The 144179-nt window shown below is 49.9% G+C and overlaps 2 protein-coding genes and 2 pseudogenes across 2 annotated transcripts; 2 read left to right on the plus strand and 2 right to left on the minus strand.

Moving 5' to 3' along the window:
* The first annotated feature begins 18545 nt into the window (after window positions 1-18545).
* On the plus strand, window positions 18546-59493 carry LOC147081505 (antiviral innate immune response effector IFIT1 pseudogene; annotated as a pseudogene).
* Window positions 58586-60566, plus strand: LOC147081506 (interferon-induced protein with tetratricopeptide repeats 5 pseudogene; annotated as a pseudogene).
* Window positions 60567-77482: 16916 nt separating this feature from the next.
* LOC147081507 (interferon-induced protein with tetratricopeptide repeats 5-like) lies at window positions 77483-95497 on the minus strand. The gene is made up of 2 exons (XM_085980791.1): window positions 95359-95497; window positions 77483-84930 (listed from the first exon to the last, which is right to left on the minus strand). The coding sequence occupies exons 1-2, from the start codon at window positions 95361-95363 to the stop codon at window positions 83481-83483; spliced, it is 1455 nt and encodes a 484-aa protein (XP_085836917.1). The 5' UTR covers window positions 95364-95497; the 3' UTR covers window positions 77483-83480.
* Window positions 95498-127724: 32227 nt separating this feature from the next.
* LOC147081508 (interferon-induced protein with tetratricopeptide repeats 5-like) lies at window positions 127725-133213 on the minus strand. The gene is made up of 2 exons (XM_085980789.1): window positions 133104-133213; window positions 127725-130676 (listed from the first exon to the last, which is right to left on the minus strand). The coding sequence occupies exons 1-2, from the start codon at window positions 133106-133108 to the stop codon at window positions 129224-129226; spliced, it is 1458 nt and encodes a 485-aa protein (XP_085836915.1). The 5' UTR covers window positions 133109-133213; the 3' UTR covers window positions 127725-129223.
* Between the last annotated feature and the right edge of the window lie 10966 nt (window positions 133214-144179).

Genomic DNA, 144179 nt, shown 5'->3' on the forward strand with positions numbered 1-144179 from the left:
GAGAACTTGAACACCTTTCTCTGCCTTACCATTCGACTGAGCATACAGAGGACTGGATGTGATGTGTTGAAAGTCATAATGTGCTGCAAACTGTTGCCACTCCTTACAGTTGAAGCACGGACCATTGTCGCTAACGGCAATCCTGGGAATTCCATATCTGGCGAAGATGGATTTCACATGCATTATGACACTGCTTGCTGTGGTGCTTGAGAGCAGCGCCATCTCAGGATAGTTAGAATAGTAGTCAATCACTAATAGATATTCTTTACCATTTAAATGAAAAAGGTCCATACCAACCTTTTGCCATGGTGCTGTTGGTAAGTCAGCTACTATCATTGGTTCCTTTGCTTGTTTGTTTTGGTGTTCCTGACATGTCTCACATTCGCCTATCATGTTCTCAATGTCCTTATTTATGCCAGGCCAATAAACAGTGTCTCTTGCTCACCTTTTGCATTTTTCAATTCCGAGGTGTCCCTCATGAATCCTTTTGAGCATGTCTTGACGTAGAGCCTGTGGAATGACTATTCTGTTCTGTTTTAGTAATAGTCCACTTGCGACACTCAACTCTGACCTGATGTGATCGTACTTTGGACAGGAACCTTTTGGCCAACCATTGTGAATGTTCTCTATTACTGTTTGTAACACTGTGGCCTAGAAATTCAGTTGGGCGCGCCAGCCGTTAGCGCCTTAGGAGGAGTAGATCTCGAGCGCTAGGCGCTTAGCGCCCGGGTGCAGCGCGATCTGCGCCTCGCTCCAACTTCAGTAGACATTTAGCGCCGACGCAAAGTCTTAGCGCGCGCCCTGCTGCGCGCGCAGATCATGACGTCATTTTGTTGTGCAACGCCCTTTGTGCGCCCGGAACCGGAGCGTCACTCGCGCCGCCCCATTGTGCGCCGGGCGGCCCTAACGACTGTGAAGTGGAACGGTACACAGCCGAGGCGCGCCGCGGGGAGCGCAAATTAAAGGGCACTTACCCTGCACTATAAAGGCCAGCCATTTTGCAGCATTCACTCTTGTGCAACGGTTTTTTGGAGAGAGACCAAGGAGGAGAGCTTACTGCTTTGGCCCAACACTAGGACAGGTATTTTTGGCTCAGGCCAGAGCTTAGCAATTATCTTTGCCTTCATTGAGATCTCAGTGTTTGCCAGCATATAATGGGGGCTGCATTGGGTGCCAACGCTGAGTTTCAGCCTTATGCCGGAAGGGCTTACAGACGCTGTGAGAGAGTGGCAGCCCTGGCTAGGCGCAGAGGGGGCAACAGGCGTCGCCAAGTGAGGCCTTACCCACCCAGGGTATACCGCCAGCAGTCCTCCTATCTGACCATGTCTGCCGCGCAGTGTGTTAGGAGGCTGCGATTCAGAAGGGAGGTGGTTGCAGACATCTGCCAGCTGCTGCACAGAGATCTGCGTCCACAGCTGATGCGCAGGATGTCTCTGTCGGTGGCAGTGAAGGTGACGGTGGCTGTCAACTTCTATGCCACCGGCTCCTTCCAATCCGCTGCTGGGGACATCGCTAACATCTCCCAGTTCGCCGTGCATTGCTGCATCCGCCAGGTGACCAACGCCATTTTCAGAAGGAGACGTCAATTCATCTCCTTCCCCATGACCCTGGACAAGCAGCAGCAGCGTGCAGTGGGATTTGCAAGAATAGCGGGCTTCCCCATGGTGCAGGGCGCCATTGACTGCACGCATGTGGCTTTGCGGGCACCTCTGGAGCATGCCGAGGATTACCGCAACCGGAAGGGCTACCATTCCCTCAACGTACAGCTGGTGTGTGACCACAGGCAGCGCATCCTAGCTGTCAATGCCCGCTTTCCAGGCAGCAGCCACGATGCCTTTATCCTGCGACAGACAACTGTGGCTGACATGTTCCAGGCACAGCCTCACCCAAGAGGATGGCTTATCGGGGACAAAGGCTATCCTTTGTGTACCTGGCTCATGACCCCGCTCCGCGCGCCCACGACCCCTGCTGAAGAGGCATACAACGAGAGCCATCAAGCGACTAGGAACATCATAGAACAAACAATCGGCGTCCTCAAGCAACGGTTCCGCTGTCTGGATCGCTCCGGGGGAGCCCTCCAGTATTCGCAGGAGCGAGTCTCCCAATTCGTCGTCGTTTGCTGCATGCTGCACAACCTGGCTATCCGCAGGACTCAGGCACTGCCACCTCACATTGGACCACCACCTCAGGAGGAGGAGCAGGAGGAGGACGAGGAGTACCAGCCCAGGAGGGAGGCAGAAGGTCCAAGGGCCGCCCGTCGGCGGCTTATTAACCGTCACTTCTAGGCCCCCTGTCAGGGAATGGCTTGTGCCAATGAAAGAACATGATTGCAGCCGCTCCGCAAGCCGTCAGCCGGTTAAGGCAACAAACACTTCAAAGATCAAACATGGACAATGTGAATAAATAAAATGGTTTATTGTACAAACTCAGGGCCCTTCCCACATGAAAACCAAAAACAGACGAAACCCCCAAAAAACACTCACACACATGACTCACTCCCACAACCTGGGGAGCATTAACAAAAGATGTAAACAAAAATGGCCTTCATCCTCGGCCTTCACAAAACACACATTCCAGAAAACACAACATTTGGACACACCCTCTATTTAGTGGCCCGCGAGGGCGATGCCTTCTGCAAACTTTGGCGGCCCCTGCACGCCCTGCTGCTCCTCAAAGTGAGGCCATTGGCTGCTGCAAGGCTGGGGGCAGGCTCCTGAGGGGCACATGTCGTGACGGCAGATGCCCTTGGGGGTCGGCCTAGACGAGGTCTGGCCGTCGAGGGGCCGGCTGGTGAATGCTGCAGCTGTGGCTGGCCAGCATCAGTCGCTGCAGCAGCTCCTGGCAGCTCCACTGGGGGAGTGGCAGTGGCGGCTGGAGGAATGGGGGCAAGCTGGTGGATGGCAGGCGCTCGCTGGTCGCCTGAGACACTGGCACTCGGCCGGGCCAGCACTGCAGCATGCGCACCAATCTGCCGAGGGACAGACCTCTGTGCTGCTGCAGCACGCCGGGTGCCCTGGCGATGCCTGGCTGACACAGCGAGTGTGGCAGCAGTGAATGCCCGTGTTGACCTGTTCAGTGACCGCATCAGAGCACCCAGTGACTGCACGGCACCACTGATCACCTGGCCACTCGCTGCCTGAGCTGCCCCGAATTCCGCCCGACTGGTGGCCTGTGAGGCCCCGAACTCGGTCACAATCCGAGACAGGGACTCGATGGCCTCAGGCAACCGTGCCACTACCCCCATGAGCTCCGTGTGCCGGCGCTCCGAGTCCGCGGACAAGTCCTCGAGGCGGCGCATCTCCTCGGCGTTGGCCGTCTCCGGACTGGAGGCCGGACTCTCCCTCTGGGGAGAAGGCCGCCGAGCTGGCCGACCCTTCCTGCGTTGCTAGACGCCGCTGGGCCCAGCAATTGGACTCCCCTCCGACCCTTCCCCCCCTCTGGGGAGAAGGCCGCTGAGCTTCCACCCCCCTCCCGCGTTTCTGCAGGCCGCTGGTCCCAGGAGCTACCCTCCCCTCCGACACTTCCCCCACGCTCCCCTCCAGGGAAGACGTGTCCCCTACATTGGCATGGGTTGCCGCGGCTGAGGGTTCCCCTGATGGGCCGCCTTCCTCTTGCTCCTCCTCCTCCTCCTCTTCTGAGGGGCTGTCACTGGCAACTTCAGGGACCTCCTCCTCACCATCTGAAAGCAGGAAGGCACAAGAGTAGCTTTAGAGTGAGGAGAGGGCATCAGCGAGGGATGCATGAGTGGTGGCATTCAGCGCATTGGTCAGACAGTGGCAAAGGATGTAGATCTGATGCGCAAGTGGGACGAGAGAGGTCCAAAAGGTGATGTCCTTACCATTGGTGCCCAGAACAGGGTCGGCATCTCCAGATGCAACGGGGCCAATCACCCGGGCACCCATGATGCGCTCCACGCGATGTTGCAGCTCGGTGAGCGGCTGGATCTGGGGTCCGCCTCCCCCGGTCGCAGTCCGGCTCCTCTTATTATTGGCCAGCTTGGCCTGCAAGAGAAAGGACGGCCTCTAAGTACAGTGTGTAGCCCTGATCTTGTGTGCACTGCCTCCCATGGTCGAATAGCCTGGCCAGTGTGTAGCCCTGATCTTGTGTGCACTGCCTCCCATGGTCGAATAGCCTGGCCAGTGTGTAGCCCTGATCTTGTGTGCACTGCCTCCCATGGTCGAATAGCCTGGCCAGTGTGTAGCCCTGATCTTGTGTGCACTGCCTCCCATGGTCGAATAGCCTGGCCAGTTTGTTAAGTGCACAATGTGCAATTGATGTTCATGAGTGTCCCATAGCTGCTGCATGAGGGCTGGCCATTAGGTCTTTCAGGTCCCTTTGCCCATAATGTGAGGTGCACATGCAAGGATGAGGAGGACACTGGAAAGGGTACTCACCCTGACAATCCTGGCGAGGTCATTTAGCTTTTTGCGGCATTGGACACCGCTCCTGGGGACCTCGCTGTTGGATGACACCTTGGTGGCGACATGCCTCCAGGCTCTCCGGTAGACGCGGGCCGGCGGCTTCCTGCCATTGTCCGGAAACAAAATATGGCATCTCTTCTCCACAGCACCAACTAGCACCCTCAGATCAAGCTCTGAGAAGCGCTGCGCTTGTTCACGAGCCTTCTCCATGGTTTCAGGCGCTATTTGGGTCCAGCAGCAGTGTTCAGGCCTAGCTGCAGGGCTCCACTATCCAGGGCGTGGCAGCAGACCAAGTCGACCCTTCCCCCTTAAGAGCTGGCCGGCGCCAGGGTATCTGCTGTCAATCAAGAAATGGCCGCACCTGCGCTGCGCCCTGCCTCGGCGCTCTCGCTCAGCACCTCCGGCTTAGCGCCTAAAGAGATTCGTGCATCGCCAGTTTTAGCGCTCGAGCAAACTCTTAGGGCGAAGCTAATGAATATCGGAGAAGTGGCCTCGAATTTGCGTCGGGCGCAAACTTTAGCGGCCGCCCGACTTTACCGCCCCAAAAGTGGCTATAATGAATTTCTAGGCCTGTATCTTTTACTGTTTCTTCTGCTATTTGCTTTGATTTTGTGTCTGACACGGGCAGCGCAGCAGTGACCATACTCACATGAACATCCACGTCTTCCTCAGTAGAGCTCACATGACTCATTGTGGGTGCTCGGGATAGTGCATCTGCTAACACTATGTATTTGCCTGGTGTGTAGATCAGTTCAAAGTCATATCTTTGCAGCTTCATCATGAGTCGTTGAATCCTTGGAGACATCTCATTCAGGTTCTTTTTTATGATGGCAACCAGTGGGCTGTGGTCTGTCTCAACTGTGAAGGTGGGAAGTCCATATATGTAGCCATGGAACTTTTCTAGTCCAACTACCAAGCCTAGACATTCCTTTTCAATCTGGGCGTATCGACACTCAGAATCAGTCATAGACCTGGAGGCATAGGCAACAGGCTTCCAATCTTCACCCTCTGCTTGTAGCAAGACCGCACCTAGGCCATCTTTTGATGCATCCATTGACACTTTGATTCTCTTTGTTGGGTCAAAGAAGGTGAGTACAGGTGTGGTTGTCAGCACTGTTTTGAGTTTCATCCACTCTTGTTCATGTCTTTCTGTCCATGCAAACTCATTTGTTTTATGTAGCAGGTCTCGCAGACAGGCTGTCTTGGCTGACAAGTTAGGAATGTAAGAAGTCACACAACACCAGGTTATAGTCCAACAGTTTTATTTGAAATCACAAGCTTTCGGAGCGCTGCTCCTTCGTCAGGTGAAGTGGAGAGATGCATAAAGACACAACTTATATAGTCAGAGAATAATGCCAGATGATTACAGGTAATCTTTCTAACTGTCATTTATCGCACCTCGGCAGAGAGATAATCACAGCGATCAAAGGCGTGAATTGTGTCCAAACAGGTTAGTCAGGAAAACATTACATTAAAGAACAATGAGGTGGGGTCACAAGAGGTCAAACGTTGCAGATGCTGGGGTCTGTATGAAAAACAAAAAACAGACAAAAAAACATTAAAATTTTTTTTTTTTTGCTGGAAATCACAGCAGGTCCGGCCGCATCTGTGTAGGGAGAACAAGCCAATGACGACTCGAGTCTGGGTGACCCTACATCAGGTGGAGTTACATGTAGCGTGACATGAACCCAAGATCGCGGTTGAGGCCGTCCTCATGAGTGCGGAACTTGGCTATCAGTTTCTGCTCGACGATTTTGCGTTGTGTGTCTCGAAGGCCGCCTTGGAGAATGCTTACCCGAAGATCGGAGGCTGAATGTCCTTGACTGCTGAAGTGTTCCCCGACTGGGAGGGAACACTCCTGCCTGGCGATTGTTGCGCGGTGTCCGTTCATCCGTTGTCGCAGTGTCTGCATGGTCTCGCCGATGTACCATGCTCCGGGGCATCCTTTCCTGCAATGTATGAGGTAGACAACGTTGGCCGAGTCACATGAGTATGTACCATGTACCTGGTGGGTGGTGTCCTCACGTGTGATGATGGTATCTGTGTTGATGATCTGGCATGTCTTGCAGAGGTTGCCGTGGCAGGGTTGTGTGGTGTCGTGGTCGCTGTTCTCCTGAAAGCTGGGTAATTTGTTGCGAACAATGGTCTGTTTGAGGTTAGGCGGCTGTTTGAAGGTGAGTCGTGGAGGTGTGGGGATGGCCTTTGTGAGGTGTTCGTTGTCATCGATGACATGTTGAAGGCTGCGAAGAACATGACATAGTTTCTCCGCTCCGGGGAAGTATTGGACGATGAAGGGTACTCTGTTGGTTTTTTGTCTTTTTTGTTTTTCATACAGACCCCAGCATCTACAACATTTGACCTCTTGTGACCCCACCTCATTGTTCTTTGATGTAATGTTTTCCTGACTAACCTGTTTGGACACAATTCATACCTTTGATCGCTGTGATTATCTCTCTGCCGAGGTGCGATAAATGGCAGTTAGAAAGATTACCTGTAATCATCTGGCATTATTCTCTGACTATATAAGCTGTGTCTTTATGCATCTCTCCACTTCACCTGATGAAGGAGCAGCGCTCCGAAAGCTTGTGATTTCAAATAAAACTGTTGGACTATAACCTGGTGTTGTGTGACTTCTTACATTTGTCCACCCCAGTCCAACTCCGGCATCTCCACACCAAAGTTAGGAATGAACTTTCCAATGAAGTTTATCATCCCCATGATGTGTAGCACTCCTTTTTTGTCAGTGGGTCGGGGCATGTTGAGTATGGCGTTTACTTTTTCCATATCTGGCTCTATTCCTTTACCAGATAGATTATCTCCTAGGAAAGTGACTTCCTGGACGCCAAACTGACACTTGGCTTTGTTGAGCTTCAGTCCATTCCGGCGTATGCTCTGCAGCACTTTAGTCATTCTCTCATTGTGTTCTTTCAGTGTGGAGTCCCAGATGATGATGTCATCAACATAGACCCGAACTCCTTCCAGACCTTCAATTATGTGTTCCATCGCTCTATGAAAGATTTCAGATGCAGATATTATCCCGAAAGGCATTCTGAGGAAACAATGGTGTGTTGAAGGTACAGTATTTGGTGCTCTCTTCATCCAGTTTTAGTTGCCAAAATCCTTGTGAGGCATCGAGCTTTGTGAAGTATCTGGCACCTGACATTTCACTGGTGATTTCTTCTCACTTGGGAATCTGGTAGTGTTCACATTTTATGTTTACATTTAAGTCCTTTGGATCCATGCATATTCTTAGATCATTGTTCTTTTTCTTTACACATTACATGGAGTTAACCCAGCCTGTTGGCTCTTCGACTTTCCTGATGACTCCTAGTGTGGTCATTCTGTCCAGTTCTTTCTTGAGCCGGTCACGCAGGGGTGCTGGAACTCTCCATGGAGCATGTACCACTAGCTGAGCATCCTCCTTTAGCTGGATCTTGTATGTGAATGGTAGAACTCCAAATCCTTTGAACACATCCTGGAAATTACTCACTACAGAATCCATCGAGTCATCTGGTCTGCTTATGGCTCAGTTTATATGGTAGACTCTCTTGACCAGTTCTAAGTCCTCACAAGCTTTGTCACCCAGTAGTGAATCATGTCCTTCAGCCACAACAGGAAACATGAGATGATGCACTTTGTCTTTGACTGTCACTTTAAGTCTGCATACACCTAAGCTATCTAATTTCTGTCCATTATAGTTCTTCAGTAGTACTGACTTTTTCTGTATTTTGGGCTTTTCTTTCATATTTTTAATATCAGTCATACTGATTAAGTTTGCTTTTGCCCCAGTGTCTAGTTTCAATGTAACTAATGCTCCATTTACCTGCAGTGACATTATCCATTTGTCCTCTTTTACTGTATTAACTTTATGTTCAGCATTGTCCATTCCTGAGGGCTGCACATTTTCTGTATCCTTTTTGATATTGTCACATGACACCATTCCTACAAAAAATGTCTCACTTAAATCAGTGTCCTCAGTCACATTGACTTGGACTTGTTGCCCTTTCTTTGTTTTTACTTTTGAAAAGCATTGTTTGGCAAAGTGATTCTTTCCATGACATTTTGTGCACATTTTTCCAAATGCTGGGCATTGTCGTGACTGGTGTTTGTAACCACAGCGTTTACAATTAAAAATTCCTTCCTCTGATTGCTTTTCATTTCTGTTCTGCCCATGTTTCTTCCCCTTGTAGGATACAGCACCGAAAGCAGCACAGTCACTCATTACAGTCGCATCATTATTAATTTCACTGAAAGTCTTTGCGTGCTTCTGAGCTAGCTCACTGGCATGGCATATTTTCACAGCATTCTCCAATGTTAGTTTGGTTTCTCTCAACAAATGTTCCCTGACCTTTTTATCATGAATACCAAACACAATCTGGTCACGAATCATGGATGATTTCAGCTCAGAGAAATTACATGTCTGTGCTTTCAGTTTTAGAACGGTCACAAAGCTATCAAAAGTCTCATTTTGCTGCTGTGTCTGTGAACAGAACACGTACCTCTCATAGGTCTCATTCTTTTTGGGAGAACAATGTGTATCAAATTTCTTTAGCACATCGTCCAATTTTTCTCTGTTCTCCTCTTGATCAAATACAAATGTATTAAATAACTCTATCGCCTGCGGGCCTGCAACCGTGAACAGCAATGCTATTTTCCTTGAGTCTGGCTTCGTACCGAATCCGATGGCAGCAATATAGAGTTCGAATTGTTGTTTGAAAGTCCGCCAATTGCAGTCGACATTCCCCGTGAGTTTCAAACCCTCCGGTGGCTTCAAATTCTCCATGTCACGTTTCACAATATTCAGCAGATTTTTACCAATCCTGGTACCATGTTATGTTCATTAATAACTAGATGTTTTCATTATGAACAGCTAGCTTGGAGCTAGTCATTTATTCAGCCATGTGGACTAGTGTGCAGGCCTCCATCTTGACTACTGCCTTGTGGGTAGCCTGGTGCATCGTGGGTAGCCCACACTTATATACATACAGCTCCACCTAGTGTACCATTCTAGAATGACAGGTTACTGATCATTACACCCCCTTTCCCAGCCTCTACGCTTGCTTGAAAATCTGTTCCATTTCCTGCTTTTTTCCAGTTCTGACGAAAGGTCATCGACCTGAAATGTTAACTCTGTTTCTCTCTTCACAGATGCTGCCTGACCTGTTTAGTTTCTCCAGCATTTCCTGTTTTTATTTCAGATTTCCAGCATCTGCAGTATTTTCTGTTTGTTGAAGTAGACATTAGGAAAGGTGACCAAAAGCTTGTTCAAAGAGGTAGGTTTTAAGGAGCATCTTAAAGGAGGAGAGAGTGGTAGAGAAGCGGAGATGTTTAGGAAGAGAATTCCAGAGCTTGGAGCCTAGGCATGGAGGGTTGTAGGGCTGGAGGAGGTTACAGAGATCGGGAGGGGTGAGACCATGGAGCAGGAAGGTGCAGGAACAGGAACAGGCCATTGCTGACTCGTGCTCAGATTGAACACATCAGCCATGGGCCTAATGGTCTCCTCCTGTGCCAGAAACACACAGGAAAGAGGCTGTTTACCACGTCTTATCTTACAGGTTGGAACTTTCAGGTGACGTCATCAGGAATGTGGGTGTCCTTCATTCGGTCTTATCTTACAGATTGCAGCTTTCCTGGTCGCTGCTGTCCCTCTGCGCCTTGCCTGCTGTCTCTCACCATTCTTCAATATTTTTCCTGGGGTATTTTGAATGCTGCGCTTCATCCCGCTGTACCAGTACTCTTGTGACAATGGATTCCGTTTCCTAATAGTCGGTTATGCGCATGTCTGTCTTCAGTATCTTCAAAAATCATGGGACGCATTCGCAGCTTGGAAGACACTCAAGAGGCTGAAGATCCCAGTTTTGACACTGACCATTGTAATCTGCACATAAGTCTACTGGAGATGGAAAATATTGGGCTGGATTTTCTGAATGGGAAGCTTTTGGAGGCGGGACTGCTGTTTGCGGGGTTTCAGTCCCGCCTCTGTCAACTTGTGGCCAACCAGCGGGAATTTCCCCTGATTGACCTTGTTAAGCCCACCCGGCAGGCTCAGCAGGCCAATTAGGGGGAAGTCAGTGACAGAGCATGTCAACGTATGACGTGTCATCTGTCAAGAACTTCTGAAAGAAGAAATGTTCTCATTTGACAGCTCTGCGAAGCTGTCAAACACTGACATTCTGTGTAGTTGGATGAGCCCTTGTGTTCCGGACTCATCAATCCTTTCTACTTTGCAGAAATCAGCTGGCTGTTGGATCGGAGGATGCAACAGCCAGTCTGTGGTCTCTGCAATGGAGATGTCGGGGACTCCGCCTCCACAGCAGCTGAAGGCTGCAGGTAGAAACAAAGGTAAGTTAACATTTTCGAACACTTTACACTCACCTCACACACTTACCACTCCACACTTGCACCCATCACTCACCTCTACATCACACTTTCAGACCCCCTCCGACCCCGCAGACCTCCTATTTGCCTCCTACACCCCGGCGGGTTTTCCCCAGGTCAGGAAGCCCGCACTTCAGGACAAAAAATCTTATTTTTTGCCTGTTAAATACCTGCTAACAGGCAGTTAATAGGCTTTAATCCCTTCCCGCCTCCAAGGAGACGGGACCTGGAGCAGGACGGCTTCCCGCCTCCTGGCAAGAGGCCACGGAGGCGGGTTGGGGCGGGTTTGCCACCTGCCCCCAAATTCTGCAACTTTCCCAGCAGTCCCGCCTACAGCCCTATGTCTCAGACATAAAAACAAATTATTAATTTTAAGCAAGGAAATTTAGTGAGCAAGCAGTTTTCATCTAAGCCATAAAAGGCATTAAAATATCAGGACAGATGTCCAGAAGCTTCACCAAAGAGGTTGGTTTTATGGAGCATCTTAAAAGAGGAGAGAGAGGTAGTGAGGCAGAGAGAATAGGGAGGGAATTCTAGAGCTTAGGGCCCAGGCAGCTGAAGGCACAGCTGTCAATGGTGGAGAGATTAAAATCGGGGACACGCAAGAGGCCGAAATTGGAAGAGCGCAGAGATGTCGAAGGCTTGTGCAGTTGGAGGAGGCTACAGAGGGGGTGGGGGGGGGTGGTGTGGGGCTGGCGGGGGGTGGGGGGGGTGGGGGGTTGGCCACGGAGCGATTTGAAAACAAGAATGAGAATCTTTAAATTAAGGTGTTGTCGAATGGGTGCCAGTGAAGGTCAGCAAGCACACACACACACCCTGAATCATCCCCATACACACACAGGCTGGAATTTTACCAGCGCTCAGAGTGTGGGTTAGGAGGCGGGTCTGCTGTCACAATCACAAAGATTGATAGCGGGCCGCAATTCCACTGTAAAACCACCTCCTTGCCAGTTTCCCAAGTGTCGGGTCTGTCATCCCTGAACAGACCCGACACCAAGCAGTGGGTCAGCCAATTTAGATGGTTAAAAGCTTATTAAAAGGTAGTTAAGAACCATTTTCCCATGTACTTACCATTTTACCAGGTTTTCACTGAGGTTCCCAAAGAGCGGCCATCACGTCTGGTAAGTCTGTCGGGTTCTCAATTACTCTCCATTGCTGTGAATAGGTGACAGCTGCACACGTGGTATAAAACCTTCCATTTTTTAGCTGTTCACTTCCCAATCTTAGAAGCTGGAGCCTTCATGATTTGGAACCCACTTTTGAGTTTTATGCAGTGGAAGTGTTTGGAGTAAATTCTCTATCCAATGCCACTCCTTGGAGTCAACTCTCTCACCATTGACAGATCGCTTCTGTCATCTCAACTTCAGCTGCCATCTATTCCAGCAGCACCGGTGCCCTTGAAAAAATCTCACCTTGGTCCTTAGAATTCTACCACGATCAGCCCTGTTGTGGCGTATTTTAAACCAACGCTCGACACAAGGTTTTCAGATCGATGGTCAAGTTGTCATTATTACGCTGGTGCGGAGACAAGTCTGCTCTGTCTTTAACCAGACTTCTCCAAATTGTTACAGCATTCACTACATTTTTATACATTAAAATACGCATGCCCAGCTCATGCACAATTCATTCCTGCCACCTGATTGGATCTTGACCCACATGCATCTTCACGGATTGGTTACAAATCTTAATGTAAACATGTATAAGCTGCTTCCTCAATCAATACAATTCTGTCAAAGAAAGCAAAGTTTTAAAAATAAAGATTTCAATGTTTGACAGCACATTACCAGAAACTTCACATGAACATTGGCTAAACGGCCCAAGTGCCTACCCTTGTGTGTTCTCAGTTAGTATGCTTGTAATAGGATGAGGGTAAGTGTGAGGGGTGGCTAGTGAGATGGGGAAGTGATAATATAGATAGAGAGGGATGGGTTGAGGTGCAAGGTAAGTTGGTGTGAGTAAAGATGTGCAGGAGTAGGGTAGGGAAGGCAGAGTGATGGGGATGAGGTTGAGTGTGGCTTGGCATTAACATTTTGTGATCTACTGAGATCATTGAAAGGTTTGCATCACTGCAGCCTGGTCCTTCTGATGACATCCCTGCTTGTGCCCCCTGTGCAATGGGCAACCAAGCTGTGTTGGTTTCCTGGGGAGGTCTCTTCCGCCCATTGGAAGGGAAGAGAACCTCCCTGCATGCTGTGACTCCCTCCCTAAGAATATGGAGGGAGTCAAAGGAGAGCCTGGATGCAGCTGTGCACCTCTGTGCAGTGCTTGTCAGTGTTTGCAGCACCTCAATGCTGTAGAACACAGACAGCACAACCGTGAAAATGAATGTAAACATGGCCCTGTTGAGATACCGCGGCAAACGTGGGAGTCGAGACAGAGCTATTGAAAACACAACTGCTTTATTCTGACCACATGGCAAACAGGAACTAGAAAAGCCCGCACATCCACTTAAATACTTCCCAGACAGGAAGTGCTCCCGGCAGCCTGTCCCTGCGGGAAACAAGTTGCTGGAGGAAAGGGCCCCCGGCTGGGGGCTTCTGCTTAGACTGTCTGTGCCGCCGTGAGCGGATTATGTCCAGTGGTGGCGTGTCGCCACAGAGCTCCCCCCAGAATCCGCTTAGGAGGAGTGGACGAGTCGTGACGGTGGTCTAATGGTTCTGCCGCAGCGGCTCTGAGTGGTCGCCGGTCTGGTTGGTTGGGTCGGGCGGTTCGCCGCCGGCTGTGCTGGCTTGCCGGGGGGACGGCCTCTGGCTGGAGGCTGGGCCACGGGGACCTGTTCCCCTGGTTCTGTGTGTGCTGGTTTGAGCCGGTCGATGGAGACTGTCTCGACCCTGTCGCCGAGTCGCAGCTTGAATACCTTGTCCCCGGTTTGTAGTACCTCGTACGGACCATCGTACGGGGGTCGCAGGGGCCCGCGGTGCGCGTCGTGTCACACGAAGACGAAGCGCGCCTGCTGTAAATTTGGCGGGACGTGAGGTGCGAGTTCGCCGTGTCGGTTGACCGGAAGTGGGGCGAACTGCTGAGCGGAAGAGAAAGAGTCGAGCCGCTGCTGTTCGGCCAACCAAGACTTGGTAGGCTCCGGAAGGAATTCGCCTGGGACGCGCAGCGGTTGTCCGTAGACTAACTCCGCTGCCGAGGACTGGAGGTCTTCCTTGACCGCGGTGCGTAGGCCGAGTAGCACCCACGGTAGGCGGTCAGTCCAGGTACTGTCCTGCAGGCCAGCGCGGAGTGAGGCCTTGAGTGACCTGTGGAAGCGTTCACAAAGTCTGTTGGCCTGCGGGTGGTACGCCGTGGTGCGGTGGAGCATCACCCCGAGGTTGCGTGCTGTGGCCATCCAGAGTTCGGAGGTGAACTGGGCGCCTCTGTTGGAGGATATGTCGGCCGGTACGCCGAACCTCGCAACCCAGGTGTTAATGAACGCCCTGGCGATGTCGGCTGTGGTGGTGGAGGTCAGCGGCACTGCCTCAGGCCAGCGTGTGTAGCGGTCGACCATCGTGAGGAGTAAGTTTGGCCTTGCGATGGCGGCAGGGGTCTGACGATGTCGACGTGTACGTGGTCGAAGCGGCGGCTGGGTACCTCGAAGTCTCCCAGGGGTGCTTTGGTGTGCAGCTGTACCTTAGCCCGTTGGCAGGCGAGGCAGGAGGTGGCCCAATTCCGAACATCTCTGCTAAGGCCGCGCCAGACGAAGCGCTTGGAGAGGAGTTTGACGGATGCGCGGGAACCCGGGTGAGAGAGCCCGTGGAGCGCGTCGAAGACGCGGCGGCGCCAGGTCTCAGGGACGACCAGCCTGGGTTGGCCGAGTGAGACGTCGCACGTGACTGCGGTGGCTTCGGGCCCGTGCGCGACCTTGGCTAGGCATAGCCCTGGCAGGCTGGTAGCCGCCGAGAGGAGGTCTGGGTCCGTGAGCTGGGCCGCTGCTAGTTGTGCGTAGTCGACCGTGAGGTGATTCGCACAGACGGCGGGACGGGAAAGGCAGTCGGCGACCACGTTGTCTCTACCGGAGACGTGCTGAATGTCCGTAGTAAACTCGGAGACGGCCGCGAGCTGGCGTTGCTGCCTAGCGGACCAGGGTTCGGTGTGCTTGGCCATCGCGTATGTGAGTGGCTTGTGGTCCACATACGCAGTGAAGGGGCGGCCTTCCAGGAGGAACCTGAAATGGCGGACCGACAGGTGGAGTGCGAGAAGCTCGCGGTCGAAAGTGGAGTATTTGACCTCCGGGGGGCGCAGTTGGCGGCTGTAGAACGCAAGTGGCTGCCACGCGCCATTGACCCACTGCTCGAACACGGCCCCGACCGCGTGGTCGGAGGCGTCGGTGGTGAGCGCGACCCGGGCATCGGCCCTCGGGTGCGCGAGCAGAGTGGCGTCGGCGAGCGCGTTTTTGGTGGCGTCGAAGGCGGCTGCCGTGTCAGTGGTCCAGGCTACGTCCATCTTGCCGGATTTTCCTCGGAGGGAGTCGTATAGGGGCTTCATAAGGGCTGCGGCTCTGGGGATGAACCTGTTGTAGAAGTTCACCATCCCGAGGAACTCCTGGAGGCCCTTGATGGTTGTGGGGCGGGGGAATTGCTGGACGGCCTGCACCTTGTTGGGCAGGGGGACGGCCCCAGCAGGGGTGATGTGGTGACCGAGAAAATCGATCTCGGTTAGGCCGAATTGGCACTTCGCCGGCTGAGGATGAGCCCGTGTTGGGCTAGGCGCCCGAACAGGATGCGAAGGTATTCGAGGTGTTCCTGTTTGGAGGAGCTGGCCACGAGAATGTCGTCTAGATAGACGAATAGGAAGTTCAGGTCCCGGAGGACTGAGTCCATAAGGCGCTGGAAAGCCTGTGCTGCATTCTTGAGGCCGAAGGGCATCCTCAGGAACTTGAACAGGCCGAATGGGGTGATGACGGCCGTTTTGGGGATGTCCGCGGGGTGTACGGGGACTTGGTGGTAACCGCGCACCAGGTCGACTTTGGAAAAGATGGTTCGTCCGGCCAGCCGGGCCGAGAAGTCCTGGATGTGTGGCACCGGGTACCGATCGGGGTGGTGGCGTCGTTGAGGCGGCGGTAGTCCCCGCAAGGGCGCCAGCCTCCGCCGGGCTTGTGGGCGATGTGGAGGGGCGAGGCCCAAGGGCTGCTGGAGCGGCGGATGATGCCGAGTTGTTCCATGTTGGTAAACTCGGCCCGCGCGATTTCCAGCTTGGCCGGGTTGAGTCTGCGGGCGTGGGCAGAAACTGGGGGGCCGGTGGTGGGGATATAGTGTTCCACACCGTGCTTGGCGGCTTTGGCCGAAAAGGTCGGGTTAGTGAGGGCGGGAAACTCAGCTAGGAGTGCCGAGTAGTCGTCCGTGGCTCTGGCGAGGCAGTAGGTCGTCGGGCCGGCCGAATGGGCTGGGGTAAAGGCGTTGGGGATGGGGGCCATAGTGTTGATGTCGACGAGGCGGTGCCTCGGAATGTCGACAAGGAGGCCGTGGGAGCGTAGGAAGTCGGCGCCAATGAGTGGGCAGAGGACCTTGGCTGTCAGGAACTCCCAGCGGTAGCGGCGGCCCGCGAGGTCGAGCGTGACCATGCGGGTGCCATATGTGCGGATTTCAGAGCCGTTGGCTGCAGCCAGTGTGATACCCCGTGTGCCGCGTTGGATCTCGAGGGCGGAGGCGGGGGTGATGCTGTGCTGGGCCCCTGTGTCGCACAGAAATCGGCGGTTGGTTCTGTCGTCAGTGACGTACAGTAGGGGCTCCTTCTGCCCCACGGCCATCGCGGGGGCCGGTGCGGGGGGGGGGGGTTTGAAGGAACACGGTGGCATGCAGCGTTGAGCCCTAGTGCCAAAACGGGTGTGGTAGTAGCAGTGACCCGGAGTGGTAGGGCGGTCGGGCCTAGCGGCCTGGGAAGACCGCGTGGTCGTTGCCGTGAGGTCGGGCGCGACGTCGCGAGCGGCCTGTGCAGAGAGCAGCTGGTCGGCCTTTTCGGCTATCTCATTCAGGTCCGTGGAGTCAGACTCCACAAGGAGCGGGCGGATGCTGGCGGGGAGCTGCCGAATGAAAAGCGTGCGAAAAAGGGCGCCGGGATTTTTGTCGTCGGAGAGGGACAGCATGTGGGAAAGCAGGTCTGATGGTGAAGCGTCACCAAGGCCGGGGAGGTCCAGGAGTTGGCAGTGGCGCTGGTAAGAGGACGTTTGAAATTTTTTAAGTAGCGCAGCCTTCAGATGCTCGTACTTGCCCTCCGTTGGTGGATTCTGCAGCGCTGCCCAAACCTTGGGGACTGTAGCGTAGGTGAGCGAGGCGACGAGGTAGTCGTACTTCGTGGCGTCGACTGTAATGCCTTTCAGCCGGAATCTGGACTCAGCTTGAACGAACCAGGCTTCGGCGAGGTTCTCCCAAAAGTCAGGTAATTTAACCGTGACTACGTTTGTATCCGCCATGCTAGCTTAGGATTCGTCCTGAGCGTCGGGGTCACCAGTGTTGAGATACCGCGGCAAACGTGGGAGCCGAGACAGAGCTATTGAAAACACAACTGCTTTGTTCTGACCACATGGCAAACAGGAACTAGAAAAGCCCGCACATCCACTTAAATACTTCCCAGACAGGAAGTGCTCCCGGCAGCCTGTCCCTGCGGGAAACAAGTTGCTGGAGGAAAGGGCCCCCGGCTGGGGGCTTCTGCTTAGACTGTCTGTGCCGCCGTGAGCGGATTATGTCCAGTGGTGGCGTGTCGCCACAGCCCCTTTAAGAAAACCGGCTGATGACGCATCATGAAATTATTTCATCAGACTCACTTCCTTTTAATTGGCTGGGAATCTTGCAGGGCGGGCTTAACAAGCCCAATCAATGGAGAATTCTTCTCACATAGCGGGATGGAGCCGTGAGTGGGGTCGTTTCCTGTCACCTACCTCAGCCGCTCTGAGCCTACCTCAGTAGGTGAAATCGCGGCCACCCACCCTGAATCATCCCCCCATGCACACACACACCCTGAATCAAAAGAAAGTAAGAAAGACTTCCATGACCAGAGGACATCACAAAGCACTTTACAGCCATTGAAGTACTTTTTGAAGTGTAGTCACTGTTGCACTGTAGGTAACGTGGCACCCAATTTGCGCACAAGAAGCTCCCACAAACAACAATATGATAATTACAGAAAATCTGTTTTAGTGATATTTGTTGAGGGATAAATATTGGCCAGGACACCGGGGAAAACTCCCCTACTCTTCTTCGAAATAGTGCCGTGGGATCTTTTACGTCCACCTGAGAGAGCAGACGTGGCCTCGGTTTAACGTCTCATCTGAAAGACGGCACCTCCAACAGTGCAGCACTCCCTCAGTACTGCACTGGAGTGTCAGCCTAGATTTTGTGCTCCCGTCTCTGGAGTGGGATTTGAACCCACAAGAGGCGAGGGTGCTACCCACTGAACCACAGCTGACACCAATACCAGGCTCCGGGAGGGGTGGAACAGGACACACAGCGACCCACCCTCCGGATTCTCCCGGGTGTCCCCGCACAGACATCCGCCCCCTGTCACCAGAGAGCACCCTCTCCACACAGAGCCCCTCAGCTTATCCTCCCCACACCCACACCCATACCGAGCTGTCAGCCGGCCATGCAGCAGCACATCCTCGCGTCTCACTGACTGATTCTGGATGTGCTGGGGGTGGAGTGAATCGGAGGCCTCGCTGTCACGTCACTCACAGGTCGGGCTCAATCTGCTTTTCACCGTTACTCTTTCCCGAACAACCACACAGTCGCCATCTTTACGCTGCTTATGTTTTTTTAAACTTTGAAAATGACAGGATGCCTGCGCGGCTTGGAAGACACTGAATATGCCATCATGGCATTAAACTGGAACTGCACAGGTGCGAGAACTTCATTTCCTGCAGTTTCATTGTCAGGAAACCTGTCCTGAAAATTAAACATCCCAGAGGATCGGCAAACAAAAACAGATTTTGCGTTATTCAGTGGCCCAACTGATTAGCCACCCACACGAAGACTGTTATTATCTGCTGTGACCTCCCGCCTATTATCATTTGGGTCCAATACTCTTTATTTGGGCTCAATGTGAAAGTCAGTCTCCATAGGCAAGCCTGTGCTGCCTAAGAAGTGCCATGAAATTTGCGCCTCTTAAACTTAGTGCCACAACAGCACCCCATCCCCCACACGCTGACCTCAACAATAGCCCCCTCCCTGGTCCGTGACATCTAACCCCTACCTCCCTCGCTCTGTGACCTCTAACCCCCACCTCCCCCACTCTGTGAACTCTAACCCCCACTCAACCCTGCCCCCGCCACTGCTGGTGCCCCACTCAGCAGTAACCTGACCGGCTTGTGGAGGGGAGAGAGATGCATGGGCCTCGCTATTAACCCACCGCCTCCACGAGGGGGCAGGAGAGGGTAGGAGGGACGTTAAAGACTTAAATACGGTGAACGTTGTATGGATAATTACTAGTCCTTGCCCTTTTCGGGCTACCCCAGATCAGGCGTATTCCCCAGATGTTCACCTTCAACTAAAGTTAAAGATAGCTGAATTGTATAAGACGCTTAATTGGGTCTAATGGTTCAGACTATCTCTCCCTAAAGGAAAGGAACATCATGAAGATGTTACCATCCTCCGGATAGCACTTTTAATAAGTTTAACTGGACTGTAACCTTTTGGATATTATGAGGGTTCAGAATACCCCCCAGAATTCTGCAACTCCTTACAAAAGAGTGTACAGAAATTGAGTTTGCGAGATTGATACAGAAATACTACTTGAGACAATTCTAAAAATATATAGATTTATTTAAGAGTTGACATACCGTTAACAGTTGTTGAGTCAGTTGCAACATTAACAGTTCAAAAACAAATAGCTTGCATTTCTTATCCTCAGAGATCCTTATTCTCAAATCTTAACTTCATACATTTTTACATTTCTTATTTTTAATTCTCATCCAGAATATCCACCAAAATCAAATACCTTGATTACCCGAGACTCAGAGTTTTAGGCTTATAGAGTGGTTCTGAAGCCGAGAATTGCTTGCCCCTTCCCAGAAACTTCTGACTTTCCATTTGAAAATCCTATCTTTTATACTCTTTTTTAGTGGTATATTCTTTGAAGTTTTCTGCTGATGTAAGCTAATTATCTCTAAGTCATCCTCTGTTGACTCTTTCTGATCTTATTGTCAATTTAGCCGTTAACTTTTAGAATCCTGTCTCTGTGTTTAGGTGTTTCAAAAACTTATCATAAAAACAATATGACAGTCGTATTTATTTGATGTCATTCTTATCGAAGGTTTTCCATTCAATTCTTAATATTGGCTTAACTGGTTATTAGCAGACGTTGTGTCTCCATGGTGTTCCAAGTTCAATACAAAAAACATGTAATTGCTTGGTGTCATCTATTGAAGCCATATCTTCAAAGTGTTCTGTTGGTATCATATTTACTACATGTAAATTAAAAACACTTCAACCAGGGTACTTGATTGTTTTCCTATTTACTTCAGTTGGTTGTACAACAGACTTTGGGACTCCATATTTCAAGCTTAACATAAAAACTATTTGACCAGCGGGTGTTTCTTTTACTTGATGTCATTTTTTCAAAGGCACATGCCTCTTTTAATGTTTCTGTGTTTCTGTTCAACGTGTTAGTTTTTAACACTTTACTTGGGTCATTCCATTGTGTTTCTCCCAAACTCCAGACCTTCTGGAAGCGCCAAACTGCTATTTCAATAGGGCCATTGTTTTAGTATATTTAACTAATTCCCATTTCAAAGCTTGTATGATGTTTTACAACTTTTGTGTTATCAAACCATCCCATCTCAGAAGTCTGCATTGACACAGCCTGTGTTGCCGAGGCTTTAGATTTTTAAACCCACTATATCATGTATTAATAAAATCAGAAATCTGTTCATATGATGGTGTTTCTCTTGGAATATGGCTTATTCCATCACAACTTGTCCCGAACATGTGGCGTACACACCCTCCATCTTATATATGGTGGCAGATCTCAGGGCGACCGAGTGTCCCGCTGTGGAGAGCCGGGACACTTCATTAACTTATTTAAATTGGGCTCCCACAGTTCAACTGAGAGCCTGATTTAAAATTCACTGCTGGTGAGCGGGTTTCCCAGGGGTCGGGAAACCGGGCAGTGGAAGGAAAGGGGCAGCTGTTGGATCCAAAAGGCAAGTGTCTTTCTCAGTATTCCTTGTGGGCCAGGACATAACAAGGAAGCATTTGGCCTTCAATCTCCCGATAACCGCCCACCCTTCCCATTGTGGCCTCACTCCCTCTCTTCACCTCACAGCATGTCTCCCCCCTCCCCATCACGGCCTCTCTCCCCCCTCCCTGACGCTGCCTCTCTTCCCTCCCCCCTCCCCATTGTAGCCCATCCCTATCACGGCTGCTCTCCCCCCTCCCCATCGCAGCCTCTCTCCCCTTTATTACAAGAGCATTTGAGTATGAGTAAAGACATCTTACTGAAATTATATAGGGCCCTGGGGAGACCACACCTGGAGTATTGTGTAGTTTTGGTCTCCTTACATAAGGAAGGATATCCTTGCCATAGAGGGAGTGTAATGAAGGTTCACCAGACTGTTTCCTGGGATTGGGGGACTGTCCTACGAGGAGAGATTGAGTAGACTAGGCCTATATTCTCTAGATTTCAGAAGAATGAAAGGTGATGTCATTGAAACATATTAAATTCTTACAGGGCTTGACAGGGTAGATGCAGGGAGGATGTTTCCCTGGCCGGGGAGTCTAGAACCAGGGGTCACAGTCTCAGAATAAGGGGTCGGCCATTTAGGACTGAGATGAGGAGAAATTTCTTCACTCAGAGGGTGGTGAATCTTTGGAATTCTCTACCCCAGAGGGCTGTGGAGGCTCAGTCGTTGAGTATATTCAGGACAGAGATTGATAGATTTTTGGATATTAAGGGAAACAAGAGATATGGGGATCGTGCAGGAAAGTGGAGTTGAGGTAGAAGATCAGCCATGATCTTATTGAATGGCGGAGCAGGCTCGAGGGGCCTAAAGGTCTAACCCTGCTACTATTTCTTATGTTCTTATGTAAACTGTCTGCAAGGCAACTGTGAAGAGGCAATTCAAAACTTAAAGGAAGCTGAAAAGATTCTGAGAGAGAATCATGAACAGGAATTTGAAAGAAGAAGCATCATCACCTATGGTAACTATGCCTGGGTATGTTATCACATGGGGCAACTGACAGAGGCCCAGTCCTACCTCGACAAGCTGGAGATGATTTGTAAATGATTTACTGATGGCTCTCGGTATACAACACAGATAACTGAAGTATACGGGGAGAAGGATTGGTTACTGTTGACTTCTGCTGGTTAATACTATGAAGAGGCAAAGGATTGTTTTGAGAAGGCAATGGAGGAAGATCCTGATGACACTGAATGGAATGTTGGCTATGTGACTGCTTTGTTTCATCTGGAATGAGCTTCTTGTACCCCAGAGAGTGGTGAAGTTTCAGTAGAACGATACTGGGGTTAAAAGGGTTAAATTATGAGGACAGGTTGCATAGACTTTTATTCTCTTGAATATAGAAAATGAAAGGGTGAACTAATTGAGTTGTTTAAGATGATTAAAGAATTTTATACACAATAGATAAATTATTTCCTCTGGTGGGAGTGTCCAGAACAAGGGGGCATAACCTGAAAATTAGAGCTAGGCCATTCAGGGTGATGTCAGACAGCACTTCTTCACACAGAGGGTAGTGGAAATCTGGTACTCTCTCCCCAAAAATCTGCTGACACTAGGTCAATTGAAAGGTTCAAAACTGAGATTGAATTTTTTTTTGTGTGACCAGGTTATTAAGCGTTACGGTACCAAGGCGGGTAAATGGAGTTAAGATACAGATTAGCCATGATCTAATTGAATGGCAGAACAGGCTCGAGGGGCTAAATGGCCTACTCCTGTCCAAATGGTCCCTCAGCTCCGGACCCCCCCCAGTGGTCTGTTTCAGTAGTAGCCTCCTAAATGAACGTAGTTCGGGGTCCTATTATGTAGAGTGGACCCCAAAGCCAATTTTTAGTTCATGAGTTTACTGTCTGACTTCCTCTTTGATCATTGGATAGAAAGGGTTAATCCATTCACTCAGTAGCTCATGTGGATCCTATTTGGAGGTTAGTAGTGTAAATGCTAATACACTCTGAGCTGGCTGATGTTAGGTAGTTTGGTGAGTTAAATTCTGGCATCATTAACTCCTCGACATAGACTGAGTAGTAAACGGCAGGAGTTAAGGTGGAGAGTCAAGGATTTGTCTGGTGCCCTTGATTCAAATTCTTGTCAGGGTACATATCCCAATGTCCTTACAAGTCCCAGTCTTACTTCTTCCATTTCTCACACCAACATCCTATAAGTGAGCGGTGAGCGGAGGTTCAGTAAGTATTTAAACTCACTTTCGCGGGCTCTTTGTCACAGGCCAGTTTCAGGAGCAGTGAGAGTGAAGGTTCCGTGCGCATTTAAACTCACTTTCGTGGGCTTTTTTACAGAGGCCATTGTCGGGTGCGGTGAGAGCGGAGGGTCAGTGAGTATTTAACCTCACTTTCGCGGGCTTTTTTTCACAGGCTTACCAATCTCGCAGACCAGCGGCGGTGTTCCAGAGCCAATTCACGATTCAAAACGTGACGCGGGCAGGAGGAAGCAGCTGATTGGTTGAGTACTTATACTACTCTATAGTATGGCAGTTAAGGTTCATAGTTTATAAAGTTTAGAAGGTCTTAATTTTGTGGTTATAGTTTCTAAGGTCTCTGTTGTGTAGCGGGGAGTGCTAGGAAGGAAGGGCCCTTGAGTATATCATTTAATTGTAGTATAATTGGTGGTATTGATTTAACTTAAATTAATTATAGGGTAAGTCATGGCAGCAAAGCTCAGCCCCGTGGCATCTCCTCCTGTACCATGTGGGAAATGAGGGACACTTCCTCTGCCCCTGACGACCATGTGTGCGGGAAGTGTATCGAGCTGCAGCTACTGGCAGACGTCATTGGGGTGCTGGAGCTGCAAATGGATACATACTGGAGCATTTGCGATGCTGAGGACATTGTGGATATCACGTTTAATCATTTGGTCACACCGCAGGTAAAGGCTGCACAGGCAGGAAGGGAATGGGTGACCGCCAGGCAGAGTAGTATGCACAGGCAGGTAGTGCAGGGGTCCCCTGTGGCCATCCCCCTCTCAAACAGATATACCGCTTTGGATATTGTTGGGGAGGATGGCTTATCAGGGGAAGGCAGCAGCAACCAACTTCCTGGCACCATGGTGCTTCTGCTGCACGGGACGGGAGGAAAAGGAGCGGGAGAGCTATAGTGATAGGGGATTCTATTGTAAGGGAAATAGATAGGCGTTTCTGCGGCCACAAATGAGACTCCAGGATGGTATGTTGCCTCCCTGGTGCAAGAGTCAAGGACGTCTTGGAGTGGCTGCAGGGCATTCTGGAGGGGGAGGGTGAACAGCCAGTTGTCGTGGTGCATATAGTTACCAACGATATAGGTAAAAAAAGGGATGAGGTCCTAAAAGCTGAATATCGGGAGTTAGGAGGTAAATTAAAAAATAGGACCTCAAAGGTAGTAATCTCAGGATTGTTACCAGTGCCACATGCTAGTCAGAGTAGAAATAGAAGGATATTTCAGATGAATACATGGCTAGAAGAATGGTGCAAGGGGGAGGGATTCAAATTCCTGGGACATTGGAACCGGTTCGGGGGGAGGTGGGATCAGTACAAACTGGATGGTTTGCACCTGGGCAGGACCGGGACCAATGTCCTAGGGGGAGTGTTTGCTAGTGCTGTTGGGGAGGGTTTAAACTAAAATGGCAGGGGGTTGGGAACCTGTGCAGGGAGACAGAGGAAAGGGAAGCAAGGATAGAAGCAAAAGACAGGAAGGAGAAAAGCAAAAGTGGAAGTCAGAGAAATCAAGGGTGTAAATCAAACATGGCCACAGTAAACAAAAATTCTAAAAGGTCTAAGAGTGTTAAAATAACAAGCCTGAAGGCTTTGTGTCTTAATGTGAGGAGCATTCATATTAAGGTGGATGAATTAGCTGCGCAAATAGATGTAAATGGATATGATATAATTGGGATTACGGAGACTTGGCTGCCGGGTGACCAAGGCTGGGAATTCAATATCCAAGAGTATTCAATATTCAGGAAGGACAGGCAAAAAGGAAAAGGTGGTGGGGTAGCATTGCTGGTTAAAGAGGAGATTAACACAATAGTAAGGAAGGATATTAGCTCTGATGATTTGGAATCTGTATGGGTAGAGCTGAGAAATACCAAGGGCCAGAAAACGTTAGTGGGATTTGTATACAGACCCACAAATAGTAATGCTGAGGTTGGGGATAGCATTAAATGGGAAATTAGAGATTCATGTATTAAGGGCACAGCAGTTATCATGGGTGACTTTAATCTACATATAGATTGGTCTAACCAAATTGGTAACAATACTGTGGAAGAGGAATTCCTAGAGTGTATACGGGATGGTTTCCTGGACCAATATGTCGAGGAACCAACTAGAGATCAAGCCATCTTAGACTGGGTATTATGTAATGAGAAAGGATTAATTAGCAATCTTGTTGTGCGAGGCCCCTTGGGGAGGAGCGATCATAATATGATGGAATTCTTCATTAAGACGGAGAGTGAAGTAGTTGATTCAGTGACTTGGGTACTGAATTTAATTAAAGGAAACTATGATGGTATGAGGCGTGAGTTGGCTAGGATGGATTGGGGAATGTTACTTAAAGGGTTGATGGTGAATAGGCAATGGCAAACATTCAAAGATCGCATGGATGAACTACAGAATTTGTTCATCCCTGTTTGGCATAAAAATAAAACAAAAAAGGTGACTCAACATTGGCTAATGAGGGAAATTAGGGATAGCATAAGATCCAAGGAGAGGACATATAAATTGGCCAGAAAAAGCAGCAAACCTGAGGATTGGGAGAAGTTTAGGATTCAGCAAAGGAGGACAAAGGGATTAATTAAGAGGGTGAAAATAGAGTATGAGAGTAAGCTTTCAGGTAACATAAAAACTGACTGTAAAAGCTTCTATAGATATGTGAAGAGAAAAAGATTGGTAAAGTCAAGCGTAGGTCCCTTGCAGTCAGAATCAGGGAAATTTATAATGGGGAACAAAGACATGGCAGACCAATTAAATACATACTTTGGTTCTGTCTTCACAAAGGAGGACACAAATAAACTCCCAGAGATGTCGGGGAACATAGGGTCTAATGAACGGGAGGAAGTGAATGAAATCAATATTTGTAGGGAAATGGTGTTAGGGAAATTGATGGGATTGAAGGCTGATAAATCCCCAGGGCCTGATAATCTACACCCTAGGGTACTTAAGGAAGTGGCCCTAGAAATAGTAGATGCATTGCTGGTCATCTTCCAAAATTCTATAGACTCTAGAACAGTTCCCAAGGATTGGAGGGTAGCTAATGTAACCCCACTATTTAAAAAAGGTGGTAGAGAAAAAATGAGGAATTATAGACCGGTAAGCCTGATATCAGTAGTGGGGAAAATGCTAGATTCCATTATAAAAGATGTAATAGCAGAGCGCTTGCAAAACAGTGACAGGATCGGACAAAGTCAACATGGATTTACAAAAGGTAAATCATGTTCAACTAATCTACTGGAATCTTTTGAGGATGTAACTGATAGACTAAATAAGGGAGAACCAGTGGATGTGGTGTATTTGGACTTTCAGAAGGCTTTCGATAAGGTCCCGCATAAGAGACTAGCATGCAAAGTTAAAGCACATGGGATTGGGGGTAAGGTACTGACTTGGATTGAAAACTGGTTGGTGTTAAGTCTGTGTGTTATAGTGATAATTACTACACAGGCTACAAGAGTAAATTCAACAGGTCTTTACTGGTTGGAGGTAGGGACTATACTAAATACAATATTACTACACAGTGCTTATATACCGGTGTGGTCACCACCGGTATTACGTATACAGCAGCCAGAGAAAGTAGTACATCTCTTAAGGTGGAACAGGCTTAAGTTCTCTTAAGGTGGAACAGGTTACATACACCACAATCCTCCCTTTTTAGCTTAACAGTCATATCCCCATTTAACATAACATAATAACATATATGCATATATAACTTCAGGTATAACAGTTCAAAGGTTCAGTCTCTCAGGAGGCTTTCTGATGCAGCTTGGATAACGCCTCTCAGTAGTCTCTGATTATTGTTGTTGAGGTGCCTCCTCTATTTGGTTTCCAATGTATTGGGTGTCATCATCATCAAGTACATTCCCTGCCGAGCTAGATGCTTCAGGTTCATTAATGTCTTCCACAGTTGTCTCTGTCACAACCATGGGTTCGACCCTTGCTCTCGACTCTACCAGTTGATCCGCATGACGCCTTATCACATTATGACCAATATCTACTGTGTACATCAGAGGTCCTTGTCTGGCCCGAATTGTTCCGGACTGCCATTTTTCGTTTCCATAGCCCCTTGCCAACACTGGTTGTCCTACGTCGAAAGTTCGAGTGGTCTTGTTGTTAATATGCCGAAACTGTTTGTTTTCCACTTCCCTCCGCACATTTGGTTTTAACAAGTCCAACTTGGACCGCAACCTCCTGTTATAAAACATCATGGCAGGACTTTGGTTGGTCACTGCATGATCGGCGTTTCGATATGACATCAGGAACTTGTCGACCTTGTGTTGCAGCGGAATCTGATCATCGTTCATGGCCTTAATTGCCTTTTTGAATGTCTGGACAAATCTTTCAGCCAACCCGTTTGTCGCCGGATGATATGGGGCAGAGGTATAATGTTTTACTCCATTCTTCTTTAAGAATTGTCGGAATTCTTCCGATACAAACTGTGGTCCATTGTCCGAACAGATCTGTTCTGGCAATCCGTTCCTTGCGAATATTGTTCTTAACACCGCAATTATCTTTTCTGAAGTAGCGGTATTCATCTTGATGACTTCTGGCCATTTGGAATGTGCGTCCACCGCGATTAGGAACATGGAGTCCATGAATGGACCAGCAAAGTCAATGTGTACGCGTTGCCATGGGGCTGAAGGCGATTCCCATGGGTGTAGCGGTGCTATCGGAGGTGCATTTTGCACTTTTTGGCACCCAGCGCAGCTTTTCGTTAACTCCTCAATCTGTTGGTCAATACCCGGCCACCATACATAAGCCCTAGCAAGACTTTTCATTTTAACTCCCCCCAGATGACCTTCATGCAGTTCGTTTAAAACTCTTTCCCTTAACTTGGGAGGAATAATCACTCTTGTCCCGTACATCAAGGTACCATGGCAGACGGACAGCTGGCCTCGCCTTGCCGAAAATGCCGGTAACAGAGGATCACCCCGTGTTGGCCATCCTTTCACTGTCACCTCGTAGACTCTGGACAGTGTCGGGTCATTCCTGGTTTCTCTTTCAATACTTGCATTGGTGACTGGTAAACACTCGATGACGGTCGAATGAAATAACTCAACAGGGTCAACTTTCATCGTGTCTTCTTCTTCAGGTAGTGGCAGGCGCGACAGCCCATCAGCATTGCCATGCTGTTTCGTACCTTTGAATTCTATTTGATATTGATGTGCCCCTAGGAAAAGAGACCATCTCTGGAGACGCTGCGCTGTCATCACCGAAACACCCTTCTTAGGGTTAAAAATTGATACCAACGGTTGATGGTCTGCCAGAAGTGTGAATTTTTGGCCATGCAGGTAATGATTAAACTTCTTCACTCCCCATACAAGGCTAAGAGCCTCCCTATCGATCTGCGCATAGTTGCGCTCAGCGGAGGTCAATGATCTGGATGCAAACGCGACTGGCCTTTCCGTGCCATTTGGCAACTTGTGTGAGAGTACTGCCCCAATTCCATATGGAGAAGCATCACAAGCCAACCGAATAGGCAGTGTCGGGTTGAAGTGAGCCAACACTTCCTCTGAGGTGATCAATTCTTTGCTTTTGCGAAATGCCTTCTTACAGTTTTTGCCCCATTCCCATGGTACCCCTTTCTGTAAAAGAGCGTTTAACGGGTGCAGTACCGTGGATAGATTTGGCAGAAATTTATGGTAATAGTTAATTAATCCTAGAAACGACCTCAACTGAGAGACATTCTCCGGAGCGGGAGCCTTTACAACTGCCTCAATCTTGTCAGGAGACTTATGAAGCCCCTCCCGGTCAATGACATGGCCACAGTACGAGATCCGCTTCTGGAAGAACTCACATTTCTGCCGATTTACTCTAAGTCCATACTCTTTCAGTCTGTTGAGCACCAGTTCCAAGTTTGTGAGATGTTGTTCATCACCATCACCTGTGATCAGAATATCGTCCAGGTAACATTGTGTGCCTGGAATTCCCTGTAATACCTGCTCCATGGCCCTCTGCCAAATTGCTGGAGCCGATGCCACTCCAAAAACCAGCCTATTGCACCGGTACAACCCTCGATGCGTGTTGATCGTGAGGTATTGGCGTGACTCTTCCTCAACCTCCATCTGCAAGTACGCCTGTGCCAGGTCTATCTTGGTGAAGTGTTTCCCGCCAGACAATGAAGCGAAAATATCCTCAATCCGTGGAAGCGGATACTGCACTGTGTGAAGCACCGGATTAACGGTGATTTTGAAATCTCCACAGATGCGAACCTTCCCTGGATCTCCTGGCTTGTTGCTCGCAGGACGTTTCATAACGGGAACAATGGGCGTAGCCCACTCACTCCAATCTACCTTAGACAGTACACCTGAACGTTCTAGTGCTTCCAGTTCCGCTTCAACAGTAGGTCGTATTGCATAGGGTACCGGTCTGGCTTTAAAAAAATTTGGTTGTGCATGTTATCAATCTTGATGTTTGCCGTAATTCCTCTCAGTGTTCCCAGTCCCTGCTGGAACACCTCTTTAGCATCATCCAATATTCTGGACAATCGTTTAGGTTTGACATCTGTTTCCCCGGAATCTACCGTTAGTGCCTTCAAGGAGTGCCAGTCCATATTCATTTTCCTAATCCACTCCCGTCCTAGTAGTGGTGGACCTCCTTCAGGTAGCACATATAAGTCCATTACTTGGCTTTCTTCGCCCTTGTGGACCACTTCTACCTCTATTTTTCCGATGGGGTACACTCTTTGCCCCGTGTATGTTTTCAATATAATCTCCGTATCCTGTAGGGGAATATGTTGGAATAACCTTCTGTAATCTTTCTTATTCATGACCGTCAATGCTGATCCAGTGCCCAATTCCATTTTTACTTGGACTCCTGCTATCTGAAGAGTGACCCAAATTGTCTGGAGATCTGCATCCTTACCAACGTTGTGTACTCTTAAGCTATCCAGTTCATTACTGCTAGCATCTGAATCTGACTTCTGTTCGGTCAAACTGTTCTTTGTCACCTTGTGTACCTTTGCGTATTTTCCTTGCGGTGACTTTTTGTTGCTGGTCTTCTTTCCTGACCGGCATACTTTAGCTATGTGGCCAAGCCTGCCACACGTTCTGCATTCTTGGTTTTTAAACCAACACTGGTTCTGATCGTGCGTTGTCTTTCCACAACGATAACATTTGACAGAACTCAAACCCAATTTGTTTGTACCGAGTTCCGGTGACCGTAGCTGCATTACTGCCGTGCCTCTCGCTGCGGCTTCATGTGCTGCTGCCATAGTGACCGCCTTCTCAAGCGTCAGCTCATTCTCCTCGAGCAGTCGCTTTTGTGTATCCTGTTTAAATAAACCACACACAAATTTATCTCGTAGTGCCTCTGTCAGTCCCGTTCCAAACTGACAATATTTTGCTAGCTTACGTAATTCCATCAAATATTCAGCATTGCTTTCATTCTGCAGCTGCCTTCTGTCGTAAAATTTAAATCGTTCCGCTAGCATCAGCGGCGTGGGGTTTAGATGATTTTTCAGGACAGTAACAATCTCCTTGAACGTCTTATCCGCCGGTTCATCTGGTGATACAAGGTGTTTCAATTGCCCGTATGTCTTCGCACCCATTAAATTTAATAATGTTAGTGCTTTATCTGCATCAGGAATTTTATTTGCCTTACAATAATTTTGTATGCGTTCTACATACATGGCCCAATCTTCGATGTCACTATCAAAGGTATTAATGTTCCCATGTTTAGGCATCGTTGCAATTTATTGTATTTTTATGTTATCCAAGATGGCGGCTTCCCGCTCTTGTCGTCGTCCTCCGCCCACAAAATGCCGGTTTTCCCGCGCTTGGCGGTCTTCAACCGTCCCCCGACGCTGTCTCCACTTCACCGCGGCTCTCGCGCCTTCAGTTTCCCCAGACGCTGCACCTTTTAGCCCGAATGCGGCCCTTATCTCCGGTCGCGATCGATCTCACCGCCCTTATTCCTCCGTCTTCCCAGCCCCGTCTGTACAGCCAACGTGGTTGACTTTCTGTCGCGTCGCTGCCCGGCTTACCCACCACCGAGGTAGAAAGAAGAAGCTGACAGTCGCTGATGGAGGCTTCGAGGTCAGAATGTCTTCTGCACTCCGGTTTCTCGATGCCTGCCGCTCGACGTGTCTTCCAGTAGGGTGATGAGGGTGGAAACCTCTCTTCGACGTCCTGTCTGTGGACGAAGCCGCCGTGGAAATAACTGCCGCAGGGTAAGAATCGGACTCGTCGCCACTGTTAAGTCTGTGTATTATAGTGATAATTACTACACAGACTACAAGAGTAAATTCAACAGGTCTTTACTGGTTGGAGGTAGGGACTATACTGAATACAATATTACTACACAGTGCTTATATACCGGTGTGGTCACCACCGGTATTACGTATACAGCAGCCAGAGAAAGTAGTACATCTCTTAAGGTGGAACAGGCTTAAGTTCTCTTAAGGTGGAACAGGTTACATACATCACAGTTGGCAGACAGGAAGCAAAGATTTGGAATAAACGAGTCTTTTTCCAAGTGGAAGGCAGTGACTAGTGGGGTACCGCAGGGATCGGTGCTAGGACCCCAGTTATTCACAATATATATTAATGATCTAGATAAGGGAACTAGATGTAATATCTCCAAGTTTGCAGACGACACAAAGCTGGCTGGGCGCGTGTGCTGTGAGGAGGATGCAGAGAAACTCCAGTACGATTTGGACAGGTTGGGCGATTGGGCTATGCATGGCAGATGCAGTATAATGTGGATAAATGCGAGGTTATCCACTTCTGTGGCAAAAACAGGAAGGCAGATTATTATCTGAATGGCAATAGAGTGGGAAAAGTGGAAGAGCAACGAGACCTGGGTATGCTTGTGCACCAGTCACTGAAGGTAAGCATGCAGGTGCAGCAGGCAGTTAAGAAGGCAAATGGTATGCTGGCCTTCATAGCGAGAGGATTTGAATACAGGAGCAAGGATGTCTTGCTGCAGTTGTACAGGGCCTTGGTGAGACCACACCTTGAGTATTGTGTGCAGTTTTGGTCACCTTATCTGAGGAAGGATGTTCTTGCCATGGAGGGAGTGCAGCGAAGATTCACCAGACCGATACCTGGGATGGCAGGAATGACGTATGAAGAGAGATTGGGTCGATTAGGCTTATATTCACTAGAGTTTAGAAGAATGAGAGGGGATCTCATTGAAACTTATAAAATTCTGACAGGACTGGACAGACTAGATGCAGGAAGGATGTTCCCGATGGTTGGGGAGTCCAGAACCAGGGGTCACAGTCTAAGGATAAGGGGCAAGCAATTTAGGACTGAGCTGTGGAGGAATTTCTTCAGCCAGAGAGTGGTGAACCTGTGGAATTCTCTACCACAGAAGACAGTTGAGGCCAATTCATTAAATATATTCAAGAAGGAGTTGGATATATTTCTTAAGGCTAAGGGGATCAAGGGATATGGGAAGAAAGCAGGGACAGGGTACTGAATTTGGATGATCAGCCATGATCACATTGAATGGCGGAGCAGGCTCGAGGGGTCGAATAGCCTACTCCTGCTCCTATCTTCTATGTTTCTATGTTAAGTGAGATTGGCAGTAAGTGTTCAATTCGGGATAGTTTTGTGCTGTAGACTCTTCCCTAGTGTCTAATGCACTGTGTCGTCCAGCTCTACAATTTGCATTTATATTGCATTCCTTGAGTGTGGGCAACGTCTCAGAGTCCTTTATAGTAAAGAAGAGAGGGATTTAGATAAGTACATCAGGGAGAATGGAATAGAAGGTTAAGCTGGTAGGGTTTGATAAAGTAGGGTGGGAGGAGGCTCGTGTGGAGCATAAATACCGACATAGACCAGTTGGGTCGAATGGCCTGTTTCTGTGCTGTACATAAATCATGTGACCCATATCCTTATTACTCCTCTAGTGATCTGATTGGTCTGTGGGGACGTGTAACCTGCAGTGGACGACTGGCTGGATCCTTTATCTTCCAGTAGGGAGGCCACTCTTACTCCTGGTCCCACTCCCACCTCAGTGTCACTGGTTTGGGATTGCATGTGTTGCTCCCAGGGATCTCGTGCTGCCCGGACTCATCGGTGTGTGATGTTAGAAGATTATTGTCCCACATTTTTGAACACAGCTGTACTGAGAAAGCCACAAAGGATTGGGAACTCAGGCTTCTTGTGCCCTTTGTTCTGCTGCTTGCTGCCCTGCTGGCACCATGGCAACTCAATCTCCTGTTCAATTGCTTCCTCCCAATTCAGCTGCTTCACCCTGTGACAACCCTTCTGAATCATCAGCTACTTCCTCCCCTGTCAGTGTCTCTGTGGTGGTGCTGGTACAATTAGAATGCCATGACGGAGTTGGTGAGGAAGTGACAGCAGATGAGTCTGTGGTTCGAGTGGCTAATACCCCAGCAGAAGTGCCTGGGTGGTCATCATCATGGCTGGCTTCTAGCCTGAAAACATTCCCTATGATGTGAAACAAAGAAGAGCTTGTTTAACAGCACGCATGGTGACATTCTCTCTTGAAGTAGTAATTGCTGAGTGTAAGGTGATTGCGATGCTTTGAGAAAACACATAAAGCTGAGACTACCTAGGATGAGCATTTCCCAACTTTTTCCAACCTTCTGTTGCTATCGTGCCTCCAATTTCAACCTCTTACACAGGTTCTCCTGTCTCCTTGCCCACGATATAATGCATCTCCTCTTCATGTGTGCTCAGGATCTGCTGCTCCACCCCTCTGTTGTATTTCTTTGGCTCTGGTTGTATTTCCTACAATGTTAAGAGTGTGCGAAAGGCATACAAACTTTCCCCAATATTAATGCATGTTTCCCATGATGCTGAGATGTGAAGGAATTCTACCTTATAACCTTTTCAGAAAAATACACTATATAACCTTTTTAGAAAAATATACTACCTTATGAAAGAATTCTGGCTTTGTTGAGATAAGACAGTGGTTGACCCTGAAAATACCTTATAAAGAATTCTACCTTATAAATTCTTTTAAACATGACAAACTGGATTTGGAAATTTGGATCTCTTAGCTATGAAATAGCTATGAAAGAATTCTGGCTATTGAAATAAGACAGTTGTTGACCCTGAATAAGTAACCTTATTAAACCAGCAGAAAAACACTGGCAGGCAAAGTAAAGGAAAGCCCAAGGTGTTTTATCAGTATATTAAGGGCAAGAGGATAACCAGGGAAAGAGTAGGGCCCATTAGGGACCAAAGTGGCAATCTGTGTCTAGAGCCAGAAGATGTAGGTGAGGTTTTAAATGAATATTTTGCACCTGTGTTCACTATGGAGAAGGACGATGTAGGCATAGAAATCAGGCAGGGGGATTGTGATATACTTAAACAAATTGTTGTTAAGAGGGAGGAGGTGCTCGTGGTTTTAGTGGGCTTAGAAGTGGATAAATCCCCAGGCCCAGACGAGATGTATCCCAGGCTGTTGTGTGAGGCAAGGGAGGAGATTGCAGGGGCTCTGACACAAATTTTCAGAAACTCTCTGGCCACAGTGAAGGTGCCAGAGGACTGGAGAACAGCTAACGTAGTACCATTATTCAAGAAGCGTAGTAGGGATATACCAAGGAATTACAGGCCAGTGAGCCTACCATCAGTGGTAGGGAAATTATTGGAAACAATTCTGAGAGACAGTAAATAGTCTCCACTTGGAGAGGCAAGGATTAATCAAGGATAGTCAGCATGGCTTTGTCAGGGGGAGATCATGTCTAACCAATTTGATTGAATTTTTCGAGGGGGTGACTAGGTGTGTGGATGAGGGTAGTGCAGTTGATGTATTCTACATGGACTTCAGTAAGGCATTTGACAAAGTCCCACATGGGAGACTGGTCAAGAAGGTAAGAGCCCATGGGATCCAGGGCAATTTGGCACATTGGATCCAAAATTGGCTTAGTGGCAGGAGGCAGAGGGTGATGGTCGAAGGCTGTTTTTGTGACTGGAAGCCTGTGTCCAGTGGTGTACCGCAGGGATCGGTGCCGGGTCCTTTGCTGTTTGTAGTGTACATTAATGATTTAGATATGAATGTAGGAGGTATGATCAGTAAGTTTGCAGATGACACGAAAATTGGTGGAGTGGTAAATAGCGAGGAGGGAAGCCTCAGGCTACAGGACGATATAGATGGGTTGGTTAGATGGGCAGAACAGTGGCAAATGGAATTTAACCCAGAAAAGCGTGAGGTGATGCATTTTGGGAGGACTAACAAGGCAAGGGAATACACAATGAATGGTAGGACCCTAGGAAGGACAGATGATCAGAGGGACCTTGGTGTGCATGTACATAGATCCCTGCAGGCAGCAGGACAGGTAGATAAGGTGGTTAAAAAGGCATATGGGATACTTGCCTTCATTAGCCAAGGCATAGAATATAAGAGCAGGGAGGTTATGATGGAGCTGTACAAAATGAGGAGCATAGATAGGGGAGATAGAAAGGAACTTTTCCCCTTAGTAGAGGGGTCAATAACCAGGGGCCATAGTTTCAAGGTAAGGGGCAGGAGGTTTAGAGGGGATTTGAGGAAAAACGTTTTCACCCATGGGATGGTTGGAATGTGGAACTCGCTGCCTGAAAGGGTGGTAGAGGCAGGAACCCTCACAACATTCAAGAAGCATTTAGATGAGCACTTGAAACGCCATAGCTTACAAGGCTACGGACCAAGTGCTGGAAAATGGGATTAGAATGGACAGGGCTTGATGGCCGGCGCAGATATGATGGACCAAAGGGCCTCTTTCAGTGCTGTATAACTCTCCCTTCTTAACTCTATGGGCTCGATTTTTGCAGCCCCGAGGAGGCGGATTTGGAGGCGTGTGAGTTGTTAAAATCGCCAAAACTGGCGGGCGGGCCCATACCCACCTCCATCCCGCCTCCGAGCAATTTTCCCAAGTGCGTGTTTTCTGACCCACTTTCCATCCCGCCTCCAAGAGGCGGGATAGGTCCCTAAGGCCCTTAACAACCACTTAATTGCCTCTATAATCCCATTTTGAGAGGCCTTTCCAATTTTAACACATTTTCCCCATTCTACACACCTCCTCTGGAGCACGCCAGGTAATCCTGGCGGCCTCACTAGTGGATTGTTTACGAACAGCTGCAGCTCCACCATTACAAAGGAGTTTTCACCGATGGTCATTTGCAGGTGGCAGAACTTTGTTGTTTCAGGTCTGGGGGAGCTTGTAGCAGGCATACTCAGTGTTGTGGAAGTTTGGAGCCTGACACTCATCTTCAGTGTGACCTCCTGGGAAACCCCTCTCCTGTAAGATTTTCAAAATTCACAGATCCCCCAAAACTCAGAGAAAAATCCTAAAGAAAAGGACTTTGAACTCTTTTCTAACCAGCCCCTATCAGACAATTTACATTCTAACAATAGGCCCACGGAAAAGCAGTCCCCACCCAAATTACAGGACCCATCCAAAACATGCATAAAACAAATCACCTCGCCCAACTCCATAGAAATCTCAGGCACAGTCAGGAAACTTGAAACCTGAGCACATTGACTACAATCAAGTAAGAGCTCAACAGCTCATGGAACCATCCCAAAACCACTTTACACATTCATAAACAAGTTACTATTAACGAGCCTGCCAAAATCTTACAATAAACCAGGACTGATTTGGCGCGCAGATTAGGAGGCCCCAATTAGTATAATTGAAGGCCTGTTTTCTCAAGAAGACAGTTCAGCAGTTACACAGTTCAGCAGTTACACAGTTACAACAAGTTCTCTACAAGCTCTACAGTTCTCGGCAGTTCTCAGGAGTTCATCGAGTTCAAAGAAGTTCACAGTTCTGGAAGCAGGTCAACACACAAGAAGAAACCAGAGCAACAGTTCCAGTGACCATCAGATACCTCCCGGCATCAAGGGCCTTACGAAACAACCAACCGAATATTACCACCAACCAACCGAGTAATATTGGGCCACCACGACCAAAGAAAACCAACTCGGGAGAAAACCGAAGATTCGCAAGTTTTCCACTCTGCAAACTATTCCTGACTTACCCCGGGTAAGATTTTTACTTAAAAAGACTCTAAACCCTATCTCTAACAGAAGAAAAGTGGGTACTCACCCGATAAATCCAATACGCACCCTACCGCATCAGCGGACTCGCGAAGACTGACCAGACACGCAGTTGATGTCCTCTACCACATCCGGGGTACGGCAGGCACCAACCAACACATCCAGCGAACCCCAAAACCGTGAACCAGCTCAGCTGTCAAGGATTCGTTTGGTGAGCATTGTCCCTGGTCCTCTAGAGCCCAACTTAGCTAGTAAGGTGGGATTGGGAGGGGTGAGGTATTTTTCTACTGTAATTTCCCTCGTGTGTATCAAAGTGTTCCCCATTTTATTAGAGTGATAAGATTGTTGTGTTATATTTTCTCTCTTGAATAAAGAGCAAAGTTTCTTGCACCAAAACCAGTTTTCTGCTGCACTTTTGTCACAACCCCCAATAAGTCCAAGGTCTAGTACCAAGGGAGTGGGAGCGATTCGAACCGCTCATAAGTCAGAGGTGAAGCTGACACACATCACCACCCCTTATACTCCCCACCTTGACTAAGTGCTTCTTCAACGGAGGCATATTCCAGAAGCATGGTGAACATTTAATTCCTTTCCTCCTGGACATCAGAGTCTGATGAAGACCAGTCGCGGCAGCAGCTGAATCATGAGCAACAGCAGCACCAACAGTAGGAGCATCAACAGGAGTGCCAAGCTGCTAGTCACCCACCTGAAGATGCACAGGCCAGAAGGTGCCAGCGCGTGACAACATTGCTGCCCGGGATGCAAGGGACGCACTCATCCTGGCCAGATTTGCTTAGCCTGCACAATCAAACACTTTAGTCGCGCTCCTTCTTACCAGGTCATCGACAATGGAGAAGAACCTACGGAATCCTATCACTCTGACCACACCATTCTGATAATCGCAAGGCACCCTAAGCCCTCAATGTGAAAGTCCCATTTGCAAAATGACACAGGCCACAACTTCAACAGTTTGCCATCAAAACTCTTTATAATACAATCACAATGATGACTGGTCCAAAAACAAAACAACACAGCACCCAAGTGACTACCCTTGTGACTACTTGTGCTTTATCTTCCTCTTATGCGTGCTCCTACGTGGTGCTTCCCCTGTGGCTTCAGCTGATGTGGAGGCCCCTTGCTCGCTCTCTTGCTGCTCCTGTCTTGATGCCTTTGGCGGGCATCCTCTGGGGTGGTGAACCTGTGCGGGCTCGCCAACAGTCTGCTGCTCCTACGGCTGTGCAGGGGCTGAAACGCCCATCTTATTTGGGTGAGGAATCTGGTGGGGCTCTGACCAAGGGTTTTGCTGTGGCATGGTCGTGTGAGCACTTGGAGAGGAGCCCCCACTTCCTTGTTGTCTGCTACCAACATCCCTCTCATGGGTCAGCCCCACTTCAGAGCAAGCAAGTGGCTTGACCACACCTTGCTGCACTGCAGGGGGGCCATGAGGACCCATTTCTGTACTGGAAGTCCTACTCAAGAGGACTTGCAGGAAGGTCTGCTTTGTTTGCTCAATAGCTGACCATTGCTCCTGAAGAGATGTCATTCTATTCTGAACAATGACCATGTTTTCAATACCCTTGCGACTAAGCTCCTCCATGGACCATGGAAGGAGTGAGTGCAGTGAATGCATAGCATAGATGCTCAGAAAGATACAAAGGATCCTCCCTGCGTGTTGTAAGTAGTTGTTGTCATAGCATCACAGTGATAGGAAGTGTGAGGGCTGCATGGTCAAATAGTTTAGTGAATGTGACCATAGAGAGAGAGGGAATGGGTAAGGGTGCAGGGATGCAAGTGTCAAGTGGGATGTGGAGGAAGAGGTTGGCAAAGCAGAGTGCTGGTGAGGAGAGGCGATGGGGATCAGATTGAGGGTGATGGGAAAGTCATACTCACTTTTCCTGTGCGGAGAAGGTCATGAAACCTCTTCCTGCACTGCTGCCAGGTTCTGCGGCTCATTGAAATGGACTTGACAACCTGGGCCACTTGCAGCCACACAGCTTTTGTCTGCTGGGGTGGCTTTTTTCTCCCCGAGGAAAGGAACAGCACTTCCTTATTACAGCTGGCTCCATGCTCCAGAGCTAGGAGGGAGGGCTCATCAAATTGTGGAGCACACTTTTGCTTGATCGTTGACATTTTCCACAATTCAACTCCTTCATATAAATCGCAGAGCCTTTGCAGTCTCCAGAAAAAGCAAGGCTGCTTGCAGGCCTTAAATCCAAAAGCATTGATGACGTCATCGGAGGCGACTTTCTGTATGAAAAGACTAATTGGGCCACTGGTTCCCACGTGCAGGAAATCAATTGGCCAATTAGGAGAAAATCGCACTTTTTCAACACTTCACTTAGGAGTCGGGGTCCTGATACGATTTCCACCTGACACGCCCTAGCCCGCCCTATGACTCTGTGGGCTCAATTTTGCCAGGCCCGAGGAGGCGGGATTGGAGGTGTGTGAGGTGGTAAAATCGCAAAAATGGCAGGCGAGCCCGATCCTGCCTCCATCCCGCCTCCGAGCAATTTTCCCAAAGGCGTGTTTTCTGATCCTATTTCCATCCTGCCTCCAAGAGGCGGGATAGGCCCTTAAAGCCCTTAACAACCAGTTAGTTGCCTCTATAATCCCATTTTGAGAGGCCTTTCTGATTTTCCCACTTTTCCCACTTGCTGTACGTCTCCTCTGGAACACGCTACTGAATCCAGGTGGCCTCACAAGTGGACTGCTTACTAACAGCTGCAGCTCCACCATTAAAAAGGAGTTTTCACCAATCATCATTTGCAGGTGGCAGAACTTTGTTGTCTCAGGTCTGGGGGAACTTCTAGCAGGCCTACTCATTGTTGTGGAAGTTTGGAGCCTGACACCCATCTCCAGTGTGACCTCATGTGAAACCCCTCTCGCCACCTTGACTGAGCACTTCCTCAACTGAGGCATATACCAGAAGCATAGGTGTGGTGTATGTAACCTGTTCCACCTTAAGAGAACTACCTTAAGAGATGTACTACTTTCTCTTGGCTGCTGTATACTGTAATACTGTAATACCGGTGGCGACCACACCGGTATATAAGTGTTGTGCAAGGATTTGCTGGGCAGTTCAGCCCTGACGTTCGAATAGTAAAGACCTGTTAAAAGTTATTCTTGTTGTCTGTGTCCAGTGATTGATCCTAAACCGAACTGGAACATACAGACTCAACAGTGGTGATGAGTCCGATCTTACCCTGCGGCAAAATTACATCCAAGGCAGCTTCGTCCTCAAAACGGGCATCGAGAAGAGGCATCCGCCCTCATCATCCTGCTGAGCACCATCGCACGGGAGGCATCGAGAACCCGGGTTAAAAAAAGAAAAAAAAAAAGAAAAAGAATTCTGACCACGAAGCCCTCCATCAGCGACAGGCAGTGTTCATCCCTTCTACCACGGTGGTGGGTAAGCCGATCAGCGACACGAGCAGAAAGTCGGCCGCGTTGACTGTGGAGTAGGGGAGGGAAAACGGAGGAATAAGGGCGGAGAGCTCGACCACGGCCGGTAGAAAGGGCCGGGCTGCAATCGAGGCCGAGAGGCGCAGTGACTGGGGCAGCTTAAGGCTCGAGAGCCACGGAGAACTCAAACGCAGCCGGTGTACAGGACCGGGCTGCGAGCGGGGCTGCAAGGCAAAACAGCGTCGGGGAGTTGAGAAGCTTAAGGCACGAGAGCCGCGGAGAATTCAAACGCAGCCGGTGTAAAGGACCGGGCTGCAAGCGGGGCTGCAAGGCAAAGCAGCGCCGGGGAGTGAGAACCGCTGGGGAGGCGAGAACGGCAGCAGCAAGGCAATCGCCATTGCAGCCAGCGGGGGAAGAAGGCAAACACGGGAATCCGCCATTGTAGTCGGCGGGGGAAGAAGACGAGCGCGGGAAAGACCACCAAGCGCGGGAAGCCGCCATTTTAGTAGGCGGGGGAAGAAGACAAGCGCGGGAAGCCGCCATAAAAAATAAAAAAAATTTAAAACTTGCAAGGATGCCTAAACATGGGAGCATTAATGCCTTTGATAGTGATGTCGAAGATTGGACCACGTATGTAGAACGCATGGAAGTTTATTGTAAAGCAAATAAGGTACCAGATGATGAGAAAGCATTAACCTTATTAAGCTCAATGGGGGCGAAGACGTACGGGCTATTGAAGCACCTTCTATCACCAATTAAACCGGCGGATCAGACTTTCGCAAATATTGTTACTGTCCTGAAAAATCATTTAAACCCCACGCTGCTGATGATAGCGGAACGATTTAAATTTTACAGAAGAATGCAGTTGAAAGACGAGAGCAATGCTGAATTTTTAATTGAACTACGTAAGCTATTGAAGTACTGTCAGTTTGGGACAGGGCTAGCAGATGCGCTGAGAGATAAATTTGTGTGTGGATTGTTAAAAGAAGGAACACAAAAGCGACTGCTTGAAGAGAATGATCTTACGCTTGATAAAGCTGTCACTATTGCAGCATCGCAAGAAGCCGCAGCAAGAGGCACTGCGGAAATGCAGCTACGGTCACCGGAACTCTGTACCAATCAAATGGTCTTGAGTACAGTAAAATGTTATCGTTGTGGAAAGACAACACACGATCAGAACCAGTGCTGGTTCAAAAATCAGGAATGCAGAAAATGTGGCAGGCTTGGTCACATAGCTAAAGTATGCCGGTCAGGAAAGAAGACCAGCAACAAAAAGTCACCGCAGGAAAAGTACAAAAAGGCACACAAGGTGACAGAGAACAGTTCGAACGAACAGAAGTCAGATTCAGATGCCAGCAGTAATGAACTGGGTAGTCTAAGAGTACACAATGTTGGTAAGGAAGCAGACCTCCAAACAATTTGGGTCACACTTCAGATAGCAGGAGTCCAAGTGAAGATGGAATTGGACACTGGATCGGCATTGACGGTCATGAATAAGAAAGATTACAAAAGGTTATTCCCACATATTCCCCTACGGGATACGGAGATTGTATTGAAAACATACACGGGGCAAAGAGTATACCCCATCGGGAAGATAGAGGTAAAGGTGGTCCACAAGGGCAAAGAAAGCCGAAGAATGGACTTATATGTGCTACCTGAGGGAGGTCCACCACTACTGGGACGGGAGTGGATTAGGAAAATAAATATGGACTGGCATTCCTTAAAAGCACTAACGGTAGATTCCGGTACAAAAGATGTCAAACCTAAACGATTGTCCAGAATATTGGACAATGCTAAAGAGGTGTTCCAACAAGGACTGGGAACACTGAGAGGAATTACGGCAAACATCAAGATTGAAGAACATGCAAACCCGAAATGTTTCAAAGCCAGACCGGTACCTTATGCAATACGACCTGCTGTGGAAGCTGAGCTGGAAGGGCTAGAACGTTCAGGAGTACTGTCTAAGGTAGACTGGAGTGAGTGGGCCACACCCATTGTCCCAGTCATGAAGCGTTCATCGAGCAACAAGCCGGGGGAACCGGGGAAGTTTCGCATCTGTGGTGATTTCAAGATCACTGTTAATCCGGTGCTTCACACGGTGCAGTATCCGCTTCCACGGATTGAAGATATCTTCGCTTCATTGTCTGGCGGGAAACACTTCACCAAGATAGACCTGGCGCAGGCGTATTTACAGATGGAAGTTGAGGAAGAGTCACGCCAGTATCTCACGATCAACACGTATAGAGGCTTGTACCGGTATAATAGACTGGTTTTTGGAGTGGCATCGGCTCCAGCAATTTGGCAGAGGGCCATGGAGCAGGTATTACAGGGAATTCCAGGTACACAATGTTACCTGGATGATATTCTGATTACAGGAGATGATGACGAGGAACACCTTGCAAACTTGGAACTGGTGCTCACCAGATTGAAAGAATATGGTCTTCGAGTTAATCGCCAGAAATGTGAATTCTTTCAGAAGCGGATCTCGTACTGTGGTCATGTCATTGACCAGGAGGGGCTTCATAAGTCTCCTGACAAGATCGAAGCTGTTGTGAAGGCTCCTGCTCCGGATAATGTATCCCAATTGAGGTCGTTTCTAGGGTTGATTAACTATTACCATAAGTTTCTGCCAAATTTATCCACGGTGCTGCACCCGCTGAATGCTCTTTTGCAGAAGGGAGTACCATGGAAGTGGAGCGAGGACTGTAAGAGGGCCTTTCGCGAAAGCAAGGCATTGATCCCCTCAGAGGAAGTGTTGGCTCACTTCAACCCAACGCTGCCTATTCGTTTGGCTTGTGATGCTTCTCCATATGGTATTGGGGCAGTACTCTCACACAAGTTGCCAAATGGCCAGGAGAGGCCAGTTGCGTTCGCATCCAGATCATTGACCTCCGCTGAACGCAACTATGCTCAGATAGATAGGGAGGCTCTCAGCCTTGTGTGGGGAGTAAAGAAGTTTAATCATTACCTGCAGGGCCAAAAGTTTACGCTTCTGACAGACCACCAGCCGTTGGTATCCATTTTTAACCCTAAGAAGGGTGTTTCGGCGATGACAGCACAGAGACTCCAGAGATGGTCCCTTTTCCTAGGGGCACATCAATATCAGATAGAATTCAAAGGTACAAAGCAGCATGGTAATGCTGATGGGCTGTCGCGCCTGCCACTACCTACAGAGGAGGAGGCACCGACGGTTGACCCTGTTGAGTTATTTCACTCGACCATCATCGAATGTTTACCAGTCACCAATGCAAGTATTGAAAGAGAAACCAGGAACGACCCGACACTGTCCAGGGTCTACGAAGTGACAGTGAAGGGATGGCCAGCACATGGTGATCCACTGTTACCGGCATTCTCAGCAAGACGAGAACAGCTGTCCGTCTGTCAAGGAACATTGATGTATGGAACAAGGGTGATTATTCCTCCTAAGTTAAGAGAGAGAGTTCTAAAGGAACTGCATGAAGGTCATCTGGGGGGAGTCAAGATGAAAAGCCTTGCTAGGGCTTATGTGTGGTGGCCGGGTATCGACCAACAGATAGAGGAGCTGACGAAAAGCTGCTCAGGGTGCCAAAAAGTGCAAAATGCACCTCCGATTGCACCGCTGCATCCATGGGAATGGCCTTCAACCCCATGGCAACGTGTACATATTGACTTTGCTGGTCCTTTCATGGACTCCATGTTTTTAATTGCGGTGGACGCACATTCTAAATGGCCAGAAGTGATTAAGATGACTACCACTACCTCGGAAAAGACGATCGCGGTGTTAAGAACGATATTTGCGAGAAATGGATTGCCAGAACAAATATGTTCAGACAACGGACCGCAGTTCGTGTCAGAAGAATTCCAGGGATTCATGAAGAAGAATGGGGTGAAACATTATACCTCTGCCCCATATCATCCGGCTACAAACGGGTTGGCCGAGAGATTTGTACAAACGTTTAAAAAAGCAATAAAGGCCATGAGCAAAGATCAGATTCCACTACAACACAAGGTGGACAAATTCCTACTGGCATATCGAAACGCCACTCATGCAGTGACAAACCAAAGTCCTGCCATGATGTTCTACAACAGGAGGTTGCGGTCCAGGTTGGACTTGTTAAAACCAAATGTGCGGAGGGAAGTTGAAAACAAACAGTTCCAGCATATAAATAACAAGACCACTCGGAGTTTCGAAATAGGACAACCAGTGTTAGCCCGGGACTATAAAAACGAGAAATGGCAATCTGGAACAATTTGGGCCAGACAAGGACCCCTGATGTACACGGTAGATATTGGTGAAAATGTAATACGGCGTCATGCTGACCAACTGGTAGAATCGAGAACAAGGGTCGAACCCATGGTTACGGCAGAGACAACCGTGGAAGAAGTTAGTGAACCTGAAGCATCTACCTCAGAAGTGAATGTACCTGATGATGATGTCCAATCCATAAGAGACCAACTAGATGAGTCACCCCAGCAACGAGAATCAGAGACCCCTGAAAGGCGTTATCCAACTCTAATCAGGAGGCCTCCTCAGAGACTGAATCTTTGAACTGTTTTGCATGAAGTTGTATATATATATGTTATTATGTTATGTTAAATGGGGATATAACTGTTAAGCTAAAAAGGGAGGATTGTGGTGTATGTAACCTGTTCCACCTTAAGAGAACTACCTTAAGAGATGTACTACTTTCTCTTGGCTGCTGTATACTGTAATACTGTAATACCGGTGGTGACCACACCGGTATATAAGTGTTGTGCAAGGATTTGCTGGGCAGTTCAGCCCTGACCTTCGAATAGTAAAGACCTGTTAAAAGTTATTCTTGTTGTCTGTGTCCAGTGATTGATCCTAAACCTAACTGGAACATACAGACTCAACAATAGGAACCATTTATTTCCTTTCCTCCTGGACATCAGATTCGGATGAAGACCAGCCGTGGCAGCAGCAGAACCATGAACAACAGCACCACCAACAGAAGCAGCAACAACTGGAGTGCCAAGCTGCTGCTCACCCACCTGAAGCTGCACAGGCCAGAAGGCTCCAGCACACGACCACATTGCTGCCCGGGATGCAAGGACGCACTCATCTTGGTCAGATTTGCTTAGCCTGCACAATCAAACACTTTGGCCTCGCAAATTCTTATCAGACCATCGACAATGGCCAAGAACCTACGGATTCCTATCACTCTGACCACCATACTGACAATTACAAGTCGCCCTAAGCCCTCAATGTGGAAGTCCCTTTTGCGAAATGACACACGCCACAACTGCAGCAGTTTACCATCAGAATTTTTTATGACAATAAGCAACTGATGGCATTTAAAAAATAAACACATTACACCCAAGTGACTACCCTTGTGACTACTTGTGCATTCTCTTCCTCTTACGCGTGCTCCTACGTGGTACTTCCCCTGTGACTTGGCTGGCTTCCTCTAGGGTTGCGAGCCTGTGAAGGCTCGGCAACAGTCTGCTGCTCCTGCGGCTGTGCAGGGGTTGAGACGCCGATCTCAGTTGGGTGGGGACACTGGTGGGGCTCTGACCGAGGGCTCTGCAGTGGCATGGTTGTGTGAGTGCTTGGAGAGGAGCCCCCACTTCCTTGTTGTATGCCACCAACATCCCTCTCATGGGTCAGCCCCACTTCAGATCTAGCAAGTGGCTGGACAGCACCTTGCTGCACTGCAGGGGGGCCACGAGGACCCGTTTCTGCACTGGAAGTCCTACTCCAGAAGACTTGCATGAAGGTCTGGTTTGTTTGCTCAATAGCTGACCATCGCTCCTCAAGAGATGTCAGTCTATTCTGAACAATTACCATGTTTTCAATACCCTGGTGACTAAGCTCCTCCATGAACGTAGCCATCCTCTCCCCTACCGTAGCCATCCTCTCCTCTACGGTAGCCAGCCTTACCATGGAGGTAGCCATCCTTTTCACAGAGGTTGCCATCCTTTCCATGGTGATGCGTTCATGCGCCAACGCCTCCACAAAGGCTCTGCTCATGTTAGCGATGGACTCCTCCATTCACTCCACACTGGCAGCGATCCTGGAGACAAAACCTGCCAGAGACTCCTGCACCTATTCCTGGAGTTCCAGCATGGCTCTCCTTCTGGATGGACCCGGAGGCACAGGGTCGACATGCAGCGGAGCTGAGCTGGCAGAGTCCAGCACCCTCCGATGAGGACTCTCCACTGCTGTCCCTGTTTCCACCATCTGCTGATGCTCACTTGTGAGCTGTGATACACCAGGTGACAACACTACTCTATGTCCCACGGTCCCACTGAGGTGTGAGTGTCTGCGATGGTGCTGTGTGCGCTTAATTCTGCTGACGCGGCGCCCTCAGATGTTGCAGCTTCCTCTTGAGGTGTCTGGAAGCTCAGGCTCTTCCTTTTGGACAGTGGGGATGGGGGCTGTCGATGGTCCTGTGGGGCAGTAAAGGAAAGAGTTAGAGATGTGAGGTCAAGGTTACATGCACATTGAATAGTGCAGATTATCATAAGTCAATCTCTTAGATCATCAGATTCATTATCAGTGACTCATGCAATGTCAATGGGAGAGATGCCAAACTATTCTGTCACCAGATTGCTGTGATGCGCCTGCCTGTCCGTTCCCCACTTGGGAATCGTCCTCGATCCCGGCAATTTCCAGGGCCGCCTCCTCCGAGGTAGTGAGCTGGGTTACTGAGGGTGGCCCTCCTCCTGTTCTCACTCTTTCCCTCTTATTGTGGGCTCTCTTTTCCTGCAATGAGGGACACAAGTGGAGTTTGGCTGAGAATGAAGGAGTGAGTGCAGAGATTCCATGGCATAGATGCTTAGAAGGAGACAAAAGGCCCGCCCTGTGTGTTGTAAGTTGTTGTCATTGCATCACAGTGATAGAAAGTGTGAGGGATGCATGGTCGAATAGTTAAGTGAATGTGACCATAGAGAGAGAGGGAATGGGTAAGGGTGCAGGGATGTAAGTGTCAAGTGGGATGTGGAGGAAGAGGTTGGTAAAGCAGAGTGCTGGTGAGGAGAGGCGATGGGGATCAGATTGAGGGTGATGGGAAAGTCATACTCACTTTTCCTGTGCGGAGAAGGTCATGAAACCTCTTCCTGCATGGCAGCCAGGTTCTGCGGCAGATGGGGATGGAGTTGACCTCCTGGACCACTTGCAGCCACACAGCTTTAGTCTGCTGGGGTGGCTTTTTTCTCCCTGAGGAAGGGAAGAGCACCTCCTTGTTAGATCTTGCTCCCTGCACCAGAGCTTGGAGGGAGGGCTCATCAAAGCGAGGTGCACACTTTTGCTTGCTGGTGGACATGGTCGGTAAATGAAGTCCTTCATACAATGTCCAAAGCGTTTCCAGTCTCCAGAAGAAGCAAGGCTGCTTCCAGGCCTTAAATCCAGCAGCACTGATGACGTAAACGGAGGCGACTTTCGGGATGGAAAGAGTAATTGGGCCAGAGGTTCCCACACGCTGGAAATCAAGTGCCCAATCAGGGGAAAATCGCACTTTTTCCCCACTTCACATCGGAGTCGGGGTCTTGACACGAAAACCACCTGACACGCCCCAGCCTGACCCCAGTGGCAAAATCCAGCCCTATGACTCTAATGGTTGGCCCCGAATAGGTAACTTTATTAAAACAGGACAATGGTCAACCCTGGATAAATGATCTTGATTAAACCTTTTAAGGATGACACATGAGGTAAAGGACATCTGCCCTTTGAACATAAATGGTAAACTCCCAATAACTATTGCTGATGTGGCAGTAAGAAGTGCAGGGGTCAGCTAAAAGATGATTAGTGATAATTAACTTGGATCAACAAAAACCTTACGAAATACAACTGAAAAAGTGTATCAATATTGAAGTCTCGAATGAAATAGCAGACTCGATTTAATCGGGCAAAGCGATTCTCGACTACAGGGGTGGCTCTGTAGTCTTCCACTCTTTGTACCTCAGGGATCGAAGGTAATTTGATATTTGATGGATGTCCTGTATAAGAAAATTTTAAGAACTGTAATACTGTAGCGAAGTTAAGATTTAAAAGTAAGGTTCTCTGTTCAAAATAAGATCGTATTTTTTCACTTTTTAGAACTGTTAATGTTGCGATTGACTGATTCACCAACTGTAAATTGCATGTCGGTTCTTTTAATAAATCTCTCTTTTTTAAAAAATTGTTTCACATAAGTCTTCTGTATCAATAACTCGCGAACCCAATCTCTGTATACTCTTTGGTGAAGAGGTACATTTCTGAAGGGAGATCTCCGGACCCTCATAATATCTGGGATGTTACAGTCTGGCTAAACTTATTAAAAGTGCTATCTGGAGGATGGTAACATTCTCAGGTTGCTCCTTTCCTTTAGGGAGAGATAGACCAGACCTTTAGACCCAGTTAAGTGTATTTAGGTTCGGCTACCTCAAACTTTAGTTGAAAGTGAACATCTTGAGAAATACGCCTGATCCGGGATAGCCCCAAAGGGGCTAGGACTAGTAAATATCCTTTTAGAGATAAGGAGGTACATTGTTCCTTCAACTGAAATTACCTTGTAGACTAATTGTAGCCCTTGTGGTAGGCAATATGAGTTGGGAGAGTAGATTTGAGGAATTAGATGCTTGAGTGTTTAGAGGTTGCCCTTTTCAGAAGTGAGTTCCTCTGACACCCAGATTCTGAGAAAGAGAATGAGAGGGACAGATGTGAGTGAAGGTTCTATGAGTGATAGATGATGTGTATTGTATGAGTGCCTTGTCTTGCCTTAGCATAGGAGGTAATTGAACCTCTTCCAGCACTGTGTGGAGGTAGCAGTGAGTATCTCTGCCATCTCGCCCTAGACAGCCTACACCACCCTCTGTGGGGCTTCCTGCCCTCAGTGTCCAACAGTCTTGCTCTTCCGGCTCTGACTTCACCAGGGACGCATCTAAGAAACTAGGAGCCATTCCAGGCACTGACGTCCTCAAGGTTGCCTCTGCTTCAGCCATTCATCCAGAAAATTAACTGGATTCAGCCTTCTAAATGTTAAGAGAAATATGGAGCAAGTTATTAGGGAAATGCCATTGAAGCAAATAATATAAGTGGGTTCAGAAGAAAACTGGAGGTGACTGAGAGATATGGTGACCAGGCAGCGCTCAGATCAACCTATCACCTTGGGGCATTTGGGCCAAGTGGTCTTTTACTGCTGTTAAACTGGCCTCTGTTTATAATAGGCTCTGTGGAGTTCTGTGACAGTGCACAATGTTACTGTGCTGGCAGCAATATTTCTGGGACAAACACTTCAAGTCTGCATACACCTAAGCTATCTATTTTCTGTCCATTATAGTCCTTCAGCAGTACTGACTTTTTCTGTATTTTGGGCTTTTCTTTCATATTGTTAATGTCACTCATACTGATTAAGTTTGCTTTTGCCCCGTGTCTAGTTTCAAGGTAACTAATGTTTCATTTACCTGCAGTGGGATCATCCATTTGTCCTCTTTTACTGCATTAACTTTATGTTCAGCATTGTCCATTTCTGAGGGCTGCACATTTTCTGTATCCTTTTTGATATTGTCACATGACACCATTCCTACAAAAAATGTCTCACTTAAATCAGTGTCCTCAATTACATTAACTCGTTGCCCTTTCTTAGTTTTTACTTTTGAATAGCATTGTTTGGCAAAGTGATTCTTTCCATTACACTTTGTGCACATTTTTCCAAACGCTGGGCATTGTCTTAACTGATGTTTGTAACCACAGCATTTACAATTTAAAATTTCATCCTCCGATTGCTTTTCATTTCTGTTCTGCCCATGTTTCTTCCCCTTGTAGGACACAGCACCGACAGCAGCATTATCACTCATTACAATCGCATCATTATTGATTTCACTGAAAGTCTTCGCGTGCTTTCGAGCTAGCCCGCTGGCTTGGCATATTTTCACTGCATTTTCCAAATTTAGTTCGGTTTCTCTCAACAGACATTCCCTGACTTTTTTATCATGAATACCAAACACAATCTGGTCATGAATCATGGATGATTTCAGCTCAGAGAAATTACATGTCTGTGCTTTCAGTTTCAGATCAGTTATAAAGCTATCAAAAGTCTCATTTTGCTGCTGTGTCCGAGAACAGAAGATGTATCTTTCATAGGTCTCATTCTTTTTGGGAGAGCAATGTGCATCAAATTTTTTTAGCACATCTTCTAATTTTTCTCTGTTCTCCTCTGGATTAAATACAAATGTATTAAATACCTCTATCGCCTGTGGGCCTGCAACCGTAAGCAGCAACGCTATTTTTCTTGCGTCTGGCTTCGTACCGAATCCGATGGCTGCAATGTAGAGTTCGAATTGTTGTTTAAAAGTCTGCCAATTGTAGTCGATTTTTCCTGTGAGTTTCAAACGCTCTGGTGGCTTCAAATTCTCCATGTCGCTTTTCACAATTTTTTAGCAGATATTTACAACTCTTGGTATCCTGGTACCATCTTATGTTTATTAATAAATAGACATTCTTATTATGAACAAAGCTAGCTTTTGCTAGACACTTATATTGTGCACATGTGTACTAGGTACAGTATCTGTAGAGGCTTCCATCTTGACTGCTGCCTTGTGGGTAGCCTAGTGCCTCATGGGTAATGTAGTCTTAATATACCTACAGCTGGGTAGTGTAGTCTTATACATACAGCTATATACAGCTCTACACCGCTCTACGGCTCCACCTAGTGTCCACTATAGAATGACATGTTATTGATCATTACAGTAATCAGACAACAATTGACACCAAGACAAAGTAAGAGATACTTAGAGGGGTGACAAAAAGCTTAGTCAAAGAGGTAGGTATTAAGGAGAGTCTTAAAAGAGGAGATTGAGGTGGAGAGTTTTAGCGAGGGAATTCCAGAGTTTCAGGCCTGTCTGGGCTGATGGCACGGCCGCTATTGGTGGATGAGGTGGGAGATGGACAGGAGCCAGAGTTAGAGGAACGCAGAATTCTCAGAGGATCTGTTTTTGGTGGTGTTGCTTGAGGGAAGAATGTTGGAAAGTACAACTCCCTGCTTTTCTTCAAATAGTGCGACAGAATCTTTAACGTCCACCTGAACCACTGGAACAGGCAGATGCTGCCTTGGTTTAACACCTCACCTGGAGGTTGGCACGGTGGAAGGTTTCCAGCAGGGTAAGAGTCGGTTCATGAAACATGGGCCCAGAAATTGGGGTCGGAGGCTTCCCGTGGGTGAAAGCCCCCGACCTGCACTTACCTAGCACGCCTGCCATTGTGTTGTGGGCCCGCATGGGATTCTGATCCTGGGCATCCTCCAGCTGCCGGCACGCAGTGTTTGCATATCCCAGGGGTGCAGTTAGTTTGAAACGTCCCCTGGGATCATGCGGGCCATGGAGAGCCAATCGTAGCAGGGAATCTCCATTCATAAATTTGACAGGAAGACCTGTCAAATCTATGAATAGAGATCAGCCCCAATACCGAACTAAAACTTCAAATACATTTTTAAAAATACATCACATTTTAAAAATAACTATAAATTACATGAAGTAACTATTTTAAACAATAATTTAAATTTTTGAAAAAATTAATTACTGTTTTTAACGGGGCTAAAAATAAACTTACCTTGCTTTAAAGTATTTAAAAATAATAAAACTGTGAAAAAAATGTTTTAATTGTACTTAATTCACCACTTACCTTGTTAAAAGCAGGCCTTGCACTTGCTTTTTAAACGCGCAGCTGCTGGAGACTTACCCTCCCGGAGAAACCTGTAAAAAAAATGGAAGTTCCAGGCATACGCGCTGCCTCTCCGGCGCACGCGTTTGACCTGTGAACCCCTTCCATCAAGGGAACGGAAGTTCCGGTTTCCAGCGCATGCGCAGTGCATGTATGAAACCGGCACTTTCGTTGGCCCTATGCATGAGCACACAGCGCGTACTCACCCATGGGGACCCGAATTTCTGGCCCATGGTCTTTCAGAATGCTGAGAATACCTTTGTGATGGGTCTTCTTTTCTGCTTTAAGGATATGTTTGTAGTGTATATACCTTTAAGAGAGAACTACTTTTAAAGCTCCTGTATACTGTAGTACCGGCAGTGACCACACCTGTATATAAGCTTTGAGCAGGCATCTGTACTGTTAGTTTTTAGACTACCCTCATCCAGTAAACACCTGTTGATTGTTGATCTGCAGTCTCCGTCTATTTATTGAAGAACACCATACCTTAAGATTCACGGATTCAACAGTGGCGACGAGGTCGATTCGAATCTACCTGCAACTCTGCATTTCCTCCCAAGGATTCGCTCCGGGAGGACAGTGGAAGAAAGTCGAGGCCAGAAGCACGGGCGTCGACCATGAGCAACCGCCCAGTCATCCGGCAGAGAGTGAACATCGCAGGGGAGGCTGTTGAGAGCTGGGATTGGTTCTCCAGCCACGACGATCCAGCAACAGACTGGCAACAGGTACAGCGCAGACCCTTCCCGGACAGCGGCGGCTGGAGCCGACCGACGGCACAGAAAAGGCCGAGCAGCGTCGACGGGGTAAGAGAGAGGATAAAGCGCACAGGGCGCAGCCGGGGGTTGAAGACCGAGCGGCGTCGACGGAAAACAAAAAAGAGAGAGAGGGTAAAGCACTGCCGGGGTTTAGGACTGAGCGACGGCAACGAGGAAGGCGCACAGGAGAACGCGCAGAGCGCAGCCAGTGCTCAAGGGCTGAGCAGCGTCCGCGGGGAAAGAAAGGAAGCGCGGGAGACGCCATTGAGCCGCGGAGAAGAAGGGAGAGCACGGGAGACGCCATTTTTGAAGCCGCAGCGGAGAAGAAGGGCGAGCGCAGGAAGAAAGAAAAGCGCGGGAGATGCCATTTTGAGCAAGCGGAGAAGAAGGGAGAGCACGGGAGACGCCATTTTAGCCAGTCTAACCACACCCAGGGACGCCGAAGAGTGGCAGTGTCACAGCGTTCGACAATGAAGTCGAAGATTGGGCGACATATGTGGAACGCATTGAGGTGTACTGCAAGGAGAATGAAGTGCCAGATGCCAGGAAAGCACTGGTTTTGTTGAATTCCATGGGTGCAAAAACATATGGCTTACTGCGAAACCTAATAACCCCAGAGAAGCCAGTGGATAAGGATTTCGAAAGCATAGTGGAAATCCTACAGGACCACTTAAACCCCACACCGCTGCTGATAACAGAAAGATTAAAGTTCCACAAAAGGAACCAGCAGAAAGATGAAAGAAATGCTGAGTATTTAACACAACTGCGCAAGCTATCGAAACACTGCCAGTTTGGAATGGGACTAGCAGATACGTTAAGGGACAAGTTTGTGTGTGGGCTTCAAAGTGAAGGAACCCAGAAACGGCTTCTATCAGAAAAGGATCTTACGCTTATCAAGGCTTTCAGCATGGCAGTATCACACGAAGCAGCCGCATGGGGCACTGCAGAGATACAACGGAGACCGCAAGAATATGGCACCAATGAAATGTCATATGGAGCAGGGAAGTGTTATCGCTGCGGCAGAACAACACACGACCACAAGGATTGTTGGTTCAAGGACCAAGTGTGCAGACAGTGTGGAAAAGCAGGACACATAGCAAGAGTCTGCAGGTCAGGGAAGAAAACCAGCAGCAAGAAATCTCCACAGGAGAAGTACAAAAAGGTACATAAGGTGATGGACAGTAGTTCAGACGAACAGAAAAGTGATACAGACTCCGGAAGCAAGGAGCTGGGTTGTCTGACACTACATAATGCAATCAAAATGGAGGATCACCAGACTATCTGGGTCACGCTCAAGATAGACGGAGTCCAAGTGAAAATGGAATTGGACACAGGATCAGCCCTAACAGTCATTAACCGAAGGGACTACAAGCGGCTATTCTCACATATACCCTTGAAAGCTACAGAGATTGTCTTGAAGACGTACACGGGGCAAAAAGTCTACCCCAAAGGAAAAATAAGGGTGAATGTGATATACAAAGGCCAGGAAATACCAAAAATGGACCTATATGTATTGCCAGATGGAGGACCACCACTACTAGGACGTGAATGGATCCGGAAGATACAATTAGATTAGCATTCCATACAGGCACTGAAGGTTGAGGCCAGAAAGGATGACGACGTCACACCTGGACGACTGTCAAAAATGCTAACTGACACACAAGAGGTGTTCCAGGAGGGACTCGGAACACTAAAAGGCATAACAGCGACGATTAAAATAGAGGAAAATGCAAGCCCTAAGTTTTTTAAGGCCAGACCGGTGCCTTATGCGATCCGACTAGCCGTCGAAGCAGAGCTGGAAGGTTTGGAACGTTCAGGAGTACTGTCCAAAGTGGACTGGAGCGAGTGGGCTACACCCATCATTCCTGTAATGAAGAGGTCGCTGAGTAATACACCTGGGGAACCAAAGAAGGTCCGCATCTGTGGGGATTTTAAGGTGACAGTGAACCCAGTCCTTCACACGGTACAATATCCGCTTCCACGGATTGAAGATATTTTCGCCTCGCTATCTGGAGGAAAACGCTTCACTAAGATTGATCTGCCCAGGCGTACCTGCAAATGGAGGTAGAAGCCTCGAAACAATACCTCACGATCAACACTCATAAAGGTCTCTACCAATACAACCGGCTGGTGTTCGGGGTAGCATCGGCTCCGGCTATTTGGCAAAGGGCAATGGATCAAGTCCTGCAAGGGATTCCAGGGACCCAGTGTTATTTGGACGACATCCTGCTCACGGGCGAAAATGACAGTCATCACCTCGCCAACCTGGAAAAGGTGCTCACTAGACTGAAGGAATATGGGCTACGAGCTAATCACCACAAGTGCGAATTTTTCCAGAAGCAGATATTGTATTGTGGCCACGTTATTGAAGAAGAGGGGTTACATAAGTCCCCTGAAAAGACTGAGGCAGTAGTCAAGGCTCCAGCACTGGAAAATGTGTCACAACTGAGGTCGTTCCTCAGGCTGGTGAACTACTACCATAAGATCTTACCAAATTTGTCTACAGTATTACACCCACTGAACACCCTACTGCAAACGGGGTACCATGGAAGTGGAATGACGAATGTAAACGAGCTTTCCAGAAGTGCAAAGAATTGATCACATCAAAAGAGGTGTGATGCATCGCCCTATGGTATTGGAGCGGTGCTGTCGCACAAATTCCCAGACGGGTTGGAGAGGCCAGTAGCCTTTGCGTCTCGGTCACTAACCTCAGCCGAGCACAACTGCACCCAGGTTGACAGGGAGGCCCTCAGCCTAGTATGGGGAGTAAAAAAATTCAACCACTATCTGCATGGGCAGAAGTTTACCTTGCTGACTGACCACCAACCACTTGTCTCCATCTTTAATCCAAAGAAGGGCGTTCCGGTGATGACTGCACAACGGCCACAAAGATGGTCCCTTTTTCTAGGGGCGCACCAATATGAAATCGAGTATAAGGGCACGAAACAGCATGGAAACCAGCAGTGGACCCTATCCAACTATTTTATTCGTCGATAATTGAACGCTTGCCAGTAACTAACGCGGATATAGAGAAGGAGACCCGAAATGATCCGACACTGTCTCGGGTATATGATTTGACGGTGAAGGGATGGCCAACACATGGCGACTCACTGTTGCCAGCATTCTCATCCAGAAGAGAACAGCTGTCAGTATGCCAGGGGACAGTGATGTGTGGATCCCGAGTGGTAATTCCACTCAAGTTAAGGGAGAGAGTGCTCAATGAGCTTCACGAAGGCCATCTGGGAGGGGTGAAAATGAAAAGCCTTGCTCGGGCTTATGTGTGGTGGCCGGGGATTGATCAACAAATCAAGGACCTAACAAAGAGCTGCTCAGGATGCCAGAAGGTCCAAAATGCCCCACCACATGCCCCCCTACACCCATGGGAGTGTCACTCCTCTCCATGGCAACGGGTGCATATTGATTTTGCTGGTCCATTCATGGACTCAATGTTCTTAATAGCAGTGGATGCGCACTCGAAATGGCCTGAGGTAATCAAAATGTCCTCCACCACTACGGAGAAAACGATTGCAGTCCTACGGACAATATTTGCCAGGAACGGCTTGCGAGAGCAGATTTGCTCTGATAACGGACCACAGTTTGTGTCCGAAGAGTTTCGGAAATTTATGAGAAGGATTGGGGTAAGGCATTACACATCCGCCCCGTATCATCCAGCCACAAATGGATTGGCTGAGAGGTTCGTACAAACCTTTAAAAAGGCAGTAAGGGCCATGTGCGATGATGACATTCCACTACAGCATAAGGTGGACAATTTCCTGTTAGCCTACAGAAATGCGACACATGCAGTTACCAACCAGACCCCGGCCATGATGTTCTTTAACCGAAGGTTGAGATCTCGTCTGGATTTGCTCAGACCAAATGTGCGAAGAAATGTTGAGGATAAGCAATTCCAGCACATCAATGAGAAGCCGACAAGGAGCTTCAATGTAGGACAACCTGTCTTGGCCCGCGACTACCGAACAGAGAAATGGCAACCCGGAACGATATGCACACGGCAGGGGCCACTAATGTACACAGTGGATGTCGGGGAGAACATTGTGAGACGCCATGTCGACCAGATCCTAGCGTCACAGGAACGAGTCAACCCCATGTCTCGCGTACCTGGGGATGAACCCGACATACCGGTAGCATCTATCTCAGAAACAGTAGCAGCGGAAACTGATGAACTAACCAATGACAGGGGGCCAGAATCGCCTCCGCACCAAGAACAAGACACCCAGGAAAGGCGCTATCCAGAAAGGATCAGGAAGCCACCCCAAAGACTGAATCTATAAATGGACAATTTCAGTTAAATGTGCATGTTAAAGTGTTAACTGTTATTTGAATGTTATGGTACTGTTAATCTAAAAGGGGAGGAATTGTAGCGTATGTACCTTTAAGAGAGAACTACTTTTACAGCTCCTGTATACTGTAGTACCGGCAGTGACCACGCCTGTATATAAGCTTTGAGCAGGCATCTGTACTGTTAGTTTTTAGACTACCCTCATCCAGTAAACACCTGTTGATTGTTGATCTGCAGTCTCCGTCTATTTATTGAAGAACACCATACCTTAAGATTCACGGATTCAACAAGGCTCTCCTTCTGCATGTTGGAGTGGGGAATCATCTGGCTCACAGCCAGCAGAATCCCTGTGGAGGACGAGGTTGGCGATCCTGTTTAGTAGATTGTTACTTGGACTGCCAATATGAGAGGGGGAGCATTTTAGAATTAGCACTGACCTTTTTAGTGAGGAGACTCCCATTTTCGAATGGAATACAAGAGTGAGAAGGAGGAGTAATGGGCGAACCAAGAGGCAGACTGTTCATATCATTGGGAGTGCGGGTGGTTGAGGTGTTGCTGTGCATTGGGTGAGAAGACTAAATGGCCAGGAGCTAGTGCATCAGCCAGCATGAAGGAGACGAGTGTAAGCTTAAATTTTGCAGTCATACTCTTTGCTTTTGCAATGGTTTTTGCAGAGGTCACCATTCGAGACTTGTCAGATACTGATGCAGTCCATGTCCATATGCAGCAAGACCTGGACAACATTCAGACTTGGGCTGACAAGTGGCAAGTAACATTCGCACCATACAAGTGCCAGGCAATGACCATCTCCAACAAGCGAGACTCTAACCATCTCCCCTTGACATTCAATGGCATTACCATCGCTGAATCCCCCACTATCAACATCCTGGGGGTTACCATTGATCAGAAACTGAACTGGACCAGCCATATAAATACTGTGGCTGCAAGAGCAGGCCAGAGGCTGGGAATTCTGCGGCGAGTGTCTCACCTCCTGACTCCCCAAAGCCTTTCCAACCTCTACAAGGCACAAGTCAGGAGTATGATGGAATACTCTCCACTTGCCTGGATGAGTGCAGCTCCAACAACACTCAAGAAGCTCGACACCATTCAGGATAAAGCAGCCCGCTTGATTGGCACTCCATCCACTACGTTCAACATTCACTCCCTCCAGCACCGGCGCACTGTGGCTGCAGTGTGTACCATCTACAAGATGCACTGCAGCAACTCGCCAAAGCTCCTTCAACAGCACCTTCCAAACCCGCGACCTCTACCACTTAGAAGGACAAGGGCAGCAGATTCATGGGAACATCACCACCTACAAGTTCCCCTCCAAGCCACACACCATCCTGACTTGGACCTGTATCGCCGTTCCTTCACTGTCGCTGGGCCAAAATCCTGGAACTCCCTTCCTAACAGCATTGTGGGTGTACCTACACCATATGGACTGCAGCGGTTCAAGAAGGTGGCTCACCACCATCTTCTCAAGGGCAATTAGGGATGGGCACTAAATGCAGGCCTAGCCAGCGACACCCACATCCCATCAATGAATTAAAAACAATAAAAAAATTAAAAAATTGTGTGACCAGAGTCTTCATGGCCATAGGGTCCAGGAGTCGGGAGAAAGCCTTAGTTAAAGAAACTGGATGGAGGGGAGGGCGTGACTCAGCTAGTCTCAGATGGATTTTGATGAATTTTGTTTTCTTGCGGCAATGTACAGAAGGATTTGTTGAAAGAGAAGCTCGATCAGCTTCAATGTCACTTCACGTGGGGCCCACAGAAAGAAAACATTGACTTGGACGATATGAAGCAAAGATTGCAAGATTCAATACAGACTGGTGTGAAATATCAGGCCATGCCACACAACCATCTCGCTTTTGTAAACTGTCTGCAAGGCAACTGTGAAGAGGCAATTCAAAACTTAAAGGAAGCTGAAAAGATTCTGAGGGAGAATCATGAACATGAATTTGAAAGAAGAAGCATCATCACCTATGGAAACTATGCCTGGGTATATTATCACATGGGACAACTGACAGAGGGCCAGTCCTACCTCGACAAGCTGGAGATGATCTGTAAACAATTTACTAATGGCTCTCGGTATACAGCACTGATACCTGAAGTATACGGAGAGAAGGGTTGGTCACTGTTGAGTTCTGCTGCTCAATACTATGAAGAGGCAACGGAATGTTTTAAAAAGGCTCTGGAGGAAGATCCTGATAACACTGAATGGAATGTCGGTTATGCGACTGTTCTGTTTCGTCTAAAAGGGTTTTCTGGTACCCCAGAGAGTGGTGAACCCAGTTAATCAATGAAGCAGTTGCGACGTGTGCTGGAGCTTGATCCAGATGACTCTGTAGCCATGGTGCTGTTGGCTCTAAAACTACAGGAGTTCAATCAAAAGGAGGAAGCTCTCAAATTAGTTGAACAAGCATTGCAGAATTCCCCTGATCTTCCATATGTAACTCGTTATGCAGCAAAATTTTTGAGAAGAGGAGATGTGGAAAAAGCTGTGGGGCTGTTGAAGAAAGCATTAGAAATTAGCCCAAACTCTACCTTCTTACACCACCAAATAGGTCTGTGTTACAGAAAAAAACTATTTCAACTGATCAAATATCCAGGCAGCAAAAACCCTTGCAATCCTGCTTTTCAACGGAAAGCTGAGTTGATCAAACTATGTAAGTATCATTTAGAAAAGGCATTTGAGCCCCGCCTAATAACTTTTATTAATGCAAATCTGGATTTTGCAGGAATCTGTTCATTAAATGGAGAATATTTCAAAGCAGAGGAGATCTGCAGCAATCTACTGAAATTAGAGGATATTCATCCTGATAATAAGCAGGCAATATGTTTACAGGCTGGTTTATTTGAACTGCGTAATAAAAGATCTGAATCAAAGGCTATCACCCATTTTCTGGAAGGACTGAAATTTGAACGTGGCACGAGAGATTGGGAATTGTGTCGTGATAACTTGAGAAAGATTGCAACAAAACAATGTGACAGGAATCCCAGAGACAGCAAAGCCTTTAGTGTTCTTGGGTTACTGCACCAGCTGGACGGGGAGAAGTGTGAAGCTATTGAGTGCTTTGAAAAGGCCTTGGAGTTTGATTGTGGCAATGAAGAATATCTAAGTGCTCTTTGTGAATTACGCCTTTCTATCTAGGTCAACGCTGACTTTCCCAGCTGAAACTACACACAGCGGGGTCGAGTTTCTGCTTTGGGCACAAATTGTGCTTGAAATTGCACTGGACAGCTTACAGTTCAGGTTTCTGCTAAAATATGTTTGAATATTCACAAACATAATGGCCCAGAACTTGGTGTCGGGGGCTTGCCGCGCGTGCAAGCCCCCGATCTGCACTCACCCTGCGCGCTGACATCTGAAGCCCGGGCCTGCTTGCATTTCCTGTCACAGGCCCGATTCAGATGTCAGCGCGCAGTGCTTACCTGATCCAGCGGCACAGTTAGTGCGATGTGCCGGCTGGGATCAGGTGAGCACTGTACAACCAATCAGGGGAGGGGAAGGTTCAATCATGAGTTTGAGAGTAAGAACTGTCAAACTCATGAAAACTACGGGGGCCCAAAACACTATTTAAACTTTAAATAAAAATTTAAAAAACATCCCAATCATTAAATTAAGTATAAATAAGTTTTAAAAAATAATTTAAAGAATAATTTTTTTTTTTGAAAAAAATAATTTTTTAATAAAAAGGGTCTAAAACTAAACTTACCTTATTGTAGATTCTTTAAAATAATAAACCTGTGGGAAATTTTTTTCTAAATTACACTAAAACACCACTTACCTGTAAAAATAAATACTTACGTGTGCTTTTTACAAGCGTAAAGACCGGAGGCCTTTAGACATGCGCAAATCCCCCAAAACAGAGGAAATCCAAGACGCACGCGCTGCCCCCTACAGCGCACGCGCTAGCCTCTTCAACTCTTGGGTTAGAGGAGAGGAAATGCCGGTTTTCAGCGCATACGCTGTGCATGCTGAAAACCGGCATTTCCTCCGGCCAGACGCGTGAGTACCCCTTCCGTACTCACGCCTTTGGGGAGGAATTTCTGGCCTAATATCTTCCAAGAACCAGTGCAATCTGTCAGTGTAATAGAATGTAATCAGTTATTTTTTTTTGCATTAAAAAACATTCATTGATGTATTTAAGAGTGGTAACATGATGTTGTTTTATTAATACAGCTGAAAATGAATGTAACACAAAAAATAAGCATTTTTAATAAGTCTTTCAACTGTGATTAACCTGATTAAAAGTGTCTGAAAATGACTTTAAAAACTATACTGAACCATGTATTTGTTTCATTGTTGTACACCCATCAGATTTTTAGTAATTTAAGTATTTTTTAAGATGTAAAAGCTATTAAATCGTGCCCACTGGTGCCTGGGTACCTATGAAAGTGAGCTCAATTTGAAAACCCTCCTCGAACGTCCACAAACGGACTCGCTATCCTCGTTACTTCAATCTTGGGGAGTGGCCATCCTCGATGGGAATGTTTTTTAAATCGTTAAAGATCGTGGAAAGCTCGATTTACGCTTGACGTAACTTATGCTCGAGTTTCCGCGATCTTTTGCGTTGGTTCGGCCACTTTCACCCAGATTGCGCAATTTGCCCGCTATACGCGATGGCCGCTGTAACGCCGGAAGAAAGATTATTTTCTCTCTCTGTAACGAGCCACCCGCAGCTCCCTGATTTCCAGCCTCTTCAATGGAAGCGGTTCAATTCCAGCGGGTGACTCACGACTAAAGGATATAAAAATGGGTTAAAATGGTTAAAAATAATCAAGCTTTATAGTTGCAGATGCAGATTTTCCAATGAGAATGTAAATTTTCTGCAATATTCGAGACGGAGTATTAAAATAACCAATAAAAAGAAACTGTAGCTACGATTTTATTAGTGTCATTGATCTGTGCTAATGCTGACAGTAAGTATCGCTCATAGTCCATATGTTGTGATGGTGAACTGTACCAGCTCTGTAAGGAACATTCAGACCAGCCTTTAACACAGGCAGTAAACCTAACAGCTGATGATTGTGGAGTGATACAATTCTGTTATTTTTCTGCCAATTTCTTTCTTCCATGGTGTCATGTGACCCATATCCTTAATGCTGCTCTAGTGATCTGATTGGTCTGTGGGAACGTGCAACCTGCGGGAGGGGACTGACTGGTTTCTTTTCTTTCAATAATGACAGCCACTCTGATTCCTTGTTTTATCCAGGCCGTGCTCCCGCCTTGACCTCACCAGTCTGGCGCCGGAAGTGTTCCCCTCGGGGGCTTCAGGCTGTCGGTCTCATGTTCTCTGCCCTGCTCACTGTGTGCAGATTATTTTGTATATTTTTAATTTTGGAATACAGCGGCACTGAGCGGGCTGCAAAGGATCAGGAACTCAGCTCTTTGGTCTTAGGGTGGGTGGTGGAGAGAATGTCTTGCAAGTGTCCACCCCCTTTATACTAATGGCCCTGACCCCGGGATTGGGGATGGTGTCAGTTCTAGTGCAGACTGGCTGTCAGGAAGGTCTGCCGCAGCCCAGTTCCAGTGGCTCAATAGCCTGACTAGAATTTCCAGTTCTAGGCATTAGAGACACTGAGATCAATTTACCATGGAGATACTATTGAAGCATGTCATATCAGTGGATTCCAGAGGAGGTGACTGAGGAATATGGTGAGAAGGAAGAGTTGAGATCAACCAAACAGGTTGGGTTTTGTTGGGTCTTTCTTTGATGGTCAACAGGTCTATGTTGGTAATAGGGCCCATGGAGATCTGTGACATCAAACACAGCTCAGGTTCTGGCACCACGTTATCGGCGTGCACCGTGACCGTTTAGTGCCCCGCTGCGACCCCTTACCACCCCATGGCAGAATTTCGGTGGTGCCCCGCGAGGCTGCTGCGGGCAGTGTCAGCGCTAGCCTTGTGGATCAGTAGCCGGGCTGAACTCTGCTCGCGGGGCACTAATTAAAGGGAGGTGTGGCCACAACCGACACCACCCCGACAGGAAGTGGAGCGCCCGAGATAGCGCTCCTCTTCCACACTGGTGTGGTAAGCTGAAGTACCACGCCGGGTGCTAAATCTCCGGCGATAATTCGGTTACCGCCCCCAAATGGGGCCTAACCGAAATTCGCCCCCAAAGTGTGCAGTTGTTCCTGATCCCATGGCCCTAATGGTATACGTCCAAAATTGTTTCAGGATGTTAACAATTACGTAAAAAGAAAGATTTGCATTGATAAAACGCGTTTCATGACTTCAGGACTCCCCAAAGCACTTTACAGCCAATTAGGTACTTTTGAAGTAAAATCACTGTTGTAATGTAGGAAACACGGCAGCCAATTTGCACAGAGCAAGCTCCCACCAACAGCAATGTGATAATGACCAGGTAATGGGCTAAACATTTGTTTGCCCCAAAAACGGGTGCGGGGATCACAATGCGGCATCAACCTGCGCCCATTCAAAGTAATGAAGGCAGCACGCAAACTTCGTGTTGCCTGCTAACTGGAATGATTGTGGTGTGCAGCTCAGCTCTGAATGTGCTGCTGTGTGGCTGTACGCTCAGCAGGGAATCCATATTTGTGCCAGGCTAGCACCAATTAAAGCTAGCCTGCACTTCTTAAAGCCAGTCTGCAAAGGGGAGGTGCTTCTGGCTGCAGGAGGTGATTTAACTGGTTGGGGAACAGAGTGTGAGCAGGAGGAAGTACAATGGCACAACAGGGGATAGAGCGTGACTCAAAATTCTCGGATATAGAACTGGAGGCCTTGGTGCAGGAGATGGACAGGAGGAGAGAGGTCCTGCTTCCACAGGGGGCCAGGGGCCTGTAAGAATTTGCAATAATTTATAGTTCTGAAGATCAATTTTTTTGATTAAAGAATCCCTGGGCGTTGTGCTTTTAAATTTCCAGGGATAAAAATGGCTGTCACCACATGGCTGAAGACAAAGGACAATGCTTTGTTTACAAAGCAATTGAATGCTATTAGCATTTGTTTGTATATCAAGTGGATACATCTAAACTGCAGAAGAGACTTTTGTATCTTGAATGGGATCCGTTTAAGAATTGAATGGTTTTAAATCACCCAGCACTGGACAATAGAGCAATTGTATTTCCCTTTTGTTTCAGCCCAGGGAGCTCCGGAAGGCACATTAACCCAGTCTAACCACTCTGAGTTAGCCAATCACAGCTTTCTCTTGTGTATTGGACCCTTTGGGCGGGGAATTTTGCACACAGCCCTTGCAGGGCAGAACAGCAGGGGGAGGGGGGGCTCACCAGATATATAAGATAGCTGCTGAAAAGCTATCTCTCTCTTTACTTCCTGGGACCATAGGTGAGCCTCTCTCTTGCTCTCTCTCTCTCTCTCACTCTTACTTCGCTGGACCACAGGTGAGCAGGGTGTTCTGACTCCTCAACAAGGCAACTTAGCAGGAGTTAAGGGGTGGTGATTTAAGGGTATTGCTAAGATTGTTTAAATAACTTTGTAGCCATTGTATCCCTCGTTTTCACCGTCTGCAACCCCCTGTTATATAGTTTTACTGTAATTACTGTGTTCGTGTGGTATAGTTTATTCTTTTGATTGTAGTTTATTTAGGTAATAAAACTTGATTTTTCTCTCATCCAAACCACTTGTTCCATTTTAATATCATTAATTATAAGTTCCTCCACTCAGAACTAAAGGAGGGGTAGCGATTTGGAACCGTTGTTTTAAAATTGGTTTTATTGGAATTGGTCTGGTGCAGGCAAAGGCTGCAAGACCAGGAAAATTACTTTAAACCAGTTTAAAGAACCCCCCAACCCTTACAGGCCCTCCAGGCAAACATGGAAAAGGAAGCTAGCCGTCGGGGTCAATGCCAGCAGTGTAGCCCCGAGGACCTGGATGCAATGCTGCAAGAAGTTAAATGACCTCACACGAGTAGTCAAGGTGAGTGAATTCATTTTCAAATGCCATATCCTTACAACTGAACCACTAGTCTCAGACACTGCTCAATTCACCACACCACCTTTACTCACCGAACAACAATCTCTATTAATCACGACTCATACCTAACATTCATGGCTTCACTCACCCTCACACACTTAGCACTGCTGCAAGCCTCACACACACATCTCACAGCTTGTACACACTGCCAGGTATTGAACCTGACAGGCACATCACCCAAACACATTGCACCACATTCAGTGACATACTTCCCTCTCTCTTACAGGACAAGGTGGCTGATAACTGCAGCCAGCCTGGGCTACCTGCAGGGAGACAGGCACGCCGGCAAACCTTACCCTAATGGAGGAGACAGTGCTGGAGATCATTGGAGTGCTTACCACTGAGCCCGTGGTGACAGGTGCGGCCGAAACACTGCAAGATGATGGTATCCTCATTCCTAATCCCCCTTCTCACATCCCACTTCCCCCTCATTCAACAATCTCTTCTGATTTACATGCACCTCTTGCTTTCCCCCCTCCCCTCACCACAACCCTCCCCTTGGGCCTTTCTCCTTTCAGAGAGCCAAGAACTCCAACCTGGCCAGGCAGTGGTGGAGGAGCAGGAACTGGAAGAGGAAGAAGGCAGTGATACTGAAGGCACAGCACCGTCACTCGATTTCACACTCACAGGCAGCAGCTCAGATACTGACACTGCATGAATTTAGAGGGTAGCATAGAGGCGGGATCTGCACATGGTGAGACACAGGCATGAGTGGACTACAGCCAGGGCAGGGGGAAAATGTAGCACAGGTAGCAACTCACCAGAGTGGGAGGTCGCACACGAGTTCTACGGCAGAGGACTCAGATGAGGACTTCAATGGGGCGACCTACAGAAGAATGCTGATGGGTATGCACAACGAAATGCTTGGTGCATTGTCAGGCCTGCCAGAAAGTCTGAGTGCAATATCAAAGAGCAGGGAGCAATCCAGCACTAACCTTGCAAAGGGCTTTATACAGAGCTTGGAGCCCATCGTTTCCAGCATTGAAATGGTGGGTAAATCGATTAACGCACTTGTGGACCCAATCATGATGCAGCATCTGCTGCCCGATGTCTCAGCTTCCATTGCAGCACAAGCAGAAGCCACCCAACGTCTGAGTGCTGCAGTGGAAGCTCTGACAGGTCATGCAAGCTCAGCTTGTTGCTACACAGGCACAGGCTGCTGCCTTCGTGGCTGCGGTTACCAGTGTCGAAAGGAGCTTGCAGGGTGTCACAGCATTCCAGCAATCTGTCCTCCAACAGATTACTAGGATTGCCGAGGCGCCGCCCCAGGGGAGTGGACGTGGCTTCTTGCAGCAAGAACCTGTTGTCCTCTCTCAGGTTGACAGCATTCGTCCTCTGTAAGGGATCATTTTAACGAGCTTGTGGTGTGCGAGATCGGTTTTTGATTTCACACTGCTCGTGAGTGGTTCCGAAGCGCTCCCCCCTCACCAGTTCTAGACACTGGGCTTATTGCCAGACCACCTTGATGTGTTGGCCCAACTTGTGACTCGGAAGACAAATGGATCAGGTGAGACAAGGGAAGTTTTAAATCAAAGGTATCTTTATTTTTAAGGAGAATAAAACATAGAGAATGAAGAAACAATGCAGACAAAAATCATGAACACGCCTCTCAATGGGAACTCAAATTTAACACACAAGAGTTACCTTGACTATCATAATACATCAATTCTAGATCAGCGATATAATAAAACGGGGGTGGAGAAAGCGCACGGCACAATGAAGGATGAATAACACTCCCGAATTACAAAGCCCTTAATATTAAAAACCCTCCCATCTCTAAAATATACTTCAACTAGATCAGCTAGGTGGAGTTGGGCCTCTATGCTCACCAGGGTTTTAAAAAAACTGTCCTTGACCTTGGTGCTCCTGTATCGTCCGGGATCTCCAATCTTCCTTATGGGACCGGCTCCTGAACCTGCTCTCCTGCTCGCACTTGTAGGCCCTCCGTGCTCCTCGAACCATAATTGAACCTCTCCACTCGCTCTGCCTTTTTTCCTCGTGTCTGTGTGAAACTGTGTTTTTGTCTCTTTTCCCCCAACAGTTATACTGTTTTCTTGCCCTTATCTTGGCGCCAAATCAGGGGTTTTCTTTTGTTAAAGTAATGGGCAGGCTGCTTTGACAAAAGCGGGTACTTTATTTTAATGTCTTGTAAATGAAACTAATGGGATCTGTCCTGTGTCCCTCTGAGTTTGGTACAGATAATAGGTTTTGTCTGTGCTCTGTGATTTCAGAGATGGGTTTGCGTTTTGCTAGCAATTAACACACCTTGAGGTGTAAATACTTTTGTTTTGACTTCGTTACTACTGTAACCATTTTACCATATCAATTGCAGTCAGTTCTGGAATCTTCTAATCGGTGGCGACTCAGGTTTCTGTAAGATACTGCAGTGGTATGTCCTTCTGAAATGAGTCATGTGATCTGCCAACTCCATCTTGTGTTCATAAAATGTGGCCATTTCAGGGGTTTTACAATGTAGACTGTATTTTCCTGGATTTTTGCGAATCCTACAGTCCTCCCTGTGATACAATGGACATCTCAAATCGTCTTTTGTATCATGAATGTTTGAGGGTGAGCATAAATCAGTTCCCCCCCCCCCCCACAACTGACCTTCCCCGTAGTTTACCTGACTATGGAGTGTACCTCGCACATGCACTTTCCTCATCCCGAAAACGGAGTTGAGTAGATATCCCCTACCGGATAAACATTTATGCTATGTACAGACTCACCTTAGAGTCATAACCCGATGCAACACAATCTTTGTTATAATACACCAAAAACAGATGGAATAAAAACATTTAGTTACACGGGCGAGTCCCCGTTTATGATGACATAGTGGCCCCGCCAATTCCGCTGACTAGGGAACTCCCTGTCGTGTCCCTTCCTCCTACACTGGACACAGACCAGGTACAGAACGATCCCTACCTGGCACACCACTAAGACGTGGGAAGCCAGTCTGACCCATGATGGGATCTCTATATTATCAAAAAGGTCCCACCATGGTGGAACCACTATGTCTTGGATTTTTGCCCCTATGTCGGTGGTTTTCTGCTCTAAAGTAAAGAAGTGCTTCTGAGAGACAGTAACTGCTTTCAGCAGTTCGGTTAAATGTTCTGGGAGAGGGGGAATTGTGAAACCAAAGTGGGCCACGTACTTCTGGAGATCGATGAAGTTCTCCTTGACAGTGAGGTGAACAGTGGATGGTTCAGGGATCGGCATAATCCGCAGCTGTGCCACTTGAACTACTGCCTCGGGTTTGAAACAGAAGCTGCTTTCACTGACCGCGCACCAGCCGTGCTGTCCGTGCTGGTAGTGAGACGCTGCGGTGGCGACACAATATGTCCCACCACCTATGTATGCCACCTGTGGGGGAACATGGCCCTGTGCCATGGCTTCCATGGTGCAATTGATAGGCTTAGCGTCAGCAGAACTGAACCCGCACTGTGGTGTTGAATAGGCATTCAAGTGCTGGGGACACAGGATTATGTGTGCTCCCCGGCTACGGCACCCCGAGAGGTCAGTCCCCGTCATAGCATGCTCCCACTTAATGACGTAGGGTGGGACCTCTGCGAAACAGACGTGTGCTCCCCCCCGAATGACTCCAATGTTCACCACCCTATACACAGGCGCAGGTCGGGCCGCCCTACTCATTACTGGGATCCGCACGATGACCCCCGTGATGGTGTGGTTGGAGCGACCACAGTCCACTGGGACTGGGTAGGCCTCAGAAGCGAGCCGGAGCTGGCACGGACTCAACGCGTTCTCAAAGGGGTGGAGGGCTGCGAGGTGTTTGTTACTGATCCAGGAGGGGACCAAACCCTGTTTTAAGTCCTCCAAATTGCTGCGGCCCTCGTCCAGCAACCATGCCCCGTACAGTACGCACACCTCATTCTGGGCAGCCTGATCTGAAGCGTTCCTGTCCTCCCTAATGAGAGCGTTGACCGTCCAAGCCTGCTTCTTCAGCTCTGCTATGATTTCTTTTAAATGGAGAGTCATAGCCTGGTCCTCATGGAGCTCCGAACCCACCACCCGATTTTCGTCCATGAGGATCCCCTTCAACTGGGTCTTTAACCTGTTAACCTGCCGTTGCAATTCGATGTCGTCCATACTATTTATGATGGACGACCCAGTGTTAAACCCTGTGAACCAGTCATTCACGGCGCCCCTTCTTTGTCTCCCCAATTGCTCCCATTCCTCGTGGCCCTCGGTATAGAGTTCGGTTCTATTGACCCCCGCGAAGTCAAATTCGAAAAACTTCTGCAGGGTCTCTTTCAGCAGGGCCTGATACAGCCTTGCCATTTCTACGGGGCACCATTCCGGCAGGTGCACCTCGGTCAGGTTGAGGATGACCGAGGCCACCGCGTAATGGACCCCGTGATAGGCCATTTGGTCAGTGGGAACTAATACTAAACCGTTCCCTGGTCCCTTGGTGGTGGTGGGGCATCCCTCTGCTACCGTCCGTGGTGTCGGGGACGTGTCACTAGCTCAGTGGCATTAACCGCGATTGGGGAGTAGGGGACCGCGCAGGCGTCCAAGCGCGATTCCCAGTCCATCCCCCTCCCGTTATCTTGCCACTGGCTGTGGAAAATGATGGAAACACCTGTGGGGCAGACTTTCTCTGAATCCCACACACACACGTAAATCCCCTGATCGGGTTCCCACCATTTATCCCAGCACACTGTCAACCCTCCCTGGGTCCCTGTGATAGTCCGGTGAGTGTCGTTCCCTAACCTTTCCCACTTTACTCTGGGGTTCCCCATGTCCCTGCTCAGTTTCCTGAGCCACCACCACCTATCCAGGGGGATGTTCCCCCTGCAGGTTAGGCAAATACGTTTCCCCACAGTCACACTGATCCGCGTGGCCTGGATCTTGATCCGAGGACACGACAAAGAGACCTCCCCGTATGTGAAGCCAGTTTCGCTTGAATATTTCGTGGCGTTCGAGCCCAGCCATCCGGGCCAGTTGCCCTCGTGGGTGTACCCAGCGACTTCCTCTGCTTCGCGCAGGCCCTGCCCGTCGTGGGCCAGAGGCGCAGTTTCCCCAGAGCAGCCAAAGATACGGTGATCCTCCGTCTCTCCTCTCCAGGCGACGTTGAGGCCCACCAGGACCGCGAGGATGATGCCTCCTACTGGCATCATCTTGTTACTATCTGGCGGAGAGATAAAAAAAGGTTTCGAGCCAGGCTCCCTGGGCTCCTCGGCTTGGGTGCGGGGTGAGTGGGTCCCGCGACCCTAGCTCACCTAAAACTTGCCACATTCTATCGTTCCAAAGTGCTACCATACTTCCAGAAGACCACATTACTTATTTTCTAAAATTACAATAAACTAAACCTTATTACCCAAAACTATATATATATATACATCTGCCGCCCGTCTCCGGACAGCCAGCTTATAATCTGCGGGGACCGTCGCAGGCCTCCCCCTGCTGCGTTCCCACATCGGTCTCAGCTGCTGGTCCCTGGCAGCCCGTGGCTGCTGGCTGTGGACCGTTTAAACTTCTCGCAGCTTTCTTCCGGGGGGTCCCTCTTGTGAAAACCGGTGATCAAACCTTCTTCGGTTGCGGTTTTCTATTTGACCGTCTAAGGGTCACCACATATGAGGCTTCCTCGTAGGTCGGACCCTTGGCTGGAGTTTTGGCCCTGGCTGCAGTCCGTGGCTTCCCCACGACTGCCGGCTGTGGGCTTCCTCCCGCAGGCTCCGCCTCCCTAGGCTCTGGGTCAGCGGCAGGCACCTCTCCGCTACCTGGGACTCCAGGTTGAGAGTCTCCGCCCCCAGACGCCACCTCTCTAATGCTGCACTCATGGGCAAGACCTAAGACCTCCGGCTCCTCCCCTTCACCGCAGTCGGGGGCAGGACCTTCGTCCTCCGACTCGGCTTCCTTGTGACCAGGGACAGGACCTAGGACCTCCGGCTCCTCCCCTTCTGGGTGATCAGGGACAGGACCTAGGACCTCCGGCTCCTCCCCTTCTGGGTCCCAGAACAATGGGGGAGTCTCCTATGTGGACGGGACAACTCCTCCCCTCACGCAGGCTGCTCGTCCAGCCTGTGTGACCTGCGGCTGCAGCTCCCCTGCAGTTTTTAATTCTTTGCTGCCTTTTTCAGCCCCCGCTGCCTGCTTCCCTGCCTCCGGCTTAAACAGCTTACATTGATTGATGTGAAACCATTTTGTGCGCCGGGGCAGTTTCACTGCATACACCATGGGGCTGGCGTGATCTACGATGCTGTAGGGACCCATGTAAAGTGGCTCAAAACTCCCCACACGGGCGAAGTTCCTTACCATCACTAGATCCCCTACCTCCCAGCGATGGGTTTTACTGGGCTCGAGCAGCATCCTATTTCCCTGATGCTGCCTCCCCATGTTACCTGCGGCCCCCTCATAGATCCTTTGGAGGCGTTCAAGGAGCGTGGGGCGAATTTGTCCCGATTCACCTCCCTTAGCTGCCCCTCCGTTAGGACTGGGGCCAGGACATGGGTGGGGGTTCTCATGACCCTCCCGGTCATGAGCTCATGCGGATAGTACCCCGTACTCTTCGACTGGCTGGAGCGGATCCCCATGAGGACAAGAGGCAGGACTTCTGCCCACCTTTGGGGCGAACCCATTATCTCTTTCCTCATTTTTTCTTTTAAGGTGCGGTTCATCCGCTCCACAATCCCCGATGACTGTGGATTGTAGGCTACGTGCCATTTCCCCTGAATGCCCAGCAGCATCAGGGTGTTCTGCATTACTTGGCCGGTAAACTGGCTTCCCTGATCGCATTCCACGAACTGGGGCAGTCCCCATCTCGAGAACACCTCCCGCACCAAGATTCTCGCAGTCCCTAACGCTGTGGCTGTTCGGCAGGGGAAGGCTTCAACCCATTTTGAGAACACGTCCACCAGAACGAGGCAGTACTTATAGCCTCCCTGGGTGGCAGGTAAGGGTCCGATATAGTCAATTTGGATTGACTGCCATGGTCCCTCTACCCTCCTAATGTGTCCCATCAGCACCTTCCTCCTGTGAGGATCGGGGTTATTTGCCGCGCACACAAGACAGTTCGCGCAAAACTCCCGGACATCCTCCCGGAGTCCTGGCCACCATCCTGCTTGTTCCACCCGCTGCCAGGTCACCTCAGGCCCGGGGTGCCCTGTTCCTGGTCCCTCATGGGCCAGTTGAAGGAATTCCCTCCAGTGCTGCTGAGGCACCACCCACTGCTCTTCTTTAAACAGCATCCCCTCTCTTATGGACAGGGATGCTGCACCATACGGGCCTTCCATTTTCTTCCCCTCGTTAACCGCGTTAAATACCCCTCTCAGGGCAGGGTCCTGAGATTGGACTGATTTTAGGTCCGGGGCTAGCGCTACCCCTACACTCTTCTAGATCCCATCCCTGCCTTTTACAGCTGCCACTGGTCCGGACCCGTAGGGGTCCCAGAAAATGCCGGTCTGGGCACCCTCTCTCGCCAGTGCGTCAGCTCGCTAGTTCTCCTGACCGCGAGGTTCTGTGGAGGAGTGAGCCTTCACCTTGTGGATGAAGACCTCACCCTTCTCCCCCACGGCTGCCAGGATCTTCTCCAGCAGGGGCTTTACCACCAAGGGTCTCCCATCCGCGGAAGTGAATCCGCGACGGGACCAGATGGCCAGGTATTCGGTACACGAATTGCATGTAAACATGCTGTCTGAGCAAATCGTGTACGGGGTAGGGAAAACTTCGGGATGGGTAACCACATACGCCACAGCAGACAGTTCTGCCTGCTGGGCGCTCATGGTACTGGGGAGTTTAATCGCCAACGCAATGTCAGCCGTTGGGTCATACACTCCGAACCCCGTGAGCCGCTTTCCAGTGGATACTGTGCTGGAACCATCCACGTAAATCTCACGGCCGGTGGGATGTATCCCAGCCCGGAGACCAACGTCAACCTCCCATACCCCTTCAACGGAACATTGATGGGCTGTCCCAGGGTAAGCCAGGTTGGCGGCTAATCTGGGCTCGCACAGGCCTCGTACCCGCAGATCCATTTGTGAGAGGAGTAGGGTCCAGTGCGCAATGCGGGCACTGCTTACTGTCCCATCCTTAATCCTCCCATCCAAAAGCATCTTGGTGGGCGTGTGGTGTGTGAGGAGGGTGATGGGGGAGGTGCCTGTGAAGATGGCGGATCTTTTCACAGCCCAGTGTGTGGCCAAGAGGTGCCGCTCACAGACCGAGTAGCTCCTCTCCACGTCGGTGAGTACCCTGGAGGAGTAAACCACGGGTCTCAGCTTGCCATGTCGCTCCTGGAGCAACACAGCACTGAGACTGTCCCCGCTGGCCGCCACCTCCAGGAAGAACTCCCTTCCCCCATCTATCGCTCCCAGGGCCGGTGCGGTCTGCAGTTTCCTTCTCGAACGCGGCCTGGCATCCTTTATCCCACGACCACTACACTCCCTTGTGCAGGAGTTGGAGTAGTGGGGCTGCCATGGCCGCATAGTCCTCCATGAAGTCTCGGCAGTACCCGGTTAGCCCTAGAAACGACCTCACACCCTTTATGGTGACGGGGACCGGTAACTCCTGTACCGCCTCCCTCCTAGCCCTATCGATGGCCCTTTTTCCGGCGCGGATGGTCAGCCCCAGGAACTTGACTTCCTTTTGACCGATCTGCGCTTTCTTTGGGTTGACTTTGAACCCCCTTCTGGTCAGTAGTTCCAACAGTTCAGCCAGCAGTGGGCCGTGCTCCCCGACCGTGTCGGTAAACAGGAGCAGGTCGTCCACGTACTGTACTAACTGAAGGGGCTGACTGAACTCCTTCAGGCTGTCCGCCATGCATTGGTGGAAAATGCTGGGACTATTGTGGAAGCCTTGTGGCAAGCAATTCCAGGTATACTGTTGCCCTTTGAAAGTAAAGGCAAATTTATACTGGTCCTCCCTCCGCACAGGGATCGACCAGAACCCATTGGAAATATCCAGCACCGTGAGTGTAGTCGCGGATGCGGGGATACTCCCAATGAGGTCTGCCACTGTGGGGGCACATGCAGGGATGTTGCTGTTCAACACCCGCTAGTCCACCGTGGCTCTCCAGGAATTGTCCGGTTTCTTAACCGGCCAAAGCGGAGAGTTCACATGGGTGGCTATAGGCCTCAGCACCCCCTGCTGTACCAGCGCTGATATGGCCACCTCCATATCAGCCTCTGCTTCCTTTGGGAAGTTGTACTGCCTTTGGGGCCGGGCCATGGGATCCCCATCTACCCTAACCTCAAAGCTAGCAACCCTCCCACAGTCGTGTTTGTGCGTGGCGAACGCACCTAACTGAGCCTGCAGCTCGGCTCTAAATACTTCTGGGATACCCTCCATCATTTCACCGAGGTCGTAACTCCCTTTCGGCTTCATGGTACACAGGGTTCCCTTCCCATCCTTTCCCGGGATTACTACCACTCTACTTTCCTTTCCGGTGTTGGCCCCCCAAAGGCAATGGTTCCTGAGGTCCACGAGGATCCCATGGCCCACAATGAAGTCGGCCCCTAGGATCCCCTTCCCTCCCTCCGCATCCCATCTCGCCAGGGCACATGTCCACTTTGTCTGGAGTGTGCCCAGGCGGATCGAGAGCGGCCTGGAGAATGCACCCGTCTGCTCCGCCCCTGTGAACTCCGATAGGACGTATGGAACCCCGTTAGACAGAGGTGAGGTGGTGGGATTCTCCGTATGGATCATGGTGCATGAAGCTCCCGTATCCAACAGATAAGTCCCCGTTTCCTTCTCTACCTCCATCTGCACGAGCGGTCTCTTCCATCCGTCGTACTGGAGCACACATAGATAGACGGGCTGCGCAGGCTCCAGTCATTGCGGGCCACTTTGGAAAGGGGTTGGGGGAACCGCTGGACTGGTGGTGGCTGCTATCTTTCCCTTAGTGAGGACCAATGACCTCACTGAAGCCAGCAGCACGTCCAGCAGCTCTGGAGGGACAGTTGGCTCCGTCTCTCTCTCTGGGGCAGAGGTCGGGGGCGCGGCTGGGGCTGTGGGGACCTTTTCCCTTGTGTCCTTCCAGGGATTCTTACAGTCCCTGCGCCAATGCCCCTCCTTCCCGCAACCGTAGCACGTTTGGCGGCTTTGGTTGGGACGGCTCCCTTCCTGGCGCCACTCTTTACGGGGCTGGTCACCAGGCCTGACCTCACAAACCTTCCCGTTTTGCTGGGGTGGCTCACTATCCCTCCCGTTTCTAAAGGTGACGGTGAGTTGGCGGATCACCGTCGCCTCCGTGGTCAGAGGGTTTTGGGGGTCGAACCAGGCCATTGCCTGCGTTTGAACGCGGGGCAGGGAGTTATTCACCAGGCACCTGAGCCAGTGGACTAACTGGTCCCCGTCCAGGTTTGCTCGCATCGGCATTCCCGGGCACGCACCCTGGTAGACTGGCCACAGCCTGTCCGCGAACGCCTGCGGGAATTCCCTGGGGAGCTGGACTGTTTTCTCCACCCGGGTGAACGGACTCCCCTCGTTCATCCCCATGGCCTCCAGGATCTCGTCCTTCAGCCTGCCATAATTTTCCTGACCCCTCTTACACCCATCGGGTAGCGTCTGGAGGAGCTCGCTACCCAGGGAGAACAACATCATCTTGGCCTTCTCTGCCTCGTCGCAGTCGTTAACACAGGCCGCCTGCTCTATCTCCCTAAAGTGAAGAGAAGGGTCCCCCTTCATGGTGAGCTTGGGGATGTAGCTCACCATGGAGCGCAATTGTTGCGCACTGTGTGGCACCAGGAATTGGTTCTGGAGGTCCCCAGTTTCCCCGGCGTCACCGGGTGGTCCGTATCTCCATTGTGTCACGGGGTACACTGGTCCCGGTCCCTGATTCTCTCTCGGGCTACCCTGGTCTACCTTGGATTCTTCATCCTCCACCCCCTCCTGATCTCAGACCTCTGGAAAACTAGGGGCTCGGGGTGGTGGCTGTGAAATCTCTGGTTCCCTAACCCGTTTTGTTCTGGGGGCTGCCTGCGGGACTTCCCTGCTTGGGTTACCGTTGAACTCAGCCTGGCCGACCTTGGGGCTAATGAGGCATATCATCCCCTTTGCCCTGGCCAATGCCAGATTCAGGCTTTCTATTTCCTGCCTACAGGGGCCGTGGTCTGCCTCCTCAAACCCTTGAGCGCAGGCCAGCTTATAGGCTGCTTTTACTTCGCCTACCTTTCCCTCCTGTGCCTTCAGTTCCCCTGTAAGGCGGCTAATCTCCGTTTTTAATCTCCTCTCTTTCTCCCTGGATTCTCTTGCCTGATACTCTACGTGTTCTACCCTGAACCTAGCGCTCCCCTCCAGCTCAGCTATCTTGCCCTCCAGCCTTTCTACCTTCCCCCGATGGTCCCGGACCATCGCTGCCCTCTCTTGGCTTATGGCCTCCAGAGCCACTAGCACCTTCCCTTCCGCTGCAACCTTTTCCTGCAGCTCCCGGGACAAATGCTTAATTTTGGTTTCCTTACTGGCCACCGTGTGGTCCAGTACCAGAACCTGTTTTTTATAGCACATAAGCCACACCGCTTTTTCAATGCCCTTGCGGTGCTCTTTACTAGCCGTCCACTGGGCGGCTGCCTTTAGGGGACGCTCGGCTCCTAACAGGTCATATACCCATTTTTTTGCTACATTTACTTTGCCACACACGTAGGAGGATAACCTGTCCTCCATAACATCTGTCTCACCCGAGTCTTTATCCACCACACAAGGGTTCTGTAGCTAGTGTCCCATCTGGGTCATCATTCTGTAAGGGGTCGTTTTAACGAGCTTGTGGTGTGCGAGATCGGTTTTTGATTTTGTGATGAAATATTTCCATTCATCACTGCCTGTGACTGAGATCGGTTTCAGTGTCATTTCCCTTCCCCCAGACCTCATTGTATTGTGTACTGGAATGTGCTGTATTGTATACTGGAATGTGCTGGAATGTGCTGTGTGTAGGGCTCCGCCCATACCTGGCCCCGTTTGTAAGCTAGCTTCAGTCTAGCCCCAATCTCCAGAAGGACGACATCTCTCTTGCTTACGTGTTTCGTTCTAAGTTAATAAAAGCCTGGAATGTGCTGTATTGTATACTGGAATGTGCTGTGTGTAGGGCTCCGCCCATACCTGGCCCCATTTGTAAGCTAGCTTCAGTCTAGTCCCAATCTCCAGAAGGACGACATCTCTCTTGCTTACGTGTTTCGTTCTAAGTTAATAAAAGCCTTGTTTTGTTCTGCTACCTTCGAGTCTCGGAATTATTGAGGCACATCAGATTTCACACTGCTCGTGAGCGGTTCCGAAGCGCTCCCCCCTCACCGGTTCTAGACACTGAGTTTATTGCCAGACCACCTTGATGTGTTGGCCCAACTTGTGACTCGGAAGACAAATGGATCAGGTGAGACAAGGGAAGTTTTAAATCAAAGGTATCTTTATTTTTAAGGAGAATAAAACATAGAGAATGAAGAAACAATGCAGACAAAAATCATGAACACGCCTCTCAATGGGAACTCAAATTTAACACACAAGAGTTACCTTGACTATCATAATACATCAATTCTAGATCAGTGATATAATAAAACGGGGGTGGAGAAAGCGCACGGCACAACGAAGGATGAATAACACTCCCGAATTACAAAGCCCTTAATATTAAAAACCCTCCCGTCTCTAAAATATACCTCAACTAGATCAGCTAGGTGGAGTTGGGCCTCTATGCTCACCAGGGTTTTAAAAAAAACTGTCCTTGACCTTGGTGCTCCTGTATCGTCCGGGATCTCCAATCTTCCTTATGGGACCGGCTCCTGAACCTGCTCTCCTGCTCGCACTTGTAGGCCCTCCGTGCTCCTCGAACCATAATCGAACCTCTCCACTCGCTCTGCCTTTTTTCCTCGTGTCTGTGTGAAACTGTGTTTTTGTCTCTTTTCCCCCAACAGTTATAGTTTTCTTGCCCTTATCTTGGCGCCAAATCAGGGGTTTTCTTTTGTTAAAGTAATGGGCAGGCTGCTTTGACAAAAGCGGGTACTTTATTTTAATGTCTTGTAAATGAAACTAATGGGATCTGTCCTGTGTCCCTCTGAGTTTGGTACAGATAATAGGTTTTGTCTGTGCTCTGTGATTTCAGAGATGGGTTTGCGTTTTGCTAGCAATTAACACACCTTGAGGTGTAAATACTTTTGTTTTGACTTCGTTACTACTGTAACCATTTTACCATATCAATTGCAGTCAGTTCTGGAATCTTCTAATCGGTGGCGACTCAGGTTTCTTTAAGATACTGCAGTGGTATGTCCTTCTGAAATGAGTCATGTGATCTGCCAACTCCATCTTGTGTTCATAAAATGTGGCCATTTCAGGGGTTTTACAATGTAGACTGTATTTTCCTGGATTTTTGCGAATCCTACACCTCCCACCACTGCCACTCTGTCAGTGCCCTTGATTTTGCGTGTCAGCCAGACCAGGCTGCTGCTGCTCATGCCGAGGTGGTGCAGTCCGAAGCTGAGCCTTCTAGGCCCAGAGCTGCTCAAGGTCATGCTCCAATACCATCTGCAGTCTCCCCCACTGAAAGTCAGCAGCCTTCCACCAGCCATGCTGCAGCCACTGGTGTAGGACTGCATAGGAGCACTGGGGCAGGCAAAGGCAGATGGAAGACAGGCACTAAGGGACTGCACAAGGGTGAATAGTTTACTTTGGAATGCAATATTGGATGGTTTGTTTAAAAAATTTGGTTAGGGATGTTTGTTTTGTGCTGACTTTTATTGTAGCATTGTGGCCAAGAGGACACTGTAATGGTCAGTAACAGACGTAAGTAAGGTGTGGGATTGTTGCTGAATGGGTAACTTTGTTTGCATTCATTGGCACTGTAGCCGAATGAGTCAATCACGGACAGCCCGGCCAGAAAGGAGCTGTGTTGGTTGCCTTATCCCATACTACTCCTCCTCCTCGTCATGCTCCTCTTCCTCTTCCTCTTCCTCCTCCTCAGCTCTTTGCCATATACGTGGTGGTAAGGGCAGTGCCCTCAGGATCTCGAGGTTGTGGAGCATGCGGCAGAAACGATGAATTTGAGACGTTTTCTGGCGAGTTTTGCATGGCCTCTCCAGAGCTGTCCAGGCAGTGGAAGCGTTGTTTAAAGACGCCAATGGTCTGCTCTTTCAGATTGCATGTGGCAGCATGGCTTTCATTATATGTATGCTGCCCACGTGTGGTTGGGTTGTGCACCGGAGTCATGAGTCAGGCGGTAAGCAGATTGCCCTTGTTGCCCAGTAGCCACCCTCTGGTTTGTCGTGGTGGTTCAGCTGGACACTGAGGGAGTAGAATCCCTTCCAGCTGCGGTACATCTCAGAGTTGACATGCAACACCCACAAAGTGACATGCGTACATCAATTGCACTCTGCACCATGGGGAAGTCAGCAATCCTGGTGAAGCCGTGTGCTCACTCCGCCTGCTTCTCTCTGGCAAAAGAGAATGAAAGGTATTTAGCTCTCTTTGCATACAGAGCCTCAGTAATCTCTCTTATGCAACAGTGCATGGCGAATTGCGAGATGTTGGAAATATCGCCTGCTCCAGCCTGGAAGGAGCCCAATGCATAAAAGTTCATGGCTAAGCTCACGTTGACAGCAATGCTGTCCTCACATTGTTAAGTTTCCACATGCACACATCGGCCGCATTTCGCGTATGTGCTCGAGTTTGCGCATGCGCAGTTGAACATCCATGCGTTAACGTCATCAGGCGTGCGTCCTCCTTTGATAGGCTCCACCAGGCTGTGTTCACACATGCACAAATCGAATTTCTCGAGCATGCACACTTCCAATCTTACGTGGTGACGTCATCAGGTATGTGCAATGATGTCATCAGGCATGCACATATGTACCTTTATTCAGCACGATCTTTAAACCCTTCATGTTGGAGACTCCATCAAGAAAGTCCAGACAAGAGAAAACATCTTTAAACTGGGAATTGCTTTAAATGTGAGTACTTGAGCTTTGTGCACCATTTATTGTACTTATTTTCAGAATTCTTAATATTTTTTGTGAGCGATTCCTCCTGGGGATTGGGAGCAGTTTAGAGTTCAGCAAAAAAGAACCAAAAGATTGATTAAGAGGGGAAAAATAGAGTATGAGAGTAAACTTTCAAGGAACATAAAAGCAGACTGTAAAAGGTTCTACAAGTATATAAAAAGAAAAAGATTAGTGAAGACAAATGTAGGTCCCTTACAGTCACAAATGGGAGAATTTATAATGGGGAACAAGGAAATGGCAGAGCAATAAAACAAATACTTTGGTTCTGTCTTCACGGAAGAGGACACAAATAACTTCCCAGAAATGCTAGGCATCCAAGGGTCCAGTGAGGAGGAATTAAAGGAAATTAATATCAGTAAAAAAATAGTGCTGAAGAAATTAATGCGACTGAAAGCTGATAAATCCCCAGGGCCTGATAATCTGCATCCCAGAGTACTAAAAGAGGTAGCCATGGAAATAGTGGATGCATTGGTTGTCATCTTCCAAAATTCTATAGATTATGGAACAGTTCCTGTAGATTGGAGGGTGGCAAATGTAACCCCACTATTTAAAAAAGGAGAGAGAAAATGGGGAACTACAGACCGGTTAGCCTAGCATCAGTAACAGGGAAAAATGCTAGAGTCTATTATAAAGGATGTGATAACAGGACACTTAGGAAATATCAACGAGATTAGACAATGTCAACATGGATTCATGAAAGGGAAATCATGTTTGAGAAACCTACTGGAGTTTTTTGAGGATAGAATTGGTAAAATAGATAAGGGAGAACCAGTGGATGTGGTGTATTTGAATTTTCAGAAGGCCTTTGATAATGTCACACATAAGAGGTTAGTTTGCAAAATTAATGCACATGGGATTGGGGTTAATATACTGGCATGGATTGAAAATTGATTAACAGACAGGAAACAGAGTAGGAATAAATGGGTCTTTTTTGGGGTGGCAGGCAGTGAATAGTGGGGCACCGCAGGGATCAGTGCTTGGGCCCCAGCTATTCACAATATATATCAATGAGTTGGATGAGGGAACCAAATTGTAATATTTCCAAGTTTGCTGATGACACAAAACTAGGTGGAATTGTGAGTTGTGAGGTGGATGCAAAGAGGCCTCAAGGCAATTTAGACAAGTTGAGTGAGTGGGCAAATACATGGCAGATGCAGTATAACGTGGATAAATGTGAAGTTATCCACTTCAGTAGGAAAAACAGAAAGGCAGAGTATTATTTAAATAGTGATAGATTGGGAAATATTGATGTACAAAGGGACCTGGGTGTCCTTGTACACCAATCACTGAAAGCAAACATGCAGGTGCAGCAAGCAGTTAGGAAGACAAATGGTATGTTGGCCTTCATTGCAAGAGGATTTCAGTAAAGGAGCAAGGATGTCTTACTACAGTTATACAGGGCCTTGCTGAGACCACACCTGGAGTACTGTATGCAATTTTGGTCTCCTTACCTAAGAAAGGATATATTTGTCATAGAAGGAGTGCAGCGAAGCTTCACCAGGCTGATTCCTGGGATGGCAGGACTGTCATATGAGGAGTGATTGGGTCGACTAGGCCTGTATTCACTAGAGTTTAGAAAAATGAGAGGGTATCTCATTGAAACGTCTAAAATTCTGACAGGGCTAGACAGACTGGATGCAGGGAGGATGTTTCCCCTGGCTGGGGGGTCTAGAACGAGGGGGTCACAGTCTCAGGATACGGGGTAGGACATTTAGGACTGAGATGAGGAGAAATTTCTTCACTCAGAGGGTGATGAATCTGTGGAATTTCTCCCACAGAAGGCTGTGGAGGCCAAGTCACTGAATATATTTAAGAAGGAGATAGATACATTTCTAGACACAAAAGGCATCAAGGGGTATGGGGAGAGAGCGGGAATATGGTATTCAGATAGAGGATCAGACAGGATCATATTGAATGGCGAAGCAGGCTCAAAGGGCCGAATGGTCGACTCCTGCTCCTATTTTTCTATGTTTCTAGGTTAGCCTTTCTCTAATAGCATTACGTCTACAGTGAGCAGTGCAAGGGCCTTGATTCACTCCACAATCATCAGCTGTTAACTTTACTGCCAGTGTTAAAGGCTGATCTGAATGTTCCTTACAGAGCTTGTACAGTTCACCATCACGGCTTATGGACTATGAGCGACACTTTCTGTCAGCATTAGCACAGATCAACGATACTAATAAAATCATAGCTACAGTTTCTTTTTATTGGTTATTTTAACACTCAGCCTCTGATATTACAGCAAATTAACATTTCTCATTGGAAAATCTGTATCTGCAACGATAAAGCTTCATTATTTTTAACCATTTTAATCTATTTTTATATCCTTTAGCCGTAAGTCACCTGGTGGAATTGAACCGCTTCCATTGAAGCGGCTGGAAATCAGGGAGCTGCGGGCAGTTCGTTTCAGAGAGAGAGAGAAAATAATCTTTATTCAGGCATTATACTGGCCATCACGCATAGCGGGCAAATCGGTGGGGACTGTACTCACAAATATTTATGCGTTTACAAAGTAAAGGCTGCTTGGAATGAAAGTACTAACAGTCTATATTTAACAAGTTAAGTCAGATCCTGCCAAACTTTTCCATAGATCAGCGAGCATCAGTGCATCTTTCAAACACTGGGGTAGAGTTTTCGCTAATTTGCGTTAGTTTTATCCGTACAATCCGGGTGAAATTGGCCGAACCAGCGCAAAAGATCACGGAAACTCGGCCATGATTTACGTCAAGTGTAAATCGAGTTTTCCGTGATCTTTAACGCTGGTTTAAAAATCATTCCATCCAAAGTCGGCCCCGCCTCCAAAACTGGCCACGCCCCCAGATCGGAATCCCGAGGATGGCGAGTTTCCGCTGGTTGCTCCTGTTTGTGGCCGTTCGAGGAGGGTTTTCAAATTGAGCTCGTTTTCTTAGGCGCCCAGGCAGTAGTGGGCAAGATTTTAAAGTATTACATGTTAAATTTATTTAATTTATTTACAAACTGACAACAATGAAACTAATAAATGGTTCAGTATAGCTTTTTTAAGTCATTTTCAGTCATGTTACATCAGGTTTCTAACCGGTGAATTGCTGGACACTTCTATTAAAAATGCTTATTTTTTTGTGGTAAATCCACTTTCAGCTGTATTAATAAAACTGCACCAAGTTATCACTCTTAAATACAACAATGAATATTTTTAAATTGAAAGAAAAATAACTGATTAAATTTTATTACACTGATCGATTGGACTGGTTCATTGAAGATTTTTTGTTTGTGATTATGCAAATACATTCTAGCGGAAACTTCAACTGTAACCTATCTAGCGCAATTTCAAGCACAATTTGCGCCTAAGTTACCGATTACGCCCAAAGCAGAAACTCTACCCCGCTGTGTGTAGGTTCAGCTGGGAAAGTCAGCGTTGACCTAGATAGAAAGGCGCAATTCACAAAGAGCACATAGATATTCTTCATTGTCACGATCAAACTCCAAGGCCTTTTCAAAGCACTCAATAGCTTCGCACTTCTCCCCGTCCAGCTGGTGAAGTAACCCAAGAACACCAAAGGCCTTGCTGTCTCTGGGATTCCTGTCAATTTGTTTTGTTGCAATGTTTCTCAAGTTTTCGCGACACAATTCCCAACCTTTTGTGCCACGTTGGATTTTAAGTCCTTCCAGAAAATGGGTGATGGCCATTGATTCAGATCTTCTGTGACGCAGTTCAAATAGCCCAGCCTGTAAACATATTGCCTGCTTATTATCAGGACGATTATCCTCTAATTGCAGTAGATTACTGTAGATCTCCTCTGCTTTGAGATATTCTCCATTTAATGAACAGATTCCTGCAAAATCCAATTGTGCAAAAACAAATGATGGCTTCTGTTCAAATGCCTTTTCAAAATAGTACTTGCATAGTTTGATCAACTCCGCTTTCTGTTGAAAAGCAGGATTGCGAGGGTCTTTGCTGCCAGGATACTTAATCAGTTGAAATAGTTTGTTTCTGTAACACAGACCTATTTGGTGGTGTAAGAAGGTAGAGTTTGGGCAAATTTCTAATGCTTTCTTCAACAGCTCCACAGCTTTTTCCACATCTCCTTCTCTTCTCAAAAATTTTGCTGCATAACGAGTTACATATGGAAGATCAGGGGACTTGTTCAAGGCTTGTTCAACTAATTTGAGAGCTTCCTCCTTTTGCTTGAACTCTTGTAGTTTTAGAGCCAACAGCACCATGGCTACAGAGTCATCTGGATCAAGCTCCAGCACACGTCGCAACTGCTTCATTGATGGACTAGGTTCACTGCTCTCTGGGGTACAAGTATCTCCTTCCAGACGAAACAGAGCAATCGCATAACCAGCATTCCATTCAGTGTTATCAGGATCTTCCTCTAGAGCCTTCTCAAAACATTCCTTTGCCTCTTCATAATATTTCTTGGAAGATTTCAACAGTGACCAACCCTTCTCCCCGTATACTTCAGGTATCGGTGCTGTATACCAAGAGCCATTAGTAAATCGTTTACAGATCCTCTCCAGCTTGTCGAGGTAGGACTGGGCCTCTGTCACTTGTCCCATGTGATAATATACCCAGGCATAGTTTCCATAGGTGATGATGCTTCTTCTTTCAAATTCATGTTCATGATTCTCCCTCAGAATCTTTTCAGCTTCCTTTAAGTTTTGAATTGCCTCTTCACAGTTGCCTTGCAGACAGTTTACAAAAGCGAGATGGTTGTGTGGCATGGCCTGATATTTCACACCAGCCTGTATTAAATCTTGTAATCTATACTTCATGTCGTCCAAGTCAATACTGTCCTTCTGTGGGGCCCACGTGAAGTGACATTGAAGCTGGCCAAGTTTTGCTTTCAAGCAATCGTTCAGTGTGTTGCTGTAAGAGAACAAATTCATCAAAGCCCACCTTATGTGTATCTAACTTACATTTTTAGCTCATATATAATCAATGTAGAAATGCTGGCAAAGTCATAATAGCAGAACAGGTGTGCAGGTCAGTGCAAGAGGGCACAGAACACCTCCATTGCAGCCGGACTGCCTGGCATCCCTCAGTTAGGGGGAAACCCATTGGAATCCCGTAATGGTCCTGGAGGCAACAAAAAATGAACATTTGGCGCAAGAGGGCCAGCAGAAATCCACGATCACCCCTTAATACAGGAAACTTTGGTTTATCCGGAGGTTGTATGTCCGGAAACCTCGATCTACCGGCAGAAATCAGGAGCCGTTTTGTTAGGTTTTTTTTCTTCTCGTGGCTTTGTTTTCAACAGTCGGGCTCTGGAAAGTCTCCCTGAAGCTGTTGCTAAGCTACAGAGATGCTTCCAAGGTACGGGCCAACTGTTTACAAGCTGTTGCTAAGCAACAGTGTTTGTTGTCAGATACGGAGATGAAAACCTCCGTATGCTTCAACATTAACTTTGTATGTCCGGCAGTTTTGATAGATCGGTAACAGCTCGATCCCGTCGGTGCCGGATATAACAAAGTTCCCTGTAGGAACATAGGTAGGAACATAGGAACATCTTCCGCGATTCAATTAGGTCATGGCTGATCTGTATCTCAACTCCATCCACCCACCTTCGTTCTATAACTCTTAATACCCTTGCCAAACAAAAATCTAACAATCTCAGTTTTGACATTTTTATTTGGCCTAGCCTCAGCATCTTATTGGGGGAGAGAGTTCCAGATTTCCACTATCCTTGTGTGAAGAAGTGCTTTCTGACATCACCCCTGAATGGCCTAGCTCTAATTTCAAGCTGATGCCCCCTTGTTCTGGACTCCCCCACCAGAGGAAATAGTTTATCTCTGTCTACCCTATCAAATCCTTTAATCATCTTAAACACCTCAATTAAACCCCTTAATCTTCTATATCCAGGGCAATACAAGGCTAGTGTATGTAACCTGCCCTCATAATATAACCCTTTTAGCCCAGGATTCATCATTCTAATGAATCAACGCTGCACCCGCTGCAAGACCAATATATCCTTATGAGGTGCGGTGCCCAGAACTGAACACACTTCTCCAGATGTGGTTTAACCAGAGCTTTATACAACTGTAATATAATGCCTACCCTTTGTATTCCAGCCCCATTGAGATCAAGGCAAACAATCCATTAGCCTCTTTCATTATTTACTGTACCTGTCCACTAGATTTATTGATTTCTGTACATGGTCCCCTAAATCTCTTTGCTCCCCCACAGTTCCAAGCTTGTCACCATTGAGAAAATATTCTGATCTTTCTTAGCTCCAAAGCGGATGAGCTCACATTTCCTCACACTGAAGTCCATCTGCTGCAGTTTTTCCTACTCGCTTAAGCTGTCAATGTGCCTTTGGAACTGTCTAATCCTATCTGCCTTATTTACTGTGCCACCTAACTTAGGGTCATCAGCAAACCTGGATATACAACTCTCCATTCCTTCATCTAAGTCATTGATAAACACAGTGAAAAGCTGAGGCCCCAGGACAGATCTCTGAGGGCACCACTAATCACATCCTGACAATTCGAGTACAAACCCATTATCCCAACTGTCTGTCTCCCAGCTCCTAACCAATTCCTTACCCTTCAAAGCTCCAAGACCACAGGCTTTGCATAAAATTATTACCAGATCCTGGGATCCCACTTTCAGTGCTCCCATACCCTAGGACTCACCCCAGATCCCAAACCCTTCCCCCGAGTGCTCACAGACCCAGGGACAGATCCCAAACCCTTCCCCCGAGTGCTCACAGACCCAGGGACAGATTCCAAACCCTTCCCCTGAGTGCTCACAGACCCAGGGACAGATCCCAAACCCTTCCCCTGAGTGCACACAGACCCAGGGAGAGATCCCAAACCCTTCCCCTGAGTGCTCACAGACCCAGGGACAGATCCCAAACCCATCCCCCGAGTGCTCACAGACCCAGGGACAGATCCCAAACCCTTCCCCTGAGTGCTCACAGACCCAGGGACAGATCCCAAACCCTTCCCCCGAGTGCTCACAGACCCAGGGACAGATCCCAAACACTTCCCCCGAGTGCTCACAGACCCAGGGACAGATCCCAAACCCTTCCCCTGAGTGCTCACAGACCCAGGGACAGATCCCAAACACTTCCCCCGAGTGCTCACAGACCCAGGGACAGATCCCAAACCCTTCCCGAGTGCTCACAGACCCATGGACAGATCCCAAACCCTTCCCCCGAGAGCTCACAGACCCAGGGACAGATCCCAAACCCTTCCCCCCGAGTGCTCACAGACCCAGGGACAGATCCCAAACCCTTCCCCCGAGTGCTCACAGACCCAGGGACAGATCCCAAACCCTTCACCTGAGTGCTCACAGACCCAGGGACAGATCCCAAACTCTTCCCCTGAGTGCTCACAGACCCAGGGACAGATCCCAAACCCATCCCCCGAGTGCTCACAGACCCAGGGACAGATCCCAAACCCTTCCCCTGAGTGCTCACAGACCCAGGGACAGATCCCAAACCCTTCCCCTGAGTGCTCACAGACCCAGGGGCAGATCCCAAACCCTTCCCCTGAGTGTTCACAGACCCAGGGACAGATCCCAAACCCTTCCCCCGAGTGCTCACAGACCCAGGGACAGATCCCAAACCCTTCCCCCGAGTGCACACAGACCCAGGGACAGATCCCAAACCCTTCCCCTGAGTGCTCACAGACCCAGGGACAGATCCCAAACCCTTCCCCTGAGTGCTCACAGACCCAGGGACAGATCCCAAACCCATTACCCGAGTGCTCACAGACCCAGGGACAGATCCCAAACCCTTCCCCCGAGTGCTCACAGACCCAGGGACAGATCCGAAACCCTTCCCCTGAGTGCTCACAGACCCAAGGACATGTCCCAAACCCTTCCCCTGAGTGCTCACAGACCCAGGGACAGATCCCAAACCCTTCCCCCCGAGTGCTCACAGACCCAGGGACAGATCCCAAACCTTCCCCTGAGTGCTCACAGACCCAGGGACAGATCCCAAACCCATCCCCCGAGTGCTCACAGACCCAGGGACAGATCCTAAACCCTTCCCCTGAGTGCTCACAGACCCAGGGACAGATCCCAAACCCTTCCCCTGAGTGCTCACAGACCCAGGGGCAGATCCCAAACCCTTCCCCTGAGTGCTCACAGACCCAGGGACAGATCCCAAACCCTTCCCCCGAGTGCTCACAGACCCAGGGACAGATCCCAAACCCTTCCCCTGAGTGCTCACAGACCCAGGGACAGATCCCAAGCCCTTCCCCCGAGTGCTCACAGACCCAGGGACAGATTCCAAACCCTTCCCCTGAGTGCTCACAGACCCAAGGACAGATCCCAAACCCTTCCCCTGAGTGCTCACAGTCCCAGGGACAGATCCCAAACCCTTCCCCCGAGTGCTCACAGACCCAGGGACAGATCCCAAACCCTTCCCCCGAGTGCTCACAGACCCAGGGACAGATCCCAAACCCTTCCCCAGAGTGCTCACAGACCCAAGGACAGATCCCAAACCCTTCCCCTGAGTGCTCACAGACCCAGGGACAGATCCCAAACCCTTCCCCTGACTGCTCACAGACCCAGGGACAGATCCCAAACCCTTCCCCTGAGTGCTCACAGACCCAGGGACAGATCCCAAACCCTTGCCCCGAGTGCTCACAGACCCAGGGACAGATCCCAAACCCTTCCCCTGAGTGCTCACAGACCCAGGGACAAATCCCAAACCCTTCCCCCGAGTGCTCACAGACCCAGGGACAGATCCCAAACCCTTCCCCCGAGTGCTCACAGACCCAGGGACAGATCCCAAACCCTTCCCCCGAGTGCACACAGACCCAGGGACAGATCCCAAACCCTTCCCCTGAGTGCTCACAGACCCAGGGACAGATCCCAAACCCTTCCCCTGAGTGCTCACAGACCCAGGGACAGATCCCAAACCCATTACCCGAGTGCTCACAGACCCAGGGACAGATCCCAAACCCTTCCCCCGAGTGCTCACAGACCCAGGGACAGATCCCAAACCCTTCCCCTGAGTGCTCACAGACCCAAGGACAGGTCCCAAACCCTTCCCCTGAGTGCTCACAGACCCAGGGACAGATTCCAAACCCTTCCCCCCGAGTGCTCACAGACCCAGGGACAGATCCCAAACCCTTCCCCTGAGTGCTCACAGACCCAGGGACAGATCCCAAACCCATCCCCCGAGTGCTCACAGACCCAGGGACAGATCCCAAACCCTTCCCCCGAGTGCTCACAGACCCAGGGACAGATCCCAAACCCTTCCCCCGAGTGCTCACAGACCCAGGGACAGATCCCAAACCCTTCCCCCGAGTGCTCACAGACCCAGGGACAGATCCCAAACCCTTCCCCCGAGTGCTCACAGACCCAGGGACAGATCCCAAACCCTTCCCCTGAGTGCTCACAGACACAGGGACAGATCCTAAACCCTTCCCCTGAGTGCTCACAGACCCAGGGACAGATCCCAAACCCTTCCCCTGAGTGCTCACAGACCCAGGGGCAGATCCCAAACCCTTCCCCTGAGTGCTCACAGACCCAGGGACAGATCCCAAACCCTTCCCCCGAGTGCTCACAGACCCAGGGACAGATCCCAAACCCTTCCCCTGAGTGCTCACAGACCCAGGGACAGATTCCAAGCCCTTCCCCCGAGTGCTCACAGACCCAGGGACAGATCCCAAACCCTTCCCCTGAGTGCTCACAGACCCAAGGACAGATCCCAAACCCTTCCCCTGAGTGCTCACAGTCCCAGGGACAGATCCCAAACCCTTCCCCCGAGTGCTCACAGACCCAGGGACAGATCCCAAACCCTTCCCCCGAGTGCTCACAGACCCAGGGACAGATCCCAAACTCTTCCCCCGAGTGCTCACAGACCCAGGGACAGATCCCAAACCCTTCCCCTGAGTGCTCACAGACCCAGGGACAGATCCCAAACCCATTACCCGAGTGCTCACAGACCCAGGGACAGATCCCAAACCCTTCCCCCGAGTGCTCACAGACCCAGGGACAGATCCCAAACCCTTCCCCTGAGTGCTCACAGACCCAAGGACAGGTCCCAAACCCTTCCACTGAGTGCTCACAGACCCAGGGACAGATCCCAAACCCTTCCCCCCGAGTGCTCACAGACCCAGGGACAGATCCCAAACCCTTCCCCTGAGTGCTCACAGACCCAGGGACAGATCCCAAACCCATCCCCCGAGTGCTCACAGACCCAGGGACAGATCCCAAACCCTTCCCCTGAGTGCTCACAGACCCAGGGACAGATCCCAAACCCTTCCCCTGAGTGCTCACAGACCCAGGGACAGATCCCAAACCCTTCCCCCCGAGTGCTCAGACCCAGGGACAGATCCCAAACCCTTCCCCGAGTGCTCACAGACCCAGGGAAAGATCCCAAACCCTTCCCCTGAGTGCTCACAGACCCAGGGACAGATCCCAAACCCTTCCCCAGAGTGCTCACAGACCCAGGGACAGATCCCAAACCCTTCCCCTGCGTGCTCACAAACCCAGAGACAGATCCCAAACACTTCCCCTGAGTACTCACAGACCCAGGGACAGATCCCAAACCCTTCCCCTGAGTGCTCACAGACCCAGGGACAGATCCCAAACCCTTCCCCTGAGTGCTCACAGACCCAGGGACAGATCCCAAACCCTTCCCCCGAGTGCTCACAGACCCAGGGACAGATCCCAAACCCTTCCCCCCGAGTGCTCACAGACCCAGGGACAGATCCCAAACCCTTCCCCGAGTGCTCACAGACCCAGGGACAGATGCCAAACCCTTCCCCTGAGTGCTCACAGACCCAGGGACAAATCCCAAACCCTTCCCCCGAGTGCTCACAGACCCAGGGACAGATCCCAAACCCTTCCCCTGAGTGCTCACAGACCCAGGGATAGATCCCAAACCCTTCCCCAGAGTGCTCACAGACCCAGGGACAGATCCCAAACCCTTCCCCCGAGTGCTCACAGACCCAGGGACAGATCCCAAACCCTTCCCCCGAGTGCTCACAGACCCAGGGACAGATCCCAAACCCTTCCCCCGAGTGCTCACAGACCCAGGGACAGATCCCAATCCCTTCCCCCGAGTGCTCACAGACCCAGGGACAGATCCCAAACCCTTCCCCCGAGTGCTCACAGACCCGGGGACAGATCCCAAACCCTTCCCCCGAGTGCTCACAGACCCAGGGACAGATCCCAAACCCTTCCCCTGAGTGCTCACAGACCCAGGGACAGATCCCAAACCCTTCCCCCGAGTGCTCACAGACCCAGGGACAGATCCCAAACCCTTCCCCCCGAGTGCTCAGACCCAGGGACAGATCCCAAACCCTTCCCCGAGTGCTCACAGACCCAGGGACAGATCCCAAACCCTTCCCCTGAGTGCTCACAGACCCAGGGACAGATCCCAAACCCTTCCCCAGAGTGCTCACAGACCCAGGGACAGATCCCAAACCCTTCCCCTGCGTGCTCACAAACCCAGAGACAGATCCCAAACCCTTCCCCTGAGTGCTCACAGACCCAGGGACAGATCCCAAACCCTTCCCCTGAGTGCTCACAGACCCAGGGACAGATCCCAAACCCTTCCCCCGAGTGCTCACAGACCCAGGGACAGATCCCAAACCCTTCCCCCCGAGTGCTCACAGACCCAGGGACAGTTCCCAAACCCTTCCCCCGAGTGCTCACAGACCCAGGGACAGATCCCAAACCCTTCCCCCGAGTGCTCACAGACCCAGGGACAGATCCCAAACCCTTCCCCTGAGTGCTCACAGACCCAGGGACAGATCCCAAACCCATCCCCCGAGTGCTCACAGACCCAGGGACAGATCCCAAACCCTTCCCCTGAGTGCTCACAGACCCAGGGACAGATCCCAAACCCTTCCCCTGAGTGCTCACAGACCCAGGGACAGATCCCAAACCCTTCCCCCGAGTGCTCACAGACCCAGGGACAGATCCCAAACCCTTCCCCCGAGTGCTCACAGACCCAGGGACAGATCCCAAACCCTTCCCCCGAGTGCTCACAGACCCAGGGACAGATCCCAAACCCTTCCCCTGAGTGCTCACAGACCCAGGGACAGATCCCAAACCCTTCCCCTGAGTGCTCACAGACCCAGGGACAGATCCCAAACCCATCCCCCGAGTGCTCACAGACCCAGGGACAGATCCCAAACCCTTCCCCCGAGTGCTCACAGACCCAGGGACAGATCCCAAACCCTTCCCCTGAGTGCTCACAGACCCAAGGACAGATCCCAAACCCTTCCCCTGAGTGCTCACAGACCCAGGGACAGATCCCAAACCCTTCCCCCGAGTGCTCACAGACCCAGGGACAGATCCCAAACCCTTCCCCCGAGTGCTCACAGACCCAGGGACAGATCCCAAACCCTTCCCCTGAGTGCTCACAGACCCAGGGACAGATCCCAAACCCTTCCCCTGAGTGCTCACAGACCCAGGGACAGAACCCAAACCCTTCCCCGAGTGCTCAGAGACCCAGGGACAGATCCCAAACCCTTCCCCCGAGTGCTCACAGACCCAGGGACAGATCCCAAACCATTCCGCCGAATGCTCACAGACCCAGGGACAGATCCCAAACCCTTCCCCTGAGTGCTCACAGACCCAGGGACAGATCCCAAACCCTTCCCCTGAGTGCTCACAGACCCAGGGACAGATCCCAAACCCTTCCCCCGAGTGCTCACAGACCCAGGGACAGATCCCAAACCCTTCCCCTGAGTGCTCACAGACCCAGGGACAGATCCCAAACCCTTCCCCTGAGTGCTCACAGACCCAAGGACAGATCCCAAACCCTTCCCCCGAGTGCTCAGACCCAGGGACAGATCCCAAACCCATCCCCCGAGTGCTCACAGACCCAGGGACAGATCCCAAACCCTTCCCCCGAGTGCTCACAGACCCAGGGACAGATCCCAAACCCTTCCCCCGAGTGCTCACAGACCCAGGGACAGATCCCAAACCCTTCCCCCGAGTGCTCACAGACGCAGGGACAGATCCCAAACCCTTCCCCTGAGTGCTCACAGACCCAGGGACAGATCCCAAACCCTTCCCCTGAGTGCTCACAGACCCAGGGACAGATCCCAAACCCTTCCGCCGAATGCTCACATGAAATGTGACTGATTCTGTTATCATAAATCAGTGGCACACTGACAATGATACATGATTATTGTTATAAAACAGCATCCTTCGAGTAACCATTAGCAACACACTTGCAGATTGATGATTGTGTCTTTTATAAAAACGCACAGTCTATGTGTACAGTAGTAACGTCTGCAACTAATAACGCTACACTGCCACCCTCTGGAACCTAGTGCAGGCACCAGTCCCAGCTCTCACAGAGAGGGAGGGAACACAGGGAGATAGAGTGGAGAGAGAGAGAGAGAGCAATACCACCATCACCAGTCCCCTGCTTTATGAAATGTTGTATTTTCACTGTGGCAGGCTCAGGGAGGCAGGTTTAGGAAGGAGTTTGCCCTGAGGTAGCTGCCTTGCTATAAATATGCCTCTGCTATGAACAGATAGCTCCAGCTCCCTTCATTTCAGTGGGTTTGAAAGCAGTGGTTTTGATATTAACTCCTCACGCCGGGCGGGAGAATGTCGGGGGTGGAGTTAAACATTTAAATGCTGAAACGCAGCCCTAACCCAACGTGCACACGCTCGCCGCCTTTTTAATGGCGACGGATATCAGGGCATCCGAGTGTCCTGCCGTGGAGCGGTCGGACGGTCATTAACATATATAAATCAGGCTCCTATAATGCGATTGTGAACCTGATTTGTAATTAACGGGTTTTTCGAGGGTTGGGAAACTCAGCAATGAACCCAAGGCGGGATTGGGCGGCTCTTTACAGGGGAGGTTAAAGGTCAGAAGGCCCAAAGGTTCAGAGCTCACAGCTGCTTTCCCAGTTCCCTCTGGAACAGTTTAGTGAGAGTTCTTGGTAGGAGAGTTGTTTGTAGAGATTAGAGGTGTTCACACACAGAGGATCACTATGGGTGGCGCTATGGTTGCTTTGTTTCGACTTTAGACGAGGAAGAGAATGAGCATCATCGGCAGCAAGGACATGCTGTGGAGAGAGCCGCCGGTGGCCAGCAGACAAGGGAGTAACAGAGGGGTTGAGGTCACAGGAAGCGCTACCAATCTAACAGGGTCTACAGGTAGATGCTCAGCTTCCTTGACGTGTCGGAAGAGCAATGGGTCCGAAGGCTGAGATTGGCACGTCAGGTGGGCGCAGACATCTGCAGCCTCCTAGAAGACCTGCTCCCTGGTGGACCTGGCGGCCATGCATTACCAGTGGCTGTGAAGGTCACCACAGCCTCAATTTCTGTGCCTCCGGTTCCTTCCAGGGCGCTACCGGAGATATAGCGAGGGTCTTGCAGTCGGCTGCAAGTAAATGCATAAGGCAGGTGACTGATGGATTGTTTGCCAGTGCTGGGAGGTATATAAGCTTCCCCTGTGATGACAATAGCCAGAATCAGCAGGCACTCGGATTCGCATCTCTGGCTGCCTTCCCACAGGTGCAGGCTGCCATCGACTGCACACACGTGGCAATCTGAGCACCCCACAGATCAACCAGGAGTATTTGTCAACCACAAGAGATTCCATTCCATCAATGTTCATGCTGCGACAGTCCAGCATCCCCAACACGTTCAGACCTGCAACCAGCCTTAAGGGCGAGGCGACAAAGGGTATCCCCTTCAAACCTGGCTAATGACACCTCTGAGGAACCCCACTGATGAACACCAGGAGCGTTATAAAAAGAGCCATATGACAACCAGATGTGTCATTGAGCAAGCCATTGGCATGCTCAGGTTGTGCTTCAGCTGCCTAGACAGGTCTGGAGGCGTCCTTCAGTACTCACCAATGAGGGTCTGCAGGATAATCGTGGTGTGCTGCACTCTGCACGACATAGCACAGCAGTGAGGACTAGAGGTGCAGGAGGAACAAGCCGCTCAGCACTCCTCATCTGATGAGGACTCAATGACATCCAGGGACGCCTCATTAAACCTGGGCGCAGCCTTTGTCCTCCTTCCTTCCATAACCCTCCCTATACTCCTTCCAGCCCAGTGTAGTTAACTGCAAACCTCCTCCTCCATTGCCTCTGTGAACTGGCCCTTTAAATAGTCCAGGTGAAATCATGTCTTGCAGGTTGGAGACACGAAACCTGGAAGTAAATGATAATGAGGAATCCCCATTGAAATCGGATATTCCCACACGTCCCACAATATTGTGCTTTGTCGCCCACTATCGCCCCTGCCCCCTCCCCCACTCTGATCCTGTCTCCGCGTTAATATCACTGACAATGTCACTATTATTTTGTAAAATCTCGATACATCTAATAATGTGAAGTGATCACTGACCTCATGATGCTGGTCTGGATTTCACCTGTACTTCAGCTAGCCCATCAACTGAAAGACTGCAAGGTTTGTCTTCCCGGATATTTTTATACCATCTGGAATCAGCTGATTTTTGAGGAATTGCTGCCTGAAAGTGAAACTGAAAGTGAAACTGGAAAGTGAAACAGACCATGTCTGATATTTGCCATCTGGAGGTTAGCTGTATTCTGAAAAAGCCTCCATGATCAGGGGCTCGGGAGGAGAGGGAGACTGGGGAATGGGGAGAGGGAGTCTGGGGAATGGGGACTCGGGGCAAGAAGGAGACTGGGGAATGGGGGAGAGGGAGACTGAGGAATGGCAACTCGGGGCAAGAAGGAGACTGGGGAATGGGGGAGAGGGAGACTGGGGAATGGCGATTCGGGGCGAGAAAGAGACTGGGGAAGGGGGGAGAGGGAGACTGGGGAATGGCAACTCGGGGCGAGAAGGAGACTGGGGAAGGGGGGAGAGGGAGACTGGGGAATGGCAACTCGGGGCGAGAAGGAGACTGGGGAATGGGGGAGAGGGAGACTGGGGAAAGGCGATTCGGGGCGAGAAGGAGACTGGGGAATGGAGAGGGAGACTGGAGAATGGGAACTCGGGGCGAGAAGGAGACTGGGGAAGGGGGGAGAGGGAGACTGGAGAATGGCGACTTGGGGCAAGAAGGAGACTGCGGAATGGGGGCTTGGGGGGAGAGGGAGTCTGGGGAATGGGAATTCGGGGCGAGAAGGAGACTGGGGAAGGGGGGAGAGGGAGACTGGAGAATGGTGACTTGGGGCAAGAAGGAGACTGCGGAATGGGGGCTTGGGAGGAGAGGGAGTCTGGGGAATGGGGGCTATGGGGAGAGAGGGAGACTGGGGTATGGGGCTCGGGGGGAGAGGAAGACTGGGGAATGGGTGCTCAGGGGGAAGATGGAGACTGGGGTATGGGGGCTCGGGAAGAGAGGGAGACTGGGGATGGAGGCTCGGGGGAGAGAGAGACTGGGGAATGGGGGCTCAGGGGAGAGAGATAAACTGGGGAATGGGGGCCCGGGAGAGAGAGAGACTGGGGAATGGAGGCTCGGGGGAAGAGGGAGACTGGGGAATGGTGGCCTGGGAGAGAGCGAGACCGGGGAATGTGGGCTTGGGGGGAGAGGGAGTCTGGGGAATGGGGGCTATGGGGAGAGAGGGAGGCTGGGGAATGGGGGCTTAGGGGGAGAGGAAGACTGGGGAATGGGTGCTCAGGGGGAAGATGGAGACGGGTATGGGGGCTCAGGAAGAGAGGGAGACTGGGGATGGAGGCTTGGGGGAGAGGGAGACTGGGGAATGGGGGCTCAGTGGAGAGAGAGAGACTGGGGAATGGGGGCTCAGGGGAGAGAGATAGACTGGGGAATGGGGGCCCGGGAGAGAGAGAGACTGGGGAATAGAGGCTCGGGGGGAGAGGGAGACTGGGGAATGGTGGCCCGGGAGAGAGCGAGACTGGAGAATGTGGGCTTGGGGGGAGAGGGAGTCTGGGGAATGGGGGCTATGGGGAGAGAGGGAGTCTGGGGAATGGGGGCTCAGGGGAGAGAGAGAGAGACTACGCAATGGGTGCTCAGGGGGAAGATGGAGACTGGGGTATGGGGGCTCGGGCAGAGAGGGAGACTGGGGATGGAGGCTCGGGGGAGAGGGAGACTGGGGAATGGGGGCTCAGGGGAGAGAGAGAGACTGGGGAATGGGGGCTCAGGGGAGAGAGATAGACTGGGGAATGGGGGCCCGGGAGAGAGAGAGACTGGGGAATGGAGGCTCGGGGGGAGAGGGAGACTGGGGAATGGGGGCCCGGGAGAGAGCGAGACTGAGGAATGTGGGCTCGGGGGGAGATGGAGACTGGGGAATGGGGGCTTGGGGGAGACTGGAGAATGGGGAGAGGAAAACTGGGCAATGGCGGCTCGGGGGGAGAGGGAGACTGAGGAATGGGCGCTCGGGGGGAGAAGGAGATTGGGGAATGGGGTTCAGGGGGAGAGAGAGACTGGGGAATGGGGGCTACAGGGAGAGAGGGAGACTGGGGAATGGGGCTCGGGGGAGAGGAAGTCTAGGGAATGGGGGCTCGGGGGGAGAGGGAGTCCGGGAAATGGGGGCTCGGGGGAGAGGGAGACTGGGGAATGGGGCTCGGAGGGAGAGGGAGACTGGGGAATGGGGGCTCGGGGGAGAGGGAGACTCGGGAATGGGAGATCGGGAGGAGAGGGAAACTGGGGAATGGGAGCTCGGGGGGTGAGGGAGACTGGGGAATGGGGGATGGGGAGAGGGAGACTGGGGAATGGGGGCTTGGGGGGAGAGGGAGACTGGGGAATGGGGGCTCGGGGAAAGAGGGAGACTGGGGAATGGGGGCTCGGGGGAGAGGGAGACTGCAGAATGGGGGATTGGGGAAGAGGGAAACTGGGGAATGGGGGCTCAGGGAGAGGGAGACTGGGGAATGGGGGGTTGGGGAGAGAGGGAGACTGGGGAACGGTGTCTCAGGAAAGAGGGAGACTGGGGAATGGGGGCTCGGGGGGAGAGGGAGACTGGGGAATGGTGTCGCGGGAAAGAGGGAGACGGGAATGGGGGAGTGGGAGACTGGGGAATGGGGCGATAGACTGAGGAATGCGGTTCAGGGGGAGAGGGTGACTGGGGAACTGGGGCTATGGGGGAGAGGGAGACTGGGGAATGGGGGCTCGGGTAAGGGAGGGAGACTGGGGAATGGGAGACTGGGGAATGGGGAGAGGGAGACTGAGGAATGGGGGCTCGGGTAAGGGAGGGAGACTGGGGAATGGGAGAGTAGGAGACTGGGGAATGGGGGCTCTGAGGAGAGGGTGACTGAAGAATGGGGGATTGTAGCACTTTCCCTTACTACTGTTCGGACCTTGAGAATTATGAATTCGCTTAACAATGACAGACAAGAATGTGATCAATAAAATTGGTCTATTAATCAGACTATAGTTCAAAATTCAAGTGTACATAGAAGCACCTTTGGCAATAAATTCAAAGAACTCCCGGCAATAAATATGCCTGCAACATATCAATTCAAAGTATATAAAAATGCCCCTTTAATGATTCAAATGTACATAAAAGTACCCTCTTTAACTTTATCTAAGCCCATGTCCAATTCTCATACATACTCCTGCATTTCTGGGTGATCGGTCAAAGGAAACTAAGTTGAAACATGAACTGGCCAGCTTTCTCACTTCAATCTTCCTCCTGCTTTTTCTTCTCTGTTCTCCTTCTTATCTCTGAAAAACTCCCGCCACTGGGTTATAAGGCCTCGTTGATCGTAAATTACTTACTGCCTCCCTTGCATAGGTCTGTTCCACTCCAAATCTTCCCTAATTGGAGTTCCATCCGCTTGACACATTCCTGTTCCTGTGAGATGTATGTTCTCCCCTTCTTGCTCAGGTGGCCTCTCAACCAAAGAACACATACTGACCACCATTTTGTGTCTTCACAAACAAAGAACACATGCTGATTTCTTACATTTTAAATCTGTCCATTATCATCTTACAATTCATTCACAATTTTGATCTCCACACGGTAGCAGCGGTTTTATTACACTTTTCAGAATCTTACAGGCTCGAGGTGAGAGGGAGACTGGGGAATGGGGGCTCGGGGGAGGGAGAGAGACTGCGCAATGGGAGCTCGGGGGGGAGATAGAGACTGGGGTATGGGGGCTCGGGGAGAGAGGGAGGGAGACTGGGGATTGGGTGAGAGGGAGACTGGGTAATGGTGGAGAGGGAGATTCAGGAATGTGGAATCGCGGGAGAGAGAGACTGCAGAATCGGGGTTCGGTGGGATATGGAGACTGGAGAATGGGTTCTCGGGGACAGAGGGAGTCTGGGGACTCCGGGACAGAGGGAGTCTGGGGAATGGGGGCTCAGGGGAGACAGAGACTGCAGAATGGGAGCTTGGGGGGCAGATTGGTACTGGAGTATGGGGGCTCTGGGAGGGGGGAGATGGTGACTGAGGAATGGGGCTCGGGGGGGAGATGGAGGCTGGATTATCGGGTCTCTGGGGGAGAGGCGGACTGGGGAATGGGGGCTCGGGGGAGAGGGAGACTGGGGAATGGGGGCTCGGGGGGAGAGTGAGACTGGGGAATGGGGAAGTGTGAGACTGGGGATTGGGGGGCCCGGGGAGAGGGAGACTGGGGAATGGAGGCTCGGGGGGAGAGATGGAGACTGGGGAATGGGGGCTCAGGGGAGAGGGAGACTGGGGAATGGGGGCTCGGAGGGAGAGAGAGACTGGGAAATGGGGGCTCGGGGGAGAGTGAGACTGGGGAATGGCAGCTCGGGGGGAGACGGAGACTGGGGAATGGGGGCACGGAGGAGAGGGATTCTGGGGAATGGGGGCTCGGGGGAGAGGGAGACTGGGGAATGGGGGCTCGGGGGAGAGTGAAACTGGGAACGGGGGCTCGGGGAGAGGGAGACTGGGGAACGGGGGGTCGGGGGGAGAGGGAGACTGGGAATGGGGGCTCGGGGGGAGAGTGAGATGGGGGAATGGGGACTCGGGGAGAGGTAGACTGGGGAATGGGGCACGGGGACAGAGGGAGACTGGGGAATGGGGGAGATGAAAGGATTTGCAAATTTCATGTCTCCCCTGAAGATTTACTTTTGGGTTAGTAAAGAAACCCTGGTTGGACTGAGTTTGGAATCCAGGGCTCAACATGATGGCTGCGGTCAGCCTCATGGCCAAGGCCTGTAAGTTTCAGTTTGGACTCACAAACTTGGATTCTGATGACTGTGAGAAGGAACTTTCCAGAAACTCGAATGCAGACAGACCTTTTGCATTTATGCATGAGAAGCAAACCCAGTGGCATTCGGGCCTCTGATTAAAACCCATCAAGGTTGTTTACACAAACAATCAAGAGCAGGCAAGGCCTATTCAATATGTAATGGGACAAGCTTAGCTGCATTTCAGACCTTCATTAGAGAACATCGACACTGTTTCCAAACGATCAACGGGGCATTCAGACTGGAATGGCCCCATCACGAAACCCGTTGGACAAAGGGAAACACTGATGAGACGTTTAAAACCGATTAACCGGCCATCCAGGTCGATGGGCCCAGATCGGTACCTTTTGTATGAGTTTTAACATGTCCAGATCAGACAAAAGAAATGAGCTGATCTGGCGGGAGATAAGGGCTACCAGGAAGGGTATAACTAGTCCCTCGGGAAGCCATCTCTCTCTTTCTCTCTCCCACCTCGCCTCCGGTGCCCTGCCGTATCATCAACCCAGCGAGAAGATTGTCGACGAAGAGCCCGTCCAGGGAAGTAGAATACCCGCAGTTACGTTTCAAACACTGGGGTATCTCTGCTTTGGGCGGTGAAAACCTAAAACATCGACAGGCAACAGGGCACGGAGCAGACGTTTCAACATCCTAGACTGGTGAGCATCAATTTTCTGGACCATGACAAGACAACCTAGATAGGTGTAAAGGGTGGGAGTTAAGGGGAATTGCTAAAGTGTCATTTTAGTCATTTTCCCTCGATGTGTCTGTTTCTCCTCCTCCATTAAGTGTAATTATATTGCATCCATAGTGATTTTTCTCTGTATAGTAATTGTTTCTCTATTCTAATAAACATTGGTTTTATTTGCACCAAACCACTAGTCTCATTTGTCGATATCGCTACTTGTAAATAAGTCCGGTCGGTGGTCAGAACCAAAGGGGAAGTGATTTGAACTGCATGGGGCTGGAGCAGCTCAGTTATGACTGACTGGCCAGACACAAAACCCCAAACCAAAACCCCCTACAGAAATGACGACCGCGGCAGGACCATCGGCGACAGTATGTGATATAACAGACTGTGGTGCGGAGGGAGAAACCGCAATGGAAGAGAGGTTGTTCACTTATGTGTGTAGAAAGGTCAATATCGCCAAGAAATGGGTGGGCACTATGTTAAAGGCCGAGCGTCCCATAGGCGCTGCCGCTCAGTGGACGGCGAGTAAACAGCATAAGAGGGCAATTGAAAAGGCAGTCTGGTTAATGTGTTATAAGAAACTAGTCCTAGTGCTGGACAGTGTTGTAGCAGCACAGGCTGCCAAGCTCAAGAAATTGGCCCTAGAAATGCAGGATAAGGTTTTAGCGGAAGAGAAAATGCTAGTGGCACTTCAGGCGTTAAGCCAAGAGAGAGCGCAGACGCAAGGGAACACCAGGCAAAGATAGAGCACCTGGAGGCCCAGGCCGACGAAGTGCAACAGGAACACCAGGCAAGGGTAGAGCGTTTGGAATACCAGACCACTGAAACTAAAGCCAGCACTAGGCGCAAGATGGAGCACTTAGAATACCAGGTCAGAGAGGCGAGGGGCAGCGAGATAAAGCTGCAGCACACGATTTGCGATCTCACCTAAAAATTTAAAGAGCAGGAGGAGAAAGTAAGGGAGGTAAAGGCAGCATACAAGCTAGCCTGCGACCGGGGGTTCGAGGAGGCAGATCACGGGCCCTGTAGGGAGGAGATAGAAAGCTTGGTCATTGCCTTATCGAGGGCGAAGGGCATGGTATGCCTCATCAGCCTGAAGGCGGGCCAGTCGGACTTTACCGGCAACCCAAACAGAACCGTCCCACAGGCAGTGCCCAGAACAAAGTTGGCTAGGGAATCAGAGGTCCCACGGCCACCACCCATAGCTCCAAGCTTTCAGGAGTCCTGGCAGCAAGGGGAGGTGGAGGATGAGGTGGGAGGGGAAGCACAACAGGCCCCGCTAGATAGGCCGGGACCAGGACTGGTGTACCCCCTCCGACAACGGAGGTACGGCCTGCCCGTTGATGACGAGGACCCAGGGGCCATCCAAAATCAGTTTGTGGTGCCGCATGGCACCCAACAGCTCAGGGCCATGGTTAGTCACATCCCCAAGCTCACCGAAAAGGGAGACCCCTCTCTGCACTTCAGGGAGATCGAACAGGCAGCGTGCATCAATGACTGCGATGACGCAGAGCAAGTTAAGATGCTGCTGTTTTCTCTGGGGAGTGATCTCCTCCAGACCCTATCTGATGAATGTAAGAAGGGGCAGAAAGATTATGAGGATTTGAGGAATGAGATATTGGAAGCCATGGGACTCAATGACGGTAGTCCGTTCGCCCGGGTGGAAAAAGTGGTACAGCTCCCAGGGGAGTCCCCGCAGGTGTTCGCAGACAGACTGTGGCCAGTCTACTGGAGCACATGCCCGGGAATGCCAGCGCGGACATTACTGAACCAAGTCCAATTGACCCACTGGCTCCGTTGTCTAATGACAAACTACCTGCCCCGAATCCAAGCCCAGGCTGCGGCCTGGTTTGACCCCAGTAACCCCCAGACCACCGAGGAAATGGTGATCCACCAGCTCACGATAGCATTAAAAAATATAAGGGACTAGCTGGGGGGGCCCGGCGTTGCCAGGGCAGTTTAGAGGGCCACGCGGTTGACGGCCACCCGCTGCTGCTGCCCCGCTCTGTGTCTTGGGCTGAATGGTTGTGAGGCCCAGCCCGAGTGACCCCAACTCACCTCCCGCACCGGTGGGCCGACACAGCTGCCCCACTCGTTGTTGAGGAAAAGCAGGGGAAAAAATGGCGGCGATGTTTCGGGAGGCTGCAGGATTAGGTCCCACCCATGATGCACCGATTGGTCAACCATCAGGTCACTGAACTGTAGGATTGATCAACTATCACGTCACTCAATGCTAATGAGCGGTAGGATTGGTCAACCACTAATGAGCGGATTTTTGAACGTTTTTTGTATACTGTCCGAACAATTTTTGTCTGACCAAAAAGTAAATACACCTATGACACTCCCCTGATCATCAGCTTTCTTTTGATATAACATATGTGTAGGTACGCTCTATAACTTTTGAGTGTATAGCGGACAGACAGACATACAGACAGACAGACAGACAGACAGACAGACAGACAGACAAACCAACTGCTTTATATATATATAATATTGAGATGCCCCAACCCAAGGGGAAAGTCCAGGAGGTTAAACCTGGGGGGCCAGAATAAGAAAGAGTGGCACCAGGAGGGGAACCGTCCCTCCCAGACCAAGTTAAACTGTTATGGGTGCGGGAAGGATGGCCACTGGCGAAAGGATTGTAAGAATCCCTGGAAGGAGAATAAGGGAAAGAATTCATCAGCCCCAGCCCAAAAGGCAGAGCCAGGTATCCCTCCCGCTGCGATCGAGTCACTCTTGGAGTCGATACAATCTCTCTTCCTGACCGGCCAGGGGAAAATAGCAGCCATCACCGGTGTGGGGGTTCCCTCGGCCCCCTTTGACGCCCCACAATGACTGGAGCCCACGCAGCTTGTCTACCTGTGTGCTCTCCGGTATGACGGATGGAAGAGACCGCTTGTGCAGATGGAGGTAGAGAAGGTTAAAGGAACTTATCTGCTGGATACGGGAGCATCATGCACCGTGATCCACGCAGCTAACCCCACCACCTCACCTCTGTCTAGCGGGGTTCCATACGTTCTATCGGGGTTCACCGGTAAGGAACAGGCGGGAGTATTCTCCAAGCTGCTCTCAATCCGCCTGGGCACGCTCTGGACCAAATGGACGTGCATCCTGGCAAAGTGGGAAGCAGAGGGTCACCGGGTTTGAGGTCAGAGTAGACGGGGACCCCATGGCTCAGCCCCAGAAGCAATATAATTTACCCAGAGAAGCAGAGCCCGACATGGAGGCAGCCATGTCCTCTTTAGTACAGCAGGGAGTGTTGAGGCCCATAGCCACCCATGTTAACTCTCCGCTTTGGCTGGTCAGAAATCTGGACAATTCATGGAGAACCACGGTGGACTATCGGGTGCTCAACAGCAATATCCCCGCATGCACCCCCACAGTGGCAGCAGTGGCCGACCTCATCGGGAATATTCCAGCATCCGCGACCATGTTCACGGTGCTGGATATTTCAAATGGGTTTTGGTCCATCCCCTTGAGGAGGGAGGACCAGTATAAGGCTAGGAGGGAAGCGATCCAAGAGTTGCCGGTCCCCAACACAGTGAGAGGTGTGAGGTAATTCCTAGGGTTAACGGGGTACTGCAGGGACTTCATTGAAGACTATGCAGCCACAGCAGCCCCTTTGCTCCGACTCCTACACAAAGGAGTGGAGTGGTCTTGGGATGAGGGTTGCCAGGCAGCATTTGTCAAGCTCAAGGGAGACTTGCAGGCCGCACCAGCCCTAGGAGCCATAGATGGGGGGAAAGAGTTCTTCTTGGAGGTAGCGGCCAGCGGGGATAGTCTCAGTGCTGTGCTGCTCCAGGAGCAGCACGGCAGGCTAAGGCCCGTGGTCTACTCCTCCAGAGTACTCACATATGGAGAGGAGCTACTCAATTTGCGAACGGCACCTTTTGGCCACGTATTGGGCTTTGAAAAGATCCTTGATCTTCACAGGCACCTCTCCCATCACCCTCCTCACACACCACACACCCACCAAGATGCTTCTGGATGGGAGGATTAAAGATGGGACAGTCAGCAGTGCACGCATTGTGCGCTGGACCCTCCTCCTCTCGCAGATGGATCTGAAGGTGAGGGGCCTTTGTGAGCCAAAGCTCGCGGCCAATATGGTATATCCTGGAACAGCCCATCGGTGTTCCAGAGAAGGGGTATGGGAGGTGAACGTAGGTTTACGGGCCGGGATACATCCCTCAGGCCGCAAAATCTATGTAGATGGTTCTAGCATGGTATCTGCTGGCGAACGACTCACAGGTTATGGAGTTTATGACCCAATGGCAAACATTGCCCTGGCGATCAAGCTCCCCAGCACCATGAGCGCCCAACAAGCTGAACTGTCCGCAGTGGTGTACGTGGTTACCCACCCCAAAATCTTCCCCACCCCATACACGATTTGCTTGGACAGCATGTTCACTTGTAACTCGCGTACGGAATACCTGACCATCTGGTCCCGTCGCGGGTATACCTCCGCCGACGGGAGGCCCTTAACAGTAAAGCCCCTGCTGGAGAAAATCCTGGCAGCTGTGGGGGAGGAAGGCGAGGTCTTCATCCACAAAGTGAAGGCCCATTCCTCCACAGAACCCCGCAGCCAGGGTAACCAGCAAGCAGACATGCTGGCCAAGGAGGGTGCATGCGCAGGCACTTTCTGGGACCCGTATGAGTCTGGGCCCGTGGCGGCAGTTAGAGGCAGGGACGGGACCCAAGGGAGCTTAGGAGTAGTGTTAGCCCCGGACCTTAAAACGGTCCAAGCCCAGGACCCTGTCCTGAAAGTCGTCATTAGCACAGTAGTGGAGGGCAGGAAGGTAGAAGGCCCTTACGGCGCAGTGGCCCTCTCCATAAGGGAAGGCATGCTGTTCAAAGAAGAACAGTGGGTAGTACCCCAGCAACACCGGAGGGAGTTCCTTCAACTGGCCCATGAGGGTCCGGGAGCGGGACACCCCGGGCCTGATACCGCCTGGCAACGGGTGGAACAGGCGGGATGGTGGCCAGGACTCCGGGAAGACATCCGCGAGTTCTGTGCTAGCTGTCTTGTGTGTGCTGCAAACAACCCCGACCCCCACAGAAGGAAGGTGCCCATGGAACACGTTAGGAGGGTAGAGGGACCATGGCAGTCAATCTAGATCGACTACATCGGGCCCCTGCCCACCGCCCAGGGAGGCTACAAATACTGCCTCATCCTGGTAGATGTGTTTTCCAAGTGGGTGGAAGCCTTCCCCTGCAAAACGGCCACAGCATTAGGGACTGCAAGGATCTTGGTGCGAGAGGTGTTCTCGCGGTGGGGACTACCCCAGTTTGTGGAGTCCGACCAGGGAAGCCACTTCACTGGCCAAGTAATGCAGAACACCCTTATGCTGCTCGGCATCAAGGGGAAGTGGCATGTAGCTCATAATCCACAGTCCTCAGGGATTGTGGAGTGCATGAACCGCATCGTTAAAGAAAAGTTGAGGAAGGAGACAGTGGGCTCGCCCCAAAAATGGGCGGAGGTCCTGCCTCTAGTCCTCATGAGGATCCGGGCCAGCCAGTCCAAGGGTACAGGGTATTCCCCACACGAACACATGACCGGTAGGGTTATGAGGACCCCCACCCATGTCCTAGCCCCAGTTCTTACTGAAGGGCAGCTTCGGGAGATAAATCGGGATAAATTCGCCCGAACACTCCTCGAGCGCCTGAAACAGATTTATGAACAGGCAGCAAGTAGCATGAGGAAGCAGCATCGGAATAACTGGTTGCTGCTCGAGCCTAGCAAGAGTCACCAGTGGGAGATAGGGGACCAAGTGATGGTTAGGAACGACGCCCGAGTGGGGAGTTTAGAGCCACTGTACATGGGACCCTATAGCATAGTCGATAAAGCCAGCCCCATGGTTTACGCAGTAAAAATGCCCCGGCGCACAAAATGGTTCCATGTGAATCAATGTAAGTTGTTTAAGCCGAAGACAGGGAAACAGGCAGCTGGGATTCAACCCGAGGTTAGAAATCCTCAGCCCACAGCGGGTATGCACACGCAGGCTGCACATGCAGGCGCAGTCGCGTGCGTTAAGGGAGAAGTTCCCCAGCACTTTGTCCAGACCACTCCCCCTCTCCTATGGGATTCCGAGGAGAAGGAGCTCGAATCAGATGGCCCCGAGCCCGAACCAGGTTTTGAACCTGGAGGGGAAGACCCTCAGCCACCGGCAGCCGGTGGCGAGGGATTGCCTGTCCCCAGTTCAGGTTTGGGAGGGGAGGGACCCGAGGGAGAAGGCCCCCAGCCAGCGAGGACTGTGACCCGAGCCAAGGGTCCGTTCGCCAGGGTAGCCCCACCAGTAGCACTCCCTAGGAGGTCTCCTCGGCCACCCCAGCCCAGAAAAGTATGGTCACCGGCTCTTCAGTTAAAAAGGGCGGCCTCCCCTGTCAGGGAGAAGCCGAAAGACAGAGGTCCCTAGCCAGCAGCTATAAGCTGTGAGGGACCAGAAGTGGAAATCAGTGCAGCCACGCCGCAGGGAGCAGCCTGCAGCAGCCCAAACAGGGATTAAGCTGGCCGCCCGGAGACGGGCGGCGGATGTATATAGTTTAGGTAGTATAATTTTAAGTAATGTGTAGAAGGTTAAGTTAGGGTGTTTTCATTAATTCTATGTAAGGAACCGGTAGTCTATAAGTTTTAAGTTTGGAACCGTTCCAGAGTGCTGTCTACGTGAGCCGAGGTCGCGGGACCTGATCACACTTCCCCCGAGCCAGGGAGCCTCCAGGGAACCTGGCTAGATGCTTTTATGTCTTTTTCAGAATTTTGAAATGTGCGGAGGCATAATCCTGCTCACCCTGTTCGAGCGAGAAGGGGCGATGTCGAGGACCATCATATTTTCGGATGCTCGGGGAAGAGAGCACCCCTAGCACACGATGGAAGTGGTCTATGGGAGGCGGATGAAATCACCTCGTGTGTCCACGAGGGAGCTGGTCAGGATGGCTGGGATCCAATTCAACCCAGTATTCTAGTGAGACCGGCTTCACGTATGGGGAGGCCTCCCTCCAGTGCCCGAGGATACGAATTGTCACCCCAAGGATTAGCGTCACCGTGGGCAAAAGAATATGTTTGACGTGTAAAGGGAACTTTCCCCTGGATAGGTGGTGGTGGCTCAGAAAGTTAAGCAAAGACATGGGGAACCCCAGGGTAGAGTGGGAAAGGTTAGGGAATGACACTCACAGGACCATTACAAGGACTCAGGGAGGGTTAAGTGTGTGCTGGGATAAATGGTGGGAACCGGATCAGGGGATCTACGTCTGTATGTGGGGATCAGAGAAAGCCTGCCCCACAGGCGTTTCCATCTTTTTCCGCAGCCAGTGGCAAAATAACAGGAGGGGGATCGACTGGGAGTCCCGCCTGGATGCATGCGCGATCCCGTACTCCCCAATCTCGGTTAATGCCACTGAACTAGTGACCCGCCCCCGATGGCCCCTGCCCACGACCCCGATGTCACGGACAGTAGCAGAGGGATGCCCCGCCACCACCAAGGGACCAGGGAACGGCCTGGTGCTAGTACCCACAGACCAGGTGCTGTATCAAGGCGTGCATTACGCGGTGGCCTCGGTGATTTTAAACCTCACTGAGGTACACTTACCCGCGTGGTGCCCCGCAGAGACTGCAAAATTGTATCAAGCCCTATTAACAGAAATGTTTCAAAAATTCCGGGAATTTGACTTTTCGGAGGTCAATAAGGCTGCATTATATACTCACCACGAGGTTTGGGACGGGGTTGGGAGGCAAAGAAGAGGTGTTTTTAATGACGTTTTAACTGGTTTTAACACGGGGTCCTCGGTCATCAACAGTTTAGATGACATCAAGCTGCAGACCCAGATTAATGGTCTAAAAACACAATTAAAGGGTATTTTAACTGATGAGAATAAGGTGGTAGGTTCTGAGTTGCATGAAGACCAGGCCATGATGCTCCATTTGAAGGAGATCATCGCGGAGCTGGAAAAACATGCAAAGACGGTAAATGCTCTCATCAGGGAGGACAGAAACGCTTCTGACCAGGCTGCACAAAATGAGGTGTGCGTGCTGTATGGGGCATGGTTGCTGGGCAAGGGCCGCAGAAATCTGGAGGATTTAAAGCAAGGTTTAGTCCCCTCCTGGATCAGCAACAAACACCTCGCAGCCCTCCACCCTTTTGAGAACGCATTAAGCCCGTGCCATCTCCGGTTAGCTTCTGAGGCTTACCCAGTCCCAGTGGACTGTGGGCGGTCCAACCACACCGCCATGGGGATAGTTGTAAGAATGCCGGTCATGGGCGGGACGGCCCGACCCGCACCGGTATACAGGGTGGAGAACATTGGAATCATTTAAGGGGGTGCACACATTCGTTTTGCAGTGGTCCCGCCCTATGTCATAAAGTGGGAGCACGCTATGACGGGTACTGACCTTTCGGGGTGCCGCAGCCGGGGAGCACACATCATCCTGTGTCCCCAGCACTTGAATGCCTATTCGAAACCACAATGCGGGTTCAGAGCTGCTGACGTGAAACCTATAAATTGTACCGTGGAAGCCATGGCACAAGGTCATGTTCCCCCACAGGTAGCACATAAAGATGAGGTGGGACATATTGTGTCACCACAGGAGCGTCTCACTACCAGCATGGACAGCACAGCTGGTGCGCGGCGAGTGACAGCAGTTTCTGTTTCAAACCCGAGGCAGAAATTCAAGTGGCACAGACACGAATTGTCCCCATTCCTGGCCGTCCACTGTTCACCTCACTGTGGAGGAGAGTTTTACCCACCTCCAGAAATATGTCGCCCACTTCAGTTACCCGATTCCCCCTCTCCCAGAACACCTTACCAAATTATTAAAAGCCGTTCTAGTATCACAAAAGCACTTCTACACTTTGGAACAGAAGACTGTACTGATAGGGGCCGACATTTTAGATATTATGACCCTGCCCTGGTGGGACGTTTTTGAGAGTATAGAGGTCCCCTCCTGGATCCGAATGGCGTCCCACATCTTAGTAGTCTGTCAGCTAGGGATCGTCCTCGACCTGGTTTGTGTCCAGTGTAGGAGAAAGGGTCCCGGGGTAGAATTTAAAACAAAAGGGTTGTGGAAGGACCAATATGCCCGGGTGGAAGAAGAAACACCCGTGCGAGTTTTGTGTTGTATCACTACCGAGTGATGGCCAATTCGTATGTTATTTTTAATAAAGCTCGTTCCTTCCGTTCGTTATTTTAATAAATATGTTTTTGGCCTGATGTTGATTTTTATTAAAGGTTATGTGTTGTAATAAAGTTTTATGATGTCCCAAGTAGTGCAGGGGTGTTGGACCCCGCCGTGCTTGGACTACTGTAACAGATAGTAATTGTTTCTATCGATAGATGCCTGTCGTGCACTGCGGTTTTCTCTAAGTAAGGGGAATGTATGTGTCGAGGGATCGTGGATAGATAAATATAGGGGAAGGTTGTTTGTGGGGGGTCAGAAATTTGCTCACCTTAATTAGACACTCCAAGCAAGTTTCAGTATCCTAGGGGGGATATAAGGATTCGCAAATTTCATGTCTCCCCCGAAGATTTACTTTTGGTTTAGTAAAGAAACCCTGGTTGGACTGAGTTTGGTATCCAGGGCTCAACAAGATGGCTGCTGTCAGCCTCATGGCCAAGGCTGGTAAGTTTCAGTTTGGACTCACAAACTTGGATTCCGATGATTGTGAGCAGGAACTTTCCAGAAACTCAAATGCAGACAGACCTTTTGCATTTATGCATGAGAAGCAAACCCAGTGGCATTCGGGCCTCTGATTAAAACCCATCAAGGTTGTTTACACAAACAATCAAGAGCAGGCAAGGCCATTCAATATGTAGTGGGACAAGCTTAGCTGCATTTCAGACCTTCATTAGAGAACATCGACATTGTTTACAAACGATCAACGGGGCATTCAGACTGGAATGGCCCCATCACGAAACGCGATGGACAAAGAGGAACACTGATGAGACATTTAAAACCGATTAACCAGCCATCCAGGTCGATGGGCCCAGATCGGTACCTATTGTATGAGTTTTAACACATCCAGATCAGACAAAAGAAATGAGCTGATCTGGCGGGAGATAAGGGCTACCAGGAAGGGTATAACTAGTCCCTCGAGAAGCCATCTCTCTCTCTCTCTCTCCCACCTCGCCTCCGGTGCCCTGCCGTATCATCAACCCAGCGAGAAGATCGTCGACGAAGAGCCCATCCAGGGAAGTAGAATACCCGCAGTTACGTTTCAAACACTGGGGTATCTCTGCTTTGGGCGGTGAAAACCTAAAACATCGACAGGCAACAGGGCACGGAGCAGGCGTTTCAACATCCTAGACTGGTGAGCATCAATTTTCTGGCCCATCACAAGACAACCTAGATAGGTGTAAAGGGAGGGAGATAAGCGGAATTGCTAAAGTGTCATTTTAGTCATTTTCCCTCGACTTGTCCGTTTCTCCTCCCCCGTTAAGTGTAATTGTGTTCTGTATAGTAATTGTTTATCTATTCTAATAAACATTGGTTTTCTTTGCACCAAAGCACTAGTCTTGTTTGTCTATATCGCTACTTGTAAATAAGTCCGGTGGTCAGAACCAAAGGGGAAGCGATTCGAACCACACGGGGCTGGAGCAGCTCAGATATGAATGACTGGCCAGACACAAAACCCCAAACCAAAACCCCCTACGGAGATGAGACTGGGGAATGGGGGCTCGGGGAGAGGGAGACTGGGGCATGGGGGCTTGGGGGGAGAGGGGGACTCGGGAATGGGGGCTCAGGGGAGAGTGAAAGTGGGGAATGGGGGCTCGGGGAGAGGGAGACTGGGGAATGGGGGGTCGGGGGAGAGGGAGACTGGGGAATGGGGGCTTGGGGAGAGGGAGACTGGGGAATGGGGGCTCGGGGGCAGAGGGAGACTAGGGAAAGGGGGCTCGGGGGGAGAGGGAGACTGGGGAATGGGGGCTCGGGGGGCGAGGGAGACTGGGGAATGGGGCACGGGGACGGAGGGGTACTGGGGAATGGCGGAGAGTGAGAGTGGGGAATTGGGGCTCGGGGAGAGGGAGACTGGGGAATGGGGGAGAGTGAGACTGGGGCATGGGGGTTCGCGGGAAAGGGGGAGACTGGGGAATGGGGTTTCAGGGGGAGCGGGAGTCTGGGGAATGGGGCTCGGGGAGAGGGAGATGGGAATAGGGGCTTGGAGAGGGAGACTGTTGAATGGGAGCTTGGGGGAGAGGGAGACTGGGGAATGGGGGCTTGGTGGCAGAGGGAGACTGGGGAATGAGGGTTCGCGGGGAGAGGGCGACAGAAATGGGGGTTCGGGGGAGAAGGAGACTAGGGAAATGGGGTTTGGGGGAGAGGGAGACTGGGGAATGGGGGTTCACGGGGAGAGGGAGACTGAGGAATGGGGGCTCAGGGGAGAGGGAGACTGGGGAATGGGGGATCAGGGGAGAGGGAGACTGGGGAATGGGGGCTCGGGGAAAGAGGGAGACTAGGGAATGGGGGCTCGGGGAAAGAGGGAGACTAGGGAATGGGGGCTCGGGGGAGAAGGAGACTGGGGAATGGGGGCTCAGGGAGAGGGAGACTGGGGAATGGGGGCTCGGGGGGAGAGGGAGACTGGGAAATGGGGGCTCGGGGTGGAGAGGGAGACTGGGGAATGGGGGCTCAGGGAGAGGGAGACTGGGGAATGGGGGCTCCGGGGTAGAGGGGGACTGGGGAATGGGGGCTCGGGTGGAAGGAAGACTGGGGAATGAGGGCTCAGGGGAGAGGGAGACTGGGGAATGGGGAGAGGGGGGAGAGGTGGGAGAGGGAAACTAGGGAATGGGGGTTCGGGGGGCTCGGGAGACTGGGGAATGGGGGAGAGTGAGACTGGGGAATGGGGGCTCGGGAGGCTGGGGAATGGGGGCTCGGGAGACTGGGGAATGGGGGAGAGGGAGACTGGGGAATGGGGAAGACGGGGAGAGGGAGATGGGATTGGGGGTAGAGGGACTGGATAACATATACACTCACAATAAAGAAGGCGTAAACCGGGCAGTTATTAACCTAAACAATATTTTTGATAATTTGGCAACAAGTGCAAACTTGAAAGCTCGCAAGAACAAACCCAAAACAAAAAACTATGAAAAATGGTTTGACCCAGATTGCCATAACATGAGGAAAAAACTTAGAAAAATATCAAACCAAAAACACAGACATCCAGAAAACGAGGAATTACGCCTTACTTATTGTCAGACACTAACACAATACAGAAACACACTCAGAACCAAAAAAGAGCAATATATTAAGAATACACTCAGCTCCATGGAGGAATCCATTGATTCCAATTGTTTCTGGGACAACTTGAAAACACTACACAAAAAACAACATGACGATTTGTCCATTCAAAATGGGGACACATGGGTAAACCACTTTGAAAAATTATACCAGAAAAACACACTAAGACCAGAGCAACACCAAATATGCAAAAAACTGGAAAAGCTAGAAATGGCCTTAAAAGATAACCAAAACCTGCTAGACGCCATAATAACAGAAAAAGAACTTCTTGAAAAACTCAAGGACCTGCGACCAGGAAAAGATTGCGGGACAGACGGCATACTAAACGAGATGATTAAACACGCAGACGACAAAATGAAACTGGCTATCCTAAAACTCTTCAACTTGGTTCTGAGTGTCGGTTATTTCCCTGACATCTGGAACAAAGGACTCATAACGCCCATATACAAAAGTGGGGACAAAATCGACCCAAACAACTATCGAGGCATCTGTGTAAACAGTAACCTGGGGAAGGTATTCTGTAGCATCATAAACAAAAGACTTATAAACTTCCTTGAGGAGCACAATGTCTTGAGTAAAAGCCAAATTGGATTCCTGCCAAACTATAGAACATCCGATCATATCTTCACCCTACAGACCCTAATTGACAAACACGTTCACCATAACAAAAGCAAAATCTACGCATGCTTTGTAGATTTCCAGAAGGCTTTCGACTCCATCTGACATGACGGTTTATTCCTGAAACTTATCGAAAGCGGGGTAGGAGGGAAAACATATGATGTAATTGAATCAATGTATACAAACAACAAATGTGCAGTTAAAATTGGAGACAAACAAACAAAATACTTCCCACAGGGGCGGGGGGTGACGCAGGGCTCACCAATCTCACTGACACTCTTTAATATTTACATTAATGGATTGGCAAAACTACTTGAACAATCTACAGCACCCGGCCTCACCCTATATGAACCCAAGGTTAAATTCCTCCTCTATGCAGATGACCTGGTTCTGCTGTCACCAACTAAGGAGGGCCTACAGCAGAACCTGGACCTGCTGGAGTCGTACTGCCAGACTTGGGCCCTGACAATAAATCCCCAAAAAAACAAAGTCCTTGTGTTCCAGCAAAGATCCAAACATCAGGGACCCAAAATAAATTTCACAGTAGGAACAACCAAAATTGAACAAACCACTAACTACACATACTTGGGCTTAAAAATCAGTTCTACAGGAAACTTCAAACTGGCTGTGAATGAACTGAAAGGGAAAGCAAGAAGGGCTTTCTATGCCATCAAAAAATCAATCCAAATAGAAATCCCAATTAGCATTTGGCTCAAAATTTTCAAATCAGTAATTGAACCAATTGCACTCTATGGCAGTGAGGTATGGGGACCGCTAACACAACAAGAATTTGCAAAATGGGACAAACACCCAATTGAGATCCTACATGCAGAATTCTGTAAAAGTATCCTCCGGACTCAAAGGAAAACAGTAAACAATGCATGCAGGGCGGAACTAGGCCAATATCCATTAATAATCACTATCCAAAAAAGAGCCACCAAATTTTGGAATCACCTACAAATGAGCAACCCCCAATGCTATCACTACGACGCCCTGAAATGCCAAGAGCTGACCATAAAGAAGAATACCCTCAGTCAACTAGTCCTGGGACTCAGTGAAGTAACTACTAACAATACTAACAATAACCAGCCCCAGGACAGTGACAGGGTAACACAAAGAATTCGACCCAACACAATCGTCGCTAAGCAAAAGGAAAAATATCTGACATATTGGGCAGAAACAACAAAAACCCAAAGCAAACTCAATTGCTACTTGGCCCTAAACAGACAATACAACATAGCTGATTACCTGACCCTGGTAAAGGATAACAAACTGAGAAGAACCTTGACAAGGTACAGACTTAGCGAACATAGCCTAGCGATCGAAAAAGGCAGACACAGGCAGACCAGGCTGCCAAGAGAAGACAGGATATGCTCTCACTGCAGTCAGGGAGTAGTGGAGACAGAGATGCACTTCCTCACAGCCTGTGGAAAATATCAGGGCATCAGGGAGAATTTCTACCAAAAATTCTCACAAATATGCCCTGAATTCAGAAATCTGAATGACAACCAAAAGCTCCCATTCCTACTGGGGGAGGAGAGAAGCTGTGTAACACTGGCGGCACACTATGTCACAGCTTGCCATGAACAGAGGGACAACCAGTAAACTAAGAAAAGAGTATATATAAACAAGGCGAATGTATATTTATACACTCAGGGATATACCTGTTTATACACTGTATGAATAGAACTGCGTTTATGTGTTCAACCATAAATGTATTTTGATGCTTTGGCAACATAAGATGTACCTTATCATGCCAATAAAGCGATTTGAATTTGAATTTGAATTTGACTGGGGAATGGGGGAGAGGGAGCCTGAGGAATGGGGACTCAGGGGGAGAGGGAGACTGGGGAGCCTGACCTCACCTTGTGCAGTGCAGGGGGATTCTGGCTTTGGATTCAAGGTGAATATCAGTGGGTTATATAATTACTGCTATTTACACGTAGGTTATCGAGGTATTACATATATTACTATCAGTTGCATATAGATTATCAATGAATTATTGTATTACTGTTGGTTATGAGGGGAACCTGAGTGTTACCACTATCACTGTTAGTCATCACTACAAATTCAGTGAGTTACTATGAGTGACTGTTGGAAAAAAATTATTTTGACCTCTGGTTTCCCCTCTGTGATTTGCTCCCCCGCTCTCGGTCTCCTCTGTACCCTGCCTTCGGTTTCTCCTTCTCCCCTCCGTCAGTTTTCTCTCTTCCCCGCCCTTCCTTTCCCAGCCCTCCCTTTCCCCCTCTTCCCCGCCCTCCCTTTCCCCTCTTCCCGGTCCTCCCTTTCCCCCTCTTCCTCGCCCTCCCTTTCCCTGCCCTCCCTTTCCCCCTCTTCCCCGCCCTCCCTTTCCCCCTCTTCCCCCCTCACTTTCCCCCTCTTCCCCGCCCTCCCTTTCCCCCTCTTACCCCCCTTCCCCCTCTTACCCCCCTCCCCCTCTTCCCCACCCTCCCTTTCCCCCTCTTCCCCCTTCCTTTCCCCCTCTTCCCCGCTCCCTTTCCCCCTGTTCCCCCACTCCCTTTCTCCCTCTTCCCCCTTCCTTTCCCCCTCTTCCCCGCTCCCTTTCCCCCTGTTCCCCCACTCCCTTTCCCCCTCTTCCTCGCCCCCCTTTCCCCCTCTTCCCAGCCCTCCCTTTCTGCCTCTTCCCCCTCCCTTTCCCCCTCTTCGCCCCCTCCCTATCCCCATCTTCCCCCCTCCCTTTCCCCCTCTTCCACCCCTCCCTTTCCCCCTCTTCCCCGCCCTCCCTTTCCCCCTCTTCCCCCTCCCTTTCCCCCTCTTCCCTGCCCTCCCTTTCCCCCTCTTCCCCGCTGTCCCTTTCCCCCACTCCCCCCTCCCTTTTCCCCTCTTCCCCCCTTCCCTTTCCCCTCTCCCCCTCCCTTTTCCCCTCTTCCCCCTTCCCTTTCCCCCTCTTCCCCATCCCTTTCCCCCTCTTCCCCCTCCCTTTCCCCCTCTTCCCCCTCCCTTTCCCCCTCTTCCCTGCCCTCCCTTTCCCCCTCTTCCCCGCCGTCCCTTTCCCCCTCTTCCCCCCTCCCTTTCCCCCTCTTCCCCCCTCCCTTTCCCCCTCTTCCCCACCTCCCTTTCCCCCTCTTCCCCCCTCCCTTTCCCCCTCTTCCCCACCCTCGGTTTCTCCTCTTCCCCGCCCTCGGTTTCTCCTCTGCGTCTGCTCACGGGAGGCCTCCTGGTTCTTGGAACTTGTCACAACCGCTGCTGACGTGAAACCACAAACAAAAATACTCACCTACAGGGGACCCGACCTTTATAAGGTAAACACAATAGCATTTGTAGAAGTCATGTGACCATGTGTCACATGATCAGCTATCATGTGCTCAGATGCCATATGGTCAGGGATCACATGGTCAGGTGGCATGTGGTCAGAATGTCATAGAGTCATAGGGCTAGATTTTCAGTCGCTTTGCGCCAGCAGTTAGCGCCTTAAGAGAAGTGTTTTTCGGGCGCTATGCGTGTAGCGCCCGGGCGCAGCGCAGTTTGCGCCCCGCCCCAAATTAAGTTGCCCATTAGCGCCGGCGCAAAGTTTAGCGCCCGCCCGGATGCGCGCGCAGAAAATGACGTTACATCCTCGTGCAACGCCCTTTGTGCGCCCCGATTCCAAACTTCAGTCGGACCGCCCCATTGTGCGGCTGGCGGCCGGAGCGTTTGGAAAAAGGAACGCAACACAACCAGCGCGGGCCCCGGGGGGCGCAAATTAAAGGGGATGTACTCTCCAGTATAAAGGCCAGCCTTTTTTCAGAAAACACTCTTGTGCAACGCATTTCTGGAGACACAACAAGGAGGATAGCTAACTGGTTTCAAGCAGCAAGAGCCAGGTATTTTTGGACTCAGGCCAGAGCACTGCAAGTGGCCTTTTGGAAATTAGAGTGTTTGCCAGGATTTGATGGGGGTTGCATGGGGTGCCAACGCGGAGCTGCAGCTCCATGTCCGTAGGGCTCGCAGACGCATTGTGAGAGGGGCAGCCCTGGCTAGAGGCAGAGGGGGCTACAGGCGTCGGCCACGTAGGCCTTACCCAGTCAGGCTATACCGCCAGCAGCGCTCCTACCGAAACATGAGTGCCGCGCGATGTGTTAAAAGGCTCCGATTCCGAAAGGAGGTGATTGCAGAGATCTGCCACCTGCTTCGCCGAGATCTGCGGCCAAAGCTCAGGTGCAGGACGTCTCTGTCGGTGGAAGTGAAGGTGACGGTGGCATTGAACTTCTATGCCACCGGCTCCTTCCAATATGCTGCTGGGGACATAGCAAACATCTCCCAGTACGGCGCGCATCGCTGCATCCGCCAGGTGACCGAAGCACTGTTCAGAAGGAGAAGCCAATTCATCTCCTTCCCCATGGCCCTGGAGAGCCAGCATCAGCGCGCATTGGGATTTTCCAGACTCGGGGAATTCCCCTTGGTGCAGGGCGCCATTGACTGTACGCATGTGGCTTTGCGGGCCCCTCTGGAGCATGGCGAGCAGTATCGCAACAGGAAGGGCTACCATTCTCTGAATGTGCAGCTGGTCTGTGACCACAAGCAGCGCATCATGGCAGTCAATGCCAGCTTCCCAGGCAGCAGCCACGATGCCTTTATCCTGCGGCAGAGTACTGTGCATGACATGTTCCAGGCACAGCCTCCCCCAAGAGGATGGCTACTCGGGGACAAAGGCTATCCTTTGTGCACCTGGCTCATGACCCTGCTCCGCGCGCCCAGGACCGCTGCTGAAGAGGCCTACAACGAGAGCCATCAAACCACCGGCAACATCATCGAGCTAACTATTGGGGTCCTCAAGCAGCGGTTCCGCTGCCTTGATCGCTCCGGAGGAGCTCTCCAGTATTCGCCGGACCGGGTCTCCCAATTTGTGGTGGTTTGCAGCATGCTACACAACCTGGCTATCCGCAGGACTCAGGCACTGCCACCTGACGTTGGACCAGCACCTCAGGAGGAGGAGCAGGAGGAGCATGAGGAGGAGGAGGAGGAGGAGCAGGAGTACGTTCCCAGGAGGGAGCGACCAGGGCCAAGGGCCGCACGACGCCACTTTATTACACGGTACTTCTAAGCCCCCTGTCAGGGAATGGCCAGGGGCCATGAGAGAAGATGAATGCAGCCGCTCCGCAACCCCTCAGCCAGCGAAGCCAACAAACACTAAGAAGAACAACCATGGAGACTGCATGAATAAAGATAATTTTTTATTACACAAAAATGAAAAGCCCTTCCCACATAATCCCCAAAAACAATAAACGGGCCCCACAAAAAGCCCAACAAACGACTCACTCCCACAAACTGGGGAGGAGTCACTCCACCTTTCTTCAAACCGGGCCTCAACGTCGGCCTAACGCAAAAAATAAGCCCTCCAACAACACAACCATGGGCAAAATAAAGATGGCCACCGCCATATAAAAGGAAAGCTGCGCACACCCTCTACTGAGTGGCCCGCGAGGGCGAGACCTTGCCCAGCCTTTTGCCTCCCCTGCCCGGCCGGCTGCTCCTTCGCAAGCTCTGCCCAGTGGCTGCTGCGAGGCTGGGGGAAGGTGCCTGAGGCTCAGATGCCCTTCCGCCAGATGCCGCTGGGGGGCGGCCTACACGGCGTTTGGGCCTCGAGGGGCCGTCTGCTGAGTGGCGCACCTGAGCCTGGCCACCATCAGCTGCAGCCGCTTGCCCTTGACGCCCCAGTGGGGGAATGGCGGCGACGGATGGCGCAATGTGGGCCAGCTGGCGTGTGGGATGCGCTGGCTGGTGCTGTGGCGTGGTGGCACTCGGCCGGGCCCACACTGCAGGATCCGCAACAATCAGCCGAGGGGCGGCTTGCTGGGATGGTCCAGCGCGGCGGCTGCCCTGGCGATGCCTGCCTGAGACAGCGCGTGTGGCAGCAGTGAGTGCCCCTGTGGTCCTGGTGTGCGCGCGCATCACAGCCGTCAGGGTCTTGACGGCATCAGTCAGCATGCGGCCACTCGCGGCAGTTGCTGCCCCGAATTCGCGCACACTGGTCGCCAGCGACTCGATGGCCTCAGGCATGCGCCCCACCACGCTCATGAGCTCCGTGTGGCTCCTGTCCGAATCCTCGGCCATCTTATCCAGCTTCCGCACCTCCTCCGAGGTGAAGGTGTCCGGACTGGAGTCGCGACTCTCCCGCTGGGGAGGAGGGGGCCGAACTAGGGGACCCTTGCCGCGTTGGTGGCGGCGAGTGTGCCGAACAGCAGCACTCCCCTCTGATCCTTCCCCCCTTTGGGGGGGAAGGCCGTGGGCCACGCGCACGGCTCCTGGGTGGCTGGACGCCACTGGTCCCAGAAGCTGCATTGCCCTGCGACAGTTCCTCCAGGCACTCGTCCAGTGAGGAGGTGTCAAGCATTTCCTCCTCTCCTGCGGGACGTGACTGTTCCCCCGAAGGTCCGGCTTGCTCCTCCTCCTCCTCCTGGTCGGAGGTGCTGTCACTGGCAGCTTCAGGGTCCTGGTCGTCACCAGCTGAAAGCAGGAATGCACAAGAGTAGCTTCAGAGTGAGGAGACGGCGTCAGCGAGGGAGTTAGGACTGGTGGCATTCAGCGCATTGGTGGGACAGTGGCAAAGGAGGTAGCTCGGATGGGCCAGTGCGACGTGAGAGGGCCAAAAGGCGAGGTCCTTACCATTGCCGGGCAGTGGAGGGTCGGATACTCTGCACGCTGTGGGGACAATCACACGGGCTCCCATGAGCACACACACGCGCTCCTCCAGCTGAGTGAGCTTCTGCAGCTTGGCGCGGCCACCCCTGGCACGCGCCTGGCGATTAACCGCTACTTTAGCCTGCAAGAGAAAGGACGGGCTGTAAGTGCGCAGTGAAGCCCTGATGTAGTGTGCACTGCCTCCCATGGTGGAATAGCGTGGACAGAGTGAAGCCCTGATGTAGTGTGCACTGCCTCCCATGGTGGAATAGCGTGGACAGAGTGAAGCCCTGATGTAGTGTGCACTGCCTCCCATGGTGGAATAGCGTGGACAGAGTGAAGCCCTGATGTAGTGTGCACTGCCTCCCATGGTGGAATAGCGTGGACAGAGTGAAGCCCTGATGTAGTGTGCACTGCCTCCCATGGTGGAATAGCGTGGACAGAGTGAAGCCCTGATGTAGTGTGCACTGCCTCCCATGGTGGAATAGCGTGGACAGAGTGAAGCCCTGATGTAGTGTGCACTGCCTCCCATGGTGGAATAGCTTGGACAAAGTGTAGAGTGCCGAATGACCATGTGATGCTCATGACTGTCCCAATGCTGCTGGCTGAGGGCTGGCCAATAGGACTTTCAGCTCCCTTTGCCCATCATGTCAGGTGTACATGCAAGAATGAGGAGGAGACTGGAAAGGCTACTCACCTTCACAATCCTGGTCAGATCGTTGTATTTTTTACGACATTGTTTGTGGGTCCTGGGGGCATCGCCGGTGAACGTCACCCTCTGGGCGATCTGCTTCCAGTCTTTGGTGTAGTCGTGGTGGGTTGGATTCCTCCCACTCTCTGGGAACAAGATCTTGCGCCTCACCTCCAGAGCTGTGACCATTATGTCCAGATCATTCAAAAAGGGGGGTAGGGAAAAAGCAGGTAATTACAGACCTGTAAGCCTTACATCAGTTGTGGGCAAAATGCTGGAGTCCATCATTAAGGATGAAATAGCGGAGCACTTAGCAAATGGGGACAGGATAGGACAGAGTCAACATGGATTTACAAAGGGTAAATCGTGCTTGACTAATCTATTGGAATTTTTTGAGGGAGTAACTGGTAGAATAGATGGGGGAGAGCCAGTAGATGTGGTGTACCTGGACTTCCAAAAGGCCTTCGATAAGGTCCCACATAAAAGATTAGCATGGAAAATTGAGGCTCATGGGATAAAGGGGAAAGTTTTGGCGTGGATAGGGAACTGGCTGTCAGATAGAAAACAGAGAGTTGGAATAAACGGCTCATTTTCTGAATGGCAGGCAGTAACAAGTGGGGTACCACAGGGATCTGTCCTGGGCCCCCAGCTGTTCACAATTTACATTAATGACCTGGATCAGGGAGTCGGATGCAGCATTTCCAAATTTGCAGACGACACTAAACTAGGAGGTGGGGTGGGCTCAGAGGAAGAGACCAGGAAGCTCCAGAGCGATTTGGACAGACTGGGCGATTGGGCGGATAAATGGCAGATGCACTATAATGTGGACAAGTGCGAAGTTATCCACCTTGGGTGCAGGAACGGGAGGGCAAATTATTATTTAAATGGCAATAGATTGGGAGAGGGGGAAGTACAGAGAGACCTGGGTGTTCTTGTACACCAGTCACTGAAGGCGAGCATGCAGGTGCAACAGGCGGTCAAGAAGGCAAACGGTATGCTGGCCTTCATAGCAAAAGGGTTAGAATACAGGAACAGGGATACCTTGCTGCAGCTGTACAGGGCACTGGTGAGACCACACCTCGAGTACTGTGTACAGTTTTGGTCGCCTCATCTGAGGAAGGATGTTCTTGCCATGGAGGGGGTGCAGCGGCGATTCACCAGGCTGATACCAGGAATGGCGGGAATGACCTATGAGGAGAGACTATGTAGTTTAGGGATGTACACACTGGAGTTTAGAAGATTGAGAGGGGACCTCATAGAAGTGTATAAAATTCTGACAGGTCTAGACAGACTGGATGCAGAAGGAATGTTTCCCTTGGTGGGTGAAAACAGAACTAGAGGACATAATTTAAGGATAAGGGCTAAACCATTTAGGACAGAGATGAGGGGGAATTTCTTCACTCAGAGAGTGGTGAACCTGTGGAACTCATTGCCACAGAGGGCAGTGTACGCCAGCTCATTAAATATATTTAAGAGGGAATTAGATATATTTCTACGGGCAAAAGGGGTTAAGGGTTACGGAGAGAAGGCGGGGACGGGATACTGAATTAAAGGATCAGCCATGATCTCATTAAATGGCGGAGCAGGCACGAAGGGCCGAATGGCCTACTCCTGCTCCTATCTTCTATGTATCTATGTATCTATGTATCACCCTCTGAGAAGCGCAGGGCACGCTGACGGGCCTTCTCTGGCGTTGCCATGACTCCCTGGGGCTGAGCAGCAGTGTTGAGGCCTCTTTGCAAGGCTGCAGTGTGCAGGGCGTGGCAGCAGACCAATTCGTCCCTTCCCCCTTTAAGAGCTGGTCGGCGCCACGGGGTCTGCTGTCAGTCCAAAAATGACCGCACCCGCGCTGCGCCCAGCCTGGGCGCTATCCCTCTGGACCGCCGGCTTAGCGCCTAAAGATAGGAGTGGAACGCCTCTTTTAGCGCTCCACCAATCTCTTAGGGCGAAGCCACTGAATTTCCGGCAACGGGGCGCTACTTTGGGGCGGGCGCTAACTTCGGGCGGGCGCTAAGGTTAGCGCCCCAAAACTGTCTATACTGAAAATCTAGCCCATAGAGTTATACAGCACGGATAGAGGCCCTTCGGCCCATCGTGTCCACGCCGGCCATCAAGCCCTGTCTAATCTAATCCCATATTCCAGCATTTGGTCCGTAGCCTCGTATGCTATGGCATTTCAAGTGCTCATCCAAATGCTTCTTAAATGTTGTGAGGGTTCCTGCCTCCACAACCCTTTCAGGCAGTGAGTTCCAGACTCCAACCACCCTCTGGGTGAAAAAGTTCTTTCTCAAATCCCCTCTAAACCTACCGCCCTTTACCTTGAATCTATGCCCCCTAGTTATTGACCCCTCTACTAAGGGAAAAAGCTCCTCAGCATCCATCCTATCTATGCCCCTCATAATTTTGTACACCTCAATCATGTCCCCCCTCAGCCTCCTCTGCTCCAAGGAAAACAAACCCAATCTGCCCAGTCTCTCTTCGTAGCTGAAGCGCTCCAGCCCTGGTAACATCCTGGTGAACCTCCTCTGCACCCTCTCCAACGCGATCACATCCTTCCTGTAGTGTGGCAACCAGAACTGCACACAGTATTCCAGCTGTGGCCTAACCAGTGTTTTATACAGCTCCATCATAACCTCCTTGCTCTTATATTCAATGCCTCGGCTAATGAAGGCAAGTATCCCATATGCCTTTTTTACCACCTTATCCACCTGTTCCGCCGCCTTCAGGGATCTGTGTACTTGCACACCCAGATCCCTCTGACCCTCCGTCTTGCCTAGGGCCTTACCATTCATTGTGTATTCCCTTGCCTTGTTAGTCCCCACAAAGTGCATCACCTCGCACTTTTCCGGGTTAAATTCCATTTGCCACTGTTCTGCCCATCTGACCAACCCATCTATATGGTCCTGCAGACTGAGGCTACCCTCCTCGCTATTTACCACCCTACCAATTTTTGTATCATCCGCGAACTTACTGATCATACCTTTTACATTCATATCCAAGTCATTAATGTAGACCACAAACAGCAAGGGACCCAGCACCGATCCCTGTGGTACCCCACTGGCCACAGGCTTCCAGTCACAAAAACAACCTTCGACCATTACCCTCTGCCTTCTGCCACTAAGCCAGTTTTGTATCCAATGTGCCAAGGCACCCTGGATTCCATGGGCTCTTACCTTCTTGACCAGTCTCTTGTGCGGGACTTTATCAAAGGCCTTACTGAAATCCATGTATACCACATCCACTGCGTTACCCTCATCCACACACCTAGTCACCCCCTCAAAAAATTCAATCAAATTAGTCAGACATGATCTTCCCTTGACAAAGCCATGTTGACTATCCCTGATTAATCCTTGCCTCTCCAAGTGGAGACAAATTTTGTCCCTCAGAATTTTTTCCAATAATTTTCCTGCCACTGATGTTAGGCTCACTGGCCTGTAGTTCCCCGGTTTTTCCCTACTTCCCTTATTGAATAATGGAACTACATTATCGGTTCTCCAGTCTTCTGGCACATCCCCTCTGGCCAGAGAGGTCCTGAATATATGTGTTAGAGCCCCCGCAATCTCTTCCTTTGCCTCACACAGCAGCCTGGGATACATTTCATCCGGGCCTGGGGCTTTATCCATTTTTAGGCCAGCTAAAACCGCCAATACCTCCTCCCTCTCGATGTTAATATGTTCGAGCATATCACAGTCCCCCCGCCCTATTTCTATGTCTACATCGTCCTTCTCCATAGTGAAAACAGATGCAAAAAATTCATTTAGAACCCCTCCTACATCTTCCGGCTCCACACACAGATTGCCACTTTTGTCCCTAATGGGCCCTATTTTTTCCCTAGTTATCCTCTTACCCTTAATATACTTATAAAACATCTTAGGATTTTCCTTTATTTTGCTCGCCAGTGTTATTTCATGGCCCCTCCTTGATCTCCTAATTTCTTTTTTAAGTATCCCCCTGCACTTTTTGTACTCCTCTAGGGCTTCCTCCGTCTTTAGCCTTTTGTATCTGCCAAAAGCCCTCCTTTTTTTCCTAATCCATTCTCGTATATCCCCTGACATCCAAGGTTCCCTGTGGTTTTTGGAACCACCCTTGACCTTTACGGGAGCATGTTGCCATTGTATGATCTCAATCTCCCTTCTGAAAGCCTCCCATTACTCCGATGCGGATTTTCCTACAAGTAGCTGATCCCAGTCCATTTTGGCCAGATCCTGCCTTATCCTATTAAAATCGGCCTTCCCCCAATTTAGAACCTTTATTTCCGGCCCATCCCTGTCCTTTTCCATGACCACCTTAAATCTCACCATATTATGGTCACTGTCACCAAAGTGCTCACCTACTAGCACTTTTTCCACTTGGCCGGCCACATTCCCTAGAATTAGGTCCAGTACCGCCCCCTCTCTTGCAGGACTTTCTACATGCTGGCTCAAAAAGCTCTCCTGGATGCACTTTAAGAATTCTACACCCTCTGAGCCTTTCACACTCTGACTATCCCAGTTAATGTCCCAGTCAATCCTCCAGCAATGCCTCCAACCAGAGTTGGCAACTCAGAAACTGGACCTGGAAAGTCAAACTAACAACATTTGATATCTTTCCATCTGGAGGTTGGTTGTATTTGTGAATCGACAGTAAGTGCAGTCAAATTCCATGGGACCTTAGGCAGGATTTTATAGTTTGGTTTATTTCCCGTTGCCATGGGAATTGCAGTAGTGATTGCTTTAGTCTGTTCATCACCACATGCTAAAACTGACCAGTTGACATTAGTAAGTTCCTGCTAGTTTACCATGGGTCACAGAATAGACCCTTCAAAGTCTGAAAAGAGGCTCAGGGCACTTACAGAATATTCATTTCCACATGATAACAGGATTCGATTGCCCCGATTTTAACTCGGGTCCTGGGATGTGAGGTGAGAGGGAAATCCCCACAGACTCCTCAGTGTGAGGCCTGGGCCATTTTAACTCACAGACCTTATTTCAATAGTTCAGCTCCGACTCCCGCCAGAAACCGGTGGGAGTGATCTTGACTTTGAGCGATTGTGTAAACCGGGTAGTAGTGAGTCAACGGCTCGTTAAGCATCTCTCCCGATTTTTATTTCAATTGAATTCAATGAGAGAAATGTAAAATGGGCATCCCCTCTGGACAGGAACCAGCATTGCTCGGTGTTTGTAATATCGTATCATCGCCCGTCTCCAACTCTGCCTCAGCTCACCTGCTGCTGAAACACTCATCCACATCTTAATTCCCTCTAGGCTCGACTATGCCAATGCTGTCCTGGCCGGCCTCCCACCTTACACCCTCTGTAAACTTGAGCTCATCCAAAACTCTGTGCCCATATCCTAACTCGCACCAAGTCCCGTTCACCCATCATCCCTGTGTTCGCTGACTTTCATTGGCTCCAGGTCTGGCGATGCCTCGCTTTTAAAATTCTCATCCTTGTTTTCAATCCTTCAATGGCCTCACCGCTAATTGAGGTATTTAAAATGACAATGAGATTCGATCGGGTCAATACAGAGAAACTATTTCCTCTGGTGCGGGGAGTCCTGAACAAGGCAGCAGATCTTATAATTAGCTACGCTTATGAGGAGAGAAATCAGGAAGCACTTCTTCCACACCAAGGGAAGGAAGGAAGGGAGGAAGGAAGGATCCAGTGGTAATGCACTGAGGAAGTCAACAATCGTATCACATTGTGGCTCTCACTCCAACTGTTGCTCTGCACTTTTGTGCGAATGTGTGAATGTGTAAGTTCTCCCAGGACATCCCAGCAGTCACCTCTGGGTTAGAGGTGGATACGATGCCTGACCAGTGCCAGAAAATACATCCTGGGGCCTGGAATCACACAGTAACCAGAAAGACTATTTGTTGCCCTTCCCTCCTCTCATTAAAGGTGTTGACTCCCTAGTGGGTGTAGTGCCATGGGTACTGGTCGCCCTCCAGTGCCTCACCCAGGTGTCCATTATTGATGTGGAGGGCATCGACTGTACCAGGGTATTTGACTATGTGGGACACCACACCAATGTCCAATCCTGTCTTCCTTCAACAGTCAACCACATGCACTTCCCATATTTTCCAAACTTAGAGAACTAGCAAAAGCTGACCAAAGCTTTCAAATAATCTGACACAGCTCCCAAGATGAGAACTCCAAAATGCTTTTTAACAACTAATTTAATGCATTTTCGAGTATTTTGGAATCTATGAGCTCGGGCATTGGATTTTCTTTTAATATTTTGAAACAGGAAGGAACCTTTGTTCAATTTTATTGCAAAATACTCTCTATTTCCCTTTGGGAATTGATTACTTTTTTACATTTTAAAACTTCTTTTTCTCATCAGCAGCAGAGAATCTATTACTAGGAGGAATAAAAAAGCTTCAATTAATTTTATTTTTTCTTTCAAAAATTGCTGAATAGATAAATGATGGATTGGAATCAATCCTCATTGGCAGAGGATCATTCCAGTCTGGGTTCCAGGAGGCAAGTCTCATTGGCGTGTATGACTTCTGTTGGCAAAATCTGTGTCTGCAATGATAAAGTTTTAATTATTTTGAACATCTTTTATCCTCTTAGCTTTCCTCCCTCTACTGAGCCTTCCTTTAGCTGAGATGACGACAGTCTCCATGAAATGGTCTTCTCAGCTTTTACCCACGCTGCTCTGTGTTGACCAAGATGAAATGTAGGAATTGCCGTTCACCAAATGGTGGCAAGTGGCCATAAACATTACCGACTGCCAGAAAATATCTTGCAGGTTTTTCCCATCATGTTCTGCACCGCACTAACTGTCCGCATTCGCACAGATCAACAACACAAATTAAATCTTAGCCACAGTTTCATTTTATTGGTTATTTTAATATTCAATCTCTGATATTACAATTACAATTGAAATCTCTGTTTAGAAAATCAGTGTCTGCAGCCATTGTGTTTTATTCTTTTTAACCTATTTTTATATCCTTTAGCCTTCCTCCCGCTACTGCGTTTCCCTTCACCGAGATGGTGACAGTCTCTAGAAAATGGACTTTCCCAGGTATTGTCCAAGTTGCTCTGTGTTGGCCAACGAGTGACTCAGAAGGTTTGATGAAGAGCTGGTGCAGCTGACAAGTTACAGGGCAGGGAGACTCCCAGTGACAGAGGCTGAGATCTGAATGAACGCTCTGGATGGGAGTCCAATCGTCTGTCAGCAAAGCTTCAGAACAACAGAATCAAACTGATGATCTATTTGAAGGACCTGCAGTGGTCGTTGGCCCTTTCTCAGCTGTCGCAGATGGAAAGCCTTTCACCTGATGGGGGACTTTTTGTGAAGAGGCAGCAAGTGAAAGACAGGTCGGCAGAGTGGTTTTATTACTCACTCTATGGGCTGGATTGGATATTTTTTATACCATCATTACCATAAAAAGAGTATAAGTCACATGCTCAGAGTGCACTGAAGCTTATGGCACCTCCAGCTATAATGCTTTGCATTCATTGCTGTTAAAAGACCCGAAACACATGATGATCACAATAAAACACATTGTTCATATATATTTGGAGATCAGTGTCCGTCTATCTACTCCATTTTATAGATTACCTAAGAACTTCATTGGGTGATTTTAAACCTACCCACTTGGCAGAAACTGGGCTCAGCAAAGTGGGCGGGGTCCTCACTGACACACGTCTGATGATGTCATCAGGCCCTGGCTGCGATGTCAACTCTGGCCTGAGCGGTGGAAGCCGCTGCAGCTTTTCCAACAGGCCGAAGCAACTCTGAACAGAACCAGGATGTCAAAGGGTTTTACTTTCCTTTGTGCAGGAATCGATTGGTGGCACGATAATGAGGTTCAGGATTGAAATACCCTCGGGCCTGATATCTGCAGCAACGGGTGAATTTCCCACTCCCCTCACCACTCACCCACTCAAAACCCATCTGGAGTTAAAATCGGGGCCCATGTAATGTGTATTATTGTTTAAAAACATTTCTTATAATTTATAATAACTATTGTGGCTCTGTCCCATTGCCTCAATTAACTCTAATTCCCCCAAACCCACCTTATTTTGTTTCATTCCACACATAGCAAATGGACTAAGGATATGGAAACAAATTTTATTTGGTTAGTGCTCCAGTGGTGTCAATATTCTTGAATGAAGCCCAGGGATTTAGAATAATTACAATAAGATTATCGTTTGAAAATTATACACACGAGTAAAATGCTCATTCGAAAGAAAGTGCCAGCAGAATATAATAAGTGAAGCGAGTACCCGACCAAACCTGCTCATAGATCAGAGTATTAATGCATCCTTCAAATGCTTAGTTTACTTTTAGCTGGGAAAGTCAGCGTTGCCTAGACAGAAAGGCGTAATTCACAAAGAGCCCTTAGATATTCTTCATTGCCACGATCAAACTCCAAGGCCTTTTCAAAGCACTCAATAGCTTTGAACTTCTCCCCATCCAGCTGGTGCAGGAACCCAAGAACACCAAAGGCCTCGCTGTCGCTTGGATACCTGCGAAGTCGTCTTTCTGCTATCTTCTCCAGGTTTTGGCGACACCTTTTCCGTTGTACTGAGTCATATTTGACTTTCAGTCCTTCCAGAAAATGGGTGATGGCCTTTGATTCAGATCTTTTCTGGTGCAGTTCAAATAATCCAGCCAGTAAATGTATTTTCTGCTTATTTTCTGGACGAATACCTTCTAATTTCAGTAGATTGCTGTAGATCTCCTCTGCTTTTAGATATTCTTCATTTAATGAACAGATTGTTGCAAAATCCAGTTGTGCTGTAATAGATGTCAATGGGCGGGGCTCAAATGCCTTTTCAAAATAGTACTTACATTGATTGATCAACTCAGCTTTCTGTTGAAAAGCAGGATTGCGAGGGTCATTGCTGCTTGGATTTTTGATCAGTTGAAATAGATCACTTCTGTAACACAGACCTATTTGGTGGTGTAAGAAGGTAGAGTTTGGGCTAATTTCTAATGCTTTCTTCAACAGCTCCAAAGCTTTTTCCACATCTCCATTCATTCTGTAAAATTTTGCTGCATAACGAGTTACATATGGAAGATCAGGGGACTTCTGCAATGCTTGTTCAACTAATTTGAGAGCTTCCTCCTTTTGATTGAACTCTTGTAGTTTTAGAGCCAACAGCACCATGGCTACAGAGTCATCTGGATCAAGCTCCAGCACACGTCGGAACTGCTTCATTGATTGACTGGGTTCATGGCTCTCTGGGGTACCAGAAAACGTTTCCAGACGAAACAGAGCAGTCGCATAACCCATATTCCATTCAGTGTTATCAGGATCTTCCTCCAGAGCTTTCTCAAAACATTCCTTTGCCTCTTCATAGTATTCAGCAGCAGAACTCAACAGTGACCAACCTTTCTCCCCGTATACTTCAGGTATCAGTGCTGTATACCGAGAGCCATTAGTAAATCGTTTACAGATCATCTCCAGCTTGTCGAGGTAGGACTGGCCCTCTGTCAGTTGTCCCATGTGATAATATACCCAGGCATAGTTTCCATAGGTGATGATGCTTCTTCTTTCAAATTCATGTTCATGATTCTCCCTCAGAATCTTTTCAGCTTCCTTTAAGTTTTGAGTTGCCTCTTCACAGTTGCCTTGCAGACAGTTTACAAAAGCAAGTTGGTTGTAAGACAAGGCCTGATATTTCACACCAGCCTGTATTGAATCTTGCAATCTTTGCTTCATATCATCCAAATCAATGTTTTCTTTCTGTGGGCCCCATGTGAAGTGACATTGAAGCTGATCGAGCTTCTCTTTCAACAAATCCTTCTGTACGTTGCTGCAAGAGAACAAAGTTCATCATAATCCATCTCAGTCTAGCTGAGACACACCCTCCCCTCCATCCGGTTTCTTTAACTGAGGCCTTCTGCTGACTCCTGGACGCACTGACCATGAAAACTCTGGTCACACAATGACCTCTGCAAACAGCCCAGCAAAAGGAAAGGGAATGACTACCAATATCAGCTGTACTTACACTTGTCTCCTTCATGCTGGTTGACGTACTAGCTCCTGGCCATTTAGACTTCTCACCCAATGCACAGCAACACCTCAACCACCCCCACTCTCAATGATATGAACAGGAGCATTGGTTAAAGTAGTCAGTCTGCCTCTTGGTTCGCCCATTATATTTCCTTCTCATTCATGCATTCAATTCCGAAATGGGAGCCCCTCAATAAAAAGGCCAGTGCTAATTCTAAAATGCTCTTCCTCTCATATTGACAGTCCAAGTAACTGTTTACTAAACAGAATTGCCAACCTGGTCCTCCACAGGGACCCTGCTGTCTGTGAGCCAGGTCATTCCCCACTCCAACATGCAATAGAAAAACCTTGAAATCTTTAAAATTATGAAAGGTTTTGATAGAGTAGACACAGAGAGAGTGTTTCCACTTGTGGGGAAGAGCAAAACTAGAGGCCATCAATATAAGATAGATACCAAGAAATAAAATCGGGAATTCAGAAGAAATTTCTTTACCCAGAGAGTGGTGAGAATGTGGAACTCGCTACCACAGGGATTGGTTGAAGCAAATATTATAGATGTTTTTAAGGGAAGGCTCGTTAAGCATATCAGGGAGAAGGGAATAGAGGGTTATGCTGATAGGGTTAGATGAGGAAAGACGGGAGGAGGCTCAAGTGGAGCATAAACGCCAGCATGGACTGGTTGGGTCGAATGGCCTGTTTCTGTGTTGTATATCTTACATAACCCTCTGTAATCCTATCCTTAGAGCCGAAAAGAAGGCCCATCACAAAGGTATCCTCAGCATTCTGAAAGATCATGTTTCATGAACTGACTCTTACCCTGCTGAAAACCTTCCACCGTGCCAACCTCCAGGTGAGGTGTTAAACCAAGGCAGCATCTGCCTGTTCCAGTGGTTCAGGTGGACGTTAAAGATTCTATCGCACTATTTGAAGAAAAGCAGGGAGTTGCACTTTCCAACATTCTTCCCTCAAGCAACACCACCAAAAACAGATCCTCCGAGAATTCTGCATTCCTCTAACTCTACCTCCTGTCCATCCTCCAGCTCATCCGCCAATAGCGGCCGTGCCATCAGCCCAGACAGGCCCGAAACTCTGGAATTCTCTCGCTAAACCTTTCCACCTCACTCTCCTCCTTTAAGCCTCTCCTTAAAACCTACCTCTTTGACTAAGCTTTTTCTCACCCCTCTAATATCTCTTTCTTGCCTCAGTGTCAATTGATGTCTGATTACGTTGCTGTGAAGCGCCTTGGGATGTTTTACTATGTTAAAGGTGCTATATAAATGCATGTTGTTGTCCCACAAACTGAACTGTCACATTTCCCTATAAAACAACAGTGACTGCACTTCAAAATAATTCACTGAATGTGAAGCACTTTGGAACATTTCTGAGTGGTGTGATAAGGTGTTCTATCAATGCAAATTCTCTCTTGCTTTCTTCCTGTTAAATTCACGTCGATACACTTCATCTCCCAGCCATCCCAGCTCATTCTTGCACTCTACTCCGCCTGCCTCTTGTTCATGTTGGCACTCGTCTCCCTTCCCCCCTCAATCCAAGCTGTCATTCTTAACCCTGCCCCAGTTCATGGTGACTTTCCTCCCTTTGCTGCTCAGTTCAAACTGGTACACCTGCCCTTTTCCCCCAGTTCATGCAAGCACTCTTCTCTCCCGCCCCCCCCCCCATTCTCAATTTAAGTAAGCACTTTTCCTTCTCCTACCCACTTTAAGCTGGCACTCTCCTCCTGCATGTCATGCTAGGTTCATCCCCCATCCCAGTTCATGCTGTACTCTCCCTTTGCTTTATAGTTCAGATTGCTTAATTTGGATATATGAAAGTGCTGATAATCACTCTTCCCATGGAACACAAAGTAAAACTTTCTTTCTTCAAACTCTGCAGACGGCCTGAGGACACATTCAGAATACACCTTTCCACGACAGAATAAAATTCAAGTTTAACTTTGTCCTTTCAACAAAGCCCGAGTTGAAAATTATTTTTATTTTTATTTGAATTATAATACTCTGAACAGATTTGACTTTGTCTCATGTCATCGGACTATCACCAGTCTTGGTGCAGCAGTATACCCTTAACTGAATGTCTCACTGTGAACAAATAATCTCAGCTCTATGCATTTCACCTGCTTTGTAATGTATGCTACTTTATTTGTGAAAACAAGCTCATTGTTCAATAGTCTACACATAAATTTAAATACAGGAGGAATTCCAATGCTCTTTACCTCATAATGCTGATCGGACGGAAAATGCGTTGAATTCTTTTTTCAGCTTCAACTGTACTTCCAATGATGAGTTAATCGAGAAGAGTGTTGGTTGTGTTGTTTACCAGCTCATTTATACTATCCAGTCATCGATTGCTATCAGTCATTTCCTGAATGTGAATAAAAACAATGCCTCGGAAATGAAACTAAGAACCAACATTTTTGTACAGGAAATTGTGGTGCCAGCACAGTAACATTGTGTGCTGTCAGCGAACTGCACAGTGTCTATTACAAACATAGGCCTGTTTAGCAACTGAAAAAGACCACTTGGCCCAAAGGGTCCAACGTGTTAGGTTGATCTCAACTCTGCCTGCTCACCATATCCTTCGGTCACCTCCAGTTGTCTTTTGAACCCTCTTATATTGTTTGCTTCAATGGAATTTCCCTGGTAAATTGCTCCATATTTCTCTTACCCTTTCATGGCTACATCTCGTAACTTTCCTGGACGAATGGCTGAAGCAGTGGCAGCCTTGAGCTTCCTAGTTCCTTGGATGCATCCTTGGTGTTCTTTTTGTAGAAGTCAGGAGTGGAAGAGCACGATTGTTGGACACTGAGGGCAGGAAGCCCCATAGAGGGTGGTGTAGGCTGTCTGGGACGAGATGGTCGAGACAGTCAGTGCTAACTCCACACAGTACGGGAAGAGGTTCAATGACCTCATAAGCTAAGGCAAGACAAGGCGCTCATACAATACACATCGTCTATCACTCATAGAACCTTCACTCACATCTTTCCCTCTCTTTCTCTTTCTCAGAATCTGGGTGTCAGAGGAACTCACTTCTGAAAAGGGCAACCTCGAAACACTCAAGCACCTTGTTCCTCAAATCTACTCTCCCAACTCACGTTGCCTCCCACAAGGGCTACAACTAGTCTACAAGGTCACTTCACTTGAAGGAACAATGTACCTCCTTATCTCAGCTTCATGGGAAACATGCATTCATATTGGGGAAAGTTTGTTTGCCTTTTGCACACTCTTAACATTGTAGGAAATACAACCAGAGCCAAAGAAATAGAACGGAGGGGAGGAGCAGCAGATTCTGAGCACACATGAAGAGGAGATGCCTTACAACGTAGGCAAGGAGACAGGAGAACCAGTGCAAGAGGTTGAATTTGGAGGCACAGTAGCAGCAGAAGGTTGGAAAAAGTTGGGAAATGCTCATCATAGGTAGTCTCAGCTTTATGTGTTTTCTCAAAGCATCGCAATCACCTTACACTCAGCAATTATTACTTCAAGGGGGAATGTCACCGTGCGTGTAACAGTGACAGAGTTGTGGGTCATGTGATTCTAATGGACCAATCAGATCTCTAGGAATTAACACTGAAGCGGATCCAAAAATCGACAATTTTAATATAATAATAGGTAAATGTTGGAATGGAGTAGATGTGCTATGATTCTATCTGAACCTGTAGATTACATAGATCAAGCATGATGTTTGATGTAAAAATACAAAAGGATTGATTATTCCTCTTGTTTGGCACAGGTTGATGGGATGAGTCCTTCCATTCAATTCAGACCTCCTCTGTAATCGATATTCTGGAGGATATTTCTGAAGAAATATGTTTGACTGACAACCACATTTGTATTGAGGACTTGAGCCAGGTGTGAGAGGGTCTCGGCCATGGATCTTCGTAGACCATTGATGGACAGCTCTGTGTCTCTGCTGACTTCAGGCTGACTGTTGAGCTGAGTGCAGGTGGCCAAGTATAAACCCCGTGCCAGAATCTGCAGTGTTTGCTGTAATGTATATACCTTTAAGTGGGGAACTATCTTTTACAGCTCATGTATACTGCAGTACCGGCAGTGACCACACCTGTATATAGCCCTGAGTAGTAATCTGTACAGATCAGTTGCAGTGTGAGCCACGTTGAGTAAACACCTGTTGTACTGTTCTCCGCAGTCTGTGTCTTAGTATACACGGACGTAACATTGGCGACGAGGCAGGTTTGAACCTACCTGCAACTCTGCATCACCTCCCGGGGATTCGTTCCTGGAGATCAGTGGATTGGAGGTCAAGGCCAGAGACTCGGGCGTCGAGCACGGGCAACCGCCCAGTCATCCAGCAGAGACTCGAGAATTGCGGGGGAGGCTGTCGAGAGCCAGGCTTGGCTTTCCAGTCGAGGTGGTCCAGCGAAACGGGCTGGCAACAGGTAGTGCGCAGACCCTTCCCGGACAGCTGCGGGCTAGAGCCCGACCGAGCGGCACAGCAAAGGGCCGAGCAGCGTCGACGGGGGAGACAGAGAGAGAGGGCAGAGCCCACAGGGCGCAGCCGGTGTTCAGGGGCCGAGCAACATCGGAGAGAGGGAGAGAGAGACGCGCAGAAACCCGCGAGGCGCCGCCATTGCCACGAGGACCGCCGAGAGCGGCATTGGCAGCAGCGCAGGAGAAGCGCGCGAAACCTACAGGGTGCCGCCGTTGCCACGAGAACCGCCGGGAGCGGGGGAGGAAGGAAAGCGTGGGAGATGCCATTTTAAGCCATTGGGAGACGCCATTTTAAACCACACCCAAAATGCCGAAGAGTGGCAGTATCACCGCATTTGACAATGAAGTCGAAGATTGGACTACATATGTCAAATGAATAGAGGTGTACTGCAAGGCAAATGAGGTGTCAGATGACAAGAAAGCGTCAGTATTATTAAATTTAATGGGTGCAAAGATGTATGGTTTATTACGAAATCTAGTAACCCCAACGAAGCCAATGGAAAAGAGTTTTGAAGACATAGTAACGACACTAAAGGAACATTTAAACCCCACACTGCTGCTGATAGCAGAAAGATTCAAGTTTCACAAACGGAACCAGCATAAGGATGAAAGCAATGCTGATTATTTAACAGAACTGCGCAAACTATCGAAACACTGCCAGTTTGGAGCTGGACTGGCAGATACCTTAAGGGACAGGTTTGTGTGTAGGCTTCAAAGTGAAGGAACCCAGAAACGGCTTTTATCTGAAAAGGACCTTACGCTGGAAAAGGCTTTCAGCATTGCGGTATCATATGAAGCAGCAACACGGGGCGCTGCAGGGATACAACAGAGACCGCAAGAATATGGCACAAACGAAATGTCATATGGAACAGAGAAGTGCTATCGCTGCGGCAGAACAACACACGACCAGAATGATTGCTGGTTCAAAGACAAAGTGTGCAGACAGTGTGGAAAAGTAGGACACGTAGCACGAGTCTGCAGGTCGGGAAAGAAAACCAGCAATAAGAAACCTACCAAAGAAAAGTACAAGAAGGTACATAAGATGACGGAGAATAGTTCAGATGAACAAAAGAGTGATAACGACTCCGAAAGCAGAGAACTGAGTTGTCTGAAACTACATAATGTGATCACAATGGAGGATCACCGAACCATTTGGATCAGTCTCAAGATAGCAGGAGTCCAGGTAAAGATGGAATTGGACACAGGATCAGCCCTAACAGTCATAAACCGATGGGACTACGAGCGACTATTCTCACATATACCCTTGAGAGACACAAAAATTATTTTGAAGATGTACTCGGGGCAAAAAGTCTACCCCAAAGGAAAAATAAGGATGACCGTTATATATAACGGTAAGGAAACACCAAAACTAGAACTGTATGTATTACAAGATGGAGGACCACCATTACTGGGACGTGAATGGTTCCGGAAAATACAACTGGATTGGCATTCCATATAGGCACTGACTATGGCTGACAAAAAGGATGACGACGTCACACCTGGGTGACTGTCAAAGATCCTAACTGACGCGAAAGAAATATTCCAGCAAGGACTCGGAACACTAAAAGGCATGACAGCGATGATTAAAATTGAAGAAAACGCAAGCCCAAAGTTTTTTAAGGCCAGATCGGTACCTTATGCGATCTGCCCAGCCGTCGAAGCAGAGCTGGAGAGCCTGGAACGTTCAGGTGTACTGTCCAAGGTAGACTGGAGCGAGTGGGCTGTACCCATCGTCCCTGTGATGAAAAAGTCATTGAGCAGCACACCTGGGGAACCAAGGAAGGTTCGCATCTGTGGGGAATTTAAGGTAACAGTGAACCCGGTCCTTCACACTGTACAATATCCACTTCGGCGGATTGAAGATATTTTCACCTCGCTATCTGGAGGGAAACGCTTCACTAAGATTGATCTGCCCCAGGCGTATCTGCAAATAGAGGTAGAAGAAGCATCAAAAAAATTCCTTACAATCAACACCCATAAAGGTCTCTACCAATACAACTGGCTGGTATTCGGGGTAGCATCAGCTCCGGCTATTTGGCAGAGGGCAATGGAACAAGTCCTGCAAGGGATCCCAGGGACCCAGTGTTATTTGGACGACATCCTGGTCACGGGCGAAAATGACAGTGATCACCTTGCCAACCTGGAGCAGGTGCTCACTAGATTGCAGGAATATGGGCTCCGAGCTAACCGCCCCAAATGCGAGTTTTTTAGATAACAGATCTCGTATTGTGGCCACGTTATCGATAAAGAGGGGTTACATAAGTCCCCAGAGAAGATTGAGGCAGTAGTCAAGGCTCCAGCACCGGAAAATGTGTCACAACTGAGGTCGTTCCTCGGGCTGGTAAACTACTACCATAAGTTCTTGCCAAATTTGTCCACAATACTACAGCCACTGAACACCCTACTGCAAACTGGGGTGCCATGGAAGTGGAGTGACGAATGTAGATGAGCTTTCCAGAAGAGCAAAACACTAATCACATCGAAAGAGGTATTGGCCCATTACAACCCGGTTGGCATGTGATGCCAAGAAACAATAACATCGGAAGCTGATGAACCAACCAACGACAGGGGGCCAGAATCGCCTCCGCACCAAGAGCAAGACACTCGGGAAGGGCGCTATCCAGAAAGGATCAGGAAGCCTCCCCAAAGACTGAATATATAAATAGACTATTTTCAGCTAATGTTGCATGTTAAAAGTGTTAATTGTAATTAGTTTGATATTTAATTGTTAAATGAGTGTTATGGTACTGTTAATCTAAAAGGGGAGGAATTGTAATGTATATACCTTTAAGTGGGGAACTATCTTTTACAGCTCATGTATACTGCAGTACCGGCAGTGACCACACCTGTATATAGCCCTCAGTAGTAATCTGTACAGATCAGTTGCAGTGTGAGCCACGTTGAGTAAACACCTGTTGTACCGTTCTCCGCAGTCTGTGTCTTATTATACACGGACGTAATATTTGCGAGCGAAGGCTTGTGTTTGGCCGCCTGCCCAGTCTGAAGCCAGTAGAAATACAGGACTATTGAGCGAACTCTGTGGTATGTAAGAAATAGAGCAAGTGTGTGTCAAGAGCAAATTTAATGTGAAGATCGCAGGAGAAGATTCCTTCTTGTTTTGATTCCCAGAGGAAGAATAAAGTCTACATCTATCTATATATATCTATATATATAAAGCGGTACTTCTGTCATTCTGTCATTCTGTCTGTCATTCTGTCTGTCATCGCCTGTGCGTCTGTCGGGCTATGCGCTCGAAAGTTACAGGGCGTACCTACGCGCGCGTTAACTCCAAAGAAAGCTTACGCTTCCGAGACGGTTTTAAGCGTATTTACTTTTCGGTCAGATGAAAATTGTTCGCGCCTTATGCAAAAAACCTTCAAAATTAAACTCATTATCTGCTAGCATTGATTGACTGACGTCAAGGTTCCACCAATCCTGTTCCGTCACGATTGACCAATCCTACAGTACGGTCCCCTGATGGTTGGCCAATCGGTGTGTGTGTGGGCGGGACTATTCGTTTTCATCTCGGGGATGTGCCAGCCATTGTTTCACTACCAGCTCTGACTTCAGCTTCCAGCTCAAATGACTTCAGCTTCCAGCTAAAACTACTTTGAAAGTTAGTATCTCTTTTAAAAATAACATAAGATTTACCAAAAATGTTTTATAAGTACTTTCACTTTCATTTTTCAAGCTTTTAAAAGGTAGACAGACAGGGACACAGACAGGGCCCTAAAGCCTGGCACTCGATTTAAAATGTTGCCCAGCGCCAGATTCACAAAGGGACACAGACAGGGCCCCAAAGCCTGGCACTCGATTTAAACTGCCTGCCCCAAAACAGCCCTGGCAACGCCGGGCTCTCCAGCTAGTAAATAAATAAAAGGATCGATCTGTCTGTCTGTCTGTCTGTCTGTCTGTCCTTCCGTCAGTCTGTCTGGCTATACACTCTAAAGTTATAGAGCGTACCTACACGTGCGTTACATCAAAAGAAAGCTTACGATTCTGGAACGGTCATAAGCGTATTTACGTTTTGGCGAGACAAAAATTGCGCCCGCGGTATCCAAAAAACATTCAAAATTCCGCTCATTATCCGCTCATTAGCATCGAGTGACGTCGAGGTCGACCAATCGTACGGTCGAGCGACCCGACGGTCGACCAATCGCTGCGTCGCGGGGGCGGGTTTGTCGCGCGTGCGTGCGGGCCCTCCTAGAGTCGAGTGACAGGACGATTGACAATCCTACGCTGCGGTGACATGACGGTTGACCAGTCGGTGCCTGTGTGGGCGGGCCTTATCGTTCTGAACCGAGGTGAGTGGCCGCCATCTTGATTCCAAACTGTTCATTTCTTTTTCCCACTTTCTGCGTGTTTCTTTTCAAATCTACATTTCCAGCAAAAAAAAGTTGCTTTTTAAACACAAAGGCCGAGAAATTCAGTTGGTTGCGCCAGCCGGTAACGCCATAAGAGGGGTATATTTCCAGCGCTAGGCACTTAGCGCCCGGGCGCAGACCGATCTGCGCCAACGCCCAAATTCAGTTGACATTTAGCGCCGGCGCAAAGTGTTTGCACCCGCTCAGCTGCGCGCGCAGCTTATGACGTCATCTCATCGTGCAACGCTGTTTGTGCGCCCCAAACCGGAAATTCCGTGGCGCCCGCCCAATGTGGGCGTGGCGCTGCTAAGAACTGTGAAGTGGAACGCAACAGGGGCCCTGTGGGCCTCAGGGAGCACTAATTAAAGGGCACTTACACTGACCTATAAAGCCCAGCCATTTTGCTGCAATGACTTTACTGCTTTGGATTTCTGGACAGAGACCAAGGGACAGAGCTTACTGGTTTGGGACAACATAGGAGAGGTATTTTTGGCTTCTGGCCAGTGCTTTGACATTTGATTCATTTGATTTCACTGTTTTCAACTTTATTATGGGGGCTGTATGGGGGTCCAACCCTCAGTTGCAGCATTATGTGCGAAGGGCTCGCAGACGCTGTGAGAGAGGGCCAGCCATGCCTAGACGCAGAGGGGCCATCAGGCGTCGGCAACGTAGGCCTTACCCACTCAGGCAATACCGGCAGCAGGTGTCCTATCTCACCATGACTGCGGCGCATTGTGTTAAGAGGCTGCGCTTCAGAAGGGAGGTGGTTGCAGAGATCTGCCAGCTGCTTCACAGAGATCTGCGTCCACAGCTGATGTGCAGGACGTCTCTCTCGGTGGAAGTGAAGGTCACGGTGGCTCTGAACTTTTATGCAAGCGGCTCCTTCCAAGCCGCTGCTGGGGACATAGCGAACATCTCCCAGTTCGCCGCGCATCGCTGCATCCGGCAGGTCACCGATACACTTTTTGCGAGGAGACACCAATTCATCTCCTTCCCCATGACCCGACAGAGGCAGGAGCAGCGTGCAGTTGGATTTGCCAGGATCACGCGCTTCCCCATGGTGCAGGGCGCCATTGACTGCACGCATGTGGCTATGCGGGCACCTATCCACAATGCCGAGGATTACCGCAACCGGAAGGGCTACCATTCCCTAAATGTACAGCTGGTGTGTGACCACAGGCAGCGCATCCTAGCTGTCAATGCCCGCTTCCCAGGAAGCAGCCACGATGCATTTATCCTGCGCCAGACTACTGTGGCTGACATGTTCGAGGCACAGCCTCCACCAAGGGGATGGCTTATCGGGGACAAGGGCTACCCTTTGTGTACATGGCTCATGACCCCGCTCCGCGCGCCCAGGACCCCAGCGGAGGAGGCATACAACGAAAGCCATCAAGCCACAAGGAACATCATAGAGCAAACGATAGGCGTCCTCAAGCAACGGTTCCGCTGCCTGGATCGTTCCGGCGGATCTCTACAGTATTCGCCGGATAGAGTCTCCCAGTTCGTCGTCGTGTGCTGCATGCTGCACAACCTGGCTATCCGCAGGACTCAGGCACTGCCACCTGACATTGCACCACCACCTCAGGAGGACGAGCAGGAGGACCATGAGGAGGAGGAGGAGGAGGAGGAGTACCAGCCCAGGAGGGAGCCACAAGGTCCAAGGGCCGTCCGCCGGGGGCTTATTGATCGACACTTCTAGGCCCCCCTGTCAGGGAATGGGCTGTGGCAATGAACGCACCTGAAGGCAGCCGCACCGCAAGCCCTCAGCCGGTTAACGCAACAACCACTTGAAACCTGAGACGTGGACATGCTGAATAAATAAAAAGCTTTATTTCACAAACTCAGGGCCCTTCCCACATGAAACAGAAAAACAGACAAGACCCCCAAAAAACAGTCAAAAACATCTGTCACTCCCAAAACCTGGGGAGGACTAACAAAACTTGCCCATCCAAATGGCCTTCATCATCGGCCTTACAAAAATAAGCCCCCCCCTCCACAACACAAACACCCCCATAAAAACAAAAAATGCCTTGATCCTCGGACTTACCAAAATAATGCCCCCCCAGAACACAAGCCCCCCAATATAAAAAAAACCGCTATCACCACACTCTAATGGGTGTGCCGAGAGGGCGAGTCCTTAGACAGGCTTCTCTGGCCCCTGCCCGACCTGCTGCTCCGCCTCAACCTGGGCCCTGCGCGTGTGGCAAGGCTGGGGGAAGGCTCATGAGGGCCACAATGCGTGTCGGCAGATGCCCTTGGGGGTCGGCCTAGACGAGGCCTGGCCCGGGAGGGGCCGGCTGCTGACTGCTGCAGCTGTGGCTGGCCAGCATCAGTCTCAGCAGCAGCTCGTCGCACCTTGGCTGGGGGAGTGGCAGTGTCGGCTGCACCAATGGGGGCAAGCTGGCTGATGGCAGGCGCGCGCTGCTCGCCAGAGACACTGGCACTCGGCCGGGCTGGCAGTGCAGCAAACGCAGCAATCTGGTGGAGGCCAGACCGCTGTGCTGCAGCAGGGCGGCGGGTGCCCTGGCGATGCTTCCGCGCCACAGCGAGTGTGGCAGAAGTGAGTGCCCGAACTGCCCTGGTATGTGCCCGCATCAGCTCTGCCAGTGTCTGGACGGCGCCACTCATCTCGCGAGTCGCGTCTTGGGCTGCCGCGAGTTGCTGGACACCCCTGTCGTGCGCTGCCGCGAGTTGTTCGACCCCCCTGGCCTGTGATTCCCCGAAAGCGACCACACTATGAGCCAGGGACTCAATGGCCTGAGGCATCTGTTGCACAACCCCCATGAACTCCTGGTGGCGCCGCTCAGACGCCGCCGACATCTCATCGAGGAGGCGCACCTCCTGGGCGAGGACCGCCTCCGGACTGGAGGGCGGACTCTCCCTCTGGGGAGAAGGCCGCCGAGCTGGCCGACCCTTCCCGCGTGCCTCGAGCCCACTGGACCCAGGATCTGCCCTCCCCTGCAACACCTCCCCCCTCTGGGGAGAAGGCCGGCGTGCTGCCGGACCCTTCCCGCGTGCCTTGAGCCCACTGGGCCCAGGGATCTGCCCTCCCCTGCAACACTTCCCCCTGGCTCTCCTGCAGGCCAGACGTCTGCCCTCCATTGCCATCCCCTGGCGCGGATGAGGGTTCCCCCGATGTGCCGCCTTCCTCCTGGTCCTCGTCGTCCTCCTCCTCCAAGGGCCTGGCACTCTGAGCTTCAGGGACCACCTCCTCCTCACCAGCTGAAAGCAGGAAGGCACAAGAGTAGCTTTAGAGTGAGGACAGGGCGTCAGCGAGGGAGGCCTGAGTGGTGGCATTATGCGCGTTTGTCGGTCAGTGCGAAAGGATGTAGATCTGAAGCGCAAGGGCAATGACAGAGGTCCAACCGGTCATGTCCTTACCAGTGGGTCCCAGTACAGGGTCCGCATCTCCGATCGCAACAGGGCCAGTCACCCGGGCACGCATGAGTCGAGCCACGCTCTCCTCCAGCTCACTGAGCGCCTGGTGCTGGGGACGGCCTCCCCCGGTGGCAGACTGGCTCCTCAAATTAAGAACATAAGAACATAAGAAATAGGAGCAGGAGTAGGCCAATCGGCCCCTCGAGCCTGCTCCACCATTCAATAAGATCATGGCTGATCTGATCCTAACCTCAAATCTTCTATCACTCTGCATCCACCCGAACCCATGTGATCTCCCGGGAGAGGCGAAAAACCAGATAAAGACCCAATGGCCAATTTGGGAGAAAAAAATCTGGGAAATTCCTCTCCGACCCATCTAGGCGATCGAAATTCTTCCAGGAGATCACTCTGTCCCTATATTTTCTACAGTACTTACCTTCTGTAAAGGCGATCTCCACCCCAGCCAGGAACAGGAATAAAACCATCTCCTGAAATCTAACAGAATTAGAACACAGTAGGAGCAGAACAAGGCTACACGGCCCCTGGGCCCACTCCACTACCCACAGGGCCATGACCATTCCGAACCCAGACTCATTTCCAATTTCCTGCCCGCTCCCCGTAACCCTTTATTCCCTTTACTTCTAGGAAACTATCTATTTCTGTTTTAAATTTATTTAATGATGTAGCTTCCACAGCTTTCTGGGGCAGCAAATTCCACAAACCTACCACCCTCTGAGTGAAGAAGTTTCTCCTCATCTCAGTTTTGAATGAGCAGCCCCTTATTTTAAGATTATGCCCCCTAGTTCTAGTTTCACCCATCATTGGGAACATCCTCACCGCATCCACCCGATCAAGCCCCTTCACAATCTTATATGTTTCAATAAGATCGCCTCTCATTCTTCTGAACTCCAATGAGTAGAGTCCCAATCTACTCAACCTCTCCTCATATGACCACCCCCTCATCCCCGGGATTAACCGAGTGAACCTTCTTTGTACTGACTCGAGAGCAAGTATGTCTTTTCTTAAGTATGGACACCAAAACTGTATGCAGTATTCCAGGTGCGGCCTCACCAATACCTTGTACAACTGCAGCAATAC

The sequence above is a fragment of the Somniosus microcephalus genome, unplaced genomic scaffold, assembly GCF_052327205.1.
Source record: "Somniosus microcephalus isolate GS21.2 unplaced genomic scaffold, FLI_Smic_1.0 scaffold548, whole genome shotgun sequence".
Taxonomy (NCBI): domain Eukaryota; kingdom Metazoa; phylum Chordata; class Chondrichthyes; order Squaliformes; family Somniosidae; genus Somniosus; species Somniosus microcephalus.